The sequence below is a fragment of the Melopsittacus undulatus genome, chromosome 3 (genome assembly GCF_012275295.1).
Source record: "Melopsittacus undulatus isolate bMelUnd1 chromosome 3, bMelUnd1.mat.Z, whole genome shotgun sequence".
Lineage (NCBI taxonomy): Eukaryota > Metazoa > Chordata > Aves > Psittaciformes > Psittaculidae > Melopsittacus > Melopsittacus undulatus.
The window spans coordinates 106,641,732-106,762,832 of record NC_047529.1 but is presented as its reverse complement, the minus strand read 5'-3'; the positions used below and the strand labels follow the sequence as shown (position 1 = coordinate 106,762,832).

The window sequence follows — 121,101 nt, the reverse complement described above, 5'->3', positions numbered from 1 at the left end:
GAATCCTGTCAGTACAGCGTGAGGGAAGGAGCGTGGGGTGGGCTGGGTTTAGGCCAAAACCTAAGAAGATAATTTCATGCTTAAACTTAAATTGTTTGGGTTTTTTAGTTATTATTATTGTTTTTCTTTCTAGGATCAGATAAATGTTCTCCTTGCAAGAGAGATATTGAGTTGGTGGAGCAGGAAACAAAGAGCAACACAGCTGGTTCAGTGTGTGGAGTACAGGTGTGATGAGGAAAAGCTGAGGGACCTGGGGGGGTTTAATGTGAAAACTCAGGAGCTTATCTCTACCTACAACGACAGGAAAGGAGGTTGTAGTGAGGTGGGGTCGATCTCTTCTCCCAAGTAACAAGGGATGGGACAAGAGGAAATGGTTTCAAACTGCAACAGAGGAGGTGTAGACTGCAGATTGGGAAAAATGTCTTCCCCAAAGAGTGCTCAGGTATTGGAACAGGCTGCCCAGGGCAGTGGTGGAGTCATCATCCCTGGGAGTGTTCACAAACCGTGTAGACAAGACCCTTGGTGATATGGTTTAGTGGTGGTATTGGCAGTGCTGGGGAAACAGTTGGACTTGATCACCTTAAAGGTGTTCTACAGCCTAGCTGATTCTATGTTTCAAACTCGAGTATATGGTCTTCTTGCAGAGACTTTTTTTGCTGTTCTTGGCTCTTTTCTTCCCTGTCAGCTTCTTATTAATCAGTTTTACTCCATTCCTAAACCATCTTGAACTAAGATTTAGCTCCCTGTTACCATTTAACTGAGCTATGTCAAGTCCGTTTGAATGCCCATCAAGATCTGACATACGCAGCTCCACTGAGTTATATCTGGGATGAAGTTGCCTGACATTGACCTTGAGAGCTGACCAGACAAATAAGTTGTGGTTTATTTGCCATCATTTAAAATGCGACACACCTGTGTGCAATCCCACTGCCTTGTTATTGTCTTCAAATACACTGGCTTTGGGCAGTCTGAGCCGTTCTCTTTTGTAATACCTTAAAATGAAATTACCTGCTTTAAGGTTTGTTAGTTTGAGGAAAGATTTAAGAGAAGAGTCTTTCAAAGTGTTCTCTTTATAATACCTCAGTAAACCAGTTAATAAACACCAAGAACATCCCTGCTATAAAACAGAATTTCTTTGATGGGCCATCTCTTTTTGAACTCATACCAGCATACCCAAATATAAATCATAGAATAGTTAGGGTTGGAAAGGACCTTAAGATCATCTAGTTCCAACCCCCCTGCCATGGGCAGGGACACCTCACACTAAACCATGTCACCCAAGGCTTCATCCAACCTGGCCTTGAACACTGCCAGGGATGGAGCATTCACAACCTCCCTGGGCAACCCATTCCAGTACCTCACCACCCTAACAGTAAAGAATTTCTTCCTTATATCCAGTCTAAACCTCTGCTGTTTAAGTTTTAACCCGTTACCCCTTGTCCTATCACTACAGTCCCTAATGAAGAGTCCCTCTCCAGCATCCCTGTAGGCCCCCTTCAGATACTGGAAGGCTGCTATGAGGTCTCCACGCAGCCTTCTCTTCTCCAGGCTGAACAGCCCCAACTTCCTCAGTCTGTCTTCATATGGGAGGCGCTCCAGTATGTGCAACTCTATGTAGCCAGTAATACTTAAGAATTGCCAGAAAGTCCCATTTTAATATATTCTGAACACCAAGGATGAGAGCTATCCATTTGAAATTTCACAATGTTTTGTCTAGCTTTTATGCACAGAAGGGGGTTCAGTAACAACTATGTAGAAATTTTCCAGGGGTTACAAGTGAAAAGTCAAACTTCATGGTACAAGAGGCTGTAATTCCACCTAAGCCAAGTTCAGTACAAGCTTTCTATTTAGATGTTTGCAATCTATTTGTGTTTAAAATTATGGTATCTTATTTTGAACATAATATGTACTTTTATCCTCATGAAAGAGTGCTGACTGAATCAAGAGTCAGGGCCAGCCATTAATAAACAAGAAGAAACTGATGGATGTAACCTTTCATAATTGAGCTGCTCCAGACTATACATGTGATTTGATGCTTTAATTAAGGATGAACACGGCAAATAGTAACAAACTTTGCTGTCATACAGGAATGCAGTAAAGGCATTGTAATTCTCTGACCTTTTAATTCTTTTGTATCTGAAATCCTGCAGAGCCTATGCTTGTGAAAGTAAATGGTTTATTCATAACCACACATTTTGAAAAGAGCTGCAAATTAGGTACAGAAGAAGTCTTTGGAATTCTTTTTTTATTATTCTATTTTTTGCCATGGTTACTTTAATATCTGGATGCACCTGTGTTAAGATTGAAATACTGATACTTGCAAGAAAACCAAAATAAAACATTTCTTTCTGGAACACTTGTATGTATACACACACATATACATGCATACCTATAAAAGTAGAGATATACTGTAGGTATTATAAAAGACAAAGTGAAACCAACCATTAAACTGAGTTTAGGACTACACTCCAAGGCAACTATTCTGGGTTTTACTGTCTCTTGTCTTAATTTACACTCCAGCTATGTATTTGGAGATCTGCAATGAACACAGAGGCAAAATACTTGTTTCTCATTTTGCAAGGAGACAGTTCCACAGCCAAACACTTTCAAGATCCCACAGTCTTTCCCAATACTGATTCTGAAACATGTATTTTCCATTAGCCATATTTCTAGCCATTATTCATTGCTAGTGGCTGACTAATTACAACGGTTTCTGATATACAGTGACAGGAAAATCTATCAAGATGCATTTAGGACACTTCTGTCCCACTGACCTCTTATACTATACCATGAGGATACCTTAAGTATCCTGAGATATTTAAGTGATGGAAAGATTTACCCTTCACTCAATGCATCTCTGAAATTTGTCCCAGTACTGACTGAAAACTCTTAGCTCCATGTTGGTATAAACTCATTACAGCTCTCTATGGCATGAGGAACTCATAGCAGAGAGCTGCTCCTTTGTAATTTCTGACCAAACTACTACAAATCATGGCATCTAAGGCAAAAAGTGAAATTATATGGACGTGCCTGACCCTTTTCTCCCTGGTTTAAGTCCCTGTGAACACAGCAGAAACATGAGTCCATTAGCTCTCCATCCACTTCCAAGGTGCTGGTCCTTACCTTCAAATAAACTGATGGATGTGGTCCTAGCTGCATGACAAATTACAGTCCAGCACCCAGCTGTGCTCCTTTGAAATACTGCATGTTACACAGGCCACGATGGAGGGTGTGGGACCTGAGGACGCAGCATTATCAGCTGAAGGGAATTGGAATAGGGAAACCAGATGAATACAGAGAATAGCCACCTTTAGAAAAGAACTTTTGCTTTCAGAACGGTTATTTTATTTAACACTTCTCCCAAACCAAACAAAATAGCATCCACACCTTTGAGACACTTGGGTTTCTTTTCTATTACTGGAAATAACAGGTGCAGAGGTTCTGCAGCTCTCCAGTGCTCAGCAGCTCATTTTAGCAGCCACAGCCTCAGATTTAGTACCTTTTGTTCTTCTCTCTTCAGAATTTCACAAATTCTCGTGCTTCCTCCAGGTAATGTATTCCCAAGGCATTTCCAGAAGGGACTGATGCTCTTTATCCTGCAGCATATACCTGTAACGTGGGACTACAGCATTAAAAAATACTCAGAAAGCTGATGCATGGAGATGAATTTCAGATCAAGTAGAAAGTCTGTAAGAAATGGAAAATAAATTCATGTTCAGATTGTAAAAAACAAACAAAAAAAGGTTTGTATTCTCTCCTTTCATCTTTAACCAGAGGCTAATTCTTCTAAATGTATTTGCTGATGGTCACAAAAGGTACTTCAAACTTCACAACAGTTCCTCGCAAAGTTTTTATGTGAACACGTTTTGTAGGCTGTATCCCACAATACACACAAACAGATCATGACAGTGTGTTTTAAAACTTCTGTAGAAAGAATTTTTTACAAAAATAATAGGCATCCTTGCTGTATTTGAGCAGATTGAACTTTGGAATGCTACATTTCCCACTGAAGCATGTTTTCTTGTGTTCATAAAGTATTTGTCCTTACCATGCATATTTACTGGAAAATATGACTGCAGGTTCCTGAAAGAATTAGAGAATCAAGCAGGCCTGTTTTTGCAATACAGTCTGATCCCAGTTTCATAGAGAGTCATCACAAGAGCATAGATGGTGGTGCTGCTTCTGTACAACTGCTACTGAGATGCTGATTTTCAAAGCTATCACTCTGCAAATATTATCATAGGCCAAAGCACAGACAGAGATGCTTTGGGAATTTTTACTTAAGGATGGCTTTTCACTTTGTGAGGACCTCTATGAAGAGACCATAAAATTTCAGTCACTAGATAAATGATAACAAAGGAGTACATCTGGTGAGCAACAGACTGCTCTCCAAATGACATCGAATGTTCCTACATACGTTGTGGAAATAGATTTAGTTAGGTTTATGAGTTCAGGATGTCCTTACATTAGCAGATCTTGGAGCGCTTGATTTCATATGAAATGACCTTTCGTGCTGGATAATGAAAAAATTTGAAGGTGCTGAAAGAAATTTCCTGTGGTTAATTTATAGAACAGCATCAGAGATGAGCAGAGACTGCTAACAAATCGTTTCAACTTCCCAGTAAGTTCCACAACTGTATAAACCTAAAGGACAAGGCTTTATAATACCATTAGTCCCTGAAGTGAGAGGCTAAAATTACCATAAATCCACCAACAAGGTGACATGTCCTCAGCCAAGGTTGTTCATAGTTTTAAGATTCACATGTTATTGTGCCCATTTATAGTTTTCAGTGTAACATATTACTGAGTGATGTTAGAGTAAAAACCATTTTATTAATGACAATAGTTAATTGTCATTCATTAGATTGAGTATATTTTAATAACACATCTGACTATCTCTTTTGTGAACCTTAAGTAATTTTAAATTATTAACAACTCTTATAAACAAATTGCCATCATTGGGCTTTACTGCTAATATCCCACAGAGATTTATAAAAGCATTTCATACTCTTATGCATTATTATTTCAGATTATCTACAGATTCTAAATGAAACAACTGTATTGCTTCATGGTCAGTTCATTTTCAAAAGGTTACCTTTGCAGCAATAAAGGCGAGTGACATTTTGTTAATGAAGTCTTATTTTCAGACACTGGGAATAAGATAGATCACAAACCCACTGATAATCATCTCATTTTACTGCCAGGTGAATAAATACATCATTTCACCAGCTGTTAGAAAAGATAGTGTGCCCACCTTCTTTTTTAGGATCTATTTGAATGAATTTTAGCTATATTATCATGGGAACATTTATGCTGGAAGGGGCCTCAGGAGGTGTCTAGTCCACCCTTCTGCTCAAAGCGTGGACAAATGCAAGGCCAGGTTAGTTTCTTAGGGCTTCATCTGGTCAAGTCTTGAAAATCTCCAAGGACAGAGATGGCCAAATCTCTCTTCGGGTAACCTGTTCCACTGGCAGTCTCAGGTTGTTTTCAGCAGACTTGTCAGTTCCCAGCCTGTATCATTACCAGGACTTACTCCTTTCCTAGTACATGGCTTTACATTGGTCCTTGTTGGATTTCCTAAGGTTCATGTCAGACTATGAGCTCCATGTTTAATTACTGAAATCCACTTAAAAAAAGCATAGGTCACTATGCAATGTTCCTAAAATGTTCCAAATATATTAGGAAATATTCCTAATTAGAAATGTTTCTAATTAGAAATGTTCCTAAATAGCAAAATAAGACTGTTCAGAGCATGAAGTATATACTATACGGCTTTGCTTCTCCTATTCACTTGCCAGCCAATATCAGAATTACACTCCTGCTTATAATGGCCACTGGCAAAATTGAAGCTTCAGATCTGCAACTTAGATCACTCACCTGAACTAGCTGATCTCACTTTTCCCACTTCCTCATCTCCTCCAAATTCAGCTTTTCCCTCCTGGGAATTCATTGAGACTGCTTTCTCACCAGTGATGAACTATCTGATAGGATACTAAGGACTCCAGAAAGACAGGATCTCTGCTCTTGGTTCCAAGACAGAGTAACAAAAGCAAGTGAAAATAGCAGTGGCAGGGGAGGGCCTGCTTTAAAGCACAACCAGTGAAATTGAATGGGGAATAAATTCACTTAATTTCAACAGATCTTTAATAACTGTTTGTGAATTTTTCAGAGGGATTAGAATTAGCCAAAGACCATAATTATTCATGACAACAGCAGCAGTCATGTTCATCTTACTTCCAGGTGTGAAGTCCTCCCACTGGCCAAATAACATCTCTTAATTGCCTTTGACATTACCTGTTTTGCTTCAAATCAATACATGGAAACTTCACACAAGTAATTCTTGCTAACATTGCTAAGAAGGAATTGAATTTGAGCCTGTTCTGGGGGAGAGTGGGCTCTAACTTTATAAATTCTGAGTAACTGAATTACATCAGAGGAATGAAAATTAAACAAACTTTCTGAATAAGTAACCTATAAGAAAGCCTTCATCAGTCACTGAAGATCTTGCAGAGCTAGCTATGCTAATAAGACAATTTGCATAAGACATGTATTTTCCAAACACTGAATAATATTTGTGGGCCAAATTCTTCTGATTTAATGATGTTTGATTTTTAACCTCCCCAGAGCTTGAAATATTCTGGTCATCTATAAGCCCTACTGGTTGCTCACGCACATTGCAGGCTGTATCAGATCACACATGGCTCCATCATTCTGAACAGAGAAGCCAGAACAAAGTCAAGTATGCAACACCCTTCAAAATTCTCTCATATTATCAAATGCTCTTCCTCTTTATACTGAGACCACTACTGAATGTCTATCCCTGCTGTCCAGAAAACAACAGTCTGCAGCAGTGAACCAAGGCCTGGTGTCTTTGCTATAGTTTGGAAAAATTCAGTAATTCACCAAACCTACATCTGTGTTCTAACTGAATTAATGGTGTTAGTCATTTTTAACTTGCATGCATTAATGGTTACAATATGGTCTGCATAAATAACAGTGTTGACTAATGAAGATATAAACATTAAATTCTGGCTGTGTTTATTCAGAAAAAGAGTGTTTTCACTTTTGATGCAGTTCATAAGAAGTGGGTACATCTGTGATGTGAAAGGAAGGAGAGGTTATGCAGATGTACAGCAGTATGCACTGCAGTGATAGTACCAATGGACTGATGCCATCAGCTTAGGACCATTATATCCCTGTCTCCTCATTCTCTACTTCTGCTAAATTAGTATCAGGTTTTACCTCTGTTTAAAGGCCACAAGTTGTATTATTAGCATATCAATAACCAAAATCTGTTATCAAATGCTGAATTGAAAGATTGTCCAAACTGATCCCCCAAGCTTCTGTGAATTTGAAATATATTCCTCTTATTATACCAGAGAGAAAATGAAAACACCATAAATAGGGATGTTTTTAACTGAAGCAGTTAAAATAATGATTGTAGCACTCTGTATCACCTAAATTTTCTAGTCAGTTCAGCTAAGTCCTTTATAAAAACTATTTTAGCATTTGATAACAAGAACTGAAGAATTCATATTGCAAATTGGAAAAATACCAGAAGAAAAGGTTGGAGGTGGCAATGGGGGAGTGGGAACATGTTTAGCAAAGAGTCTCATGAGAATGCTGTGATGAAAGATCATTCCTATTCTAAATATAAACCTTCAATACATTAGCCATCCTGGTTTTAACATCATATAAAATATCTCCAGTCTGAAGCAGAACCAGCAAAACAAGGTGATTCTCTGTGACATACCTATCTCTTCTGAAGAAAACAGGAAAGGTTTGAAATCCTGATCGGAGGTACCAGTACATTTTATGCCACAAATATCCTAAACTGTGTTCTGTCTTCTTTTTCTTTCTGTTATCTTGAAACACCTAAATAAACTTGCCTAAACCACAAGGGGTTTGTACCTACATTAATCAGTAAGGATATAGGATGCTTTCTTTTCTTACACTAATTGTCACTTTTATTTCTAGGACAAAAGCGGCTTAGCAGGAATGGGTGCCAGCTTTAGTGATCCATGCTCTCCAAATGGAGCTATCTTGTGTTATTTCTTAAAGCCTTTACTTGTCACTCAGAACTCTGAAGCAGTTCAGAGGAAGATCAATGAAATGAAAGTCTCAGAGATTACTAGAGAAATGGAAGAGCTAAATGTGATCTTAACTACTCATTACCTGGGAAGAGAACAATGACTCATGTCAACTTCAGAAAGTTAAAACAGCCTTTAAGAAACTATCATGACTCACAAGTACTGCGTGCACACACATAAAATCTGTTTCTCAGCTTAAGGCATTTAGCCCTCCTATAGAGAAAATAAGCTCCTTCTCCTTCAACTTGCACCAGCCTTTTATTAATGTAATTGCATTGACATCAGCCAGCTAATTGATTTAGAGGGGTAGCTGCTATATATGAGTTACTTGCTGACTGGGTTACATGAACTATTCACCTATAAACTGATGTGAAATAGAACATAATAGGAATGAACCTTTTTTCTTTTCCTTTTTTCCCTAACAAATATTGGAAGAGTTTGCATTAGACTGCAAGTAAAGCAAGTGTCAAAATCAAACGGACTCCCAGCAGGTTTTCTTTGTGGACATGGTTATCTAAAAGAAAAGTATTTCTTCAGCAAGTATTTAAGTGAGGGGCTATTTTGGATTCTGAAGCATCTGGATTCTGAAGAAGTAATTCCACATCCATTGAAACAATTAACATACACAAAACTATTCAGCTAGGCAAAGCTAATCAAGCTGGCAGATTCAGGCTTGAAATGGAAGCAAAGATGACATTTTACTGCTAGTGCTGGCATTTCCAATTCATGTTCATGATCTATCAGTTGCTGTTGTTACTCACATGTATAGATGTATGCTGCCTTCTGAGAGGTACTCTAAACATCCAGACAACTGAAAATGGGAAAGCATTTTTGCGGATTTGAACTGTGGAAGAGTTTTCCACTGTGATGATCTGAATGTGACCAGACAAAACACATGCTTTCAGTGGAGATCATACTGCAGGAAAAGGTAACACACTGGACAAGCTCTGGAGTATTCTTCATATATTTTTTCTGGCCCAGATGGAGAAGCTACTTCGTGATGATTAGGGTGTAAATCTCCAAGCACTGCAACTTAGGTGCCCTATTTCCCACTAAGGCGACTTTAGAACACTTTTTTGTGTTCTCCTGCCAGGAGATCACAATCTTTCTTTGAAAGTACAGTAAGAAATTTTACCTTTAACACTGAAGTGTCTCCAGCAAGAACAGTGTGAATTAGTGAACTGTAAATTCACACCCAATGTGGATTCCTATTAACTCCCTTCTGCTAAAATGCCCCTAAAGAGGGGAGGTGGCTTGGAGGTGACTAGCAGGATAATAGATACCCAGCAAGAAAAAAGTATATCACAAAAGTAGCAGAAGTCACTAGGAAAATTAATTAAGATGATCTATGTCCACATATGGCATTATTTCCACTTTGAAGAGGAGGGCCTAGTGCCTCCCAAGGAAAAAGGTAGAATTACTGTAAATGAGCTTTAGCAACTAAGCAAGGAGTTTGATCAACCTACCAACTAACTACTCATCTGAGCAACTAAGAGAGCTGAGAGTGGCATGGTGTGCCCACACTGCACTGAGCCTGACACAGCAGCCGAGAGAAGTTGTACTCTGATGGTTGTTCACCAGACTGTCTGAAATAAGCAAATCCAACCCTTATCATACAAGTGTCTGTCTTGCAAAACTCGGAAGTGTAGCCAGCACAATGAGATTCCCCTGCTAATCATCTCAGTGCAAGCAAAGCGGAACAAAGACATAATTACTCTTCTGCTCCAACAAATGGTTATCTCCACACTCATATCCAGAAACTGCACTGGGAAGCATCTATGCTTTTACCCATTCCAAAATTATCCTCCATTGGTTATTTCATCCTGCAAGGTTGCCACATCTGAATTAAACCCAAACATATTACATTGTTTCCAATTTTTTGATTTTATCAGTATTCTTTATTAACACATGTAAGACTTTCTTAGAATTCAATAAAAACATGCTCATCAAACACTGACTGTTTCTCTGAGGCATCGTACTGTGTTTTCTAAGATGTAATTTAAGAGTGTCCTGCAAAAGGCACAGGTAGCTGCAAGTTGCTTTAAGTGGAGTATATTTACCTACATGTTTAGCAACATATTCTTGCTTTCATTTCTTAGAAACCAGAGGGAGAGTTTTAAAATTAATTAAATTGATTTGCTGACTCATGAGAAGCAAAAATAAAATTTGTTGTCTCTGTTAGCTACAGAAGTGCATGAAAGCTGCCTGACATGAAATCATAGAATCATAGACTGGTTTGGGTTGGAAAGGACCTTAAGATCATCAAGTTCCAAGCCCCCTGCCATGGGCAGGGACACCTCACACTAAACTAAGTCACCAAGGCCTTGAACACCGCCAGGGATGGAGCATTCACCACTTCCCTGGGCAACCCATTCCAGTGCCTCACCACCCTTACAGTAAAGAACTTCTTCCTTAGATCCAATCTAAACTTCCCCTGTCTAAGTTTGAACCCATTACCCCTTGTCCTATCACTACAGTCCCTAACGAATAGTCCCTCCCCAGCATCCCTGTAGGCCCCCTTCAGATACTGGAAGGCTGCTATGAGGTCTCCACGCAGCCTTCTCTTCTCCAGGCTGAACAGCCCCAACTTTCTCAGCCTCTGTTCATATGGGAAGTGCTCCAGCCCCTGATCATCCTTGTGGCCTCCTCTGGACTTGTTCCAACAGTTCCATGTCCTTTTTATGTTGAGGATACTGTAACTGTGCACAATACTCCAAGTGAGGTTTCACATCTTCCAGTTTTTCCACTACACAACCAGAGTCTTCCTTAAGGAGACAACTTTCAGCTTAGAAACTTGAGTCATAGAAACATTACTTTAACTGGGCTGCAAGGCAAAGATACATTCAGACTGTTTGAATTCAGAGGCAAGGTATGAAAGCAACATGGAGGGAGACTCTAGATAAACTAAGAGCAATTGTATGACTGCATTTCAGTCCAAAGCAGCACCAACCATGAGCTGTATAAATCCATTTTATGCAGTCCCTTTGTTAACATCAGATGTAAATTCCAAACCCTACATTTTGGGCCTCAAATCTGAGGCATCTGAATTTATTGTTATATTATATTGTGAAAGTAGATCACCATGTCATGACATTCACCCTTCTGTCTATGCAACTTCGTAAACGAGGTTCTGCTTCAATATGCAAGTTTTATGGTACCTATACGCATTCTGAAAAAGTGTTTTTTTCACAATGATAACTAATATTTTACTATCTTTGAAAAAAAAATTTATTAAATGCTATAGACCATTATGAGACAGTCTGAGATATGCATGAAATTTCCTTACATGAAAGCCCATTTACCTAAGGAGACAGGCACATTTCCAGTGTGGTTTATAGTTTAAAAGTTGCTATAATCTCAGACTGAGAAATCCTGAAAGATGGATGAGGTTCCAGAAGACTGAGAAAGGTAAAAAAAATCTTCAGAAAAGGGCATAGCCTGAGAATGATAAACATTGTGGAATGGTTTTTTATTCCATTATTTTTTTGTTAATTTAAATTAAATAAGTATCCAGAAAAGAGCAAGGAAAAAATAGCAAGGACCATTGATGCATCAGGGTAAAACTATATGAAATGAACCAAAATTCTTTCCATAGCAAAGTAGGTCGTCTTGGGAAAAGGAATGAGCAACTAAAGCCATATTTGCTAACTCTGTGATTTTGACATTGTTTTACAGTGCTAATTGTTCCCACTCTTAATATTGTGTATAATTGTGAATAATTAATAATTATTCCTACCTAAATGCAGTACTTCTTGGTTTTCATTGTTGAGCTGCATAACTTTTCACACTCATTTCTTAAGTTGTCATGATGATTCTCAATTTGCATCCTACCCTTTCATAGGATAGGATGCAAATATCATCACCTTTCATGAAGTGAAAGGATTCTCTGCAGTGATAACTGAATGGTATTTAATAATCCTCTCTACTGTGTTATCCAAAATATCAGTGGAAGTTTTGACTAGTGCTAGACCTGAGGTAGAATCCTACTCAATCCCATGTGCAAAATCTTTCCATTTTTACAGTGAATTGTGAATAGCAAAAACAGCTGCATTTTCACAACACGATGCAGCAGTCCTCAGAAAACTCGCTGCGTATTTTATCACAAACTGAACATAAGTCAATAGTATCAATCTAGAATGAAAACAGAAAACATTGTACTGGGATACATAAGCCAAAATGTATCACTGAAGATGCGAAGTATCGACATTTTTGGACATTACAATTGTGAAAACTATGTGACTGCTTAGAGATAATTCAGGAGATGTTAGAGATGTAAAGCACAACCTCTGAGATAAACCACAACGAACTGAGTTCAGTTCACCTAAAGAAAACTCTGAAGATACATATGCAGCCAAATAGGTAAAGGGGTAGTGAATGTGGAGATAGAATATAATATTCTCTGCCCACTACAGATAGAATAAAATGTAATGGTCTTAAGTTACAAAAAGTGATTTAAATTAGGAATTAGAAATACTCTTCTATTGGCAAAGACATGAAAATATGTTGCTAAATTTGCACATTCCCAACACTACATTAATAGTCAAGTGAAAATGTCAACCAAACAATGCCTTCTTAACCTAGCTTAGAAAATGTCATGTACACTGCATCTAAGGTCTGAGACTGGATTGTTAGCTAAATTTTGGTTATAAATTACAAACCAGAGACTCACTACCACACTCTAAATTATAGAATAAGAGAAAGGTTTAAGTTGGAAGGGGCCTTATCATCTAGTTCCAAGCCACTGCCATTTTGTGTTTCAAATTTATTTTGCAGAGGATTTTTTGTTAAAAAGTAAGTTGTAAGGAAATTGAGTTCCATATTCTGCAAAAAGAAAATAGAGGCAGAGTTAAGCTAGATCACTTATTCTAGCCTTGAAAACATTTTGCGTAGCCATTGAGAGTTCTTTGGGAGTCCAACACTGATTTCAGCATGAAATCTTTTCATAATGCCAGTCATAGAACCACAGACTGTTTTCGTTTGGAAGGGACCTTAAAGCTCATCCAGTTCCAATCCCCTGCCATGGGCAGGGACACCTTCCACTAGACCAGGCTGCTCCAAGCCCTGTCCAACCTGGCCTTGAACACTGCCAGGGATGGGGCAGCCACAGCTTCTCTGGGCGCCCTGTGCCAGTGTCCCACCACGGGGAAGAACTTCTGCCTATTCTCTAATACCAGCACACTTTGGAACTGAAAGGCAAAATCTTCAGTTAATCCAACTCTACCAATATAAACACATTCTTGAATTTAGTATTGGAGGGAGCATCTTCCTGGACATGAGTTCTGGACCCTACAGCACCAAGTAGGGAAGGCAGTGGGATGGCAACTGGCAGGAGAAAGGTCTGCTACTGGCCTCGACTTCTACATTTGCGGAAATCTGACCCCCACTTTCACCACTTTAGCACCTGAGAAACAAGGAGGTATCTTAGAAAAATGTAAATATGCAGAGCGTGGCCCTGGGTGCTGTCATTTAACCGAATTATGCAGATCTGGTGCCCCCTGCTGTCTTTCCTTCTGCTGCCAGAGTGACCGGTGAAAACTAGCAGGAAGCACTAAATGCAAAGCACCCCCAAAGGACAAATTAAAGATGCTGCCCAAAAAGGCATATTTAAACTAGAGCATGAGTCCACAGGAAACATCCAGGAGCTGAGAAAAGCAGAGATGTACATTGGTACAGCAATGATCAGAAATATGGGAAAAGCATCAAGGGCACCATCACCAACATGAACTACAGGGAGACCTGAGCTTCAGCCTTGGCACACCTTCATTGCTTGGAAGCAGGACTCAGTCTTTAGTGGAGATAAAACCACATGAAATCCTTGTGATCTTTTTCCTCACCCAACACTGGGTCTGCTGCATTCCATCTCCAAATAGAGCATTTAAATAGACTCTAAATACTTTTGTATTATGATAAGATCTAGAGGTCTCAAAACATCTTGGTGCCAACCAGTGGTACACCCAGGCACATACTGGGTGCATCTACATAAGCTCTTGTATCAACTAAACTGGAAGATGTGCTGTGCTCCAGGAGTGTACCCAATACACCAAGGTCCTGCATGTGATAAGCCTAGAGCTAACGCAGAGTAAAACCCCTCCAATGCACACAGCACAGCTGTTGGGACAGCAACATAACCTGTTTTTCTCTACAGAGCAAATCTTCTTGGGCCATACTGCATGCTGAAGTAGATGTACCCACCTAAAAGGAGACTCACCTGCTGAATCTCACTGCTGCTGAGGGCAGTTGTCTATCCTCTTCTTCCTTCTAGGTCCCCTTCTATCCATTTTGTTAGCACAAGCAACTGCCTAGTGGCACAGAGGGCTTAGCTTCCAGACTTCATTAAAAACTAATCTCCTTTTTTTTCTCCCAGGGCTGTTTTTTGGTTGGATCAGTTTATTGTATGGTCATGTGAGTGGCTGGTCTGATGCAAAAAGGGGGAGGAAAGTCCTTTTGGCAGAAATACAGTCTTAGATTGGCTCAAGCTAAAGGTGAAACTTCTGGCCTAAATCAAATAAGGGCGTGAGACGCCAGCAGGTACAGTGGCTTGTCCAAAATAATAGAGCATATTTCTAGCACAGGTGAGTTGGAATCCTGCTATAATCAATGGCTGAGATTTTACATCCCTAACTTTTTTAATTTCTCCATTGGTTTCTTGCCTCTTCCTTGAACTTCTGGAATACTATACAATTAAAGAGATGATGAAATAAAGCAACAGTGCCCCATCTGAGCCCTTGCAGAGCAGCAGGCAGGATTTTTCAGGGAAGAATGTCTAAGCTAACAACTGATAATTTTGTCTGCTGATTCTCAAAGGGGCCTTTGTTCAGTAGTTGGTCAGTCTGTTACTTCCTCCCTTGCCTATCTGTGCTTGAAGATGAAAATACAGACATGTAAAAACTGTCTTCAGAGAAGGAACAGTCCTTGTCTCCACAAGGGTATTTAGTGACAGAGACCTGTGCCTGTATTCCTTAAGACACTGGTGCTAAAGTGGCACCTCAAACACGTGTACCAGAGGATGCTTCATCCTTTCATATTCTCCTGGTGTTCAAAGGTTCTTAGGGCTGACATTGCAACTACAAGTCACTGACTTTGTGGAAAGGTTTTCTGGTGAACAAAATGAAATTCCCGCTATTTTTAGGGTCTGAGAAGGCTTTTCAGCTTCAAGAGAAAAGAATTTCTCCAGCTTCTCTGACACTTGCACACGCAAGTCCTAAACAGCCATTTTCACCTCTTGAACTCCTGTGACTTAGAGAGATGGTATGATCTGTATTACATCTGCTGTAGTCGCACTTAAACAAACATCCTTTAAAAAATCTTGCTCACTCCCACCATCCAGAAATGCTATTTCGTATTTCATAAGTTTTATTTTTATACCTCAGCACTCAAAACACCAGAAGGCAGAAGTCTGGCCTAGTAATTATTAAACATTTCACCCTGATACAAAATCAACTTGCTTACTACATCCTTTATAGTTGTTATTTTTCTCAGTGTACTGGCTGCAGGGGCCGAATCTAAAAATTCACTTCCGTCTCCTCTGTTGTGTAAGTCAGCAGTCTGCCCTCTTTTCACCTCTTTTCAGGGTGAAACACATCCACGCACAGCAGTGTTGTGCAAGAAGAAGATTATGAGGGTGGATCCACTTGTTTTGATCCCCCGACAGAGTACTGTGGCTCACCCTGCTTCCAGGCTCTGAGGCTGAAGTTAATATATTCATGTGTGCATCTCACAGCCACCACTTACAAGACCCAAGCCTCAATGCTCTTGAGTGTGAGGAGCTAATTTCTAACTATTGAAATGAACTTGAGCACTGGAAGAGCTCATTTGTCACAGAAGGGTGGTGTGAAGAGAGATGAGTGTGGCGGTTTAAGTCAGAAGGTCTTATCACTAGGACTCAGGGCACCAGCTTATCAGTAGGGGTGTAGCTTTATTGGGAAAACTGTATTTTATGATATTTATGTCTGTATCTGAAACATTTGGTTTCAGTGAGGTATCAGTGAGCCTCTGGCATGCTGCATCATAGCAATTAATAACAATTACCAGGAGATGCCCTTCCAGTGTACGCTAGCGCATACTGTGCAGGAAGGGATAAAACATCATGCTGTACCAAGCACACTCTTTCCAATACATAAACTAAGGTAAATATTAACATACATGTCAGACTTCTTTCTTCTCTCAACATACTCTTTTTCTTATAATCCGAGTGTTGGAACAGGTTTCTTCCAGCTAGCACATACCTGTGTCTTCTTTTACCTAAAAATGCAGATTTGCACATTGTGAGTTGTAGCTTTCTCCTCATACAGTGGGAAAAAATACTTTTAGAATGAAGAATACAGAACTGGGCAGCAAAAAAACCCAAACTCAGTTCACAATGTAAACAAAAGATCTTGCACTTACTGCACTTGTTAGACATCCTGTCTAGAATAGGATGGCAAATTGCCTGAGGCTTTGTTTATGCTGGCTAGCAAAAACTGGTGTAAACAAAGTGTAGGAGAAACTGGTTTCTAACATGATTTATCCAGTCTCTGGAGAATAAAATCAAGCTTTTTAATGCTAAAAAAGCAATAACAACAATATAAAATATTGCACTAGTGGGAGGATTGAACTGAGCTACATGTAAAATCAAGAAAAACAGGAACAGGCATCTATGACCCGAAACCAGAATTCAAATCATTCAAATACAGAATAAACAGTGGAAGGACACCAAGTACAAACAAATTTCTGTGGCAAATATCCATACTTAAGGGTCAGTTTCAAAAGCAAAAGATTTATTCAGTCTCCTTCCAGCAACTAAACTACATTTGTACCAGATGTACATATGTTACTGTATCAGTAAGTACTAGTATATATTGTTATGTTAGTACAACATAACCTCACATACTTTTGTTTTTCTTATCAGAAGCTGGAAGACAAAACCATTCTTCATCCTGCAATTAAGAACACCAGGTGACAATCTGTTAAGTCTACACAGTAAACAATGCATTTTATGAAGCATTATTTCAATTTCTTTGGGTTCACTTTTCTATCTGTTTCCATCTGTTGTTACGTATGGTATTTTTGACAGTGTGTCTTCCCTTGTGAAGATCAGGGCAGTGCAGTGTGAAACGAGAACTACTAAATGTTACAGGAATGCAAGTAATGACACATAAAACCTCTGTATTTTTCACATGCAGTTGTTTTAAGGTATCTGTATCTTGAATTCAGCATTTAAGGATTTTCATAGAATCACAGAATGGTTTGGGTTGGAAGGGACCTTAAAGCTCATCCAGTTCCAACCCTCTGCCACAGAGGGTTTTTCACCACACCTTCCACTAGACCAGGTTGCTCCAAGCCCCTGTGTCCAACCTGGCCTTGAACACTGCCAGGGATGGGGCAGCCACAGCTTCTCTGGGCACCCTGTGCCAGCGCCTCAGCACCCTCACAGGGAAGAACTTCTGCCTGAAGTCTCATCTCAATCTCTCGTCTGTCAGTTTAAAGCCATTCCCCTTGTCCTGTCCCTACAGGCCCTTGTCCAAAGCCCCTCTCCAGATTTCTTGTCAGTTCCTTTAGGCACTGGGAACTGCTCTAAGGTCTCCCTGGAGCCTTTTCCAGGGAGCAGAGGTGCTTCTACAGCCTTTTTTTCATATACCCTTTTGGTTATGACAATTAAATATTTCATGCAATCCTATTAAATATGAAACACTGATGGTCATAAAAATAAAAATTAAAAATATGTTAAAAAGTTAATACTTATGTTCTTGGAAAGTAATGCTGTAAAAGCCTTTCAGCTTGTGTGTTTGCATCTGTCTGTCTGCCTTGGCTCTTCCCTCACCCTTATAGAAGAGGACTTGCCAGAACGTCTCATTGTTCCTTTCTGGCTGCTGTTTCCCTGCATGGAAACTGGGTAGGGCACAGATGACTAAATGGTGGGAATTCAGATGTCATCCCAATTCTGGATGTAGACAGGGCACACACATTCAGGGAGCCTGAAGAGCATTCCTGAGACACACAGTATAGACACAGCTAAATTCAGCCAAGAAGAGGGCCTTAGGCAATAACTGACTTTGCAGCTCTGTCTAATCTCCAGGTTTATAACTGGATGTCTTTTGACATTGCTCCCATTACTGTGTAGGAAAAAAGCTTCTGTAGTTTCACGAAGCATTCCCAAACAATAGATATAACTATATATAATGGACATGTGCTGCTTAGTTCACCACAATTAGATATTATGAATTTTGATGGTATTCCTTTATTTAAAACATGCCACCAAGAGTAAATATTTTATGGTCAGCAATCCATAAACAATGGAATTTAATTTCCTATTTACCAGGTATATGGAGCTCAATCTGTATCCAGTGCTCTGTAATAAAACACAACTCATAAAGTAATATGATGCTTTGGAGTATAAATACGTCACATTAGGCACAGCATACAATTTAATCATTCTTGACTATGGCATAAATGGTTGGAAGTGAAGGCCACCTAGACCAATACTAATTACACCTTTGCACCTTTATGAACACACTGACCGAAGCACTTATCAGCCATGCACACGAGCAATTTGCTCTAAGCCACACAATGAGTCAGTGGCAAACAAAGGAGGGGAAACAAGCTCCCTTTATCTCCCAAACTTGTGAGCCAGCTTCTCACCAGCAAAAATTAAAAGCCATTTTGTACTTCACTGCAATAAAGTGAATTCTTGTCATTCATCCAGTGTGTTTTATTGAAGTTGTAAACTCAGACTTACAAGATATTAAAAAGCTTTGTACAAGTAAATATAAATATATAGGTATGTTTGTTAAACAGGGTAAAACATAAACTGAATGGATGAAACTCTCACAACTCCTAAAAGAGCTTATTTTTACTATCTAAACAAATTACCAAGGAAAAGAGCACTATCCTTAAAAGCATAAATTTATTGTGTAAACCTCAGTATTTTATGTAGCCTTAGGTTCACTGCATTCTAAACTACGTTTTTATGGTTCTTTAAATGACCACTGGGTGTCACAATTATCAACAGTAAACTCTACACTTAGAGGACTTTTCCAGGTTCATTTTATGGCATTAATAGCCACCCCCATTCCAAGATGAGGAAATGGTTTCCTCGATAAAAAATGAGGATCAGAGTTAAGAGAGTGTTCTTTTCAGAAACTACAGCAAAAATAGAGATTTGTTTTTCAAGTTTATTCTACAGGTAAAATTCTGTCACACTGAGGGAACTGAGTGTACCCTCAGCAAGTTCGCTGATGACACTAAACTGGGAGGAGTGGCTGACAAACCAGAAGGCTGTGCTGCCATTCAGCGAGACCTGGACAGGCTGGAGAGTTGGGCAGGAAGAAACTTGATGAAATTCACCAAGGGCAAGTGTAGAGTCTTGCATCTGGGGAAGAACAACCCCATGTACCAGTACAGGTTGGGGGTTGACCTGCTGGAAAGTAGTGAAGGGGAAAGGGACCTGGGGGTCCTGGTGGATAGGAGGATGACCATGAGCAGCAATGTGCCCTTGTGGCCAAGAAGGCAAATGGCATCCTAGGGTGCATTAGAAAGGGTGTGGTTAGTAGGGCAAGAGAGATTCTCCTCCCCCTCTACTCTGCCTTGGTGAGGCCGCATCTGGAATATTGCATCCAGTTCTGGGCCCCTCTGTTCAAGGACAGGGAATTTCTTGAAAGAGTCCAGCGCAGAGCCACAAAGATGATGAAGGGAGTGGAACACCTCCCTTATGAGGAGAGGCTGAGGGACCTGGGTCTCGTTAGCTTGGAGGAGACTGAGGGGTGACTTCATCAGTGTTTACAAATATGTAAAGGGTGGGTGTCAGGATGACGGAGATAGGCTTTTTTCAGTGATATCCAGTAGTAGGACAAGGGGCAATGGGTGTAAACTGGAGCATAGGAGGTCCCAGGTTTACATCAGGAAGAACTTCTTTACTGTGAGAGTGACAGAGCACTGGAACAGGTTGCCCAGGGGGGTTGTGGAGTCTCCTACATTGGAGATATTCAAGGCCTGCCTGGACAAGTTCCTGTGTGATGTACTCTAGGTTACCCTGCTCTTGCAGGGGGGTTGGACTAGATGATCTTTGAGGTCCCTTCCAACCCTTGGGATTCTGTGATTTGTGAAGTATTTTCACTGCTGGAGTGGAACGAGGCAATTCCAGACTTCATGGACTTGAGGAATAGTTTCAATAAGCTCTCTTTGAAGAATTATGCAACAGCAGAATCAGTTATTTCCTCTCCATGTTTTAAGAAGCCCATTCACTCAAAGAGAGTCTAAACATTTTGGCAGTATATGTAACGCTGTAGCTTTCTGTTTCAGGTCCCAGCTCTTCGAATCGCACAACTAGCAGAAGAACATGAGTTGTCATGTGTTTTAATTGCAAAGTAAGTTTGCGGTCTTCATCACAGAAAAGAAAATGCGACCCAAGTATAATCAGTGCCTATTCAAGTTTGCAGATCCACGTTTATATGTTACATCTGGAGTACTGGAAAGCTGCTCTATTGATCCAAAGCATAGGCTGCAGCAAGTAAATTATCTGCAATTATCAGCAATTATACAGGGTACTACTATATATGCTATATAATTTAAACCATGTACCATAAAGTTTCAGTTTAGACTTCACACCTTCTGCATGAATACCATCAGGAAGGGCTGGCATAGCTGTGGACATATGGGAAAGGACACAGTGGACAGTCAAAGCATGTCATGCCAAGCAGACTGGTGTTCCTAAGTGCTTGGGGCCACCACAGTATCTGCAGGATGCTTGGGAAGCCTCTGTAGTACACATGCTACAGGACACTGGTCTGGAGCAGGTGCTGAAATCAGTCAGGGACTCGTGTTAGGGAACACTCTGCACAACAGAGTTTTTGGGATCTTTGCCAGGCCCTGTAAGATGAAGAAAGGAGAAGAAGAAAGAGGAAAGCATTTCCCAGCATATACTGGAGTTTGGCATTTGAAGTCTGACTGAAGGAGTGTGGGCATAATTCTAACTGTCCCCACCAGGTGAGCAACTTGTAGCTGTTGCCACATTTCAAGTTTTCCCATCCTCTTTTTCTCACCCATCTCTGACTTTGGAAATAGAGAGAACTAAAAATGGAAGCAGAGAACTAACTCAATCCCTGAAAATGAGGCTCAACAAAAGCACGCATGGTTCCTGGCCACAGATCAGGTGACGGGTGAGAGATACAGGCTGAGACATGGGCAGCTGAGACAGAAATGCCAGACAAGCACTGTTGTAAGAGATGTGTAACACATGGCAAGCACCAGCCTCTCTTATGCACTATGTTTAGGGTCCCATATTGCCTTAAGCAAATCAGCCTGCCCGGTCCAGCATTTTCCAGTTCTGCCATTTCAGACACTTGCTGCCTGATTGGCTAAAATGATTGTCTCAGCCAGAAATGGATTTCTTTTCTGCCTTATTTTTACCTTTAACCTATTTTCATCAAGTCCAGATATACACAAAAAGGCACACTCAAAAGAACGTAAGCATTATCTAATACATAAAAGATGGATGCAGAGAGGAAGAGAATTAAGCTGTTCTTCATGCCCAGCATGGCACGATAAGAAGTAATGGGTGTAAACTGCAGGTGGAAGGTTTAGATTAGGCATTAGAAATGGTTTTTTAACAGTAGGTACAGTTAAAGACTTGAATAGATTGCATGAGGAGGCTGTGATGGATTTCAAAAACAAGTTATACCAGTATGAGTCCTGATAAATATTTCTCTATGTGTTTGCAGACTGGAGCAAGGAATGGATTGCTCAAAGTCCCTTCCAGTCCTGTTTTCCTATGATTTTGATTCAGGGATGTCTACTGGCCTATCTTCTCTTAGGGATTGCTCTCACAATCTTAAAACACTGCCATCAAAAGAATAGGGAGGATTATTTATTTTTGTAATTAACATTATTCCAATTCCCTCCCTTCTTACTCAAAAAGCCCTCTCACTCTTCAACACATTCAACTGCAAAGCTGAATACAGCCAGTAAAATAGTGAAGGCATTATACTGACAGCACTGATAACACTGTGGTAATAATACAGCAAGTGATCTGAAATCTATATTTCTTTTGACCAAGTTCTCACCCCTTATACCCTTTCCTCCTCCTCCCCACCCCAACACAATACCTAATTTTCTAAATTACTAGAGCTATTATGCACACTTTCATTAACATAGCAGGTGCAGTTACTTAGACCATTAATGTCCTAGCAGTAGTGTAAGTTGGGAGTGACCCCACTGCAAATTAACAGTTCAGACACAAGAGGTGAATGGTGCTTTAAAATACAGCTGGAAATCTTCCACAGTACCCAAACAGGACTTGATCCAGGGTCCTTGTCTGAAAGCTGCTCCGTTAACACAAGTCACTTGAGTTGGAGGAGAAAAGCGTTACAGATTAATTCTGGTTTGTGAAGAAAAGAGGCTCTTTTCTTCCAGCTGAAGTTAAAAGCTGCCAGCAAGCATCAGCAACCTATTTGGAAATTCTGAACTGACTCCTGATGTGATTTGACCACAGGCTTTTTCTCCCCTTGCTATTGTATTATTTCTATGAAGTCAGTTACCAAAAGCTTCTCTGATTCAAATTTATTCTTTCTACTCTTTCCCTTCACACTATTGGGCCACTATTTGTCTTCCCTTTCCCCTTCCCACCGCTTCTCCATAATAACTTCCTTTTCAATAGCTTGAAAGACTCAGGCCAACATCAAGAAAAAAAATACAGTGGAATCCCCTCTATTCATACTGTTCTGTTTATGCTACCTTCCAATTTTGTCTCCTTTTTCTAAACGGGAAGCTTACTGGGGCATAGCCAGACATTCTTTTTATGCCTGTACTAAATATCTACAAAAATAGGGTTCACTTTGCCTGGACCTATAGCAATTACTGGTTCATGGATATTTCAAAAATTGCATAAGTAATGCAATGTAATGTAATGTTGACCTGTGGCTACTACCACATGTTTTCCTAGAGAAGCAGAAATAATAACCTCCAGGAATTCTTCCTGAGATATTACAAAAAATTACTCAAAACCAGAGATGCAAAAAAGACAGAACGAGAATGCTGCTGTGCTGCTCACAGCCCCACATGTCAAACTACACCAACAATTACTAAACACAGCACTGGCCACGGAGCGGGGTCCCACAGGGTTTGGTATTTGCATCACCTGTGCTAAATATTCTGAATAACTTTGGTTTAGCTACCTGACATATTACTCATATAAACCTGTAGTTAAATGTAGGATATGACTGCACAGCTGAGCACAGCACTCCTACCAACTAACTCCAAAACAAGATGCTGCAAAGGTGTGTCATCAGGGCACCCCACCCCAGCTAATAAGCATGGCAAGCAGCTGGGCAGGCCAGCTGAGGCGGAAGGCCTGCTGCTTCCATAACCCCAGCCCAAAGCCCAGTGTCCCTGTGGGTGCTGGAAGGAGGAGCAGGCAGTTAGACCCATCTCACTTCAAAGACTTTAAGAAATAGCCTTTTGACGTCTGTGTAAAGATAAGATCTACTTCTCTTTTAACTTAGAGACCTCTTTAAGTGAGATTCTGGTCCAACTAGACACAGCAATCCTTGTTCACAGTGGCCTAAATTGCTCTTCTTCAGCAGAAGTACAAGGACAGCAACATGATCAGAAGTTACAACAAATCTGGTCTTGTATTATTGTTGATTAATGATGTCATTCCATAAATGCTAATTTATTTTAAAGGACCCTGCTGTGACTTCACACCAATAAGAATTACAACAAAAACAGCCAGGGGAATCACATGTGTGTAGCCAGCCTTTAACTAATGTAAATCTCATTTAAGGAAACAAATAACAGGCCAAATGTATTATCTACCTGTACTTACTAAAACAGAAATCTGCACTAAATATTATTTCGGATAATCACCATGGGTCATACCCAGTGGACCTCATTCTGATATGTGACTTACTCTTCGTCACGTAAAACTTCTGCATTGTAAAAAAGCAGGATTAAGCCAAACAATTCCATGAAATCATTAGCTTCCCACCACAAACATAAATCAGACACGTGTAAGAATAAAAAGCCAGTTTGGCAAGATACCATAGTGCCAAGTCAGGTTATAATAATTTCTAATTAACACTCTTCCAAGTTTCAGTGTTACTTATTTGCATGTCAGTGTCACTCAGAACAATACAAGAGTACTGAGTATTCCTGCCTATGAAAATCTCTAAAACAAACATGAAAGAAGAATATGCAGCCTGATCTGTACGAAGAGAAATGGCAAACAAAAATGACAACTGAACTTGACAACCCATGATGAATACATCTTCAGAAACGAGAAGACTGACATGCGTCCACTGGCAAAGCATAAATCAGTACAAGCTGAATACCTGAATGTGTGTATTTTTAAAGCAACCAAACTAATTGAGCAGCAACAACTACCCTTTACTATCTAATGAGCTGTATATATGAGATTCTAGCTAGGCCCAACAGTCACAAGACCTATACCCCAAAAACTTCCCTTTCCTTCTTCCAGCTGGAACTACATCCAACCGTGCCTCCCAGCTCTGAGTGTTTGCAGCAGGACACACTCGTCTCTCAAATGTGGCATTCCGAAGAAGTGTCATTAAACAGGAGCTGCTTACAAAGAAAGTATTAGTATTTATAGAAAACTAGGAATTAATTTAAAAATTCTACAGATGTATCATCTTGTGCTGATGGATAAAAATAGTAATGACAACATACAGGGTGTCCTCCCCATTAGTCAAACTGGTAATGAGTAATGCAGCCAAATAAATGTCAGTAAAACCTACCTACCACGCCATGCTTCAGAAACCTTTTTGGCAGTCTTCCTTAAGAGAGAAGCCACAAAAGCATAAAGGTTTAATCTGCATGTATTTGAAATTTCTGTATTATTTGTGAGGCAAAGATTCAAATAAAGTGTATTAGTTGCCACAAACAAATTCAGTGTCCACCTATATCCCACAGATTGTACCCTCTTCAAAAAAACAAGCATTTTAGAAAATAGGGGAACACTATTTTCTACTTGAAAAATCAGGTTGGTTTAGTACCAAAGACCCAAATGTATCAGTCAAAGACAAAAAAATACTCAAGTATAAGGTACTAGGAGCCTTTAGAAAAGGATCTGAATAAACACTTCTGTAAATCGTAATGTTTAAAGGTCATGGAATCACATGGGTTTAACATCTTACTTCTTACTGTTAGCTCAGAAGGAACTTCTGTCTTGCATGAGTGTCCTCCTGAGAGTTTGAGTGTAATGCTGTTGGGCCATGACTCTGTTTCCCCCTGCTGCATCTCAGGGCAGCGTAGTTCTGGAACAACACTGTTTTCAAGTATGCATCAGAAGCACTTTTGTGCTGGATTATTGGTGGTGTCTTGTGTTCTTTATTACAGCAGTTATTTGAAACTTAATGAGGTCTTCAGTACGAGAGTAAGTGCCAAAGCTGATGTACTGGAAAACAGTTACAAAATAGATGAAGTGGTGAAGACTTTTTACTAGGTAAATGTATGGAGCCACATGAAAGACTCTTTTCTCTAATTTTGTTTCTCTATTTCTGATGTAAATACTCTGCAGCAACAAGCTTGTACAGAAAGCTGTATTTTAAGCTATGTGCAAAGATACAGTTGCCACAAAACCTAGTGATATCCCTTAAAATAAAGGGCACTTAAATAGCAGTGCAATGACATTCTTGTGACACTAACCTTTACTCTCTTGTCCAAAGCAAGCAAGGAGGATCTGGCAGTTCACTTTCTTTTAAGCATGAGCTTGGGAAAACCACATATTCCTGATTAAGAAGGAAAAAAAAAACAACTAAGTAATCCCAGGGCTCCAAGGAGCTATTCACAAGCTTAATGTTAAGATATAATCTGCTGGTGATTACGTAATAATTTCCCCTCTCTGCCCATTCCAGAGTGGATATGAGATACTACAGTCTACATGCCCGGTCTTGAAAGTCTAGTTCCAGGTGTAAGAACTCACTGCAATACAACCCTCTAGAGAAAACAGAAAAAGCAGAGAAAAGACTAGTGTACATGTCCTCTGGGGAGAGGCAGGTCCTGATTCAATGGACAGGCAATAGAAAGTAGTGTGTTACCCCACTCAGGGTTAGGCTCTAGGAGCTATGTGGGAGTTGGCAGACACAATCAACAAGCCTGAAATAACAATTGCCTTGAGAGCCAGCAAGAAGTAAAAGGCAGGGGAGCGGCCCTCCAGTAGGAAAAGTAAAATAACTGCAACAATAGAAGGATAAATCTAATCTCACACAGAAACACCGATAACCCATCTGAGACCTCAACGTGAAACCAACACACAAATATTAAGGAACACAGGCTACAGCAGACGCTCTTAAACAACAGGCTTGGTAAGCCCCATGGGACAAAATCAGTGCAAGACTATTCTGTGGAATATCTGCCAGCTCCTGCTGCACACAATGGCCAGAAGGGGATTTAGGAACAGTTAGAGTGAACATTTATGCCTATCAAGATGCGGAGAGAAAAAAAAAACCAAACCAATAGTCCAAGCATGCTGTAATTCTGCCTGTTGTAAGTGTGGGAACATCTACTTGAAGCACTGACACGATGGCCTACCATCTTTCCAAATCCTAACATATCCTTCCTAACGTATCTGAAAATGAGTGATATACCACAGTATACACAGACAGATTTTGCAGGCTGATATCTAGGATAGTCCCAGACAGATAAATCATGCATGCAAAGCAAGTCTGACATGTCAGATTCACAGTATATATAATATTGTCTTGCTGCACATGCTCAGAGAAGTTGCACAGTAAGTGCCAGTCTGGCATCAGACCTCTTGCACGTGCATGTTTTATCTGACCATACAGAGAAGTCTGACTTCTGACTTCTCCCAATACATGGCATCCTGCACATCCAGAAAGATACCGATGCCAACAGAAATATAGGGAAAGCCATGCTAGATATATATTCCCTTCTATGAGAAATTGTATTGACCACATAATAACATGGAACAACCCTGTATGGAACAGGACATTCTGTACCACATGGGATCCTCAGCACTTTCTGACATTTATTTTTGTTACCACACCATGCTATGATTGCCCAGGAGAGTGCAGAGGTCAGCATCAGTGTATGTACACCAATTTGGCTGACAGAAGACACGGTGTGATTACCTAATATTTAACTAGGTTACAATAGCACTAATGCACTTATCCTTGCCACATGAGCTCATCTACAAAGCTTCCTACTGGAGCTTTGGGATATTGTATCAGTAACCCCCAAGACATGACAATTACTGAGTCATCAATATTGTTTCCCCCATACCACAGGGATTCTTCTCAGAAGTGTATTTATAATCACAGCAAAGTTAAAGTTGGTCAGGACCCTTTGCAGGTCAACCTCCTGCTCCAAACAGGGCTATCTTCAAAGCTGAACTAGATTGCTCAAAGTCTTGTCCAGTCTAGTTGTATTTCCATGCATATAAAGTCCACAGCCACTCTGGAAATGTGTTCCAGTACTTAGCCACTCTCGCTTTGAACTTTTCTTACCCACAACTGGAACTTCCCTGGATGCAGCTTCTCACTTTTGTCTCTTGTCCTGTTGCTGCACATCTCAGAGAGAAGCCTTGTGCCATCTTCTCTGCAATTCCCCCTAAGAAGGTGAACACTGTAATTAGATCCTCGTGTAGCCAAACCCACTTCCTCAGCTTCTCCTTGTACATCATGTGCTCCAGCCTCAAACACCTTCACAGCACATGCCTGGTGGGTATATTGATAATATAGCTCTGTAGGTGTTGAACTCCCATGCTGAATTTCTTTTGACCACTAGGATGGCCAGGCCCTTTTCTGCTGGGCTACTCCCAAGCCAGTTGGCAGTCAGCCTGCAGCACTGTATGAGGATAGCCTGTCCCATGTTCAGGACTTTGCACTTGTCTCTGTTGACCATCAAGAAGCTCTTGCTGGCCTATTACTGCAGCTTGCCAAGGCTACTCTGAATGGCAGCTGTGGCCTCCAGTATGACAACTGATCTCCCCAATCTGCTGTGGAGATCAGCTGAAAACTTGCTGAGTGTGCACTGTGTCCCATCTGAGTCACTGATGAACATATCAAACAGGACTTGCTTCAGTATCACTCCCTGATCCCTCCTAACTGGGCATCAGTCAGACTTTCAAACCAATGTGGCACTACCCTTCAAGCCTGGTGGTACAGCTGTTTTTTCACACACATAGTCTGCCCACCCCATCCACATCTCCCCAGTTATAAGGTTACTGAGAAAGACCCTATCAAAAGCCCTTAAAAAGTCAAGCTTAAATGGCATACTGTGATTTCCCCTTGTTCACTAAGCCCAAAGTCAATAACATTGCATCAGACATACTGAACTTAAAGATCTAACATTTGTGTTTTTTCAATCATGGGCAGTTTTCTAAATGCCTTTCAAATGTCACAGGGAGTGAACACACAGTAACACTGACCAGCTCCCTCAGTACTCAAATGCATGCCATTTGGCCCAGGACTTGTATATGACCAGTTTGATTCAGTGGGCTTCAACTTCATCCTCATCTATTGTGGGTAGTCCCCCTTCCCCAAAAAGTTTACTACCAGCCACACACAGAAGCTTGGGAGATGTGCAAGTCTTTTTCCCAGCAAAGACCAAGGTGAAGGGGGCCTTGAATATCTTGGCCTTTTCCTTATCACCAGGACAATCACCCAACTCTGCAGCAGGCCCACATGTTCCCTTGCCTTCCTTTTGTTGTCAACGTACCTGGAGAAACCCTTTCTGTAACTCTTCACATTCTCTTTCAGCTGCAACTCCAGTCAAGCTTTGGCTTTCCATATTCTAGCCCCTTACTGAAATCCTCTGCATAAGGTGATGGAATTACAGCCCAGTGTAATTTGCTCACAAATCCTCTATCTGCTGAACATTTTCTAGAAATGCTGTTTAAGGAGGGCTGCTGGTTTTCATCTATATTCCACCTTTTGAAAGTTGCAAGCATGTGCAGATGCCTGTTCAAGCACTTATTTAGTTGGTATTGTGGAAAATACCATTGTTCTAAATTATTCCTTCTTCCTTTGTTCTTTGTTATTAGTTGGTTTGTTTCCAATAACCACAAATTTGGAAAGGATTTGGAAAGTACATACGCCCGATAGGAGGGAATCAAATTATTCACTACCTTCATCATGCAGCTTTGACTGCTAATCCATCTCTAATATTCTGTAATATTTCAGCTCTGCCACAGCAGCCTCACATGGCTATCATCAAAAAACCCAGCCCCTTAATGAAAGAGTTCCTTCCTATTATGCAGATCTGGATTTTCTCTCCCATCCTCCTCTAAAACAAAATAAAACCCAAGCAAAATAGCAAAAGTTTGATTAGTACTAGTCAGCACACAAATGATAAATTCAAGGGTGGTTTTCTTGTTTAACTTTCCAGACCTAGAGAAGGGAAGCATTTCTTGCTTTTCAAGCATTTCTATTTGTTCTACACTGTCCTGAGACAGATTTTTACATATAAAGATACCACTTGTTCAACATATTCCACACTTGGTTGTTTTTGATATGGAGTGATTGGTCTCTTCTGTCTATTCTAAACTTCCACCATAACTAGTGTTTCTGCAACATTTCTCTATTAAAGATATGGGCCTATGCAACAGGAAGTTGTTTGAATTACAATCTAGTCAGAATTGTACACATTCTGCATGCTTATGTATTACCTCTCTACTTCAGTAACATGGCTGATACCATGACAACTGTGTTTAAAGTTGCCTAGGTTTGTCTTTAAAACTCCTCTTAAGGGGGTTTATAAGTTTGTCAGTTTTTATTGCAGAACTCTTGCATTTATTCTCTACTTTTGAGAAACTTCAAACATGATGAATGTGTACTTCTGTTTAAGTCCTCTGTCACAAGTGAGATGTGCTTTGTATTTACCAGTTGTTTCACCTCATTGCTCAAAAAGCTGCAAGCTTATCTGGATTGTCATTAAATCTCCTCTCTTTCATAAGAGTGTGGAATAGAATTAGGATCCAAATCAGGGCTCAGCTGATGAAACCACCAAAGAATGATGCCACTGCCCCTTTCCAGATTCTCTTTTTCCTTGCTGCAGCATAGGGAGGAAGGTCTGCTAGCCACAGACCTGATTCAAGACCCCCTCCTGGTGACTAGGAAAAGGCATAGGTGACAAAGGAGAAAAGGAGCAGCACTGGATCTGGGGCTTGTGCCATCCCAGCAATACCAAGCTTCTTCCTCCAGACTTTTCTGCTTCTGCTGGGATATCTCCTCTCCCAAAGAAAGTGATGGAAGGGTGGGGGGAAGAATTTGCACTTTAATTAATGCAGCAATATGTACCTCTTAAAAGTAATCTTTAAGGTTCTTTCCAGCTCTAAACACTACTCCTACCCCTGAGAATATTTCATTGAAATGAATGGGAAAACAACATCCCTGTGAGACCCTTTTCCATCACGGAATGGTATACAAAGCCACTTGCCCATATAATGTTAACCAGCTATAGGGAAGGGATTTTGCATTTCTTTCATACTTTTATCACAGATATACTCTCCATAGGGTCATTAAGACAGGACTAGGTGCATGGGAGTTGCAGGTACATACAGGTAACAAAAGCAGCACCTGATGAGGGAATGCCAGGCCCTCAGGGTGGTGGAGAGCAGCATGGCAGTGGCACATATGTATGGCAGGAAGGAACACAGAGGCACAGGGCAGGAAAGAATGATGGGCAATTTTACCTTCTCCAAAACCTGGTCTTGCTCATTAGAGTTCACTTTCAGGTGCCTTTACAGGGTCTATGCCACAGTTCGTACTGTACCTCTTATCTTCACCCAAATTTTTTGAATCATAAATTCAGTAATGGCTGCCTGGGGAGAGGGGGGACTGAGGAAGAACTACTTAAGAATGCTGAAAAGACAGAGTGATGGAGGCAACAGAAGATATGGCAGTGGTACAGGCTAAACACATTGTCTTCTCCAGCAACGGTTGGTGAGCTAAGGAACACGAAATCAACATCCTACTCTCTTTGGAAGACCAATGTTGAATTTAACCCTACAGCCACAGCTGGGCAGTGCTCAGCAACAAAGTTCTTTCCAACTCTCCCTCTAGTGTAGGAGTGCTTCAGCTGTTAACAGTCAAATACCTTCTCTTCACAAGGCCAAAGTACAGTATCTAATTCCACCAGCTAAGCCTCAATGTGGTCTCATCTTTCTCTGGTTTCATTCCTTTCATGATCTTTTTGTCTCTTCACAGACTCTTCCACTGGTCTTGGGCCTGTGCTTTCCCAGTAGAACTTCTTCCAAGTTCCACTTGAACGAAAGCACTGTTGTCTGTCCAAACTGAACAGTTCAACATAAGCTGGTCAATGTTCAGTGTTCCTAACACCTCAGCCTGTCAAGCGAAGGATGATTAGATGCTAATCTCAACTTTCATTAAGAAATAATAAAGTTTTGTTATTTCCCTTTGGGTTCTGGAGAAAAGCTTGAGAATACCAAACATGAAAATTCAAGGCTCTAAACCAAGTAACACACAGTAACCCTATTTTTAAAGGCCAAGACTTCACTCACTTGTGACTTTTGACCACAGACCTTGCTGAGTGTTTGCGTTTGTCTTCCATCACATAGAACAGGAAAGAGATACCTTGGGGCAGAGACCGGGAGGCGCAAAACACCTCATGTTCTGACATCACGTCCTGGTAAGTGTACCCCAACTCTCAACATTCCTGGAAGATCAAAATCACCCTTCACCTCCTGCTTCCATGCCAATGCACACAGAGACTACAGAAGACAACAGCAGCGTGTCTGAACCCTTCCAATAACCAACGGGGGCAACAACAGGATGCAACTTCACTGAACACTTCTCCTTTTCTTAAAAGAATAAAATCCATATTGCCTCAGGAAATTACTGTAACCCTGCTCCACCCGCTCACCGACCAGTCCCACCAACCCATGTCCGGGCAGTGGACCCTCACCACACACCATGGGTTCCCACCACACGCCTTCACACATGTCCACCACCGAGCTCATGCCCCAGGACTGAGGGACCCCCTCAGGCAGGACGCCTACAGCCCCCATGGGAGCCCGTAGACCCCTACCTCGCAGACCAGCCGGGCACTACAGGAGCGATCCGGGAGGCCCCTGCAGCGGCCTTGAGGCCTGCCCTGTCGCGCCCCCCGGCACCTATAGGGCCCATACCCCACCCCCAGCCCCGGGCGGCGGAAGTGTGTGTAGGGGGCAGTATAGGAATTTCCTGTGACGTCCCGGCCCGGACTCCATTAAGCTGCAGCTGGGCTGAGAGGAGACAAACCCAGCGGGCAGCAAACGGGAGCGGGCCGGGCGCCTGGGGCTGCCGGCCGGGGGCTCAGGGCAGCGGCGGCCGCCATCGCCAGAGGGAGCCCCGAGCGGGCTGCGGCGCTGCCTCCGGGACCCCCGGGGGGCATAGGGCTCCGCTCCGCCTCCCCTCACCCCCTTCCCCCTCCCCCCCCGCCCTCCCCCTCCTCGCCCTCCCGGCTTCCCACCACGGCCGCTCTCGGTGAGGAAACTCTGGCCTCCGCTTCCTCCTCCTCCGACTCGGACACCGGCGGAGCCTCCCCGCCCCCGCGGAAGAAAGCCCGGGCCTCCCCGGCGGCGGCGGTGGAGGGAGCAGGAGAGCCCGGGGCTTCCGCGGGCAGAGCAGGCCTCACCTCGTCCCAGTCCCTCTCGCTCCCCGCCGGGCTCGCCCCCGCCGCCGCCCCGCTCAGAGGCAGTAGCAGCGGCAGCGGCGTCAGCAGCGCCATGCAGGCCAACGGGGCAGGAGGGGGCCAACAACAGCAGCAGCAGCCGTCGCAAGGGCCGGTGAACCCGGAGCTGGGCTGCCTGAGTGCCCAGAACGGCGAGGCCTCGGCAGGCACAGCCGCCAGCGACCAGCTGGCTCACGCCAACGGGCTGCTGCCCTCGGCTAACAGCGGCGGCGGCAGTCCCGGCGGCCTCAGTGTCAACAACGGGGTGCCCGCCGCCGGGGTCCCCGGCCCGGCCTCCGCTGAGCTGGGGGGCGGTGGCGGCAGCGCCCTGAAGAAGAAGAAGCGGCTTTCGCAGTCTGACGAGGACGTGATCCGGCTGATCGGGCAGCACCTCCACAGCCTGGGCCTCAAGTAAGTGCCCGCGGCCTCGAAGGCGACGAGGCCGCGGTGGGAGAGGGGGAGTGCGGCCTGGGGAAGGGAGGTGGGGGCTCCTTCCCTCCTTGCCCCGGCCTGGTGTCCTGACAGAAGGGCTCTGTGGGGTCGGGGAGGCCCCGTAGAGACGCCTCGCTGTTCTTCTTCTCCGTCCGCGGGGAGGGGGCTGCAAGAGGCCGATGGTCCCCCCGGAGGATGGGCTGCCTGAAGCGGGGAGCTGGGGCGAGGGAGAGGAAGGGATCTCCGCATGGGGATTAGTGGCAAAACCTGCCCCGTCGCAGGCTGGTAGTCCCCAAGAAGGAGAGAGCAGCGCCTGGGTGCGAGGCGGAGCAGTGGGGCAGGCCCGCACGCAAAAAAAACCCAACATGGAGCCAAAGATGTGTTTTCCAAGCCTGTGCCGGTTAGCTCGGTGTCCGCGAAGGGACAGGCCGGGTGCTTCCTCTGCCAGGGATGGCAATATGGAAGCCGGGCTGCACACCGATAAGGGTTGATCAATACAGATGTGTTAGTAGGGGAGAAGTTATCTGGTAAACATAATGGAGTCCGAGCTTGGGGAGGGACGGGACGGGGGAGGGACGGCTGTTTACAGATAAGCTCAAAGATTCGGCTTGACAGCTCCGGGGAAGAGAGCACGAACTAAACTGCATCTTAAATAAGATGTTTGGTTTTGCTCTGAAAACCTTCGCCCCTTCATAAATGGTGAAGGCCTCTGAAGGTTTGCGCTGGACACATGTTTTTGATAATAATCTTATCTGTAGATTAGAAAAGAGTGGTGTTGGCTCTTCCTTAAAATCAGAATAGGAAAAATAATTTCCCAGTGGAGTACGGGAAGTCTAAGAATTTAATGACAACACTCACTTTGTGAGTAAAGCTAAAGCCAACACATGGTAATTTTGGAAGGAGGTTGGAGAAGTCCTCTCAAGTCTACACATAGTTACCACAGAAGTCTCCAAAACACTGTGGAATGGATCAATAATAAGAACTTAGCCCATAAAATCGATTGCCTCTGACACAGGAGGCAAGTTTACAGCAGCAGACAACTCGTGACTGTTCATAGATGACAGTACAGTAAATAAGCTATTTTTAGTGTAAAGGGGAGGGCTATAGGTTCGTGATTTTGTTTATTTTATTTTAAGGAGCCAGTCTTTTAATATGTGGTGAAGAAGGAAAAGTTAGGCCTGTTGCAGATGTAGTAGCATTCCCTGTTCTTTTATTGGGGGGGGGGAGAGGGAGGAAGGGAGGGAGGCAGGGGGTAGTAGAGTGTAGCTAACAGCTTTCTAGTCTTTATCTTCCTTCATGAAGTTTATCTTCTGTGCAGGGATGGCTGTTTTTGGTGGCTGGTAAGTCACATACTTTATGGTACTTCAGTGAAGCTTTCAAGCTCATTGACAACTTGCTTTAGATATAGGTAGCTATTTACATGTCTCAGGCAACTTTTTGGACAAGCATCTGAATCTGGTCATAATATTCTTACTTTGTTAAAGCTGCTTTTAAATATGGTTAACTGTTATCATAGCAGGCGGTATATTTGTGAGGGTAAAACTGGTCAGGTTTTTTTACACTGTATCTCTCCTGCAGCCAGACTGTTGATCTCCTCATGCAAGAGTCAGGATGTCGTTTAGAACATCCTTCTGCTACCAAATTCCGCAATCATGTCATGGAAGGAGAATGGGATAAGGTAACGTAGGGCTTATAGGACTGTATTAACCACTGTTTAAATTCATAGTATCTGTGAGAGAATTCAAAAATCCACTCTCCTTACATACTTTTTTTTTCTTATGCCGATTCCTACAGGCTGAGAACGACCTGAATGAACTTAAGGCCTTAGTGCATTCTCCGCATGCAATTGTGGTAAGAGGCACACTTGAACTCTTTCAGAGCTGTATAGTTGGACTAATTGTAGTGGTGTAATCTTTCACTATGGAGTTGGTTGTCCCTAGCTCTTGTTTTCTTTGTTTTATTGACTTTAAGCAGCTTGCATGCTAGCTCAAATGTCATACTAATCTCAACTTTTTAATTCTTTTTTAGAATGTGAGATAGGAAGCCCAAAAGTATTGAGGCTAATATTTGGTGTACTGAAGGCTAAAACTTTGTTAAACATACTTAACTGATAAAATAGCCTGTAACAGTCCTAAAATACGTGAGTTTCTGCAGAAACTGCTTATCTTGAATACTAATTTCAAACTTGAAATACTTCTCACCATCAATGTGTTTATGGGAGTTAGGCTTTCTTGAGAGAAGTTTAGAAATGAAATGCAGTAATGCTGATAGAGTTGGCATTGTAAGAGCACATTACAAGAAGATAGAGGCTGCTACAGAACATGAACAGTACTGTTGCTTTTCCAGATGGCTTCTAAGGAGCAAATGCATTTGTAATGCTGTTTGGGATTATATTTAGAGTTTTTATCTTTGGCTGTCTTTTTTTTTTAAGTTGACCCTAGATATAAAAGGTTAGTAGGTCCTGTGACTTGACAATTACAACATGTGGTGTTACAATTTAAGTTACTTTGAGCAAAGTGTGTCTTGGTTTGGTTTTTTCTATCTCGAGATGAAAGTCCTTACATAGAATGGTTAGGGTTAGCTCTTCAAATGGCTTGCTCTGTTGTGTTTAAACATTTATTTTAACTAAGTTGGAACAACTATGGTTACTTCGGAAGAAAGCAGTAGCAAGGCTTTTTGAAGTGTGTGTGACTGTAAACAATGAAGGATCAGCTGATGGCTGCTTAGCTCTACTTCTAGCTGATTCATTTGTTGTCAAGACAATTTCCTGTCTGGTGGGGGAGGGAGAAAAAGAGAGAACAGGAAGTGAAGTAGGAAAAACAGATGTTTAAGACAACATCAGAGGCTACTGGACAGAAGTTCATGTTCTGTTAATTTGCTCAAAGCTTAGAACCTCTTACTTAGACTAGTATTTCACTTTATCTTTTCTCAAGACTTGATATAGGTAAGATTTACTGATTTTAGTTTAGAATGTTGCATGCAGCTTTCAGTAGTTTCCGGAGTCTGAAGGTGTGAAACCACTATGTGTGAATACAAATGGTCGTTTGAAGCAGATTTGCTCACGTTTCTAACTTCTGAAGTTACGAAGTTTCTCTGTAGTATTGGAACTGTTTTGCATGTCTGGGAGTTGAGGTTTAACTGAGCATTGTACTTTTTAGAGAACATAATTTGAGGGAAAAAAAGGGGACATTTTCCTTTTGTTTTTGGAGGGCTCTGAAAACCTGCTCTTCTTGAATGTTGATGTCTAACTATTTGAATAAAACTTAGTGCAATAAAAATACTTGGTTTACACTGACCTTTACCTGAACCAAGTATTAACTGTCTTCTCTTCAAAGTTGTTCTCCTTTATATAAACTTCATATAATTTAAAACAGATAATAGTGTTAAATGTCTTTACATGTGTGTTTTAGTAAGGCAGTACTGATTTGCAAAGATAAATAGAGCACACAGGAGTTCAGTCGTGTGCGTACCGTCTTCACCTCCTTCCCCACCCATTTTTGTACCTGGTTGAAATTATGGGTGGGTATTTGTAAAGTCAGCACCTGGAAAACTAATGAAAGATCATTGCAGGTGAGGAGGGATGGTTTAGCCTCTGTAGGTAATCCTGACTGCAATAAAGTTGATGATAAATGTGATTAGGTAAAGTCCAAACAAGATGCTGCTGCAGGTAACTCTTTAAAAAATGGAAAATTAGATTTCATGTTTCCTGACTCCTGACTTGTGACTCATAGTGTATGACTACGTGTTTCAAAAATGTGTGTGTACAGGAAGAATGGATACCTAAAAGTTTAGATGACACAGAGGATTTAACAAAGTAGGGTGCGTGCGGTTGGTGGTTTGCATTTGGTTTTTGGTTTGTGGTTTGTTTGTTTGTGTTTGTTGTTTTGGTTTTGTTGTGTGTTTTTCTTCTTCTTTTTTTCTTTTTTTTTCCCCTTATAGTTAATATGACCTGGAGAAAATAACCAGGATATGTAACTGCTTTTGAAATGTCTGATCAGTGAAGGGGATACATATGTATTTTGAAAATTCTACTCCTGTTTTAATTTCCTTATTTCTGCAAAGTGCTGTAAGTTCTGCAGGTGAAAACACTACACATAAAATGGCTGCTCTCGATTTGTAAACCTTTGATGCTGTGTGATGATATGTTGGGGGGGGGGGTGTGTGGGGTGGCAGTCTGCTATTTCTATTTGTGTCAACACAACTGAGTGCTGTATAGTATGTGCTTAGTCATGTTTACTTTTCCAGCATATAAGATACAGCTGTCTTGAGACAGTCTGTAGGAAAACTTTATAGTTGATTCAAGAATGTTATTTTTAACTTGAATAACACTTAGAAAATACCAGTTTCTAACAAACCCAAGGTTGTGCTTACTTTGAGGATACTCAAGTATATTATGGCATCTATGTTGGGCAACTAATTGAACCTAGGAAGAAATCTGGAGGTGATTCCTCTATAGTCATCTAGAATATACTTTTAAATTGTCCTCTTAGTTTTCATTTACTTCAAAGGGGCTTTCTCCCAGTTCTGGAGGTATGCAGCCTGTAGCAGGCAATGCAACAAAAAAAAGTGATTTGTATCTTGTTTGAGCAAGTGCTCCACCTGCCTGTATGGTGTTCCTCTTGCTACCAGCATTAAGGGCAGGGAGTTAATTATTCTGTAAGTGACAGGATTTGGTATGGTTGAAGCCTTGTTAAATTTTATAGGCCAGAATATTTTTCTGCTCCTTATGTATCAAATCTTACATATAAGTTTTAGATGGTTTGTAAGTGCTTGATAGTCTTGTAAAACACTGATTAAAAAGTAATAAAGACTACAAAGTAATAAAAATTGGGGTCTTAATTCTGCAGTCTATAAGCAGACAGCTTCTGTATTGAATTTGTCTTGAAACATCAGCTGATAATTTCAGCATGTCTCTTGGTTACACTCTTCATTTCAAAGAGTTCTTTCAGCAGTTGTCCTGGGTTCAGCAGTAGCAGACAGTTTTTCTCCTTCTTGGTAGCTGGTGCAGTGCTGTGTTTTGACTTTTGGGCTGGGAACAATGCTGATAGCACTGATGTCTTTAGTTACTGCTCAAATGTTTACTCTGGCCAAGGGCTTTCTGAGCCTCATGCTCTGCCAGGGAGGAGGGGAGGCCGGGAGGAAGGAGAGACAGGACACCTGACCCAAGCTAGCCAAAGAGGTATTCCATACCACAGCATGTCATGCCCAGGATGTAATGGAGAGTGATCCAGTAGGGCTAGTGCTCTGGGGGGTTGGAGGAGGTATCGATCTGTGCTCGGTCAGGCAGGGTGAGGTGAGTTATCGGTCAGCAGGTGGTGAGGTGTTGTATTCCCTTCACTTGTTACTTCCTTTATTATTATTATTATTTTTGATGGTAACAGTAGTGATTTGTGTTATACCTTAGTTATTAAACTGTTCTTATCTCAACCCGTGGGAGCTACATTCTTTGGATTCTCCTCCCCAGCTCTCCGGGAGTTGGGGGAGAAGGGGGGGGAGTGAGTGAACAAGTTGAGTGGGTGGGTTAAACCACAACAGCAGTGTTTACTTATTTTGAACTCTTAGTACAGTAATAAAACTGTTGGGGGGTTTAAGATTTGTAAGGCCAAAATAATACCAAAAGCTAGTCCTAAAATGAGATTATGTGTTTTACTCCTTAAACTTCTGAAGATTTGCTGCTGTAACCAGTGATCAAAATGGCTGTTTCTTGACTGTGATACAGTGCTTCTCCTATTATTTTCACTGACGTGTTGCTGAGGATTTTACCTTCAGTTAGAGCCGATGAACCATGGTGCAGGCAAAACTTCCTAGAATTTAAGATTTTACGAGGGCTTTGCTGCTAAAAGTTAGGATAGTGGAATAAAGCACTAAATGTTCATGTTTGTAATTGAAGGCTGTAGTTTGAAGAAAGCAAAATGGTAATAGTACATGCATTAAAACAAAAATCCCCCCATGTAAATCTATTTTAACTCTCAGTTTTGCCCCAGGGTGATCAGAGGTTCAACTTGCACTTAAATAACAGCTTTTAGAAACAAAAAAGTAATACGTGTTATCCTCACGCTCTCTATAAAGTGAAAAGAAAGGATGAGGTTATGATAAGTGAACAAGGTCAACCAGAATGGAGGGCTGAAACTGTTGTACTGGACTCTTCTGTGGGCCCTATATGGTGAAGAATCTTTGCTACTAGCTATGTAATGGTGGTGACTGGATTTAACTTATTCAGTAGTAAAGCATGTAAGGAGGTTGAATTTCCATTGCAAACACTGAGATGACAACAACAAGTCCCAGGCACTTCTGTTACGTTGTGCATGGTATAATTTGGATTATGGTAATTTTTATTTTGCTTTTTTGGAAGGCAGCTAAAGAATATAGAGCACGAGTACGTTTTTCTTGTGGGTGTATTGTGTCAGATTAGTTCTATACTTGTTCTGTGTTACTTAAATAGCGGCGTTTGTGCTTGTACTTTACTGTTACTAAGAGTGTAAACAGTTCTCTTTCCCTGTAGAAGAGTTGTTTGGGCTCTAGAAGAAGTGATGTATTCAAAACGGTCTTGTCTACCATGAGAAAGTGGTATTGGAAGTAATTAGCAGTACTAGTAGTAGGGGTTTTAAGTAGTTGAGAGAAAATTAAGACAACAAAAATAAGGAGGCAGTGAGTATCCTGGTACAAAAAATTACTTAAGATAGGATGACTCTGGAGTGTGGCTTTTGCCTTAAGGAGGTTTTATTTGTGCCATTGTTCACGTATGCTGTAGGGCAATCAAAATAGTTTATAAAATCAATTTAATTTTCCCATCAACCTTTACTGTAGTCCCTGTCCTTTGCTTAGATAAGTTACAATTTAAAACATCTTATCTTTAATTCTCCATTTTGTTAACAGGAGACTCCTGGGCAAAGTATACAGTTACTATGTTGGTCCGGAGGCTTTTATATTCCTAATATGCCAGTCACACATGGTAGTAATGACTTTTCTTTGAAATAATTTTTTCTAACCCAAAACTGAAGTTGTACCTCTTTGGGTAATTCGGCAACATGCCAGGTCCTAAAAGCAGGGAGGGACAAAGACGAATTAGATGCAGATACAGTTACCTCACTTAAGGGAAAGATGATATAAATTTAATAAATATTATATGCAGTGAATCAAGAAGGAAGAGTTGGAGACATTGTAGTTCTTATTACAAATTGCAGGTATCAGACTATTTTTTCTTTCATCTGGTGATTACCATCAGTGCGAGGTGTCTGAGAGGAATGAAAAATTGTATGTGAGCATCTCCGTGCATCCTTGTGAGCACATGCGTAGCTGGGAGAGGAAGCTCTTATCCCTCCTACTGGTAGTGTATAAGCAAACAGTGTGAGGCCTGCTGGCCTACTGCATGGAACGAACCACTGAGGCCATAAATAATTGGGATATCTTTCTTTTGGTTTTCTGCATGTCAGAACATCAAAAAATGTCTTGCCTGGAAAAACTGTACAGTAATGTTCTAACAATTCCAAATTCAAATAAACAAAAAAGCTGGATAGGGAATGTAATATGGGTTTGCCTGTCACACACAGGACAATAGAGTACTACAGACATGTTTGAACATTAGTAATCTTTACTGTGTAGTGTTTTATGCTTCACAAAACTGTGTGATAAGTAATAGCACTGTATGTGGAAATGTTATTTTTTCGAAGAACAGAATGTCTCTGGAAGCTTTAACTGTGTTATGTTTGAACTTTGGATTTTGCATATAGTAGACCGTAAACTTGCATGTAAACTTTCAAGTATGATAGGAGCATCGTAAACTTCCTGAATATCCCTCTACTTAGGAAGGCTAACAGTGTGTTTGAAACTAAGTAAACATTGACCAAATATGAGCGTGAAAATAGTGAGGTGCTATGGTCTGACAAAGCAAAGGAAATAGGAGATTGAACTTCTGGTGTATTCAGTGGAAAAGCACATGTAATTTGCTACATTAATCTTCATTTTGTTGCTCACTGATGTGTCTAAGAATGTACATTCTCCTCTTGTAACTTAGTCTTGTGGACCAGAAATGTCCTTTCTGTCTGATAACTGCTAGCAGTAAAGAAGGTATGCAAACATAGGATAGTTGGTTTCATCTGGAAATAACCAAACTGTGTTTGTACAAAATTAGTATTAGGAATACCTAAGACTTCAGGCTTTTCTAATATAGTGAATGAATGTATGGTTTTCTTCTTTTATCCACAGACATTAACAGGCCTGATTTTTATTTCTTTTTGCTTTTAAGAAAACGACCAAAAAACTGTTGAGGATGAAAGGAACACTATGAAATAGCAGCGATTAATTCTGAGAAGTTATTCCTAAATATAGGAAACTATTTTCTCCTGTAACCCTGAAAACAGCACCCAGGGAAAACGACATGGAACTACAAAACCAAACCTCAGTCAATTTGTTATTGCTGTATGTTATGCAGCTATGCAAACAGTCCATGTCAGCTCCCCCTAGACACAGTATGAGAGCTTGTTGAGTTGTCCTTCTGTGTTCTGTGCTGTCATGCAATCTTAAATATGTGATTAGCTGCTTTTGTGTGCTTTCCTTGGTAGGGTGTGAGATTGGGAGGCTATCTAATTCAGGGTTAAAAGAGTGGTAACTGAAAAGGGAGTGAGTATGAAAATGAGACAAGGTGAAGGGGGGGATCTGAGAAATGAGGTAGGAAGATACTTGGAACCCCACAAGGCAGGAAGGAAATTCATGGATAACTTAATTACTAGGATGTTATTGAAAACCCGACAAAAAGAAATTGAGTAATGAAACATTACATGTAGCTGCATTTCTGAAGGGCATAGTAGAATGGTTTCTACTGTTCTGTTTAGGCTCAAACGTTTTCTGAAACTTCAGTCAACCTTTTTCCCCTGACTGCTGCTTTCTGTCATGTCAGAGGATGAAGTTTTTGCTGCTGCAGCAGAAGTACCTGGAATACCTGGAGGATGGCAAGGTCCTGGAGGCACTTCAAGTTCTACGCTGTGAACTGACGCCTCTGAAATATAATACAGAACGCATTCATGTCCTCAGTGGGTAAGTGTTTGGACTTTGAGAATTGTCTGAGTGGAAGCTTCTAAGGAATCTCATAGCTTTTGATAGCTGGCATCAAATTGTATCAAAGCTGTTAACCCTGTTGATTAATAAGCTATAATGAGATACTCTAAAATGGTGAGTAAAGAAGACTATTCAGTAGACAGTGTTCTGGTTTTGATGCTGGAAAACAACATGATTATGATTTACTTTTACAGTACTAGAACCCAAATTAATACATATGTATGTATGGTCATCTGAGCTTGAGAGTTACTAGCCTGTTACCTTACAATTGAATAAGTAGGTGAATATAGTCTTTTTTGTTCTTGCCTAAAAAAAGATGTTTCTGCGTTTCCTAAAATCTGTGTTTGCTTTCTCTTTTAATTACCAGTTTGTTAATCTTTGTTCTAAAGATTATGCAATTGTGTGGATTAGTTCCCTGCCTCTTTTCCTGTCAATCTTGATCTTAAGTAAGAATGTTTTGATATCTATCATGCTTAAAAGTTAAAATAATGGTTCCAGAAAGACTTGGTCTGTTGGTGTGTGTACGCTTTTTTAAACAGGTATCTGATGTGCAGCCATGCAGAAGACTTGCGTGCAAAAGCAGAGTGGGAAGGGAAAGGAACAGCTTCCAGATCTAAACTTTTGGACAAACTCCAGAGTAAGATGTTCAAGTGTTTAGAATTTCTTCACACCTCTGTAAATCCAGTGCATCTTATATGACATATCCCAGAGAATTAACTTAAACTGCATTTGCTAGTTAGTTGTTGGGTTTGTATTTCTTGGTTAATGGGGATGCTTTTAGATGCCTTTACCCTTTGGTCTCCTGTATCTAACCTTTTGCTGTCTCCGATAAACTATCTGTAATAGGAGCTCTTATTTCCTAGCTCTGCTGCATGCAGCAATAGTATCACTTGGTGATCAAATGTGTGGTTTTGAAGGGTGGGGAGGGGGAGTGTTTTATAAATCTCAGCTATACTGAGAGGCTGAAACTGCATGATGTAGTGGGAACACTAGTGATACTAGTAAGGGTTGATAGTGATCTTAGACTTTGCTAAGAATGATGGTTTCTCCTCTGTCTTGTGGCTGGTGTACAACTATGTATCAGAGTTGTAAAGCTCATGGTATTCTTTATTTTGACAGTGTTAATAGAGAATTTCTTGAATAAACACAGCTGATACTGTTGTCTTACAATTTTACAGGTTTTGTTAAATACTGGGGTTTTAGTTAGCTTGTGTAAATGGTGCTTTTTGGCCAGGACAACATACACTGTAACTCTGCTTTCCATAAGCTCGTGCTTCTGATTCCAGGTGTATAGCTGTAAATTTGACAAGCTGTGTTACTCTTTTCCTGTAGCTTTTAAGCTTTATTTACATACTTCTCTTCCAAGAATACTCAAAATATACTGTTACATGTAACTTGCTTTTGACATATCTTTTTTGTTCTTCTCTCCCCCCCCCATGACTCTTTTAAAGCATACCTACCCCCGTCAGTGATGCTTCCTCCAAGACGTTTACAGAACCTGCTGCGTCAGGCTGTGGAACTACAACGGGACCGATGCCTGTATCACAATACAAAACTAGATAGCAATCTAGATTCTGTCTCGCTGCTAATAGATCATGTTTGTAGTAGGTAAGAAACCCTTGTGACTTACAAAATGGACAAAAGTATCTTTTCTTCGTCTTGAAATTATCTAATTGTATTTACTGTTAGAAGAAACATGAAAACTATGATGAGTTGGTTAAACAGGAGTTGGCTGGATAAAGACTATTCTCATTAAATGAGTAGTAGCAGGGAGTAGAGAAGGTGTCTGTAAGAGACTTGGGTCGCTGGATATGGGGTAATAGAGTCAGACAGAAGCTTTAAAATTTTAATCAGATGGGTATGAATAGAATATATTATCATACTAATCTGTAGCAACTTGTTTAGTTTTGGACAGCCAGTCTGTTTATACATCAACATGTCATTGCTGTGTTTTGTTTTGAGTTTGTTTGGCTTTCCCCTCACCACCGCTGGAGAATCACTAGTATGTTACTTATACTCTGCGTTCAAGTTTACTGTGATGTTTAAAGCCTACTGAAGCATACTCATGAAGCCGACTTTCATCTTTTAATAGTGGACAGTGAGGTGCTTTTAGACACAAATGTTAAAACAAAGTGGAAGTGGGCAATAGACATGTTTTGTTTTACATAATACATCATATGAACGATAAAAAGAACTATTTTCTACCTCAGTGTAGCTCTTATAGAAAGCTGCTCTGCCTGGTGTAATAATGGAATGAGGGCTAGACCATCTGAAAAAATAAGGGCTGTATACAATAGCCTTATGTTTGTTTGTGTAAAAGGATAAACTTGGGCTTACAGGGGAATTCTTTTCATGTTAAGGTTAGCTTATCTGGGAAAGTTTGTTAGGTTCTGATAAAATTTCTTACAGAAACTTTCTGAACTGAGCTGCTTTGACTTATGTTCTTAAGTTATTTGGAATCTGGTTTAAGGTGCAGAGGACCATAATACTTCAGTGAAGCCATCTTAAATTTTTAAAATCTGTATCTTGTGTACTTCATGTATTCATGTAGCTTTTTAAGACTATTGTCTAGCTTCCAGTTTTGCTACCTCACATTGTTTCAGCAGTGTTGTCTGTGTGCACAGACATTTGATTGTTCCCCATTTTAAAGAGATAGTGGAAATGATCAAATACTGGAATTGTGGCTTCCCTGCTTCAGAAGGGAGTCTTAAAATCAGATGAATGAAAAGAGACTTCATTTTAGTCCTTATACAAGTGTATAAATAACACTGGATATTCTGTAGGGAGTTTGATGTGGTCGATCAAACCTGAGTGAGCTTTCAAGCCAGTTGTAAAAAGCATAGACTGCTGAAGTCAGAATAGGTAGAGCTAGGCATGAAAGATACTGTATGTTACAAATCTGGAATTGAATTTCACCCATCTGAATCTTACTTGCTGACATAAAAGCTTCTCCATAGTGTGGGTGTGTTTTTTCTGGTTGGGTTGGTTTTTCTTTTCCCCTAATGTGGTACTTCCTAAGCTTGTATATTTGCTATGTATGCATACATAGATATTTACAACTATTTTAATTAAAAACAAAATCCTCAAAACATAAAAGAAGCCCAACCTACTTCAAAATTAAGGCTTCCATTCTGTCCTCAACTCATCCTATTGTACCTACCTATTGCAGGGGTCTGAGATCAGTATGTGGTGCGCTGTACATGCTGCCATGCTTGGGCATAATGAGGTGAGTTAAAGACAGTGGAAGCCAAATTTTGATTAAACTGACAGAAGTAACTGTAGTCTAATAGCTTAGACAATTAAAGTTCTGTACTACTTAAATGATAGAACACTGACAACTTTCCCTTTTTTAGTTGAAACTAATCTGCTTTGGACTTCTGGCAGTATTTTGATCAAGCATGCTTGAATTGCACTAATAGGTACAATTTTTCAACTAAAATTTAATCACTTCATAAGAGTTGGGAGATAAAAGGGAGAAACTGCTGGGAGTGAAGGTGAGGAATTTCATCTTACTGTATTTTAGACTTTGATAATAGAGAATTGATGCTCTGGGGGATAATTTTTGGTTTTGAGAGCCTTCGGCCTGGTTGGGGGTTTAGTTTGGTCCTGTAGTGTTGTTCCTCTTTCTTGTTGTGTCCCCACTGAATTCCTTTGTCTTGCTTTGTTGTAAATAAACTTTAGGCTTAGTTTACAAGCGAACAATGAGAGGTGAATGCCTCTGCTATCTAGGTAATTGATTAATGTAGCATTTCTGAAAAAGAACTGTTGTGGAAGCTGAGAGATACATATTCCACTGTATGTACAGGGAATAAAAAACTAGCTGTTTGGTTAGTTATTTAGAATTTTGGACTTCTGTAAATACAAAACCAGATAACTTTGTTAGATATTTTATTTCAGTATGTGAACAATATGATTCAAGTGTGTTGTGCTGAACAGAACAATTCGGTATGAAACACTTCAAAAAAGAGCAAAATTAAAACTTTCCAAGTTGGAATAATATCTTATTACTCAATGCAGGAATTGCTGGACAACTGGTTTTGGTTTCTTGTTTTGAGACTGCTGCTATTTTCTTCTGGGTATTTAATTTTCCTTCTAGGTTATGTAATGTGTGCTTTGCTATCTGTGAGGTCAGATTTGCTGGACTGTGTTTCATTAGTTAGGTGAAGACCACTTGAATCTGACTGGATTGTGAATAGCATAATCCAGCTTTGGGATGTGTGTGCAGCAGCTGCCTGAACTGTGCCTTGTTACACTTCTGGAGAACCAGAAGGCCATCTTACTGCTTGCTTTTCATGCCTACAAAATCTTGGCTGCTTTTTTCAAGCTTTGAAATACAAGAGCTATTGTTCTATAGAGTATTCTTTCATATTAAATATGCTAAAAAGACTTTCCTGGGGCACAGCATGTCCCTTGTACTTTGTGTGAGTTATGGATAAAGACTTTCCTTTTCTGGAGTAAACTGCTGCTCTGAAGAAAAAACATGAACTTAACTACAATATGGCTGAACAATAATGAAACACTCTTCCTGTAGGTGCACATATCTGTGTGCGGGAAATAGGCAAGGCCTTTAGGGTTCCCGGAAAACAGTGTCATCTTTCATGAGTGGAGCTTTTAACTTGGGCTCAATGTTGTTCCAGTGGCAACTAGACAGCTCCTGGTCAGCTCAAAGCAAGAGCAGGACAGGCTTGTCTTTTTCTATAAATGAGTAAGTAGACATAGCCAAGGAAGCCAGCTACAGATATCCATATGTACATTTTGTTTATCCTCCTCTACCATAAGACAGGAAATGAGGGACTGTGTGGTTGTTTAGGGCTGCTCGATAGCCTTTAACCATAGGAAGCATTTTATAGTACAAAAGAATGGACTGAGAGGGTATAGACACTGTATTAACCAGAATTTTTTCTAGCTTCTGGTAAGTAGCAGTTTTTCAGGTGTCTGTCAGTCTGGCCACCACCAAATTGTCCTTTTGAACACAAATATAAAGGAAGTAAGATTTTGGGGTTTATGTTGCATTTTGTTTGGGTTTTTAGGGGGGATTTTTTAGGGCAGTTTGTCTCCAGTGGTAAGTACAACTGTATGTTCACAGAGACTCATAGTTATATTAGTGCTGTTGTTATATTAGAGTTGTGTTGCTCTGTTGTACTGAGCACCATAAAAACTCAACGTAAGACTAAAGTAGTTCAGTATCCCTGGAGTTCAAGAGAAGATGCATGTGGTTAGGGAATATCTTTTAGTGTATCTGAACAATGAACTTGTAGTTACTGCAGTATTACTTAATAAAAGCAGTTACTTGCTCTAAAAGCCTACATTTATTTCATCTCTCACATTCTTATACAGTAGGCAAGCTATAAATAAAACTTTTCCATTTCTTACCTAACTTAATATTTTGACTGTTAACTTTTTCTCAGTGTATAACTAGAATATTAAACACAGGCTCTAGAGGAATGTTTGAAGCTTCTTCAGCAGATTATCATGTATTTTTAATAAACTTTAACAAAATAATGTAGCTAGTCTTAACAAATGTAGATTTTGTGGAGGAAAATCATTAAAGTTGAAAGCTTATAATGGTATTGTCTCAGTTATGTTTAGGTATTGTATGTGGTACTCTGCAAAGAAAGTGAAAAATGGCACAAAATGGAGATAAAGAAACATTAGCTTATTGCAAGATCATATTCAAGAAAAAGAAATACGAATGCTTTTACATAGCTTTTATGTAAGATTCACTTCTGAAAGTTTGGCAAAACATAGCTAAGTGAGTTAGATACTTACAAAAACCTCACACGTAAATAGAACGTTGCATGTAGAGTTCAAAGAGAAACCAGTAATTTCTATACATCATAGTAATAATAAGCTGTTATGTTCTTGCTGAGGTCAGTTTTATTCCAGGTTATGAAAGCATGACAAATTGTGTGAGTGGAATAAGAGTAGTTCTCATAAGAATAGAATCAGTTATCACTTGCTGGTGTTATCTTTTTACCAGATAAAACACTTCATTCTGTATGTACTTGAAGTGGCTGTTAATAGGGTCATTTTCTAAGTTCTCACATCTTGCATTTAAGTAAGTTTTTGTTTTATTTTTACTAGCTTGATCTAAAAAAAATCTTACCGCTTTCTTACTGATACGACTATATCCCTTTCTTTCCCCAGGAAACAGTTCCCATGCTATACACAGCAGATACTAACGGAGCATTGTAATGAAGTGTGGTTCTGTAAATTCTCCAATGATGGCACTAAACTAGCAACAGGATCTAAGGACACAACTGTTATTATATGGCAGGTTGATCCAGTAAGTATGAAACATGTTCAAATGTGCATGGCTTCTCATTTGCATCCCTTCCTCGCCAGTTTCTCTTGCTGGGATAGCTTGATTTTTGTAGGACAGGCTAACATGTACTGTAGCCTGCTGGCTAGAGTATTTCCCTGGGGTATAAAAGGCTGAAGATTATGGTCAGTCTGAATCTGTGAAGAAGGACACTTGAACACATGATGCCTGAGTGTAAGGCTTGAATTATTGGCTGAATTGGGTCAGGAACTTTGTGTGCCTCTAACTGGTGCCAAGAGGTAGAGCCTGCTGGTAGCCTTCAGGGAAGCTTTCCAGCTTGAAGGCCTTGAGAAGCATTGGGTGAGAGTGGAAGGAGCATGGCAGTTATTTCTTCTAAATCACTCTTACTAAGAGTACTTCTGATCTATGTATGTGACTAACCCTTTCCAGTTATCTTTTTACTATTAGTACACTTGGATTTAAATGCTTCATCTGTTTCACCATTTATTACTTTATTTCTGAGTAGTAAAAATGTATCTGTGCTGACAGAAGTTGTGTCAGTATAACACCACTTGATGTGAGTTGCTGTTGTAAGATTGGCCTTGGCTTGAGCTGAAGATTTAAACACTCGTGAGAATTCACTGATGTATGGAAGTATACCCATCCATTTCCTCACAGACTGTGGTTTTAGGTTTTGGTAGTAAGACATGGCACTGTTTCTCTTAATAGACCCTATGTCTACAAGATTTATCTTTCCTACCCCTAACTATTCTTATGTAAATAAAAAGATTGAGCAGTGAATCTAAGACTGTTTTAATTGTAGAAGTGATACGAAAGTCCATATATTTCGTAACAACTGAAAACTGAATAATTTTAAGTACACGCAGACGATATGTGAAGTTGTTAATGCTTGTATAACACTATCAGAAATAAGATTCCTACAGGTTTTTAACCACACAATTATAAACTGGTCTGCTAAGTGTAAGATGAAAGGTCTTTGCTGTGCCATACTGGCTTTCGGTAGGATTTGAGAGCTGAACTTAATCCTTTTCTTTCACTACAGGTTAGGAAGCATGTAATTTGTGTTCTTTTTGCTGTTAGGAAGATGAGTGAACTTAAAAACCTGTTCCGTGTACATAGCCCCTGAAGAAAAAACAATTGGCACTTGCTGTTACAAGCACAGAACTGCTCTGGTTTGTTACTGGAGTCAGTGTGCTCTGGGCCAACAGATGCATAGAGACATAAGATGACTTCTGTTAAGTGATCTGGTTTGTTTTTTTTTGTGGTGGGGTGTTTTGGGGTTTTGTTTTTTGTTTATTTGAGGGCTTTTAAGAAACAGAACAGTTCCAAGTAAGTTAGGGATCACATGTTTTTAGTGTTGCCATTTGATTGTAGAGGCTTATCTTCCTTTTATACTGAGGAATTTTAATACTCCGTATCTTGATTAGACACATTTTATAGTGATTTGTGAGCTAATATCTGGTTAACCAAACCAAGCAAATGTTCTGTGAGTGGTTTAGATTAACCCTTTTGGCCAAGGGTTGCTAAAGGAACAAAATCTCTAGTAGAATAGTGGGAAAGTAGCTTTGTAGAGTTTCATGTTCTGTATTTCTGTGTCAGAAAAGAAAAAGGGGGGAAAAAAGAAAACCTTTCAGGAAGATAATACTTGAATAACACTATTAGGCAGCAACTGAAATGGTTTATTTTTGTATTTGCCAGAGCATACTTCTCGCTTCCTTTTGAACGATAAGTTTAATCAGATTTTCAAGGCTTTAGGCAGTTAGAATGATTCTAATACTTATAAATGATGGGGAAGCATCCATCCAAACCCGTCTGGGCAAGTGGTGGGACAACGCTGTTTTAAATGAACAGTATTTCTTTTCCACACGCACTTCAAGCACGTGAGAATCTTTAATTTTCTCCTTTTTCTTCAGTAATCTCTCTTGAAGCGTAACGAAACTGCTCCATGTGTTTTCTTCCTTTCATACCATGAATTTCTTACTTCTAAGACCCAGCTACATCTATAAGCTGTCTTAACACATGCTTCTGTTTCCATTTTCATTTGTTTCAAATATCTTATGCAGACTCACCAGCATTAAATAATGTCTTGAGAGAACTAGGTTTGTGTGCAGAACACATTTGACTGTGGCAGAATCTCTAGTACACAGACAATAAGCACAGTAGGCACATCACTTTGTCTGGCATGCGTTTTCTTTGATGGAGTTCTCCTTTAACTTGTTCCTTACAGAAGTCTTTTTTTTCCTACACTTTCTAGAAACTGTTGACAGGTTTTTGGCTTCTCAGACTGATACCTGAATAGTTTTGGGTTTTTCTACATTGCAAAAATCTGGAAAGCTGTATGTAAGGGACAGAAGTGCTGAGATTTCTTTTGGTGGTGGGTGGGAAGCAGATTGACTAAATTTGGGGCCGTTTTCCTGAAATACTATTGACTGCTGGTTTGGAGCAAAACATGGTGTAACAGTTTCACTATGTTTGGAGGGAAATATGGGTGCAGCATGAGAGAGAGTAACAACCACAGAGTCCTATCATTAGAAGAGGAATATCCCATGTATCTTGCTCCTTATGAGTCTCAAATGTGACTCAAAAATGACATACTGCTTTAATCCTGATGTGAAAAGAAATGCGTAAGTTGCAGGCAAGCTCCAGGTTGCAAGATGATGTCAGACATGACTCAGTTTCCTTACAGGTCAGTTTAGCTACAGACACAGCAGTGTTGCATGAAGACCAGGAGTAATAATTAGGATGGAAAAGGGGCCTGGAGGGCCATTTGTTTGCCCCTCTTTCTCTGTGCTTTGAAGATTATTCTTAGCCCACTTTCTTTTGAGAAATTCAGGTTATTTTAACCAACAGAATCACCAAAGCTCTGCACTGGCTGAGAGTCATCAGATCTCTGGTAGCTGGCCCTAAGAAACAGTAGTGCTTTGTGTCACTCTTCCCCTGTTGACCATGTTCTTTTTCTTTAGAATCAAGAGAGTCTCTGCTGATTAATACTAAAACAAAGAGAAGGGATAGTTTGAGAAGCTAAATTTCAAACAAGTCACTGTTTTTGAAGAGAAGTAGGAGGTGTAAACATCACCATACAGAAAAAAAGGGAAGGGTGGAGAAATTCACTTGCCCTTTTCCAAGCAGCTTGAGTTTAACAACCTTGGGTTTAGTTAATGTATATGCATGTTGTTGTCAAGAGTCGGTGCTAACATTGTATTGAAGCATGTTTTTGTATTTAGGAAGCCAGTGCATGGTTGTTTCACAGTATCTTAGCTGTACTGTTTACTTGGATGAGCTGCTTGAAAGTCCCAGTTCCTGTGATGAGGCAGCAGTTGTAGCATAAAAGGTGATACAAGATGCTCTGTGTGAGCAAAGTATGCTTCATTGACTAAATCTGGCAGAAAACATGTAACAGCTTGCTGTAGGCAACACGTCTGAAATAAGAACACCTCTCGAGGAAGCTTTTAAAAAAATCACAGAATCAAAACTTTTCTCGAGCAGCACACACAGGATACACTCAAGTTTATAAAGACATTGGTGCTTGGAGGTTTTCCCTTCTCGGCATACATGAAGGCTTTGATTCTCTGTTTAAGCATAACGGGCTTCAGCATGTCTTTACTCTTAAGAAAGTAACTTAATTGTGTAAAATCTGGATAGTAGTACTCTTGTATTCCATATACTTTATTTTTGTATTTTTTAAATTATTCTTTTATTTTTTAAGTTTTGTATTAGAGAGACTTTATACTTGAGAAGACTTCTTTAGTGTTGTGTAATGTACAACTCTATATATTCTGAGTTCCACATTCAGAATCACAGAAGATTCAAACAAAACACCTACAGGCATTCCCGTTTCGTGCATTGAAGCTTAGAAGCTTTCTTTTTATAGTCCTACTCTGTAAACTAGCAACTGCTTTTCCAGTAAGAACCTATTCGTATGCCATGTAAAATGCAGTTGTCTTACTGTATTTGGACACGCCGTGTATGTGAAGTCTAGTAGGAGTTCACGTACATTGTCTCAACAGAATCTTTCTTGTTTCAGGATACTCACCAGCTAAAACTACTTAAGACGTTAGAAGGTCATGCGTATGGTGTCTCTTATATTGCTTGGAGTCCAGATGACAACTATCTTGTTGCCTGTGGCCCAGATGATTGTTCTGAGCTTTGGCTCTGGAATGTACAAGTAAGTGGTGACTAAGAGTAAAAAAAATGTAACTCTGTGTTCAGCCTACTGCTTTTGTTTTAATATTTAGGTATTAAAACATATCTAAATGTCTAAATATGTTTTAATAGCTAAATCTCACCTTCAGCATGAAATAAGTAATTTCTGCAAACTTGTTCTGCAAAAGTGTCAGTGTAAAGAAGACACACTGATCACACCTCCCACCCCCTCAAATTTAAGAATATCACTGTAGCAGCCTACGAATTCTGTACTCAGTTTGTACAGAACTGAAATTAGAGTTCAAGTCTGAGTGCCTGGTCTCTGCAGCAGTTCTGGTGTATCTGGTTACTGATAACTTCTGAGGAGGGATGGCATAAAGTCATAGGACTTAGAGCTACTGAAGAGAACAGTGAATTAAGAGAAACAGAGCAGAATTATCATCTAAAGGGAGCAATTGCTCATGAAAGATTTCAACAAGTAGCAGAAGGTCCAAGCTATTTTTACTTGGTGTAACCCTCCAGTGATGATAGTGGAAGATCCACAGAGGCATAAATTTATGATTGCAGGACTTCATCTTTCAGGCAGGCACTAGGGCATTTTGCCTTTTCTTCCATGACTTTGAAAATTCTTTTCTGCTGTTGATTTATATGGGTATTTGGGTTGATATAAAAGCTTCCCCTGCCTCAGTTGCAGGCTGCAGAGTCTTCCTTGTGCTGCCTTGGACTCTGAACTAATTTGTTTCCTAAAACAAAAATCTTTCCTTTTTTTCACCTTTGGAATAAATTTCTTCTGTTTGACTCAATTACCTCAGTGAAGAGCACTTGAGCTGGCACAGGGGAATAGAGAGAAGCCCTTACTGTTTTGACAATGGTAAGCTGCTCATTGGCACTCTGCCTTGTAAGCAGGAGCATTATAAACTAGGGATAAAAGCTAAGTTTTGGCATGGAGAGATCCAGGTTAGGAGGAAAATGTTCTAAACACTCTTGATATTCCAGTTCTTTTCCTAAAATGTATTTTGTCATCTCTGTTTTCTTGTAATCTCCTCCTGCCTCCTTGCTTTCCATGTATGTTTGCGGTTTTTTCAGGGGGTTGATTATTTTGGTTTTGTTTTTCTTTCCATTTCATATTCCTTTTCTCTTAGTGTTCTTCCAGATTTTCTTAATTCTTCTCTTTACTCTCAATCTTCCAGTTTTGTGAGACATTATCTAGTCTGTCTCTCTTGATTTGATGGACCTAAGAAACTGTCCCAAATCAAGTCCAGGGTCACTGGAGATACTGAACCAGTTCTTTTTATTGTATTATTTGTGTTGCTTTTTAATAAATGTGTTGTCATGTGCACTTCCAAATGCAGTGCATGCCCAATAAAATTATCAATGTCTCTTTGGGGAAGGGTGGTGGTGTAAGGCCTTGGTGTCTTCCGTTATTTTCCAGACTGGGGAGCTGAGGACAAAGATGAGCCAGTCTCATGAAGACAGTTTAACAAGCGTGGCCTGGAATCCTGATGGGAAGCGTTTTGTAACGGGAGGTCAGCGTGGGCAGTTCTATCAGTGTGTAAGTTCTCTGCATCTGTCCCATTGAAAACAAAGCAAGAAATTAAAGTTTTGCCACAGTCAAATCTGAGATTCACATTTTTCCATTTCTTTTTTTTTATGTGTGTACACTAAAACTTTTAATTCTTTAATTCAGGGAAGCAATATATTATTGCTAGCATTTCGACAGCACTTCTGTATGCAGCAGTTAGAAGGGTTCAGGCTCCTTTTGTCTGCTTAAAGGAGGATTTGTGGGCTAGGAGGGTTTTTTTTTAGCTGCTTTAGAAAATACCCTAATAAAAAGCAGTGTCTTCGTCCACAAATGTTGCTTATTCTGCAGAATTTTGAGTGTCTTCCTCAGTTTTTTGCATGCTGGTTTGCTAAGTGTAAATAGAAATTTGAAACCCTCATTACTTGACTAGTGTTGATTTTTGGGAGGTGATCCACAGTCACCTGAACTGGTGCCCAGAATAAGAGTGCAGTATGCAAACCTCGCTCACTGCAAGGGTGAGCTCTGTGACATGATACAGATTGCATGTGCCATGTGGGAGAAAGTTAAGAGACAAAAAGGATTCTTGGCTCTCCAGAACAGACACCTACAAAAGCCCTCAGTTAAGACAGCCAGGTCCTAATTCACCAAGTCCCCCTATTCGATAGCAATTGTCTGAACAGGAAATGAGAGAAATACTTGTGTGTCAGCTCCTCAGAAATCTGAGACTAACAGTTCAAACTTTGTGGTTTTTTTCCCCTCTTCTGATCAGGATTTAGATGGTAATCTCCTTGACTCCTGGGAAGGGGTGAGAGTGCAATGCCTTTGGTGCTTGAGTGATGGGAAGACTGTTCTAGCATCGGACACACACCAGCGAATTCGGGGTTATAACTTTGAGGATCTTACAGACAGGAACATGTAACTACCTCTTTTGGTTTTGAATTCCTGGTTCGTAGTGTTAGAAGAAAATGATCGAGGAAGGGTTTGGTGGGGGGGAAGGGTGGGAAATATGTTATTAAAATGCTTTCACTATTACAAGACAACAGGAATTACATGGGACAAGAGCTGAGTTCCAGTTGCAGCAAGAAGCATCAGATCAAGTAATAGAAATAACTTCCTAAGCGCTGGAGTAGGTTTCTAATGGATGTTTTGATGTTTCTGTCATCAAGAGTTATCATTTCAATTCCTGATGTATTTTAGTAGATCCTGTCTTGAAATTAGGAGTTGAACTTGAGATCTAAGTATCTTTTTGGCCTTGGGATTTGTCATAAGTATAAGCAGACTGTTGCAGACTGGCTTGTACTGACATGCAGAGACACAGCTAGTTTCAAATTCAGAGCTCCTTCCCTGGTAATATAGCAGAGACAGGATATGCCTTTTGTCTTGCTGTTGCATCGTTATTTAAGTGTTCTCTTAACACTGTCTTCTAATTTCAGAGTACAAGAAGATCACCCTATTATGTCATTTACTATTTCAAAAAATGGCCGTTTAGCTTTGTTAAATGTAGCAACTCAGGTGAGTTGATGATGATAAATGGAAATGCAGATACATCTGCTTGCAACTGCTACTTGGTTTTAAACATTGTGGTGCGAGTTAGAATGTTTTATATTAATCAGTTGTATTTTGTCATATGAAAGCCTTTATATTCATAAGAACAGCATGGCATTTTATAATGAGAAGGCAGTCTGATTCTTGAGACTTATTTTTTGTCTAATTTACAGTCAACAGTTTTCTGCTATGAAATATGTACTATTAAATGTCAGTATCTGGCTATTGCACTGAGAAGCCCGGGTACAGCAAGTATTGTGTCAGGTTGACATGGCTGGGGGTGTGAGAATGGGATGTTACTTATTTCTGCTTTTGGAACCTTGGGTAAGAATAGGAGCTTTCAGAACAGAAGGGACTGCATACTGGAATTCTAATCTAGTAATGTGGTGTGTCTTTACCCTCTTGATCTAGTAACAGTTGGCTAAAGTAACGTATTTCTACCATGTTTAATTTTTTCTAGTTTTTCAAAAGAATGCAGTGAGTAATGTTGAATGATGAAATAACATTCTTCGTACTTCTTATTCTCAGGGAGTTCACTTATGGGACTTACAAGACAGAGTTTTAGTGAGAAAGTATCAAGGTGTTACACAAGGGTTTTACACAATTCACTCGTGTTTTGGTGGTCATAATGAAGATTTCATCGCAAGTGGCAGTGAAGGTAACATCATTCTCCTTTATGCAGAAAACTGGAACATTGTATCCTTCCTATACCTCACTTTTATAATGATGATGATGGTAGCAATTGTCACGAAAGCAAGCAAACTGGTTCTTCAAATAAGTTTCAGGAGCAGTGGGATTGTAGCATACTTGAAGAAATAATTGCGTGCTAGCAGAATCTTCTGAGAGAATTGTAGTAGCAGAAAGCATTAATGACTCTTGTGTTGTTCCTCTGAAGCAAAGCATCTGCACAGTTTTAATTAGAAGTAGGTGGGGTGTTCTTGAGGCTTTTTGTTTTTGTGGTATTATGCTTAAGCCTATGGTTTGGATCAAAAATACTGGGGAGTAACAGCTTCACTTGTATGTTGAAGATATAGGTGTGGTGAGGTTACTTTAATTTCAGTAGAGTCATTCTCTTAATTATGGACAGAGTAGTCTCAAATTAAGCAGTTGTTGACATAGTCTGGTAGGGTTTCTTGGCGACCAAATGCTTTGTGGTTTGTTTTTATTCAACTGTCTGTGGTAAGAACAGAAATCAGTTAATGGTTTATATCTGGAATTGGTTCAGTTCTGTCACTGATGTAGTGCCATCACTGCCCATGGAGGTCACTTAAGATTCAAGCCTATGGTGGGGCTAAAAATTACACTTGGAGTATGTAAACACTCTCTGTTAGTACTGTGTAACTCAAACTGTGAGGAAATAAGGTTGGCCAGGCTACTTACTTGATATTTTCCAGGAATGGGTAGCAGTATTTCAAAAATAAGCCCATATTTCACTCTTTGGCCTGACACAGTGGAATATGACTGCAGGGCAGCACCTCCAGTCCTCCAGTCCAGTATGAACCATAAATGGTGGAACAAAGTTCTTGGTTAGAGATCCAGAAGTTCGGGATTTCTATTGAGCCATACAGATGCGCATGTGTAGATGTAAATACTACAGTGCACCAGTCCTTTTTTCCCCTCTTTTGTTTGTTCTTTATTATCTTCATTGTCTAAAATGTACTGAGCAGTAGCTGAAATTGATGACACTCTAGATTTGAACTGAATTGTTGCAAACATGGCTTCTGAGAACATAGATCTACTAAGAAACAAGGAAGCAAACAGAAATAAGGTTGCATTGTCATAGCCTTGTTAACATAGTTTGTTAAAAAAAGGTAACAGTTTGAAAATACTGTCTTAACCTCCTCAGGTATGTTGCCAGCTACATGGGCTCTTTCTAACACTTGCATCAAGAGGAAGAAAATGGAGGCCTCTTTCTGAGAGGGAAATTGCTGCCTTAATCTGGTGAACTTGTTTTTCCAAAACAAAATACAGACATACAAGTGCTGTACTACTGGTTTCTGTTTAGGCTTTGATTCTCCCAGACAGCAGATTCCTGTGTGTCTTGTGTTTAAGTTGTTTGATGTATAGTGTGGATATGGAGGCTCTTGAAGTTGTGAGTGGAATGTAAACATGGCCAGAATGTTTGCATCAGTACAAGTATACATAAAGGTGGTATGCTCAAATGAGCTGATTCAGCAAAAGCAAGTGAGTTACCATGGGGTTCCATGATGCTGTTCTAGCAGGTAGGCTAGAGAACAAGTTTATTTTGTAAGGGATTGGGAGGAGGAAGATTAGGTGAAGACTGGTTTGTTTGTGAAGCCTTCAGAATGATACATTATAACCTTTCAAACAGCCGAAAATACTTCCATGTTATATCCCAGCCCTAAATACGAGGCTTTTGTGTAACACCAGTAACACATACTTGTTTGGGTTGTATAGATCTGTTGGGAATATTCCAAAGACATTCCTAGAGAGGTCAACCAACAGGCTGCTAGTTGGGGTGGGGGATGGGGGATGACAGCAGACAACCAAACCACCTTAACCATTTATTCTGAAATATGGTTGATGATAAAGCAGTAACGCTTCTCTAGAAACTGCAGTGGAATGTCTGACCAGGTCACTGTTCTATTCCTAGCATATTGCTAGGAGTAACTAAAAGCTTCCTATCACAAAATAAGGTCTGTAGCATTGCTTACTGTATCTACTTCAATATATACAAATTCATATCTTAAAATACTACACAAGAATTGTTATCAAGTACAGTAATAGGTCACAATTTGAGACACTAGGCTTTGTTGCCCTCCATCACTTGCTCTCTTTGCCCTTTCACTGAAATGTTTTAGGTTTTTAGTATCAAGATGTATTTTATAAGCTATAGAGCTGTGATCTTATCTAGTGTTCATCAGCAGGTGGTGGTTGTCATAAATATTCTGCCTTAATACTTATGACTTTATAATGCACGTACTGATCTGTAAATACTGTTGTTTGAGGGGGGAGAAAAGATTGCATCAAGACATCCTTTCAAGGAAGGTTACAACTCTATCGTTAGTTTGAGTAGCTTGGTGTTTCTCTTTAGCCATATATCGACACATTTGCATTGTACTGAAGTGTTTTTCAACTACCAAGTGCAGTAGACTTGCAGGTGTTAAAAGGGAGCATCTCTCTTAGAGAGCTTTACCCCATGTTCTTGTGATCACTCTTAGAAGAAAAATTGTTGGTGCCATTGCACATTGAATAGACATGTGGTTTACAACATCAGTGGGTTTTCTAGTTGTTGGGAGCTTGTGTGGAAGTGCTGTTTGATACAACAAATTGGTCCGTGCAGAGCAGTGTTTCTCATTCTGTTTTGTTTTCTTTTTTAAATGTGTGTTTTATTTAGATCACAAAGTATATATTTGGCACAAGCGTAGCGAGCTGCCCATTGCGGAGCTGACAGGGCACACGCGTACTGTTAACTGTGTGAGCTGGAACCCGCAGATCCCATCCATGATGGCCAGCGCCTCTGATGATGGCACTGTTAGAATATGGGGACCAGCGCCTTTTGTAGACAACCAGGATATTGAAGGTAAAAGAGCTCTGTGTGTGTTCTCTAATTACTAAATCATCGAATCATAGAATGACTTGGGGTTGGAAGGGACCTTAAAGCTCGTCCAGTTCTAACCCCCTGCCCTCAAACCTTACATCAAAGGTAGGTGCTTCCATGGGTTTTCTTTATCATAAATAGGATAGAAAAATACTTTTAATTTTTGGGTTAGAATCATAACTTTTAAAAGTTAACTGTTTCAGGTTGGGTTTTTTTTTTGGTGGTTGGTTTGGTTTTTTTAATGTGTGGCTGGTGATTTTTATCCAAGTTAGTTATTTTGGTATTATAAAAAGGAAACAACTGATACTTCCAAAATGGAATTGAAATTTCTGACACATGCCTATAGAAAACTGTGGTGTCACTAAGGGCTCAGGATTATATTAATTTATTTATGTAGACTTCTTAAAAAATTATGCCTCCAATGCTTGAGGTTTAATAATACACAATGTTAGTAAATTTTAAGTAATGCATTTTGACCACACTGCAGATAAAATATTGGTATTACAGTGCTTATGAAACAAAGCTCCAGAGTCTTTAGAAAACAGTTTTTCCTACCATAAAATTCTGTACAAAATTAATTCTTCCTTTCCTAACCATCAGCAATCATCTGTGTCCTGGAGGGAAATGCAATGCAACTTTTCACTGCTAAAATGCACCCTTGCTCCCAACCCTTCTTACCTCCCCCCCCATTGTTACCAAGTTGACCACTGGGGGCTTGCTCTGCAGTTTATATGCTTCTGTCATTACACATTCACCCTTGTGCTAAAAACTTACACTAGACATGAAAATGAAATACAGTATATCCCATTGCCACAATGCATCATGGATACTAGGTATGGACACGAGTTCAAGGGGAACCTAGGCAAAGTAGCCATAAAGACATCCCTTGAGTCCTGTTATATAAGTAACGCCTCTAGTTCAGAATGTCACTTCAGTGGAAATGACTGGAAGTTGGAAGGATATTAGGAGGAAGAATTACCTCCTCTCCCTGCTCCTGTGCTTTCTGACACTAGGTGGACCAGCATGGCCAATCTCCTGTTCGTAAGGAATGTGCCCATAAGGAATCAGAGCCTATCTTCCAGTTGGTTTTACTCTTGCTTTTGTTTGGTTCATTTTCACCAGTTAGCTGCTTGCTCCCTCTTTCTTAGTTCCTCCAGAAAAGAAGCTCATAAATGCCGTAAAAATCAAAACAATAGAAAATGGAATTCTTGCAGTAGTGCTTCTGCAAGAGGTGTAGGTGCACAGTAATACCTAAGAACTTAAGAATCCTAAATGGATGACTGAGAGCTTTGTTACTAGCACACTCCCTTGGAACTTCAACGTAAATATGCGTTACTTTTTGGAAGAGATTATTGTTTTGTACCAACACCTAACATGCTAAATTAATATCTAAATTAATGAGTAATGATACCTAAAATAAGTAATTTTTCTCATGGGATTTAGCAACCCTGTAAGATCTGTTAACTAATGCATGTTCAGTAAAACTTGTGTATATATAGACTGTATTAATGACCTTATGGAAGTATTAACTATTGATAAGCTCTTCAAGATGTGATTTCTTTCTCTTATGTTTTTGTTTTTGCTCAGAGGAATGCAGTAGCATGGATAGTTGATGGCGAATTTGGAGCAGACGACTTCAGTTTAACTTAATTAGTCGTATTTTAAATGGCTTGGGATTTGGTGCAAACAAACATGATTGATAGCTGGACAGACATGCTCGTCATGAAAAAGAACCATTTCTGAAGCCCGGTTGGGGCCAAACATTTACCACCTTGCTTCATAGTAACCAGTCGAGATGAAGCACGTCCTTAGAACGTTGTCGGACACCGTGTTGAAATTACCCCCCCATCGGTTGTGAAGAACTGTGCTACATTCAGGCTAACCATTGAACTCAGTATATATATTTTTCCCTCCTGCCTTTTTGTCTGGCAGGCTACTGTTCTTGTTGCTCTTCTGTGTAATGAAGTTTAAATGCTTGTTTGGAACACTTTATTTAACAGTTTAGAAGGCTTGATAGAAAGAGTGCTTTAGTCTGAAGAGTATACATTGGATAGGAAGGTATTTCCTTCTCTTGTTTCTCAAGTCTCTCTCCGCCTTACTTAGCTTGAGATCTTTGCAGCTTGGTTCATGGATTCTAGCCTTGCCCGTTGCGCAGTATATTATAAATTGAGATGATAAACCAATGAACTATGTCAAAAGCACTCTCAGTATCACATTTGACAAAAAGTTTTGTACTTTTCACATAGCTCGTTGCCCTGCAAAGGGGTTAACAGCACAATTTTTTAAAAATAAATTATTTATAGGATTAAAATGACTTCATTTGTATACACTTGGAATTAAAAAACAATGCAAGCAATGTCGTGAAACACGGTATCACCGATGCTTTTCCAGAGTGTCTTGAGACCCAATCAAAAGCAGTGGCTGGAAGGAGCTCTGCATAGGCAGTGAAGCTTGTTTTAGATAGAGGAACTCACTGTCCAGCTTAACAGAGAAACTGTTATTTAGGAGAAGGTGTTCAGAGTGCACCACCAGACTTAAGAGTTTAAACAAGACAAGGTCTTTTTGGATTCTTTTAAAGACATAAATATGTGCAACAATGCTGGTGTAAAAGGTAGATTGCACCTCAAGGGAAGAATGTGTTGTTGGAAGAGTCCTTTCATCACAAAGGAAATCTTTTGTAAAAGTAATTAACATACAAATCATAATTAAACACTTGTATTATGATGACATTATTAAACACTTGTGTTATGATGGCATTTTTTCCTTCTTTGGTAAATGAAGGTGTATAGATTTTCTTTCTGAGAACATACTCTTTAAGTTTCCAGATTGAAATGCCTCTTCCAGACCTTGTTGCAAGCTGGTGCTTTGAACATCTTGACACATCTAGGAGTAGCTCCACTAATAGCCTGTCTTAAGAAGGGAGAAAGTCATTCATGATTTGTTATTCTTTTGGACATAAACAGATGGCCTGGCATCACTGTGCTTTTGCATACACACAAGTTCATTATGGGATGGCACTGGATTCCCTTTTGCCACCTTGGGTGGAAAAGTAGTGTTGGTACTGCTGTGAAGTGAAGAGGGTGCAGGGAAAGGCACACCACTGGGTGCTGGTGTGAACAGAAGTGTGGACTTCATCCTTTAATGAAAGAATAATCTAGTGTCCTTATTAGTCATGTGTGGAAGAAGGATGGGGGAAAGTTTGGTGGAGTTCAAGGACAGGGAAGTGCAGCCACTTTAAGTGGGAATGCGGTGCTTAACATAAATGGTCCCTTTTTTCTTTCGCGGAAGAACAAAGTGATGCTCGAAGGTTAGATCTTTAAATTTGTGGGGTTTTAAGATTCCAGCCATCAGGTGGTGGGGTTTTTTTCTTGCCTTGTTTGTAAATTTAAACAGGATTTAAGTTTCTGAAACTCTGGTTGAGACCAGCCTTGAACCTGACCTCCTGGTACCTGCAAAATGAAGTAGGAACTTCATATTCTTACCTTCAATCTAGTACATTTGTCTTAAGGTGAATTTCTGTGATAGCAATTACTGTGCCACCGAACTGGGCATACATGTGTAAATGTAAGACTACAAATCAGTTGCTTCTTCCATTAGTTAGTTCTGGAGGAAGCTGTTTGTCTTCCTAGTTCGGACAGTGTAAGATTATCAGTCTAGCTCCTGTGGCATCAATGTTGCAGGGAAACAGACAGCTTCCAAAGGTCAAATTGAATACCTAAACTGTAACTAACCAGTGTTTTCTATGTTCAAACCACAGTATAATTCATAAGCAATGCCAGTATGTGTATCTTTGGAAGTCCTGCTTGTGTTGTCCTTCTCTGAGCTTATGTTTTCAAACAAAATATTATTTAGGGAAAGGGAATAATCCTACATTTGATGCCTCTAAGGTCTCCTACAAAGGTCTGGCACCACTTCCTTCATATTCACGGGACTAAAGTGGGAACATTAGGCAGGTGCTGAAGCCTGGATCAAATCTCAAGGTCAGATTTAAAATCCCTTATGTACTTTAAAGGGCATTTTGAAGGTGGTGGGCATAGCTAAACAAAGTGAGACTCCTCACCTGATACCAGCTGTGGGGAGGGCATCTGAGCTCAGGCCTGCAAAGCATTGCCAGCAGAAACTTAAACCTGGTCGTTTTGCCAAAATGCTGCCCCTCCATTCTGGGGTTTCTCACCCAGACTTGGTTTGTGCCTCTAAAATACACTTCAGGTATGTAAGAATCAGAGTTAGGGAGAAGCACATGTTCTGGAGTCTCTGCTTTAGTTCTAAATATGCTTCATATAGACAGTACTGCTGTTTCCAAAGTGTCTGGGTAGCAGCACCTGGCAGAGCTGCCTGCTTCTCACAGGTGATAAGCAGAGATGAGACAATGGTGAGAGTTCATTTCACCACACTACTTGGGCAAGCAGTAAACTGACATTACAGATGTAGCAATAACAACTACCAACCTGCAGGTTAAAGAGGAACTGAATCTATTTCTACCATATCACCTATTCATGGTGTGTGAAATGAAAAGTACCTATACTTTTTTGTGCACAGACTATGAGACTCTCTGAGTGGGGAAAAAACAAATTAAGTTTGCTCATTTGCAACATGTTGATTTCCATGTGCTTAAAAATGTTCATAGAGCTGGAATCTTAAGGCTGCAACAAGTACACACCTGCAATAAATGACTGTTTCTAGTCAACAGACCTATGGTGTGAGAGAGGAAAATACTGTGAGTGTACTCCTTCTGGAACTTTCTGTGGTCAGCTGTTGGTTTAAATCACAGTAGTCCCAGGTTGTTGTCAAGGCAGAGCCTCAAAAACAAGATGCTGAAGCATTGTATTGTCTGAACGTTCTTTAGCTGTTCAGGTAAGTAACTTTCAAGGCACAGTGGAGCACAAAAGGGAAAATGTTAGATCTGTCCTTGGTTTGGAAGGGAGGGTAATGGGGGGGAAATGACACCTTTGATTTTAAATACCCTCTTGCCTTTTCTGAAGTTCTCCAGCTTTGAGATTTAACCTCATTTCATGATTAGAGCAAAGATGCAAGCTAGGAATCTATCCAGATTTTGCCAGTTACTTCTCAACTTGGCTTCAAACAGGTAATGCTTAATACAAGTTAATATGCCATTGGGAGTTTATGTCTAGTTGTGTACTTTTACACTGCTAAGTGATACTCCCACCCAAACCCCATTCTGATGGTTTCCGTAGCAGGACACCAGGACTCCTACAATTAGCCATAGTTTAAGGAGAGATGTAGACCCCAAGGGGGATGGAAGCAGAGAAAGAGGAATGGGCGTAAGAAGCAGGATTTACTGACCAACAAACTACTGTAACTCAAAAGGGGAGGAGGAAAAATGCACTTTCAATAGTTGGTCTGTAGTTTAGCTGTAAAATACACTCATGTCTAATTTTTGAGACAACTATTAAAGAGGAATGCCCATCCCATAAATGGCTGATCCTCCTTTTGACCTCCTCCTGTGTTTTCCACATAGGCTTGAGTCTGTTTTCAGTGGCCATACTTCAAAACTGCTACTTTAAATGGTGTTTAGAAAGAAAAAAAAAGAAGAAAACCATTAACTCTGACACTTTTTTAAACAGGGTGGACTTGAATGAAGTGTGCAGTGTTGAACTCCTGCTGCAGTAGCTGCCTCGTAGTTGTCAAACTGTAGACAAGTTTTCTGTCTATTAATCCAGGTAATCTGGATTCAAACATCTGTGAGTGTGTTGCTCCCACCTGGTATGAATGTGTGTGTGCATGTGTTCCTCAGACAGAGAACCAAATGTTCTAGGTACTCATGTTTTCTTGCATACTCTTAAGTCGTGTGTATGTGAAGTGTCCTTTGAGCAGAAGGTTTTGGTTAATATCAGTATATTTTTATACATCTGAAATTTCTTGTGCCCCATCTCTTTTTATTTTCTTCACCATTTCTCATCGTTAGGGTCTATGTGCTTAGATCGGAATCTTAACATTTTTAGGCACAGATGGAAAAAGTTATTGGCTCCTTGAAAACACATGGGACAAAATGGATCCTCAAAGCATGTATGTACTTACAAACCAAGCTGTAGAGATCAAGACGAGAACTTTATTGTTGATCTCAAGATTTCTAAATTGTCGAGATTTATATGGAGTTGTGGTGGAACTAGTTAACACTTAGAGCTTTTGGTATGTAATGACTATTTGCTATGGACTGATATTAAATGTTTCAAAGGATTGCGTTCTTAAACTTTCTGGATTTTTTGTTACTCTCCTCGGATTATATTAAGTAGTTATCAAGATTTCTTTGCTATATTACATTAAAAACATAAGAACTTTGGGTCTCGTATTTATTTTCACTTGTTTCACTAATTATTTACAGAACACCGTTTTAACTTTTTTTTATTTTATAAATGTGTAGTCTTTTAAACATATCTTTAAAGATTGTTCAATTGGAACGACATTACCTTTGAGTTGTTTTTATTAGGGTTTTTAAAAGACAACAAGATTACACTTTTTCCATGTTGGTGCACAGCACTGAACAGAAATGTTTGTATTCCCTTTCTTTCAATTCAATAAACAGAATAAATAACTGGAATGAATAGTTCTTAGTTTCCCTAACTTCACTGACATGACTGACTTGGATGTTAATCTCTTGATCATTAATTATACATTTCTTTCTTATTTGCAGTATTTCCTTCCCTCAGTAGGAAGATCAGTTGTGGCAGTTTAGCTGAAGATGAATGTGCTCCATGCTGTGAGCAGGTCTTTGGGTTTTGATGGTTAAGCATCTGGCATCCCAATGCTTTCACATTCTCAATGTCTGTGAAGCAGTTGCCTTCCTTGTGTGCTGTTCTGTGCTTACCTAACTTGGTGAATGTCAGCTCCTTTGAGGCTCCACAAGAGCCTTGATTCCTTAATGCTGAAGCTTGCTTAAATACTAAACCCAGGTTGTTTTAGGCAATTGGTGAGGCTTGTGGGTTTTGTTTTTTTTGGGGGGAGGGGTTATACTACTTAGTGAGATGTTCCTAAAGTATCACAGAATGGTTTGAGTTGGAAGGGACCTTAAAGCTCATCCAGTTCCAGCCCCCTGCTACAGGCAGGGACACCTTCCACTAGAGCAGATTGCTCCAAACCCCATCCAACCTGGCCTTGAACACTGCCAGGGATGGGGCAGCTGCAGTGTCTCTAGGCCAAACTGTGACACTGCCTCACCACCCTCACAGGGTAATAACTTCTTCCTGTGTCTGAATCTACCCTCTTTCAGCTTAAAGCCCCTTGTCCTATCACTACATGCCCCTGTAAAAGAACTCTCTCAAAGGGACGTTCAGGGACTTCCAGGCTTCTATCTGAAGCTTTTGTGGCTGAGAGCTCTTGAATGAAGCTGCTTCTCAGCTGTTGCCTTTGTTCCTTCTAATTTGCCCTGTGTTCTTGTCCTTCCTTCTGCCTTGAAAAAGAACCTCATCTTTGTCCTGCATTTTAGGCATTTTTATTCAGCTCTAGCTGATGTTCTGTAAAATAAAAAGCTGCCCTCCCAACCTTGTAGCTTTTCCAGACTCGAACCTTCTGCTGAAATCCATTCAAGATTTTTAATACTTTGAGATTTTGTATGGATTAGAAAAGGTCGTTACTCCCTGTATTAGCACCTTTATATTATCTTTATTTCCTCCCTTACAGTTTAGGCAGTTTATAGACAATTATGGCTTAAATGCAACAGCAGGTGGAAAAGGCTGGCCTCCTTTTTATGTGCTGCTTTGTGCCTCTTCCCTTGGGTGCTAGTGTTGGCAGGAGGGTGGTTAGATCACAGACCTGCTTTGGCTGTAAATGCTCCATGCAGCAGATGAAAGTAGTTTAGGTTTTTGGATGGGGTTGTTACTGTGCTTCATCTGCTGTCCTGTCTGCTTTTAACTGGTGACAAGCGCAACAGAGAACGGTTTCAGTAGAACTGTGACATTTTATCCTATGTAAGGTTTGAAATTAATTGTAACTTTTTAAACTTTTTTTAAAAGCTTTCAGATTCTTTAAAAGAAACTATATAAGGAACCTGATGGTAGATGAGCATCTTATAGGTAGTTTAAATCCAAACTCTGCCTGAGGTGTAGGGTATGCGAGAGGGGCAGTTCAGGCTTACTCTGATACTCTGCCTTGCTCTCTGCTTTCTGTGCTGCCTGATACATCCCTCTGCTCCAGTGCATGTGTTGCACATGCTCAAGCTATCTACTCCTTACAGAAAAGTGGCAGTCCCAGTTGCTCTTCATTTTAAAAGACCCACAATGTTTGTATGCCTCTGCCCTTTCTGCCACAGATAAGGTGCTTAATGTGCAGATAAATGCATCGTGGTCCGTATAGCCTGGTTTTCCTGTTGCTACCTCCACTCTCATTATTGTACTCTGAGGGGAAAAAAAGGGTCTTTTCTTGGCATTTGTACAAAATCCTAGTGAGCTTCTCATGAAGAAAAAGTAGAATCGAGCTATGCCAGTACTGAAAAGATAAAGATTTGCTTTTATGGGCTTATCAAGCAGTCAGGTTGATTGTTCACCTGCATGTACAAGTGTTGTTAGGACTATTGGTCATCCTTTTAAACCCACTGAATTCCTATGTTCCATAATATAAAACTATTGTAGATAAAAAAAAACCAAAACAGTAACTTAGTAGGCTGAAGATTTAAGTATATTCTTTAATAAAACAGGCTAAATATCCAACAGTCTGTACCTGTAACGATTAATTAGGGAAACACGCCATCGTTCATTGTAACTAATCCCACTCCCAAGTGCAATGTCAGCTCTGTGACCTGCTCACTGAGTCCTGTCTTCACAAGCTGGCCAGGCTCTAGACTGTGGGTGAGGAAAAGAGGGTAATAACCTTCTACTTTAAAGTTCCTGCAGTTCCTCTGTTAAATGGATCCTGGAGGCCAAGTGCAGATTAATTGTTGTGGATTAAGGGCTTTGATAAATCATAGCTAATCACTTGATGGATAAACTAATGATCCCCTCACGAAGATATATTTGGATACTTCCATTCCAAAGGGAAATAATGATCTGGTGAGCAAATAGGAGGGAGTCTGTGTTTGGTCTCACACCACCAAAGTTTATTTAATATCATCCCAAAGTTTGTAATTGTCTAGAATTCTGTATCATAAGCTTGGATTTAAATTGCCCTGTTCTCTCCTGATGGAGACCCACAAAATAGGGAGTTTTGATTCTTACCATAGGATTTCTGTGCTTTGTGGCTCTCCCATGAGATAGATGCCTGTAGCATACATATTTTCACCTAATTTACTACATTTTTAGCAATTACATGTTTCTGATTGCTGATGCTGAGCTCTGTGAGGCTCTCTCTTTAGGCAGAAAATGGCCCTGTACAGTAAGAAGGGCTTAAACATTACCAGTGTAATTTCTCTGTAGCTCCCTGGGGTTTTTACTACTGTTATAACAATGTTTGATAGGAATGAACAGAGAATTTATTTATATTAAAAACTGAGTGGGAAGTTTGCATTCAAATAAAGTACAGCTTGTTTAGTATTTGATAACCATCACTTAGAAAACATACTTGTAGGTTTTTAGTGGTCTATCATGGCTAACTCCCTCTTGAGGAGGGAAACAGGGAGAAATCCACAGTAACATCTCTCTAGGTCAAAGATATGATATCTTAATGCTGCCCCCAGTTTTATGTTTTGTTTTCAAATGCATTGTTCTTTTCCCTCATCCTTCCCTGTACTGCTCATCTCTCTGAAAAGAAACATTTCCCTCAGTAGATGAGAACAGAAGCTTTTCATAGCGAGTGACAGATTTTACCAGTTCAATTAGGGAATGAGGTCTACCCTATCTACTGTCATCACTGTAATCCTGAGGTACTGGCACTTGGAAATCATTGGAGGCAATATTTGTATCTTACAAACATCTTCATTACCAATAAAGCTCTTATTCTAAAGACATGACCTTGAGATAAGATGTAAAAGTGATAGTTTTATAAGCAGTGGACTTGCAGATTAATGAGCATGTTTCTCAGTGTGAAATGTCATTAAATTCCACTACCATTAACACTACAGCAGGGACTTAAGCAGCTTACTAACACTGCCTTTTCTTCTAACAGCAAACACCCAAAATACGTGTTCTACTTTTCTTTCACATACAAATAAGTAACTTATTTGCCTACTATATAAGCTGTGGCAAAAGTTACTAATTTTCCTCTCTTTTAAAGTTTTATTTGCTTTACTTTTACTCAGAGCTACATCCTGTCTGGGTTTTGGCTTTATAAGGCAGTACCTTCTGCAGTTTGATGTTTGTGGTGTCAAGCAGTGCATGGTGTGCAGCTGTGGGAGCTGTTTCCTTCGTTATTTTTAATGAGTGTAATTTGCAACAGTTTTTAATCTTTGCAACAGCTGAACTTGGCCTCCATCCATCATGAATTTAAAGCCAGACTTTTCCTAGAACAAGCACTGAACACAAGGTACTAAAGAAATCAAGATTCAGTGTTGTCTTTTCACTGCTGGCCATGAAAACTATCTGCTAACTACAGCTATTCACCCAAGAACAAGTACTTCAGAAGGAAAAGCTCATGAGTTTTAGAACTTAATTACAGAACTGTATTTATGAAGTGTTCCACTTCCAAAAACCCTGCTTCTGTGCATATGTTTAAAAACATTTGGACGGTGAGGGTACAAACTCAGGTTCATATACTTATAACTGATGCAAGAGCTCCACAAAGAATAAAGTTTGCTGGTGTCTTTGAAGCGTATTGGGGTAACTGGAATTATGTTTACCTGACCACCTCCCCAAGCTAGACATACTCTTGATTCAGCTCACTGGGTATGGGAGCAGCAGGTTCAGGACGCAGTGACTGCAGGTAGCGTCTTGCTCTGTAACCAACACCAATCCCAGTGCAATACCCTGCATGGAGGGCTGTGATGTATTTCAATGACAAAATAGGACTTGAAGGGAAAAAAGCAAGTATTAATCACATTTCTTATTTATCTGTTTTTCTCTCTTACACACAAGTGTCACTTTCACCAAAGGTACCTTAATCCATCCAAACACAAGTCTTCATACAGGTTGTTGGGAGGGAGGAGTGAGAAGGGAGAAAAGCTTAACTTTTATTCCATTGCTTTTTAGCTGGAAAACACACTGAGACAAAGATGCAAGCTGTGCTGCTGCTCCACTTTGAAATCTATGTTCCAACCACTGCTTCAGACTAGGCTCTTACAGGTCAGCTTGACAGCCAGAGGCACATCTTGACACCTTTCACTAAGAAACAGGCATCAGAGCTGCACTTAAATTTGTTCTGGAGCTACCACAACTATTAGCCCATGCTACTGAAAGGAGTTTCCATTCCCACTATTTAATTCCTACAAGATCAGTTCTGTAAGCAAGGATTTCATCTTAGAGAAGCAGCAGCTCCAGCAGTTTGGGTTGTAAAGGAACAAAGACAAGTGCTACACAGATCCAATGTCTTTTGAAAATATTTTATGTTAAAAATACAGAAAAAAAATATTTCTTGTCCAAAGAGGTAAAATATACTGCACGATGACACTGATTAGGTATGGTCAGAAGGTGTCTGTGGCTCCACAACCAGTCACTGGAGTGATGACCCAATTTGGCAGCTAACGGTTCTTTTTCAACTTCTCAATCATTTATCAAAGCCAGAATCATACTGTGACAAAACAGAAAACATGACACCAGTGGATTACTGAGGCACGTGCAAATAGCAACAGCTATTGCTTTCATGAGAGAACTGTGCTTGATTCTGAAATGCAAAGTCAAGGCAACTGTGCTCTGTGCTTTACTCACGAAGACAAGGCCTGCAGAAGTAATACTGCAGCACAAGAACAGTAGTTGTTCTATCCCATAATAAATGAGCCCATCACAGAACTCACCCATTTATAACTGAGCTTGATTAATTTATTGTCTAAAATAGAACTTGCAAAGCAAATCTGGTCCTCAAGATTATTTCCATTCTAAACAGGCTGCTTATTCTAGGTGCTGAAATCATGTAACCCCTTATATTGTACTTATAGATTTTAGAGATTAAGGAGTAGTCTGAGCTTTCAAACGGTGGATCAGAGAGAATAAAGGCACATAATGAGCCTGCAGACAGTTGTCAGAATACATTACTGAGGCTTAGCAGGATACAAGACACAAATACCAGCAATTACCATAGCAGAATAGAGGAGATAAAAATAGCTGGTAGACAATTCCTTTGTTCCTTGGGAGCAATTTTTGCAACTAACCTGTAAAGGTACATGAAGAAACACAGCAGATGAAAGCCTAGTTTAATCATGGCTTCCTTCATGTGTGATTTCAGTTGTCCTCGGTTATGGATCTCTGTGGGGTCAAATACCCCCATGTTTCCACATGGCACCATAATGTACCTGAAAGTTTAAGAAGAAAGAAACCAAATCAAAACAGAAGTATAATCATCAAAACATAAGGGAATGTAGAGGAAGGGGAACAGGAGAGCTTGCACAGAAGGGACTTCCATCTGAAGAGTTGTTTCACAATCCAACATAAGGGAGCTATTTTTAAATTCTATTTCAGTTTCAGGATATTATGTGAATTTCTGCCACTACAACCCACCATCGAAGAGGACAAAAAGTACTAAATGTATCAGCCCAACATCCCATGTGTAAATGGGAGAGTTTCCAGGCAATAGCAGATTCCAGTTTGTTTTAATTGCTGTTCATGGTTAATTGGTGTTATGATAGAAATGTCCACCCGCAGTGGAAAGATGCATTAAATGAAATGGATTGGAAAAAGATTAATTTAGCTAAGAATTTAGCTAATAAATTGTTTATTTAGCAGAAAACCCCACATAGATAATCACAAACGGCAGTGATCAAATGAAACAGCATAGAAGAGACAAAATGTATTCCTGTCTTTGTCACAACCATCCTGTGCTATCTCAGCAGAGACATTGAGGCTGACAGGGTGAGAGACTGGGCAGGACTGAAGAAGCTAAGTGCTGCTGTCTAAACCCACATCAGAACAGAAGCTGAGCAAAACAAAGTGAAATGGAAGCAAACCAGTAACACCAACAAAACACATGTTTATGTCCCATGAAAATTCAACAAGCAGCATGTTCTTTTGTCATAAGCATTTCTCAGGACAGTAAATGCAAGTGTGTGAAGTTCTCATTCCAGCTGAGCTCAGTCTAGAACAGAAATTAGTATTTCATTTCAGTGTCATGCAGGCTCTACCTTCCTGAAATAATGCTCTTTCTACACAGGAATTTAACTCCTCGTCTTTCACCCATAGCAAAAGCAAGCTTTCAGAACAGAACACTTCTTGATTTTCTGTATATACTCAAAGAATGGCACCACTTGTATTCCAAAAGGCACTCTCACCTCTCACAACATTTGTCTCAATAACAGAAGGGGAAGGAAGGGAACAAGAAACGGGTGGTTTATGGCAGCAGCAGGAGACAAGATAAAACCAAATCAACCAACCAAAGCCATACAGTCAACCAAAACCCATTAAGACCACAGCATTGGTCTTTCTTTCACAGAGGCATTAAGAAGCACTGCAGCATATTTGACTAATAACAAATTCAATTATGTCCCATTAGAAATAGTTCATGTGAAATAATTACAATTTGAAATTCTCTTCTAAATGTGAAGTTTTACATGATTGTTCTATTTTTAGTACTATAACACAAATTACTGTCCATTTGCTGGGAATGTAATGCGTTTTACTGGAATAAAAGGAGGAACATAAGTTTCCTGTGGCAATTTATCCTAAATAAAGCACAGTTTTCTATTGTCCCTAGGAAATGAGTGCCATAAAGGTAGTATTTATTAATTCTGCTTTTTAAGAAGAACATTGGTAACACCTAAATTATGCAACATAATTGTGGAACCAGGGAGGTAATTCCACCAAAAGGCCCACAAGCCAGTACAGCTTATACATCTCAGGAACTTCAGTCATGGACACAAGGAAGCCAGATGCTAACAAACCCAACTCAAGCCCATTGTTTTACTCTAAACAGCAAAAACACTTGTGCAGCAAAGCCACACAGAACAAGAAAACTTGCAGCTTTAGTGAATATATACAGTGGTGCCTCCAGGATCTCCACTCAGTGGAAGCTGCTGCCACAGCAACAGGACATTTGGCTCTAGATTACATAATTTCATAAGGGATGTGGAAGTTCTGGTCAAAAATTTCACTGTATTTTAAAGATTACTCTTTTTTAACTCCTTCACTTTTGAGAGGGGCCTGATTTCCTTAAAGATACAGCAAAATCACATTATTTGGGCCTATTGTCTCAATCAGGTCTACAGAGCAAAGATGAAAAGGAAGCATTCAAAGTTGGTTTCTTTCTTGTCTACTCACATTCAACATTTCCTTTGTAGTTCTTGTTTCTTTTACATAATAGTAGGTCTAAGAAATATTTAAGAACTAAAAACGTATCTGTTTTCAAATATTATTCGATTTCAAATAAGCTGCTTGAAGATCTAGTTTTAAAACAAGGACATTATAAGGCAAAACTGTGTCTCACTGGGGATTGTGTAAGACACTAGGAAATTCAGCAAAAGGTAAACCAAGTTAAGTGAGCACCTGAGTATGCTGAACAAGAAGGGCCAGCAGGATGTTACAATAAACAAGCCGCAACTTTGAAAGTCTCCCTTGATGCTGTTTTTGACCAATTTATCCTCCCTGAGATTTGTTTTTTGTGCCCCTTTCACAAAAACCCTCTCTACCCTTGCTGAAATCATTGAGACAACTGGTTAAATTAAACCAGCACTGCCTGTAACCAGCATTCACTCATCAAGATTAAGCAGGTTTTGAAGGGAAGAGATAAGGGAAAGGGATTATTATCCTACCTTTCTCTCTATTATCACTTAGATACACTGCAAAGCACAGACTTCTTCAATCTCAAAAGTACAAGTATTTACATTTCTGTTACTCCTCTTGGAGTAGAATGATTATCTTAAACCTTTCTGAATTCATGTGCAGCAACACTGACTCCAGAGACCGGTCCTTGAGATACTATAACATAGGAAGAAGATTCAAACACATTTAGCTGATGCTGGAATAGTGCAGCTCAAGATAATAGGTTCACACTTCATCTGTTCCCACTTAATCCTAGTTTAGTAAATGATACCTTCTCCTCTCATCCGTGTATTCAGACTTCTTTACAGTCCACCATTCTTCTGACTACCAGACAGTCCATTGAACACTGGGTGAAATTTAAGTTCTATCCCAAGTCATCACATTTCCTTTATAATGCTAAAAAAACACACTTGCTTTTGCAGACCTCTAAGTCCTTCCCTATGGATGGGATACTCCAGCCAATCAATGTGGGTGAAACTCCTCAATCCTCAGAAAGAAAACAGGATTAGCAATACAGTCTTAACATTTTGACTGCTTGTGGCAGGACAGGAGAAGTATCATACTGTCATATTCACATATTGCCTGCACAGCACCCCTAGAATTAAGAACACAGTCCTGGATTTAGGATACTCAGAATGTCTACCCCATGTATGACAAACATAAAATGAGAGCTGAGTGTTCAAAACAGCAGCCAAGGCTTACTGCCTGGAGTGTGGAAACAGAAATAACAGTATCTTCTCAAATTCTCTCTGACCAGGTCTACAGGGGAAGGCAAGTGGCTACTTTAAGCATTATCAGTAAGTGAAAGGAAGCAGAGAAGGGATAACCAGTACAAGACCTCTTCAAAGCTTCAAAGAAAATTAATTCCCTCTCTAGTATCTCTGTAGAAAGAGTCTAGCCTAAATGAAACGCAAAATGCAAACTCCATACTTGCCAGAAGATACCAAAGGGAATACTGGTCATTTTGTGTAACTGGTCAGTGTGTAATACAGCTGTACATACAGATGGCCAAACAGAACCATCCTTAAAGTTGTATTTAGGCAATATTTGTTTATTAAGCATACAAGTTCTATTGTGCCTCATGTTACTCCAGCTTAGAAACATCTGAAGGCTTTGTTCTCAGTTTTGTAGATAACAAGGGTGATAAATGCATGGTTATTTTTGTCCAAGAACAATGAGGCCCTCAACTTTTTTTTAGGGAAAGCTATGAAATCTCATTTAATTTTACCAGCAACTCAATCCATCCCTGCAAACAATTAGCCCTAGCAAGTTCAGGCAAACAAGGATTACAGCGACTTTTTACACCTCTAAAACATTTGGTCTTTTGGACTTCCTGTACTATAGTGATTAGTGATGAACTGCAACAAATCCACACCCAGTTTTTATTAGCACAGCACTGGTAAAGATTCAGTTCTCTGCACATCAAATAATACAAAATAAACAGAATATTTTTGAACCATCAGGCCCAATGTTGCCACATGGAAACCTCTACTGATGATAAACCATTCCAAAGCCATGGACAACCCAGTATATAGAGATCAGTAACATTAACAGTTGCAAAAGTCTGCAAACCTTTCCAAATACAAAGAGGCAAAATGGGGGACCAAAAGCAATGCAAATGAGGGATACAGAAAAGACAGCAAACACAGGAGGGTGTGGGGATGATAACACAGGCTGATGGTTTTACAACCATTGGCCATGCTGACCTCCATACTTTTATGCTGATATCACTATCAGGCATGTAGACACAGCATGAAAAACACTGTGTTTGCAGCACTACTATCATAATCCCGATTAGAATGACACTATTTCCTATGAACATGGGAATGATTTGCAAATCAAGATTCCTGGGCACTAAGGAGAATGCAAGGATACTCCCTTCCAAACATTTCTACTACTGGACAGAAGCTTCCTGCCCTTCACTGTTGGGTTTCTTGTAATTTTAAAGGCAAGGAGGGGAGAGTTTTATGTTAGCTAGATCCATAAAAACTGCTGGCAGCTCAAGAACACAACTGAAACATCTCATGACAACATATTATCTACCTTCATACTACACTTAACTAGTGGCAAAGAAAAAAAGTGCACAAAACCCTTTGCACTTACCTATATATATTCCATGTTGCTACTGGCAAATTAAGGAGAAAGATGAACCAGTGCAATGAAATAAGCATTAATACTGTTACAACAGCATGGCCAATCACTTCAGGCACCACCCACTGTAAAAAGGGAAGAAAAGGAATTATATGCACAAATGTAAATTCTTTTCTGAAGAAGAGATCTATATAGACTTATCATCTACTTCAATCATGTAAAACTCAGGCAGAAAAATCATGGCAGAAGCATATGATTTCATCACATCTGGGGAAATTCAGACAAATTCCATGTGAGTTAGAGTATCTTAGGGCTTGGTTTTGGGCTAACAGACATCCTCTATCCACGTGTTACGGAAGTTTCTAGAGAAACACAGCAGTGGTTGAACATAACTATGTTACACAAGCACTTAAGAAAGCGAGTTAAGAAATATACAGTGCTCATTCGAAATCACTGCAGAGAACTGGATTTATGAATCAGAGAAGCAGATAATTAAAATGTGCACACACACAGGACATACAAGCACCCTCAGGCTTGGAACAGATAAGAAAGTTGATCAATAAGAAAACTGGCATAGCTAAATTGGGTAACTGGTAGTAACACATTGTCGCCTTGATAGTGTCCTGCAGCATTCTCTCTTACACTAAGAAAGAAAACATCAAAAAATCAAAGTGAGCACCCACGCAGGAAGGCCATATTGATTTGATTAAAATGGTACTTTTTCTTAGCATAGTAAACCTCTCTACTTTTGGAGAGAAATTATACAGAAACATCTGAGAAAGTTGCTATAAAGGTCTCAGAGTTCAGTCACAGACAGACATCCTTGGTGTGGCTTTCAAAAACAAAAGCACAGAACTTAAGAGGTCTGTGAAGAGTTAAGTCTCAGTCCCAGGAATGCAGAGTATCAGGGGTCAGAGGCACAGCCTTTCCTGATGGAATATGCAGAAAGACAGACATCAAAAAAAGACAAGCAGACTGAAATAAGGATATAAGCAAAATACTGCCAATTGAGGCTCTTCACACACATTACACCCCTGTTACTCGCGATGCTAAGATGAAGAGCCATTTTTTATATCACATAAAATGTAAAGAAGAATAATTTACTTTATTGAGTTTTGAGCAGCACGATCTAGCGTTAATGTAGTCACATTCCAGATCCGATAGTGTAATTATCTGAAGTCCAAGATGAGGAAAAGTTGTATGGTAACTGGGAATACACAAAGCTTTATTTTCATTCAATAACTTGCGGAGAGCACTCTGCTCTCAGCATAGACTGTCCTGTTCTACAGCTGATCTGACAAAAGCGTATTTCACTTGGTTACAATTAACCCTGGCTTTAGGTAGCAAGTTAGGCCACATTTTATCACTAGGCCAAGTGATTTTATAATGTTTTTCCTGTGGCAACTGTTGCTTAAGTGCTAAAGTTCAGTTCAACCCTAAGAACAGACCAAGAAGGCAAGCTCAGTATTTTTTGTATCAGAATTATTACTACAACACTTGAAACCACAACTTAGAAGAAAACGTTAATGCAGTTTCTAAACTCTCCTCACAATAAAGTGCACAACAGTGCAGGTTTAGAAGTGTATCTACTTTTTGTCTTTACATTTGCAGCAACATTGGCTGAATTCAAACTTTGCTAGGAAAAAAGAGGGTAACATCATTATCAAATGAACTTTCAGCAATTGAAAAAAGAAGACTTCTGACAGCAAAGCCCACTAAAACAGTCTCAGGATGTACACGTGCACATCACTATGTGATGCCCTGCAAAGCTCAGGCTCCTTTTCTCCAAGAAAATGAAAAAGCACAAGATTTCTTGAATCCCTAGGTAAAGCCTTTACATTTTTCAACAAATTACCTATCCTTCAAGGATTACATTCTTTCAAGTGTTTCTGCACTTTTTCCTATTACAGGAACTGGAGAGATTCTGAAATAGCATCAGGATGAAAGCCAATTCTCTCCTATTCAGAAAAATAAGAAAGCAAAGCCCACTCGGTGCTTCTACATTTGTAACAACGCCAAGCAGCAAAGCCCGCAGGCAAGTCTGTAATAAAGAATACGGGAATTCCGTTTGCCAAGGAACACGTAGTCTCCCAGCTGCGAGCTCACATCTAAAATCGCGTAGGGTATGCTTACAATTAAAGCTACCGCATGACCGTGTTTTACAGGCCTGTGAGGTTTGTGAGAGCATGAAGCACGCTTTGACTCCCCAACAACGCCAAGCATACGCTACTTGCACTGAGCCACGATGGATTTTCCATGGCTCCGGGCGCGCACACCCGTGGCCGCCGGCAGCCCCCCTGAGCTCCAGCTCCCGCAGTAGGGAGCATGTTTCGTGCCCTGGAGCACTCCCCTCTCAACCGCCCCGGGCTGCTGCCATCAGCGGTCATTACCTCACGGACCCTCACGTCCCGTCGCCCTCAGCCCACTACCACCCCGGCGGCGCTGGCCCCGCTCGCCCGCCCTCAGCTTCACCTCAATGGGCCCGGCTCACCTCCGCCCCACCGGGAGCAGCCGCAGCCCCAACCCTGCGCACCCCGGTCCCCCTCCAACCCCAGATAAGAAGGATACGAAGTAGACGGAAAGGAAGATGAGGGCACAACAGTCAATGAGCGAGAAGATGAAGATCACCGACTCCATTGCGCTTCGGCCGCCGCCCTCCCGGCCGCCGTACGCCCTGTGCCCCGCCCGGGCAGGGCCACGCCGTGCCGCCTAGCATGCTGGGAAATGGAGTCTCCGCCCGCTCTCCTCAGTGGTGACGGGCGGATATGTCCCGGTTCTTGCTGAGGGCGCTGCGGTGGCCGAAGGCTCATAGAGCCCCGACGGGAAGGGCACCGTGAAGCTTAATTAGCGGCCGGCACAGTTAGAGGGAGCTGCTCTCCGGGCAGCTCTGTCGGTACAGGCCGGAGGTTCAAAGGGGGCCTGAGGCGGCGTGGCGGCTCAGACGCCCTCACGCTGCCTGCGCGTAATTCCCTCCTAGCGGCTCTCGGCCGCCCGGCGCAGGCTGAACGGTGGGCAGGCCTCGGTCCCACCGGCGCGGGCAGGATGCGGAGCCGGCCGGGACACTTCGTGGACCTGCGGCTGAAGCAGCGCGTTAAGCAGGTACCGGGGCGGGCGGCGGCCCCAAGGGGAGGCAGCGGCGAGCGGGGGCTCCCTCAGGACTGCACGGCTCGCCGCGCCGCTACCCTGCCGTGCGGAAGGCGTCTGGGCCATCGGCCCGCTGAGGGGTGGGAGGGAGCGGCGGAGGGTGCCAGGAGGCGGCCTGCTCTCTGGGGTTTGGAAATGGTGGGGTTGGTTTTTAGCATTTAGTTTCTTTTTGTTTTATTCTTCAGTATTTCGATCCTGAAGCTGGCTGCAGTTTCAAATTAGATGAATGTCACAGAGCCATGGAATGGTTTGGGTTGGAAGGGACCTTAAAGCTCATCCAGTGCTGACCTCTGCCATGGGCAGGGACACCTTCCACTAGATCAGGTTGCTCCAAGCCCCATCCAACCTGGCCTTGAACACTGCAGGGATGGGGCAGCCACAGCTTCTCTGGGCACCCTGTGCCAGAGCATCAGCACCCTCACAGGGAAGAACTTCCTAATGTCTTACCTAAATCTCCTCTCTGTCAGTTTAAAGCCATTCCCCCTTGTCCTGTCCCTACAGGCCCTAAAAGCCGCACTCCAGGCTTTTTATAGCCCTGTTAGGCACGGGGAGGTGTTCTATGGTCTTCCCTTAAGGAGCCTTCTCTTCTCCAAGATAAACCGGCCCAGCTTTCTCAGCCTATTTTCAAAGCAGAGCTGCGCCAGCCCCTTAGAGCATCTTTCTTCATGGCCTCCTCTGGACTTGCTCCAACAAGTTTCCATCCTTCTTATGTTGGGTGCCTCAGAACTGGATGCAGTACTCCAAAGTAGTCCAGAGAAAATGCACTCAGAGTATATATAGGCAAATTGGAAGTGTTTACCTTTGGAAACATGTACATCGATTATATTAGTTGATGACTGAAGAAAAGGGAAGAAATATGATTACTTCCACAATACGCCCGTGAAGAGCAGGGAAAACAGGGATTCCTTCAGGTGATACAGTGCTGTGTCACACCTTCTGAAAATTTATGATGACTTTGGAATTAAACACCATTTCTCTGAGTCTGTGTATAAGTACTCAGCTTCTAATTCCTTTAAATGCGAGTGGCTGCTTGAGGGAAGTTGCTTATTTTAATTTACAAGATCACAGTGAAATTGTCTTGACTGTTCTGAAGTGAGAAAGGCAGCTGGATTTATGGTGGGCTTGATTTTTTTCTGTAGGTCTGTAATTGCTCATGGGTGACATGAAGTGTCCCATCATTTAAAAAAGGAATTCTGAATTTAATATTAAGCAGTTTGATTTTTAAATAGAGGTATTAATTTAAATGAGATTTTGAAGTTGTTCTTCCTGTAGCCTTGGTAATGCCGTGTCTTTTAGGGGCATTCTGTCTCCTTTTAATAAGAAGGAAAATCCACCATCAGGGGGTTGGAACCAGGTGATTTTTAAGGTCCTTTCAAACCCAAACCATTCTGTGATTTGGTGATTACCATATTGAAACTTCTTGCTCCTAATTTGGAGAGTGGGGAGAGAAAGAAAATGGACTTCAGTTGCACCTGAAATTTTGTACATTTTCTTGTACTTTCATAACTGTGGTTTGAAAATGGGTTGGATCAGCTGCTGGCAGGAAAAAAAAAAGGAAAAGCTTTATAGATTTCACTGTAATTTATATGCTTTTCTAGAGCATTCATTGGAACATCTTATAAAGATTGAAGTTTTTATTATGACAGTATCTGTGCTAACTGATGTAGATTATTTCATTAAGGTAGGAGACCTAAACCCAGAAGGAGGCTTACTGAGAGAAACCAAGAACTTTAGAAGGATTGACAATAAGATGACATGTGGGTTACAAAGTCACCTTTCTTACTAAATAAAAACAATGGCATTGCACCAGCAGAGATCATGGAAGCGCCAGAATACAGTGTGCTGCTTTTCCCCTCTGTGTCTTAATAAGGTTTCTATTTCATTGGGAAATACTGTCTAGTGTGTTCCAAGGCAGTTCAAAGCTGTTTTCAATTTTCATTTCTAGGAAGAGTAGAGTTTAAAGTAGGCATATTTGATCTATTTGTTCTGGTGAAGTGATTGACAAAGATTTCATTTGCTGCTTAATATTTTCGTTTCAGTATCTTGCAAGTAGTAAATGTGGCCAGTATGTTGACATTGGAATCCTAGCATCTGATTTGCAGAAAATCTACAGGTGAGCAGAGATTTGTACTTTAGCAGTGTTTCCATCTGTTGATATATCTGGTAACTCATATTTTATTAATGCACTGGCATTGCAAGATCTAGTTGTGGTTTGTTTTTTGTGGGCTGCTTTTTTTGTTTTAATTAAACAGCTACAGATGTATTACAGCATGTTGGTCCTTACCCTCAGTGAACTGAAATGTTGGGGAAAATAACACGTTGATGCAGGCAGATGGGGGAGATTAGAGGGTTCAGCAAGACACTAAATCTAGCTCAGATGCTCAGCAGGATGGTCAGTCTTGCCTAATTAATTTTAGGCCGATATGAGTGGGAGCAAGGTTGTGTGTCAGCAGGTCATTGGTGGCTGTGGGGGTTAATGAAGGTGGAGAATTATATTTGTTCATGTTTGTGTGTTCTATTTGTGCCTTCTTAGAGAAAGGGAGCCAAACCCTTTGCTCAGGATGCTTACAGGTCTTGGAGTTTTGTTTTTCCTCTTTCAGTGATTTTTATAAAAGCAAATCGATAAAATATACCCTTAGTAAGTGAAGGTAAAAGGTTGATGATTTTGTTTGCATTTAAGGGTGCTCATTGAATCAGATTTTCTTATAGTGACCACTATTGATCAGCACATTTATTCCTCACTGGACTGTCCTTTCTAGTCCTGTGTCCATATAGAATCCATTGTGATCATTTGTATGTTGCTGCTTCTCTCTATCTCCATCTAAGAAGAATTTGTATAGTATTAACTAAACATCCCTTTAGAGACCAGTATAGTTTAGTGCTTTTGTTTCATCCCAGTGATTGAGCTGTTCCAGGCTTAAGGCAAAACAATCATATGTTCACATATTTGGTTTTTGATAAGAGCTTCCATAGAAGTTTGGTTTTCAACTGACAATGTATTTTTTTTCCCCTGAGAATGACTCTGTGTTGGGGGAAGAAGAAGTTGGTGTAACCTGTTTATTTTGGGTTTTTTTCAGTGCAGACTATGGCCGAAGAAAACGAAATGCTTTTAGAATACAAGTTGAAAAAGGTAGTTCTGTTAGTATTATGTCTAAAATCAAATTCTTTGAATATGCTTTGTCATATTCATTAACATGTTTGAACCTTTCCTTTCAGTGTTTGGAATAATCAGTAATGAAAAAGAACGTGAAGATTTAGCAGGTTTAGAAGCTGAACATGTGGCAAAAAGAGCAAGACAGCAAGAGAAAAATGAGTAAGAAGATTTTTTACCATTAGATTGCTTTAATAATGCCATTAGTGTTATGACTTCTTTAAAACTTTCTTTCTGCATATTATTAAATTTTGGTAGCTTTAAGGTTACAGACAGATCTTTGATTTCCCACAGGCCTGTCTTCATCAGAAGCTACCTGTAGTGAATGGAAGCACTTTTTTCACTGAAGACAAGCAGATACTAGAACCAGTCACAATTTTTCTGTTATGGGGATCATATAGCCCTCAATTAGTGGATAACCTTCGGGCTTTCTCAATAGGTTTCCACAAGAGGCCCCAGTCCTCATGTGATTCAGTTCCTTAGTTTTATTTTGTGTCTAAACTTTTTTGGGTGTGAGGGACATAAACTGAATCTGAGAGAAAAGGCTACAAGATAAGCCTATCTTATTCAGAGTAAATCACCACTGGATCTGAGGTTTCCTTACTCCTAATTCTGCATAGTCTCATGGACCATTCTGGTTTCTCTAACCTTTGATAGATATTAGGGTCTCACAGGAATTTAGGATATGGTTGTCAGAAGAACTAGTCCAGTACAGCAGTAAATTGCTAGTATTTCCCTTGTGCCAGCACTGAAGATTGTGTGATCTCTTGGTGAACTTAATCAGATTGATCCTACACCACTTTTTATTAGGGCAGTCTTTCAGCCAGATTGCAAAGTTGATCCAACTCATGGCAGACTTGGAAAGGATGTGGTTTTTAACTCTTCACAGCAGTAAATTCAGAGCATGCAAATCAGGGATTTTTCTCCAGTCTTAGGCTACATATCGTGGGTATGGGGAACCATGTTGTAGAAATCGTGTTGGTTTGTTTTGTGGGTTTTTGCAGTTCTGCTTTGATACCCTAATAGTTTTTGTCTTCCTTCCATGTAAAGGACTGCAGGAAGTGCCACAGATGACTCTGATTATGATGATTATCCAGAAGATCTAGTAAGTTGTATTTTATTATAATTATTTGTATTCGCATAACACACAATTCTGTGTTGTGAAATTGCAATGCACTTAGAGAGTTTAAAAATGAAGGTGAGGTAAAATCAGAGTTGGCAATTCCAACTGAGAATCTATAGAACTGAAAGGAAGTTGTTTTCTGAAGAAGAAGGAAGAATCTGTAGTGGGGAATCACTTCTTAAGAACACATGCGGGGGGCCTGAAAGACTTAGCTATGGAATGAATGAAATGATTGAAGGACCTGACATGGCTATTACTAAAAGAGGTGACTATCCATTAACAGGAGTCATTCAGAGTAAATTGCAAAGACTGCGCTCTCTTCGACTAGCAGATACAGGCTTATATGCTGTTGTTTGCTCTGCAGGGGAGTCAGTTGGAAGATGTGTGGCTGCTTTATCCGTATGGGATAATACTTAATGTTGTTTATGAAATACTTTTCATTGACCTCAGTATAAATAATCCAGGTTATAACCTGTATATTTTCTTTTAAAATACATTTTGCAGTCTACAAATCACATGAACAGTTCCCTGCTGAGCTTGTATAAGAAAGGAAATCCTGATTCTGTTCCAACTACTCCAAAAAATGAACCAATGGAAACCCCCCCTCCTGTACAAACAGCATCCCAAACAAGCACCCTCTCATCAGGAGCAAGAGTTGAAACACGTATCTCTGAGGGTGGCTGGTTCATTGATAAAACTCCATGTGGAAAAGACTTTTTCATCGACCTTTCTGAGGATGGAGAAGGAGGTGAAAAGAAGCTGATTTCTGAGGTATTGTGTTTTACAAACCCAATGTGATTTAAGTAGCAAGTATGAAGATAGTATCACCCTTCAAAAGCCTATCAAATTACACAGGAATCTAAGATCAGACCATCTTTCTCTGGATTTTTAAAATGTATTATTTTAATTACAAACATGCATGTGTTTAAAGGTAGTGACCCTATTAAACAGAAAGGAAAGATTGACTTCAACTCAGTGGAATACTTCCTTTTAGCTTGGTTTCTGAAGAAGGAAGGGCTTAGCCTATTGTTTTGCCTTGTCAAAAGCGATTTTTGAACCTTATGTGTGTTTGTATGAGAGGTAAAAAAGTCACAAAATTATAACTTTCCTCACCATTTTTTGAGGCAAATGTAGTGCTCAGTATTAGAGAGATCCAGATTAATGCCCATACTTAGAGAAAGGTTAGCAGAACTTAGCTGTTGTTTATTCCGTTTGCCAGTGACCAGCCTAACTAGTCAGGAAGCATGTGGCTTGCTGTAGCCATAGCACGTGGTCTTCTTTAGCCAGTGGTTAAGTCTTAGAGCATGAAAAAGCTGAAATTGTTTGGATGGACAAGAGTTGGGGAAGTTGAAGGGAAATTGCATTGATTTATAAAGCAGTTGGAAATAGGTCCTCCTCCCCATCCAGATACATTGGTTGGTTTGTGATTCCTCTCCTTCCCCCCAGTGTTTTATCTTATTTAGGAAAAAAACCCCGGATTTGTTTAGCTGTTGAAAGTTTTCCATTTGTGTATGGGAGATAACACATATTGTTTGGCTGACCAGATGTTTTGGCAGGATGCTTTTTTTTTATGTGAAGGAAGAATTACATTTGTATCTACCTTCATAACTGCACAACAAAGTACTGAACAGGCAGATTTGAGACATCATCCGTTTGTCCTAGTAGTACTGTGTCCTCTTATATAGAGAAATTGAATAAAAGGGAGATCTTCAAATTGTAAAATGTTTATAATACTGTATAGTGAAAAACATACAAAACCCTTTGTAAAAGAACATCTGTTTTCTTTGTTTTCTCCTGTATTAGTAATTTTCTTTCATACAGTTAATTTATGTCAGCACTGAGTAATATTTTCTTATAGCTACTCATGACTTACTAGTAATAAAAATTGGTTCCATTGGGGTAAATATATTCATATAGGTGTATTCATCCCCGAAGCAGATTGCTTTATGGTACGCAAATAACTGGTGTCTGATTTTGGTTAGTAGTTTGGGGGTTTTGGGTAAGGGAAGGTGTTTGGGGATTTTTTGCTTAGAGGTACGTACTCTTAGCAAAAAAAGTGAGTGCTGTAATTGACCCTTTTAAAAAGGGTTCATCTTAAGTAAAAAAAAAAAAAAAAGAAGGGGTTGAATTCCTGCTTTGCTTCTCTTTATTTATATAATATGTGTAAGATAAGCATCATAGACACACGCTTTGTCCTTTTAAGTATTTGCAGAAATTCACTGACTTGCAAGGCTTTGTGTATTTAGTTCTGGGTTTGTGCCCTAGAAATCAACAGAAGTGTCTCTCTTGGAGAGTGAAAGAAAGAAGACAAAGGGTAGGAGAACAAAAAGAAAAAAAGAAGAACATCCAGATGTAGATGAAGAGATCAATTCCATCTTGCTTAAAGAGAAAGGTGAGAAGTTACTTTCAAGTTATTGCTCCAAATAGACTGTTTGACCATGGAATCCATTACCAGAGAAGTGTTTTCTGAGTGTCCTCAAGCATTGTTGTTTTTTTGTTAAGAAATTTAGCCTTAACATTGTACTAAAAATACATTCCAGTCCTCTGGTACCACAAAATAATACTATTCCATGTAGTTAGCTAATTATTTAGCCTGAGTACTTTTTTGTTTGATGCTAGTAATTATTATTATGCCGTGTCTAAATTTGCATGACTTTTTCTCCTTAACAGTTAGAAGTAAGGCACCAGAGCTTTACCACCCCTCGGTGAAGTTTGAGGATGTAGGAGGCAACGATGGAACTTTAAAGGTTTGTGAAAATCTTATTTGTGGGGGACAGAATGCACTGAATAAAATGTCAGATGGAAAATGATAAAGAAGAAATCTGACAGAATTCAGATTTCAGCAACTGCCTGTACCAACAGCACCAAAGTGTTTTTTCCCTTTGATTAATGTTGCTGAAAGCAGTCACTGAAATTATGTTAATGAACAGAATTTGCTTTATTTTTCCCTGTCTATGATATTAGCAATCTGTAATACTAATTGCTGCAATTTAGATGGAGGTCTCCCTTGTTCTTAACAGGAAATATGCAAGATGCTCATTCATGTCCATCACCCTGAAGTCTATAAGCACTTAGGCGTGGTTCCGCCTCGGGGTTTTCTTTTACATGGGCCACCAGGATGTGGAAAGACACTACTTGCACAGGCAATTGCTGGGGTGAGATAGCTTTAAATTTACAGTTTCTTCTTTTTCTGAATTATACTTAGAAAATATAATTCTCCTTCATAGAATCATAGAACGGTTTGGGTTGGAAAGGACCTTAAGATCATCTAATTCCAACCCCCTGCCATGGGCAGGGACGCCTCACACTAGACCATATTGCCCAAGGCTCTCTCCAACCTGGGCTTGAACACTGCCAGGGATGGAGCATATAATGATAAACTAGATCTTTTTTGTCTCTTTTCTATTCTTTCAATCTTAGTCTGTAACACATTCATCTTTACTTCCTTTGCTAAAATTCTGTCTGAATCTATACTCAACAGAACCTCATATGTAAAGAGGGGACATAGTGACAAGGTTTTATGTTGGATTTACTTGTTTTGAGGCATTCCCAGGACAACAATATAGACATGGGTATTGGGAAGGCTATACATAGAAGATACTTTTGGTTAAATTTACCATAGTGTTTTAAGTGTGGACTGAATCTTACCATCTTTTATAAGGCATTATGTTGATTCTGTTGAGTGGCATCCACTGGACAATGATTTCTGAATTTCAAAACTGGATATTGCCTTGCCTGTGTCAAACTAACAATTTTAGACCATATGATAATATTAGTGTTAATAGTTTGGTGTGTGGTGAGGCTGCTGGGCTGCTATGTGCCTGTTTTGGATATAAATCAGGGGCTATTAAGGGCTATTTGGTGCTAACCATGGACATTTCTTTAATACAATTGTTCCTTAAATGTCATAGAATATAACCTTAAGTATAGATACATGGAAATTACAAACTTTTGTAGAGAAGCTTTTATTTTTTGAAAGAAAATGTGGATGTTTATTCCTTAAGTGTTGGTTAGACCCTTCTGACATAATTTCAGATGTTTTCACTAAAAAAAGATTTGGGTTTCTTCTTTTCAGTGCTTTACTGTAAAAAGGTACCCATGGAGCAAATCTGTGCTATTTAATGATTCAGTGGGTATTTGTATCCTGGAAGGGTAATAATAAATTTGGGGAAAGAACCATGACACAAGTGGAAAAATGTTCAGAGATGAGATAAAAAGATGTGGAAAGTCTGGAGAAGGCCCAGAGAAGGGTCATAAACATGGATCAAAGGACTGGGAACCTGCCATGTGAGGGAAGGCTGAGAGGTCTGGGTTTGCTCAACCTTCAGAAAAGAATGTTCATGGGAGACTTCGTCACCATGTTCCAATATTTAAAGGATGGCTATAAAGAAGATGGAGACTCCCTTTCTACAAGGAAAAGAGGAGGGGCAATGGTTTCAAGTTACTTATGGGGAGATTCAGTTTGGGAAGTTTTTCATAGTGAGAACAGTCGGCCATTGGAATGATTCCCCAGGGAAGTGATGGATTCCCCAATGCTGGATACTTTTAAGATTCAGCTGGACAGGACTGTTTTTGCAAAGAAAGGTTGAACAAGATGGTTCTTGAGATCCCTTCCAACCTGGGATTCTGATTCTGTGATAAATTCAATGACTAATTCTTAAATATGAGATTTTTCAGTAGTGCTGTTTAAGGCAAATTAACTCCTCTGAGCCCCATTTGCTTTTGGTGGCCTTGATTTGGATAAGTTAGGATTACTTTTTAATATATACGTGTAGTTCAAAGAGCTTGAAATAGGCTGCCACTACTTGTAGTACTACTGCGCTACAGTCTATCAAAGTTACAATTTTGCTTACTTTTAAGGGCAGAAAAACATGGGCTTGAGCTTTACAAGTATCTTACTGTACGCTCCTCCTCAGATATTTCTGGAGCAAGTTTGAAGGAACCAAACCTGATGGAGATCTCTTTTCTTCCACACTGCTAAGCACTGCTTTTCACAGATGGAAATAAGTAATTTTCTCAAGAAGGGAGCCAAAGCATGCACTGAAGTATATGTGTTGTGAAGGACTGGGTAGGGGACCAAGGTGCAAAGCTATTTGACAGTGCAATTGTTCTCTAACTGAATTAGGAAAACCTGTTTTTTATATCCATTTCTGTTCACTTGGCCAAATGGCACAGACCCATTTTAAATTGGAGGATACAACTCATCTGTTTTTTAAAGCTCTTCAAGATTTAATTAATTGAATAATTGATTATTGGTTTAATTGATTAAATAATCTTTGGGCATAAAATATGTCATACTGGAAAATATCTGTCCTCTAGGACAGCCAGTATTTCTAACCTCTAGATGTATCATACAGTACATGATATTGTATGTTCCTTGTCTTTTTCAGGAACTTGAGCTCCCGATGCTGAAAGTTGCAGCAACAGAGGTGGTGTCTGGAGTGTCAGGGGAGTCTGAGCAGAAACTGAGAGAACTGTTTGAGCAGGCTGTGGTGAGACACTGAATTGTTTTCCCTTTTTTTTGTAAGGAGTCATAATTTGTTGCTGTAGTATGAATTTGAGTGAAGATTAGTGAGTGAATCTTTATACTGCTGCACACAAGTCATAGTGTCTCCCCTTCTGTGATTAGAATTCCATTGTACTAAGTGTCATGCTGTCACAGAGCACAAAGATGACTGTTCTGAAATCTTGACCAAAGATAGCTCATCATGTCAATGTAAAGAGATCATCATAAATTATTTACCTGTTTGGAGCTGCTTGGCTTGATACATAAAAATAGGGAAGAGCAGTTCACTGTACTCTTTTATTACAACTTTTTATCTGGCATGGGATTTGAATGAATGTGAGAGACTTAAAACTTGGGGGTTTAGGTATAAAGTAAGAAATCTGGGACAAATATAATAAGAGAGCAAATAAAATTACAGCTGAAATCTTGCTTTGTTGCAATTCCCAGACTCAGTAAGAAGCAAAGAGAATCAGCCAGGTTAAAACATTAAACATTTAATATGTGGTTAATGTTTTATTTCATGAGGACAGTTTTGTGTTCCTGATTCTGAGAATGTTCTGGTTTTCCAACTTCATTCCATTTTTCTGTTTTCCCCTACAAATGTAGATAGGTGATTAGAATATGTTCCTGTAAGAAAGAATGCTAAGCAAAGGTAAACTGCTTATTGTGAAGCTGTTAGATTATTATGTTTCCAGTTCAAACTACATTTTAATTTTAGAAAGCCTTGTGAAGATGTTTTTTAGAATAAAATTGAGTGTGATTATACAGATTTTTTTAGAAGTCATATCTTTTGTGTGTACATTGAGGGGAGGTTGCTTTCTTTTTAAAGCAACCAAGTATATTGCATAAAAGATGTTTAAAAATAAAATGTGGCCTTTCTTGTACTCTTCCACACACTTAGTTTTTGTACCAGTTTTTGTGCAGGGAACAAAGCTATAGTTACACGTTATGTATGTGCTGTGAATCTTTACAGCTTAATTGTGTTTTCTCCCTGTCTAAGTGGAGATGAATGACGACTAGATGGCGCAGTTGCCACCCGATAATGCCGAATGCATTGATCTGAAAATACAATTGTTTTATATTGGACTGTTTTTGAAGATGATTCTAGTGTTTTCCCTTAAGTATTCTTCTGCACTACTAGTGCTTTTTGAGAATATTAATAATCTTACGTCCATTAAACACTGTTCTATTAGTTACACTAGTTATTCTTCTATATTAGTGTTGGTGTTTTATGAACATGAAGTATGTGAAATTTTAGAACATTTGTAGGTGTTTCTTATTACTCATTTATACTCTTTGAACATGGTCAGGCTCTGTAGTAATCTGGAAGCTGGCAGATCATTCTTCATGACCACCTACCGCTCCTTTTGTTTTGTGATATATGTCAGTAACACTAGCTCTTGGAATTCCACAGGCCTAATGTCACTAACAAAACAAACAAAAACCAACCCAGACCTTTCTTGCCTGATTTTCTTTTTTGGACTTAATTAAGTAAGCAGTCACAATGGAGTATTTATAGAAAACATAAAGCAGCATAGAGGCAGGTTTGAATTTTAAACAATATATAGACACATTTTGAATCTCATGCCTTAATTATTTCATAGCCTCAGCTCAGTGCAGTTTCATAGTCTGGTGGCTCTCCAGATAGTCAATAATAACAACAGAATCATTCCAGAGCAGGCTGCTTGTACAGCAAGCAGACTTACAGTAATACAACATAGAAAATCTGAATAATTTCATTCTCTCTTGTAATGCACTCTGCCATTGTAATTCTGTAACTATTAATATTCCTTGTTCCTAGTCCAGTGCACCATGTGTCCTCTTCATTGATGAGATTGATGCCATCACCCCAAAAAGAGAAGTTGCATCGAAGGACATGGAGCGGAGAATTGTTGCTCAGTTCCTAACTTGTATGGATGGTCAGTTTCAGGCACATCTGTGCTAAGCTAAACCTTCTAATGATCAGGCTCGCTGCTTTTCTTCAGTAGTGACTTGTGGTTACTTTAGTGGAGAAAGTGGTAATAATTTTTCTTGTTTTGGCACAGTTTTCCTAAGGAATGGTAGGAAGATTCTACTTCATTTGAGAGAATGTTGCTGCCTTATTTTCACAATGGTCTGTGCAGCATTACAAAAGCCTGTCTGTTGGACAGAAGGTTATAATGGGAAAATGTGTCAAATGTAATTTGAAATGCTTACTTTTTATTTGATTGTGCAAAATGCAAATTCTAAGTAGTGGATATAAGGATGAACAGTTTAGTCTGCTTTTGGCTAGTTTATCTCTGCTGTTCTGAGTATTATTGTGTGCTGCAGAACCAGAATCCTGCCGCTATCAGCACAAAGTTGAGACAGTGGATATGAGTACTAACTTCCTTCCTTCCTTCCTTCCTTTAGATTTGAATAACATGGCTGCCACTACCCAGGTCCTTGTTATTGGAGCAACTAACAGACCTGACTCACTGGACCCTGCACTGAGGCGAGCTGGGAGGTTTGATCGGGAAATTCGTTTGGGGATCCCAGATGAAGCAGCAAGAGAAAAGTATGTGTGTTAAAAAATTAAGCTTCTTTTTGCTTAATAAATAAATAAGGAAATGTGCAAGTTAACATAAACATTCAGGAAGAGTATTGTGTTTAGTCCCGTTTTTGCCTGTACACACTTGTGGATCAGTGTACACTGAAAAGCGCAGAAGATATTAAGTGTGCATCTATTCTTTGTCTTGGTAGCTGTGACTACATTTGGAATGGTTTCATTTCTTGTGAGCAGTTGTTAATGGGTTTTCAAGTGCATTAATAGTAGAGAGGATGGAATTAAATGTATGTTCCCTGTTGTTCAGAAGGGTAACATTGTCTTTGGTGCTCCCTGTGTAACTATTAAATTAGGAACATAAATTAAGTATAGCCCATTTGTTAGTCCCCTTGAGCGCATATACCTTAAGCAACAGGCCTAAGTTTGTCCATTCCATTTGTTGTGGAAATACACTGGTCCAGGCATTAAGCTGAGCTGCAGTCATCCTGTTTTGTAACTGGCCCCTTTTATATTCCAAAGATCTGTGGCCATCAGACTAGATGGAAAACCTAAAACAAACAAAAAAAAAACCCACAACTTTTGCTTTCTTTAACTAAAAAAAGGACTGCTACTCATTTCCACAATAGCAAAAAATGCAGGAAGGGAAGTGTGAAGACAGCTGTGGCTTATCTTGTTATGTGAAGGAAAGAAAGGTTAAAGGATAAGTTCATTCTAGCTCAACCAACCTTATTTCTTAGGCTGACAAAACAAACTATTCTGCTTGCAATACTGCTCACTTTGTGTTCTCAACACTGCTGGCCATTATTCTACCTTTCTTTCCTTCCACCCTGCCCATACAGTAATTATGTATGTATTAGTTATGTTCCTCTTGGTTGTGCAAAAACATGCAAGTGGTTTGATGTAGAACTGAAGAATTTACTGTCGAGATTTCTGATTCTGATAGTTCTTTGGTTTGTGTTGAAAATATGATACTCAGTATGATATTCCCAGAAACAGCGCTGCTTCAAAGGATAGGAGTTGTGAATGGGAAAGCCATCATAGTGTTTAAAGATTGTTCATGAGTTAGTCACATTCGTTCTTGTGATTGTTTTGTACAGTTATTTGTGTTTGTGTTCCTGGAGGTGTAGGCTTACAGGAACTGTTGATTTTATTTTTCCTTGTTAAATTAACCACCTCCCCCAGCTTTACTGTGTGTTTTGGCTTCGGGCTGGTTTCTGCTGGGGTGGTTTTCTCCTTTCTCTGAGAAATAAAAGGGTCATATAGAAGCAGAAGTCCTCATAGTGCTCTGGTTTACCACGTAATAAACTCTTGCTGAAGGTGTGATTTGAGCTACCTAATTGTGGTTCTGCAGCCTTAGGGGGGTAAAGTAGAATGAAGAGTACCTGGTGCTTACTTGTGGTGTTTTCATGTGCATGTATGGAGCACATGAAGGAAAACAGTAGGGGACAGGTTTGGAATGAGGCATTTACAGTTCTTAATACTTTGCATTCTGAATTACTTGTTTCACTACAGATGTTGTCAGACAGGTTGAAAAAGGCTTGAGAACCAAGCCAATGTCACTAATACAGATTTAAATGAGAGACTCTGGAAATTATTAGTGGGGGAGGCAAACATATGAAACATACTAAAATTTAAGAGTTATGAAAAGAACAAGTTATTAAACTATTCAAAACATTTTTGTAGTTACATTATTTGATGTGGAAGTAATTTAAGCTAGTTTTGATTGGAACTGGAAAGCACATTAATGTTCTTCACTTCTTGGTTTGTTCTTGGTTTTGTGCTGCCTTTTTAGAATGTTTTCCTAATGAAGTGATATTTTGCTGTTTTAAACAAGCTGATTTGATCCCTCTGCCAGTATTTGTGTGGTGACGTTGGCTTTTGTCTTTGGTTTTGGCTACTCGTGTAGTTTTCAGTTGTCTTTGGCTTAGAAGAGCAGCAGGAAGGCCTGGTGGACGTTGAAGGAGGTTTTTAAAGCTTGGGCCTTGATACAGAGTGAAAAAACTCCCATTAAAAAAGCATGCAGCATAGCAGTAGGTGTAACTTCAGCTTTTGAGTCAGGATGAGGTAACACATAAGCTATTGGAAATGCCCATTAGAAATTTCATGGGGGCCACAGGAAATATCTGCAGTTATATTCAGCTGACAATGGCAGAGTAAAGATACTGAAGATTAAAAGACAGAGTTCTTCAGACAGTCTGATTTCATTTGTTCTTTGTAGAATAGTTTGTTGTGGATGTTCTTTGATAAATAAATAAAACTGGTATGGAGCAGACAATGCAGACTAAGGTTGTTACGAATACAAGGTTGAATACCTTAATGCATAACTTAGGTGTGTCTCTGTGGTACACTCTGAGATCTACTCTGTCAATTTAGAATCATAAACTGAGGTTTAAAGAGTCTGTAATGTTGAGATTCACCAAAACCAGCTTTTACCCACTGATTGACATTGTTGGTTGATGCTGGGTTTTGTTTAAGAACTGAAAGGAAATACCTAGTATGGGTTTGTGGGTTTCAGTGTTAGTTACTTTCTACTTGAGTGAAAATTGTTCTCATTGTACTACCGCAGTTCATGTAGACTGAGAGAGACCATAAATCAATGCTGTTTGTTTTCATGTGAAAATTAAAGCCACAGCTTCATCTTTATTTTGTTGCTTCTTTTTCTCCCTACTTGTTCAGAATTCTTCGGACTTTGTGTCGAAAACTTAAGCTCCCAGAATCCTTTGAATTTCATCACTTAGCACGGCTGACTCCAGGTTATGTAGGTGCTGATCTGATGGCACTTTGTCGTGAGGCAGCCATGTGCACAGTGAACAGGGTCCTGATAAAATCTGAGCAGCAGAAAAAGAAACATATTCACACTGGAGGAAATTCAGCTGAAGAAAGCATGGCAATAGGAACAGACATCCTGGTGGAAGAGGATGCCAAACAACTAGAACTACCTCCCAAGGTATTTGTTCATTGAAGCGTGTGCCTCTGAAGGTATAACATAAATCTTAAGACTTGAGCCATTTTATAGTTGGGAAAGTCATTGCTCATAAATCCTTAAACATCTGTGGCAAATGTAATTTTAGACTTAGAAATAGCAGCTCTTAAGCCAAAAGCTTAACTCCAAAATGACCCATATAAATGGGTCTGAGTAAGTGGCTCCCAAAATCTACATCTTCTAAAGATAGTATTAATGTTTTATACAAGGTGTGGTTTTTCCATTGGGCTTTTCATTGTTGTTGTTCGTGTTGTGTTGTTTTGTTTTCTAGGAGACCAGAGATTAAAATAGTAGCTATATCTGTCTTCAGAAGTAGCAGAATGTTAAGAATATCAAAAGTGCACTGAGTTTTTATCAAGCTGTTTGCTGTGCCCTTAGTGAAATATCTATTATGATGCCTGGGGCTCTTTCCTGATCTGGTAGAATTAGTTAGCCAAAAATAGGAAGTACTTATGCAGTCTCCATTTTTCCCTCCAGCTGTATGATTAGTTGGGGTAAATGACATGTGGCATCTCATACCTGTAGCAAGTTTGAGAGAGAGGTATCTATCCAGTGGAAAAGTTGAGTTAGCAATGTGACTTGAGAAAGTATCTGTTAATGTGCAGCACAGCTGGAACTCTGTGGCAGAAAACAGCATTTCCAGTGCCAGAATTATTCTGTGGCCTAAGTATCATGCTGTTGTTGGTCTAGATAAAGACCATCTTTATCTAGAAATTCTTGGCCCTGCTTGTCAATATTCGGAGCATGTATGTGCCTTCATTACATGCAGGTTTCTTGAAGATTTGTCTGGAGTAGTAAAATGAATTGGTTTTAAATCCACTTTGTACTCAGATTCTAGTTTTAGAAGGACTGCCAAAGAAAAGTGCTATTGCCATTAACAAAAAACAGTGTAAAAAGCTGTAGTAAGCTTTTGTATTAGAATAACATCATCACACTGCAATAACTCCCATGTGTTTCCTGGGGCCTGACGTAGTCAAAAGAAAGTAGGAAGGGGCAGGTAGTTGCAGCTTTTATCAACATCACCATGATCAAAGGGGTTATTGAGGATGAGGAAATGTAATCCTAACAGAGCCATATTTTGATAGCTGGCAAGAGGTTGACATAGTCTAATACAGGGCATTGTCATTAAAACCATTATGTTATGTTTATAATGGGAAACTAAACATACAAAGCCTTTAAAAATCATTCACACAATTCAAGTAAACAAACTCAGTGGTCTTGGCTATTTTAGAGTTCTTTTTAATGGTTCTGTTAAGGAGAGAAGGCTTAAAAGGATTCTTGAGCACTATGAAGACTTCTCTTTCTTTGTCGTCAATTGTAGAGCTATGTTAGTTGCAATAAATAGGAAGAGATACATTCCTCATATACTGCTGTAGGAAAAATGTGGAAACTTGACAGGGTTTCTTACTGTTTTTCTCCCTCTATCTTATAAATGAAAACTCTGGTATAGTTTTCTTGCGGTGCAGTATCAATAGGTTTTGATACAGCCTTTCTGTATGAGAACTGGAATGTATTTGTTGAGCAACTATAAAGTTCTTTGATCAAGTATCTTCTCAGTTTCCCCAGTAAGGAGCCAACTGGGGAACTTGGAATGTACCTGCCTGGAGCACTGTAGTCTGCAAGATGGGACAGTGTTGAAAAGCATTACCCTGTGTGTGTATTCTGTTTGCCCCAAATGTGTCAGGGCTTTAATACAGAACCAGGTCTAATCAGACTGAGGAGATGAGTTGATGACTTGAAATCAGATTATGTTAAATAAAAGTGCATAATCTAAAAGTGTTTGTTAAGGGTTTTAAAGGTTTATATGTAACTGAATATTCTGCAAATTGTTGGGATTGTGCTGTTCAGCAGTTATTTGCTTTCTCTTGAGAGCAAGTTGTTATTAAAACCAGAATTAATACATATAATAGATGTTTTGGAAATTTCAGCATGGAAAGAGCTTTTTCCTAATCAACGTGGGAGAAACAGTGGGAAGAATTTGAAGACAAAATACACGTGCTCGCTCTGTTTCTGTGGTATCTAAATCAAGGCTGTAGTCTGTCAGCTCAGTGCTTTCACAAGTGTTACATGTACATAGTACTTCCTATCATTACATTTTTATCATTAATGTTACTTTTGAATGTTGTTCTGCTTATTTTATATGTATAATACGTAATTTGTTATATAATAATTAATATTCAATTAAGAAAGTATTGCTTTGAAAAAGCCCTTAAACAATGGTTCTTAAAATCTAATCCAGTGCATAACCTTATTCTTTCTTTTCCATATATCCTCAGGATGAATTGCAGAGGCTTTTGGATTTGCTGAAGGAGCAAGACCCCTTGCCTGAGGAGCAGCTGCAGAAGCTGTGCATTGAGATGAATGATTTTATTGTTGCACTGTCATCTGTGCAACCCTCTGCCAAGAGAGAAGGCTTTGTCACAATTCCTGATGTGACATGGGCAGATATCGGAGCCCTGGAGGATGTTCGGGAGGAGCTGACTATGGCAATATTGGTATGTCTTAATCTTGCTTTCAAAGATTTTGTCTTTGCACTTCCCCCTATGGAGGAAATAAAGCTATGCTGGTTTGGTTTTTAAGGTTTATTGAAGGTATAATAATATAAAGTGCTACCCATGAGTTCTAATATGCTACAACCTAGGAATTTGGCAACATCTTCATTTAAAACTTCATTTGTCACGCTCCTCTAGTTTGCTTTCAAATTTATTGTGAGTCTGGTACATGTGTTTAACCTTTCACTTACTGAAAGCATGAAAACAATATGTTCTTTATTACTGAACCTTAAGTTATCTAAGAATTTTGTACCAACAGCCTTAGTTATGCAACTGCCACACAAAGAATTGGAAACAACTTGGATAGCAGTCTCACTGCCAGTCAGAGGGCATCTTAACACTAACACCTTAGGATGAGAACTTATATAAATACAGTCTTTGCTTCTCAGTAATGGTGCAAGATAATAAGATGCTGATTGACTCTTTATTCTTCTAGCCTATAAAGAATTGGCATAAAAAAATTGCATATGAAGTGTTTTTAATCAAACTGTAACTGAAATGAAAAATTCTATGCTACCTGTTTGTCACAGATAATGATGATGATTTCTTTTCTAGGCACCTGTGCGAAACCCAGAGCAGTTTAAAGCTCTGGGCCTCACTACTCCAGCTGGTGTCCTCCTTGCAGGGCCTCCTGGATGTGGCAAAACACTGTTAGCTAAGGTAATACATTTTCTAAACACAGAATCAGAGAATCAGCTAGGTTGGAAAAAACCTTCAAGATTCTCAAGTCCAACCATTCCTGCCAAGTCCACTACTAAACCATATCACAAAGGGGCTCCTCTACACCGTGTCTGAACACTTCCAGGGATGGTGACTTTACCATATCCCTGGGCAGCCTGTTCCAGTGTATTTAAAAATACTGGAGCATCTTCTTGACATGGATGTTTTTGTAGGGATGACTGAGTCTGGATGAGACTGACAGAAGTTGGGCTTTTGCACCTCCTCTCATCATAAAATTAAATTTGGGTCTCTGTGCTAAAGTCATGCGATCTTCTTGTCATAAAATTACAATTTTGCTTGAATTGATATGGAATTACTGCAAAACTTGAAGGAATAAAGTTGGTGAAGAAGAAAATAGCAAAGATGGGGAGAAACTTTATTGGATAACCATTTGTATGGAATATTTCACTATAACTAAATTATATACTTGGAAGTAGTCTACACTCCATTATATTTATGTATTTATTTTATTTACCTGACTGAAAATACTTCTGTCTTCCTTCTCCTTGTGGCATTTAATTTCTTATGGCCTCCCCATGTAGATGCAGATAATCACTCCAGATTGTCACCTTTGTCTTCAAATGCTCTTATATAGTTGAATATCTCTAACTCCCACCAATTGCTGAGACTTCTTCAGCTAATACGAGGCAGGACACTGGGGGGTGAATCTGGATCACTGCCCCATTAAAGAGAGAGAACACCTTGCTAAATTCCCTGCCTCCCTTCCCAGTCTTCATTGCATATAATTGTACTTGTTTTCTGTATTTTACAAACAGTAAGTTCATTCCTTGAAGTTTGTTTATTGCTCCATGGACAGAACCAAAGAAAACATGGAAAAATGTGTGGTTTATATATACATCTATCTTTATTCCTTTTGGTAGGCTGTGGCAAATGAGTCTGGACTGAACTTTATATCTGTGAAAGGTCCCGAACTGCTAAACATGGTATGCATTAATCATTGTGCTTTTTTTATTTATGGAATTCTTGCCCAAAGCATGGGCCAAACAAAGTTCCTGGTCATTACACAACTGATACTGGTGCAACTCAGGTTGCCTCATCTAACCTCTGCTTAAAGTTTTTGGCTTTTTCCTTTACACATGAACAACTTCAGTGCTTTCTGGGTAGATTTAGGTATGTATCTCGGTGTAAATTACATGGCAGATGGAGCCTTCTTGATTGGAGTAGGATTTCTAAATGACCAACTACATCCATCATTGCTTTATATAGATCTGGGAAAAGGACAGAATTTCGAATCTACAGTGAGAACAGCTCATGATCAGTAACTTTTTTTGTTCCCTACCACTAGTCCCCCTTCTTCAAGCAACTACTATATGAACTTCAGATGTTCATTGTGTTCAGATTGCTCACTGGGTTTGTCCGTGAACAGCTGAAGAACAACGGGGCCTTTAATGAAGATTGTATTTGTGAATCATAGAATCATTTATGTTGGAAAAGACCTAGAAGATCATAACTGGCTGCCAAGTCCACCACTAAACCATGTCCCTAAGTGCCACATCTACATGACTTAAATAACAGCAGGAATGGGGATTCCACCACTGCCCTGGGCAGCCTGTGCCAATGCTTAACAACCCTTTCTGTGAATAAAGTTTTCCCAATATCCAGTCTAAACCTCCCCAGGTGCAACTTGAGGCAATTTCCTCTTGTCTTACAGCTTGTTACTTGGGGAGAAGAGACTGACTCCCACCTCACTACAGCCTCAGTTCCCTTAGCTGCTCCTCATGAGACTTGTGCTCCAGACCCTTCACCAGCTTCATTGTTGAACTTTGGACATGTTCCAGCACCTCAGGTGTCTCTCCTGTAGTGAGGGGCCCAGAACTGAACAAGTATTTGAGGTGTGGCCTCAACAGTGCTAAGTATAGGGGGATGATTACTTCCCTGGCCCTGCTGGCCACACTGTTCTCATCAGCAGATTCATGGCAAGTTAGATTTATTCCACACATAGAGAAGTAAAGAAGTTTAAACTCTGAATGTACTGCAAACTGTCAGAAGTGAGCTAGGGACAGTTCCTATGTAAATCTTGCTCAGTAAGGACATAGAAACAGACTGTTACTGGTTAGCAAGTTGCACTTCTCCCTTGCAAAGCACCTCAAATACTGTTTAAAACTGATTTTTTTAGCTTATTTTGCTTTAAATCAAAATCTTCATGTCTGACATTGTTTCACTGTGATTTGTCATTTGTTCTAGTACGTTGGTGAAAGCGAACGTGCTGTCCGTCAGGTATTCCAGCGTGCCAGGAATTCAGCCCCGTGTGTTATATTCTTTGATGAAGTTGATGCTTTGTGCCCTCGGAGATCTGACCGTGAAGTGAGTCTGTTGTAAAATATCTCCATTAATAAATTTCCTCAGTTGCAGGTTTTGTGGCATTGTGTTAGCAACATAAGCAACCGGAAGGGTGCTACGTTCAGTGTTTCCCAAGAAAAACAATCCAAGAGGCTTTCTCATTTTTGAGGAAAAATATATTGGTCAAATTTTATAAAACTTAATTTTTTCTTTTACTATGCATATACAGAGAAAAATTACCCAGAGGACGCGTATGTATCTACCAAGTTGGCTGTGCAGAGCAGTAGGAAAAGATGCAGTGTAGTTCAATATCATGTTTCATTTATGGCCAAATCTGATACCTGCATGCAACTGTAATGCTTGCATGAAGTTTGTATTTATTTGACTAATATGAACTGGGTCATGAAAATACCTGAGGCAGGAGCGTAAATGGAATGCATCAGACTTCAGAGCTATTCCACCTCTGAGGTTTTCTCTATTAAGCACTCAAACCATATTAGTAGAATTTAATTTAATTAGAATTGAATGCTAAGATTATAAAAATAGTAGAAGTCCAGAATACAGCTGCATTGAAAATGTGAAAAAGAAACTTTGAGTAGTGTTTCAGGACAGAGATTTTGTTTCTTTTACTTTGAAATACTCATATTCCCATTGTATTCTCAATTTTGTTGACACATTTCTCCATTTAAAGTCAGGAGCCAGTGTCCGAGTAGTTAACCAGTTACTCACAGAGATGGATGGGCTGGAGAATCGTCAGCAGGTTTTCATTATGGCTGCCACAAACAGGCCAGGTAAGTACTCAAAAATGATAAACAAGAGAAATCAGACCTCTTAGGTTCTCTTTAAGGAAATCATGTGTCCTTACATATTTGGATTGTACAACTAACCTTGTTCTGTCCTTAAAATTACAGTGTCTCTTCAAATCCAAATCCTTACTGATCAATTAATCTGTTACACATTCTTGTGACAGTGTAAGGTGAAGCAGTCTCTCTCAAATGTGTGTTAATAAACACCTGATCCCATTGCTGTAAAATGCTTTAAAAGACCTTTGGCTGAATTGGAGTTCAGATTATCTTCTTGGACCATAAAATTCTAACTAAAACATGAATTATGTATTGTTTACTACTTAAATTGTTTTTTTTTTTTCTTTTAATCTAGTACAACCTTACAGTCTTTTGGTTTAATTTTTGTTTGGTTGAGGGACCTATCTCATGTTAAATCATTTTCCCTTTTGCCTGTCTTTTGCTTCTTGGGCTTCATGTTCTGCACTTGGTTTCCCCGTGAGTTCTTTGCATCATGATAGACCTTCTACATGGTGAAATATTAGCAGAAAATGCTTAAATCTGTATCTGCTTGTAGATCATCTAGTTCTAACGCCCTGCTGTGGGCAGGGACACCTTCCACTAATGAGGGTTGACATAGTATTTGATGGAAGCTGAAGGAGATTTGTGAGGCAAATTGCAATCAGCAATGTTTTACTGGCCATTGACATTGATGAAAAAAAGTGAATTTGAAGTTAAAATGCCAAACATAAAGAAAATTCAAAGGTAGGGATAACAAATCTGATAACCAAATGAAAGTGGGTAGATGTATCTATGAATTCTGTAAATAGAAATGAATTTTTTCTTGGTAAAGGAGTTGTTTTGGCAACACAATAAAACGTCTGTTTTCTGAACAGTGGAGCTTGGCACATCTGCCTTTTGTTAGAGGAGGCAATTATCTTTGCAGTTTGGATAGGATGAGTACCTTGCTTCAGAAGGGTATCAGCTGTGAATAACACCTAGGATACATTAAGACTACAAACTTCTGCTGTGATGCCTGTATTGCAAGGAAACATAGGTTCTAGTTGATGCAGCTTTTATCAGAGCAATTTTTTCTTTTGTGCAGTTTATTCACCATTTATGGGGCTTCTGAAGAGGCAGTGTTCACCAAATTAAATTCTACTAGTATGGTTTGGGTGCCTAATAGGAGTGCACTGCAAATAGAGAGCAATGAAGTTCATGTTAGTAAAGCACTCCTACCACCCTAAGAATGAAACTTTCAAGCAGAAACCTGAAGGAGAAACATTGCTTATATTGACTAGTGTATTCAATTAAATCCCACAAGCAATAAAAGTTGTGGTGTCTGAAAAGCTCTTTTGCTTAGAAGTCTGACATTGTTATGAAAGGTTTTTCTGTCATATTTGTGTGCAAAAATGGAGCTGGGGGGTTGTAATATAAATCTAAATAATATATGTGTCCCAGCGGAACCTTCCACTGGATCTGTATTGTGAAGTGGGAGATCTCATCTTTTTTTAATCCATGATAATGGGAGAGAAAATGGCTTCTCAAGCTGCTTCTTTTTTAGGGTGGTTGCATGCATGTTAGCTTTTACCGTTGGTTGCTGGCACTGTTCCTAACATAGTATGTGTTGTCATTATTGTAGCCTCAGAGACCATCATGCCAAAAAGAAGATTCTTCTTTCATAAAAATATTACTGCTATTATAAAGAATAACAGTATTAGCAGTAGGGTATCAGTTGTAGCATAAAGATGGTGCAGCTGTTCCAGTGAGATGCTAGTACCTGTGACAAGGGATTATTGTGACATGGTGGTGGTTTATATACCCCATGGCTGAAGACTGACAAATTCTTTTTTTATAATGGCTGTTAAGGACTCTAATTTCCATCTTTACAAAAGGGCAGGCACAGTAGATTGGTTCCTTTGTTTACCATATGCAACCTGCAAGTGATAATTCTTCTTCTGAAATAAGTCTTTGATCTGCCCTAAAAAGTAGGATATTTTAATGTTCTTTGCGCTTACTTGGTGACTTTGAAAGTCCTCTGTGGACCTATCTTGACTACTGCTAAATTAGAAGGGATGCAGTATTCCCAACTCAATCTCTTTCCACCTAAATGCAGAACCAGTGTTAAACTGTGTCTGAAGAGGATTAAACTTGTAAAGCACTCAATGTCATTAAAGAGAGAGAGGAAAAAAGAGACAGAAATGTCATGTCCTCTTAGAAGCTTTATGGGTCAGAAAATTACATTCTTTTTCAGTCTACCCCCTTCCAAAAATCCAAGACTAGTTATTTACAAAACCATCAAGCACTACTGCTAACTAAGGTCTGTAATTTCCCACAGTTTCCTAGTTACCAGTGTGAGCTTCACTGTTGGATACTGCAGCTTTCTGCTCTTTTACTTCTCCAGGCTTTGAACATTTACAGCCTCTTTGTGTAACCTGAGAAAACATCAAGGAATCAGTGAAATGCTACAAAGTGGTAGTGATTTAAGCTTGATGTAAATCTTGATGCTGTCTTTGCTTTTATTTTTTTCTTTCTCTACCTTTTTGTAATGAATTCTTGCAGAAATCCCCTTGTACTGTTACCTTAGAGCATGGTCTTAGTTTCAGTGGGTTCTATTTTTCTTTAGCAAGTTTGTTGGTTTTCTAGAGCCAGTCACCTGAATCACATGTTTTGAAACACAGTAGAAAACTAATCTTCAGTCTCTGATAATAGTTCCAGTTTCAGTTTGGGGTTTTTCTGTTTGTTATGATTATATCTGTTTATATGTGTTCTGGAATGAAAGGCAAGATAAGATAAGATCTAAAAACAGGACCTGATATGTGAGGCATGGAACAGTTTCTTTCATAGTCGCTCCTATTCACACAAATGACATTTCTACATGTCACCAGCCTTTGAGCATTATGTATCTTTTGCAGTAATTTTAAGGGAGTTTGTTTGTTGTGTAGGAGCAAAATTGTTAACTGCAGAGTTCATCTAGAGTCTCAGAACACCTTTCAGGGCTTCTGGAACCTTTCTGAGCTCCAGAATATCACAAGTATGAGGACCTAGGTGTTGTATATGTCAAATCATAGCATCATATTGTAGAAAAGTTGGGGTTGGAAAGGACCTTAAGCTCATCCAGTTCCAACCCCCCTGCCATGGGCAGGGACACCTCACACTAAACCATGTCACCCAAGGCTCTGTCCAACCTGGCCTTGAACACCGCCAGGGATGGAGCATTTACCACTTCTTTGGGCAGCCCATTCCAGTGCCTCACCACCCTCACAGTAAGGAACAACTTATAATCTTAAAAGCTGTAGTGACTATAGCAGACGTTAGATGGATTCAGCACAGTAGTTGTTGCTGGTGTATGCATGGAACACTGTAAACATTTTTGACCCTTGCACGGTTCAGATAAAATATGAATAATCAACTGGAAATGAGTGTGAGACTACTGGATTTTATTATAGGACAATAGAATGTCATAGAGTCACAGAATAGTTTGGGTTGGAACAGATCTTAAGATCATCTACTTCCACCCCCCCTGCCATGGGCAGGGACACCTCACACTAAACCATGTTACCCTCACACTAAACCATGTCACACTCTGTCCAACTTGACCTTGAACACTGCCAGGGATGGAGCATTCACAACTTCCCTGGGCAACCCATTCCAGTACCTCACCACCCTAAGAGTAAAGAATCTCTTCCTTAGATCCAAATGTCCCCTGTTCAACTTTGAACCCATTACCCCTTGTCCTATCACTACAGTCCCTAATGAAGAGTCCCTCCCCAGCATCCCCGTAGGCCCCCTTCAGATACTGGAAGGCTGCTATGAGGTCTCCACGCAGCCTTCTCTTCTCCAGGCTGAACAGCCCCAACTTTCTCAGCCTGTCTTCATACAGGAGGTGCTCCAGTCCCCTGATCATCCTTGTGGCCTCCTCTGGACTTGTTCCAACAGTTCCATGTCCTTTTTATGTTGAGGGCACCAGAACTGCACACTATACTCCAAGTGAGGTCTCACAAGAGCAGAGTAGAGGGGCAGGATCACTTCCTTCGACCTGCTGGTCACGCTCCTTTTGATGCAGCCCAGGATACGGTTGGCCCTCTGGGCTGCAAGCACACACTGAAGCTGGCTCATGTTCAGTTTCTCATCGACCAACACCCCCAAGTCCTTCTCTGCAGGGCTGCTCTGAATCTCTTCTCTGCCCAACCTGTAGCTGTGCCTGCGATTGCTCTGACCCAGGTGTAGGACCTTGCACTTGGCATGGTTAAACTTTATAAGGTTGGCATCAGCCCACCTCACAAGTGTGTCAAGGTCCCTCTGAATGGCATTCCTTACCTCCAGCGTATCAACCGAACCACACAGCTTGGTGTCATCGGCAAACTTGCTAAGGGCGCACTCAATCCCACTGTCCATGTCACCAACAAAGATGTTAAACAAGACCGGTCCCAACACTGATCCCTGAGGGACACCACTTGTTACTGATCTCCAGCCGGACATTGAACCGTTGACCACAACTCTTTGAGTGCTCCCATCCAGCCAGTTCTTTACCCACTGAGTGATCCACCTATCAAATTGATGACACTCCAATTTAGAGACAAGGATGTTGTGTGGGACAGTGTCGAACGCTTTGCACAAGTCCAGGTAGATGACATCAATTGCTCCCCCCCTGTCCATCACTTTTGTAGCCCCGTCATAGAAGGCCACCAAATTGGTCAGGCAGGATTTCCCCCTAGTAAAGCCATGCTGGCTGTCACCAAGCACCTTGCTCTTTTTCATGTGCCCTAGCATGCCTTCCAGGAGAATCTGCTCCCAGATATTGCCAGGCATGGGAGGTCAAGGGATTAATGCAAAAATACTTTCAATAGAATTTAATGAAGAGGATAACATTTTGCAGTAGTTTGGAGAGCAGTATAGCAAACTGAAATATTACATCATTCTCTAGAGGCTAGTGCCTGTTTTAACCTTTAAAAACAAAGCAAGGGATGGATGTACTCTAGATGTCTTATTACATACTTTTGCCAAATTACTTGGAAAATAGTACTACTGTCTTCTAATGACATAGTCATCACTGTTGGCTACATCAGAAAACCAAGACAGACATTTCTCCATAGAAGTATATTTTCTCTGTGAGACAGCTGCTTGGAAGAGAAGTGCTGTGTGTTAGCACGTTTCCATGTTTCACTTTCAAACCTGAGAGGTAATAACAGGCTTTGAAAGAGGTATCTATGATAACCACCTTCCTTTCATTAAAATGTTAAATGTATCTAAAAATAGTTGACTCTCTTTGTTTAGGTAAGTTTAAAGATAATAGGTATGGAGAGAATCTTGATTTATCAGGACGGAATGCTTTGAAATTCCTACAAGAAGAGCGTTATTCAGTTCTTTTAAACAAAGTGCATCTAATGAGTGGGTTTGACCAATGAGTAAATACTCATTTTCTGTGTTATGTGACTTGAATTTTCAAGAGCTTCAGGCCCAGGTTTGAGCAAGCAGAATTAAGTGAATTCACTCATAAGGAGTGGGGAGTGTAGAAGTGTAGATCCTTGTTTTCCAATTTGGTATGATCTTCTCAGCGTAAACCACCATTTCTGTAACATACTGAGTTAGCATGCGTTGTTGTAACTCTTTGAATGTGGACAGTGTAATCACTAACATACAAATGGATGAATGCATCTTTAGACTCTAACTTGATATCATTGTGCCATGTTCTTGGTGTGCAAAATGGAAATAGCTTTTTCCATATCAAGCTTAGCATTTTTAAAGAGCTTTTGAAACTTCAAATGGGGAAGTTTTCAAGTGCATGGTGGTGTAATGCAATCCTTATTGAGAGTGTTTGTTTTCATTGTTGTAATTGATCTGTTGAGTGAACTTTGTCATCTGACCTTAACAATGTGGCAAGACTTCTGTCCACAGGCACACGAAAACGGGAAAGTGCACTTGTGCCAAAAGCAAGATAAAGTATCATATAGCACTGCACGAAGACATATAAGAAAGATCTTAGATCCCCTGGCAGGGATTCTGCTTAACTCTTGTTTCATCTGGTCTGGATTAAATTAACACATCAAGTTCTGCCCTTTTCTTTCCTCACCATCTGCAATAGCTGATTTTTGCCTACATAGATGCCTCTGGCGGTGCCTGGTGTATCTTGGGGGGAAAAATGCTTTTGTCCAAGGAAAAGATAGTGGAGCAGGTTTTATGTATGCATCTCATTTTACCTTTTGTCCTTTAAGCATAGGTGAAAGACTAACTTGAACAAAATTATACATGTCTTTAAAAAGTGAATCAAGACTACATTGTGGTAGATCAGGTAGTAGGACTCTTGACAGAGCTAAGCAAACTCTGCTTTCAGTTCTCTTGGCTTTAAACTGTCAGAGGGGAGGGTTGGGTTAGGTATTAGGCAAAAGGTCTTCCCCGTGAGGCTGCTAAGGCACTGGCACAGATTGCCCAGAAAAGCTGTGGCTGCCCCATCCCTGGCAGTGTTCAAGGCCAGGTTGGATGGCACTTGGAGCAACTTGGCCTGGTGGAAGGTGTCCCTGCCTGTGGCAGAGGGGTTGGAACTGGATGAGCTTTAAGGTCCCTTCCAACACAAACCAGTTTGGGGTTCTATGAAACTGTTTTTATTTGCCAAGAAGGGATAGTTGTGCTTCCATGCTACTGTTTGGGGGTTTGGCTGGTGTTTTCTTTCCTTTAAACATCTGTATAGTAAGTATTAACGGCTTAACTTTTACCAGTTCTTCACCTTTAATATGAATGCATGTAGTTTGTGTGTTACCAACATTTTGCTAAGAGAACGTAACAAACTGGAAACATTTTTTCCCCTTGTTGTGAATTAATGTGGAACTCCTCACTCAACCATGCTAGATATGATAGTAAACGTGTTCTAGTACTATAACGAGATAGAGCTGTTTTCATTTGTGAAGAGATGAAGCTGGTATTTATAAGCCATCTTTGAGAGATGCAGCTTTACAGTTCTGGGTAGTAGAGGCTCCTACTTGACAGAGATGAAACTATTTCAATCTGCTATTTTAATGCTCAGAGCTTCAAATCATGGCACAAATTCTGCCTTCTTTGAATCTCAGTATAAGTATGGATATATTGCTTCTCATGTGTACATTTTCCTGAGGGTGTATTTCATTTCTGGATATTGTTTTCTTCTTTCCCTCTCCCTAAGATATAATTGACCCAGCTATCCTGCGCCCGGGTCGACTGGATAGAACACTGTATGTGGGTTTGCCACCACCTGAAGATCGACTTGCTATTTTAAAGACCATCACCAAAGTGAGTTTTTGGAAATAAATCCTTATCTCAAAGCTTGGTGGAATGATTTAAGACAAAGTAAAATTTACAGGGAATTGCAGGATCCTGTCTCATGAAACACTTGCAGATATTACATGAGGTCATAAAAAGAAACCATCAGTTACATCTGCTGTTAAAATTGCTCTGGGCTGATAAATCTTGAGTAAAGCAAACCTGGTTAACATAGAAGCTGCTGCCTTAATAGGTACAGTTTGAACAGGTTTAATGAAAAGATTCCTATCTGTGTGAGTAATGGGCCTAGAAGCGTTGTGCAGACTTTTTTGGGGGGGTTCCGCACATTCAACCAGGATGATTCACAACCTCCAGCTGAATTTGCTCAACAGCAATTGTGCTACTTAATTGCCTTTAGGATTAAAGGAATCTTGTGATGATAAAGGCTGTAGGTCAAAGTAAATGTGAAAATGTAAAATATCGTGGCTCCTCCCTGGGGTTAATGGCACATTCTGCCGCTTTGGAGATGTGGATTATAGAATTCCAAGGAAGAAGTTCTTTACTGTAAGGATGGTGAGGTACTGGAATGGGTTGCCCAAGCAAGCTGTGAATGCTCCATCCCTGGCAGTGTTCAAAACCAGGTTGGATGGAGTCTTGGGTGGCATGCTTTAGTGGAAGGTGTCCCTGCCCATGGCAGGGGGGTTGGAACTGGATGAGCTTTAAGGTCTTTTCCAACACAAACCATTCTGTAATTGTCTAAGTATTACAGCAGTAATCAAAGCCTTTAAAAAAGAACATGGAAATCATTATGAATTACTTCGATATTTTCTACTTCCAGTAGGTCAGCAGCATTGGTTGTTAAAAGCAGGTATTCTGTCCAATTTTATGGGTGTTTTTGTGAGCTGCAGAGGAGACCAAGTCTTTGCTCTAAGGAAAGCTGGCACTGTACTATGAAGAGTGTGGCAAAAATTACTTAGGAACTTTGTAAAAAAGATAATTCAGACTCATGTAAGCATAAAGTTGTGGTATAGGCAATACTTAATCCCATAGGAGAATTCACAAAGTGAGACACTCATTCAAGCATGTCCCTTCATGCCAAAATAGTTGTTCCAACAGTCAGACTCTTGTTACAGTTCAGGATGTTAGACTTGCTTTCATTTGTACTTCATGGAGGAAAAAGAAGTATGCCCCTATTTGCTGCTAGCTCTAAATCAGTGTATTGTTTCTATGTATTATGAAAATATTTCAGTTAAAGCTTCTTACAACCCTCTTCTTAAAGATGGTATGTCTTGTAAAAGACCAAAAGAGAATCTGAGTGTAACATCCCTGAATCATTTTTCAAACATACCATAAGAAATGATGGTTTTTATTTTACCACATTTCTTTTTAAAGGTAACTCAATGTGTTCTTTAAAAAGTGGGTTTATATGATTGTTCTGCCTTAAGAGAAACAACCCTGTTCTTCTGGATAGAAGTGGGTTGTAAAGGTCAGTCCATCACTAGACTGTCTAAACAGAGCAGAAAGCTTCTGGTACAGACTGTGCTCTGGTGTATAACATGCAGGTCTTGCTTTCCCTAATTTTTGCTGGAGAATCTTTGGAGGTTTGTAGGATCTCAGGTGCTCTCACTGTAATCAGAGATGTGGGGAAGTAGTGCAGCAAAGCTTGGTGCAAGACTGCCTGGGAGAGGAAGGAGGCATTAAACAAAACTGGTTTCTTTCATTCTCTCATCAATTTCACCTGCTCATACTCTCACAGTCACATACAGTCACCAAGGTACATGCATCTATGTGGGTAAGGCCAGGATCACTTGTGTGCTATACTGAGGGTAAGGAACTCTGTGTTGAGTCCTCACTCATCTCTTGGCTCCCTCTTGACTGGCAGTTACAAATAGTTGCTAGAAGTGTTTTCTAGATTCCCTTTAAGAACCAAACAGTTCAAATTGTGCTTACTTCAGCTGCCATAAATCTTGGGCGAGGTTGCTGAGAAGCGTCTTTGCTCCCTCCTCCTGGTAATGACACTGGCTCCAGTCTGAATGATGGGATCACACCAAGAGGAGTGGCCCATGGGATGTGGTAACCTTGTCGTTATCCTGTTACCAGAGCGTATTTCTGCTGACAGACCATCTTTACTGTGGCCTTATCTGAACATGTGCCTTCTTGTGATACAGGCAACACATTGCATAGTGTTTACCAGCTTGGTTCCTATGCATCCTGTCGTTGGTTATCAGGGCATGTTATTTTTGGAACGCCAGATACTTGCATGCATACTGAATTCATACCGGTCTTAATTTGATTACAGATCTCTGTAGTGATTGACACGTCAAGTCTTTGACCAATTATTTTTCCTCAGCTCTTAATTAAGAGGCCAGCAGAAATGAGATAAAACACTCTCTGAATGAATCTTTGTGTGTTTCTATGTCCATCCCATGAGGAGGCTGAGGCTGTTCTCCCTTTACTACTTCTGCAGTCACCAGAGTTCTCATAAAGCTAGGCAAAGGTTTCTTATTGCTAGCGTTAAGAACAAGACATAGGTTGTTATTTTCTTTAAAAAGGTATAGGAGTTATCTACAATAACAGCATGGAATATGGGGAGAGAAAAATACATAAAATTAATTGAAATACCTTGGGTTTGGTCAGATTTCATCCATGCATTCTAGGTAAGAAAATTTGAGTACAGGAACACTTGCTTAAATATGTGCTCAGGGCTAGATGAACCCAAATGTTTGGTGCAGATGTGATGGTGACCATATGCATTCCCAGAAATCCCTGAGGAATACATGCACAGGATGTGGAGACTGAGAATCGTTGCAGCGGGAAAACATGGATGCTTACAAAGGCAGCACTGAGGAGTGGAGAAGGGAGTAAAGGGGAGGAATAGGTTGTAAGGCACCTAGCCTAAATGTGGGTTGAAGCCTTGTTGTGAAATGAGAGAGCTGTATTTCAGTTAACTTGTACAAATCAGGCATTTTCAAATTGCATATTAATTATGCAAGAGAAGCAGGTCTTCACATGTTTAAAGTTACTAGTGTTAGTTACGTTCCTGGAAGCTTGTATCAAGCTTCTCTGGTGCAGGTACTACCCAGCTTGTCTCCAAAGAAGGCAGATGAAACCCCTCAGACAATGCCCAACATATGTTTGGTACTCAAAGCAAGTTCTCTTTAGCAAAGGTGGTGTCTGGCTCCCGGTCTTGTACCATTACTACAGTATCCCATATCAAATTGCACGAGGCATCGTTGCTTCCAGGTTAAAGTCAAGATGTTGAAACATTTCAAGATGTTTCAAAATCAAGCTGTTCCTTTGTCTCCTTTGGTTTGGTTTCCTCCCCCTCTTTTCTGACTAGTATTCTGCCAAAGATTCATTCAGGATTGTTCCCACAGTCAGCAATCAGTAAGAACTGCAAGAACCTGTAATTGTTCTGCTGTCTGTTACATATTCCAGGGGTTTAACTTGCCAGTTGCTATACATCTTGTGTTTCTTCCTTCTTGGAGGTATTGTAGGCAGGTAGTAGCTCACCTGAAGAAGTCAGAAAACAATTACATGAATTTGTGCATTTCTGTCAACTGATTTTGTGGCAGAAATGTATCAATTGTATCAAAAAGTGTCCTTTCCTGTCTAAACTCAGGTGGTGTTTGATATTGTAGACATCTGGAATCTCTACTACCATGATACTACTTAACTGTTGTCTAAGGGTAATGGATCTCCACGCTTACTGCGTCTGACAACTTAGGTGGCTAGTTTCAACAAATAATTTATAATGTTGGTCAATAGTTTTTGCTGTTGGAGATGCAAAAATAATAACTTCTGGGATTTTTGTGGAGCAAGCAGTAATGATATAGAAGGGTAGTGTCAGTCTACAGGACTGTCTGCAGTATGTGTAAGCTTTCATGAAACCCAGAATGGAGAACTTCTATGTTTGAAAATATAGGTGTAGAAATAAAAGATGAACTAGTTCAGTCTTCACGGTGATAAGACTAAATCTGCATGCTTGTTGCTTAGGTGTTTGATTTCAACACACAGTAAAACTAGAAGTTCAGCTAAGCAATGCTGTTGATGTAACCAGTTCCATAAGGCCCGTTTCCACCCAGAACAGTGTCAGTGTTGCTTTGCCCTGTGACAGGCTGGCCATCGTTTTCTTAGGGAAAATCTAATTTGGTGGTGGGGAGTTTAAAATTTAGCATTATTTAATATTTCATAATGAAATGTTTTTAAGGCTGCTTGTCCTTCTTGTGGGTTTGAGATTAAAAGCATTCATATATGTGGATATTTCAGGGGTTGTTTCAGAGCCCTGTATGATTTCTGATACATGAAACTTGATAATTTTGAGGATAGCACGTGTAAAAAATAGTGCTTTCTTACCTTCCTCTTCTTCTTATCTCATCCCTTCAGGATGGCACCCGGCCTCCACTAGATACTGATGTAAGCCTTGAAGAAATTGCTTACAGTCAACATTGTGATTGTTATACGTGAGTAGCTTCTAGTTTTACTTCAGTATTTAATATGCAGTGCCAAAGGTCTTCTGATGTGTACTAATGTGTGTTATGTCACTATTATTATGATGTCTTGTCTTTCAGGGTTCATAAACCTTCTCCCTTAACACTACTTCTCTTGCTTTCAGTTAGGCTTTTTCCCAAGGAGTCTGTAGGAGTGTATGGATCCTGAAGTGCCTTTCACCTGGAATAGTCCTCTTCATGTTGTAAATACAAATCAGCAGAGGCCTCTTGGTTTTACCTGGCTTTATTTTCTTATCTTGCATAATGTGAGGATAAAAGAGCCCTCTAAGTTGTGGACCCATATACAGTGATGATGGAAAGCAAATTGGTTTAACAACCATAACCAGCTCCTGTCACAGAGTTGAAAGCAATGTGCTTGATGAATCAGGGAGGGCCTATTTCAACTTGTGCTTTGGGAATACCAAGGCATGTGTTTTAGGAAAGCTCAATAGCTGTATCTATCAGAATAATGTGTAGTTGCATTCTACAAAACTTCAAAAGGCTTTAATCTATTAAATGACTTATTAATAGTTAATGATTTTCTGGAGCTCCCAGAAGTTAAAGTTGCTTGTCACAACATTACTTTTGAATTTAAGAAATGGAGCCTATCATCAATAATGATTTCTAGTTTGTCATTGTTTGACACTTGGGAAAGATCAGTACCTTTTCTTTCTCTGCCCCTTTCACTCACTGTCATTTGGGGGGTGTTTGGTTGTGGGGAGTTTTCTGTTTGGGATTTATGGTGGGTTTTGATTGGTTTGGGAATTTTTTCTTTGGTTTTATGTTTGGGGTTTGTTGTTGGGGGTTGGTTGGGGGGTTTGGCTTCATTATTTTAATACAGCAGCGTTTCTGGCACCCACAAATGAAGCGTGGGGAGTTAACTGAGAATTGTCTTTAGTTCAGTGACTTGCACCGGTTTAAAGGCTTGTGGAAAGTTGAACAGCTGGAAACTAGAAGCAAATCTTTAGAATGATTGATCTGACCCTGCTTTCTTGATACTGTTTATGAGCATATGAACTGTTGATGCAGCTTTGAGCAAGGCAACTCCCTTTTGTAAGAATGGCTGATTCCATTTGAATCTTTCATAAGCTTGATAGGAAAACAAAATGTATCATGTTCTCACTAAATGGCACAGTATTGATCAATCCTTCAGCATTTTTAAGGCTGCTAAATGGGGGTTTTGTTGCTTCCCTTGCTTCCCATTTATTTGATCTTAATCTATGGTTAGGATCTGGAGGATGTCACTCCATAATGAAGGCTGCAGTGCTGCATAGCCCTTCTGCCTCTTTCCAGTGTTCTGAAGATTATTCTTCATGACAGCACAACCAGTCTCTTACCATGATCTGTAGTGTTTTGCCTTTCTGTGTGCTATCAGCAAAAGACAAGAGGGTTTATCCTACAATAACCTATTCTGTTTGTATCTGTAGGGGAGCAGACCTTTCCGCTCTAGTGCGTGAGGCTTCAGTTTGTGCCTTAAGACAGGAAATGGCCCTGCAGAATACTCAAAGCAAGAAAGGTAAGCAAGCTTTACAGAAATCTTAACTGAATATGGAGAAGTTAAATGGACTATAAAGTATTTAAGGTCGTTCAAGACAAGCACAAAGGCTGATCCAAACAGAAATTGTCAGATTTGTTTCAAGAACACATTAGCATCTTTGAAGTAGTTGCAGGGGAGAGTATAGGAAAAAATGGATATGCTGCAGGTTCAGCTTATTTTCTTCCTAAAAGAACTGAGCCTTGTAACCTTAAAGAAAGCTTTGTTAAATTGTAGTAGTATAATAGTGTGACTATATATAACATTTTTAACTGCAGACATACTGATCATATGCCTTTGACATGCAATTGTGTTGTTTAACTGAATACTTGCATCTAGTGTAATGGTGCTTGGAAAATCTGAGTGCCATGTTTCATCTTAGGTGTTGAGCTCATCAGGAGCTCTTGCCAGGACTTTAACAGGGAATTATAAATAGTTTAAAGTACAATGTCTGTCTTCTCCATATCTCTCTGCAATTTTAAGTTGCATTTTCCTGGGTTTTATTTTTTTTTTCTATACAGATAGGAAAATGTAATTGGAAATTGAAGCTCTTGGATATAAAATGTGCATCTAGAATTGTTTTTCCAGTAATTTTGCTTGTTATTTTACCTTTAAGTCAAAATGCAAAGCTAAGATGGAATTGTGACTTTTCACATTACGTCCTCAGAAAACTTACTAGACATCAGAGGCATAATGAAAGCCTAAGAACCATGCTGGAATTTTGATGGCTTTGATTCATTCTGTTTGATCTAGTAGATATCCGGTCTCATCTGGTTTTTAACAGCAGTAGGTTAACAGAGCAGACTGTTTGCATTTCTTGTTTTGAGGGAACTAGTGTGTTGGTTTAGAGGGCGGGGGGGGAGGGGAAGAAACAAACTAGGACACCCTTCATGGTTGTGTCCCTTGGATACCCATTCTGTTTACTCTAGATGATAAAAGCCTCTGATATGAGACAGAAATTTCTGAGTTCATCTGGGTTGTTTTACAAGCAGGCTTTAATCAATCAGAGATATTCATCACTTGAATTCAGCGTCCACAATTATGATTGCAGCCTGGGCACTTACTGTATGGATGTGTAGGCAGTCAGCAAGTCCGTAATAGACACCCAGCTTGATCTGTATGTTTATAGCAGCTGCCTGTTTGGGATGTCCTTGGGTTTGGATTTCCAAGCTGTCAGCCCTGGCTGGTGGTTTTGTTCATTTATATCTTCAAAAGGGTAGTATGTGTACACAGACTGGAGAATTTCTTCCTCCAGTGTTCCCACAAGTGCCTCCCCTCCCATCCTCTGTGCATGACTGTAGATGGGTGATGTGTGTCCTTATCAGTCAGTAGTTTGGAATCACCTGTCTGAGATCAGTGCTGCTACTTTCTGTTCTGTAGAAACTGTGGCAACTTCCTGGTTATACCTGGTGTTCTCCCTCTAGATCAGTTCAGGGTTGTGGGGTGTTTTTAATTCTCGGCAGTGGTTTGCTTGAAGCAACTTGTTAATAGTGAAATGGAAATGTATCCTTTTTGTGATATTTTTCACAAGAATCCATAAATTCTACATCCAACTTGAACAGCTGCAGGACAGTTGATGATGTGAGTCACTGCAGTCTGGGAGATTCCAGATATTGCAGCTTGGTGTAAAATGGGGGGAAATCCTAACAACAGACTTTCAGTTTAGAGTCGTGCTGGTGTTTCTCATCACTGGTCCAGCATCTCACTGCTCAGAAGAGACCAGTATCACTTGAAAAACTGGAGTTTCCACTCCCAGCTCCCTTCCCCAAACCACTGATCAACGTGCTGTATAAAACAGATTTTAGCACCATGCCAGAGCAGGACCCTACTCTGCTTGTTCCCTATCCTGAAGAGTGACCATTAATCCTTATAGTCTATTTCATACTCCTTAATCATCTTTTAGTCCATCAAAGGATAGATCCTACAGCCCCTTGGAGTTTACCAGTCCTTTAGTGGCTGTAACAAGTTACATGATTTATCCAGCAGTTCTGCAGTTTCACAGACAAGTTCCTTCAGGACCTTTGGATGAATGCCATTTGGTCCTGCTGACTTATTCTTAACCTCATACCTGTCCCATTATTAGTTTAATACTTCCTGCATATTATTTCAAATAGATGTAGTTACAAAGAACATGTAGGGTATGAGGAGCTCTTAACACTTCCAGCTGCGAAGACAAATGCAGAAAATCCACTGATCTTCTAAACTATGACCTTACCCCAGACCAGCCTTTTTGGATATTATAAGATATCCGGTGACCCCACATCACCTGCATATTCTATAAAGCTGATCTTAAGAAGGAGTATATGAGTCTTCTTGGTAAAGCAGTTAAGAGCGAATGTGGTTTAACAACTGAGATTAAAGTTTTGTATCTTTGCAGTTGAATTTGAAAAGCAAGATCTGGTCCTTGTTTGATACTTTCAAATTAAGAGGCAAGGGAACCAACTATCCTCCTTCACTCACCTATGTAAATAGCTAGAAAAAAGCAATTTCATATTTGGTTAAGTTTAAGTTATACCTGTTCATATACTTCATTATTTTATCATTAATTAATCAATATAAATTGTTTTAACTGATAAAACTCATACCTACTTACTCAGACTAAATGGTTTTGTCATCAGAAATCAAGGCAAACTGTTTAAAGCAAGACAACAAAGTACAGATTACTGACAGCTGTATTCTCCACTGGATCAAGCCTTGTGCCTATTTTTATCACACAATAAGCATGAAGTAGCCTAACTTACTTTCAATAAGAGGTAAAACTACTTTACCTAGCAGTAGATAAAAGTGTTTATGCCTAGCCATAGCTATCAGCAGTTTCACCTTGACCTTTTCTGATAACTGTGTCCTTAGGGATACCAATCATCCTAGTTGCTGAATGCTGTTTATACCTTTCCTCCCTCCCTATAGCTGACGCTGTATCTTGTTTCACAATTTGATTAAGAAGTTACAGGCTTAAAAACAAAACTGAAAGCAGAATTAAATTCTTACAGCTTTATTTTATTATTTTTGGAGTTTTGATGACTCAGTCTTAATTTGGCTTCTGTGAAAGACCCACATTGAACTTTCTTACTGTAAGTAGGGTTTCCTTGGGAAAATAAGTTCAAATGATGATATTTTTAATCTACACCTTGATACTGGTATAACTTTACACAGTAATGGGAATCTTGAATAAGAGCTTCAGAGAACTAAGACAAGAAAGAGCAGTAAGGATGTGAGTTTAGTTAATGAACTTTAACCTTCATCTTTACTTTTCAAGCAGGTAGTCATAATTGTAGACTGTTTGCTGTTCTGGTTTATACCTTAAATAAGTGCTTATTTAATTTAGTGTTTTCCATTCACTGCACAGTTTTTTGTTAGAACAATCTGCTGATACAACTCAGACAAATATATTAGTGAGGAGTCCTGACAGTTTCTTCATGTCAGCACACCCCACTTCACATTACAGAGCTAGTGGCAGTACACAGCTGTGCAAACAAAATCATCGTAAGGAAATGCATTTAAAATGCACCGGGTTGAAAGACATACTTTCTATATGTTTATCACATCTAATACCTGAGTATAATACTAGGATTGCAATGAATCTGTATAGTAATGATATCTTGGGATTCCTAAGTCTAAACAAGGCACTTGCATGTGAGAGAAGATTCTGTGATTTGAGGTGTGCATATGTTTTAGCATACTAAAGAAAAACCCAAAAAAAACTGCTCAGAAGGTTATGATTAGGAATAATTAATGCAGCAATCCACAGTAAGGTCAAAAAGGCAATTTGCATAAACTTAAACAGAGTTGTAGAAGTGAAAGCTTGCATCACTTCTGGGTAATGCCAGTACTATAAAGTCAATTTATTAAGGAATTGAATATCCTGTAGTAAAGCTGGAATGATAAAATGTTTTCTAGGTACTTACTCAATAGCATTCTGTATGGAAGTTTAATAATAAGTATGTGTAGAAAATAGACTCCAGAACTGGAAGCAGCAGGATTTGAGGCAGTCACTTCCAGAAGGGCTGAGGGACTTGAATTCTAACGGGATTTCTTGCAAGCTGCAGTTAAGTCCGATCTTTAAAAATTAAACTCTCAGCCTGCAGGTAAAAACTTAGGGAAATACCTAAGAACTTTCTGAAACAAGCATTCTTTGGCTCAAGGTGCAGGGGCTAGAGGGATTAAGATCTTGTCTAAAATCATAAACAGGAGGCTATGTAAAATTGTAAGAGTTCAGGTGGTCTTAACACTGCTGAATTTGATCTCATCCAACTGACTAGCACATGCAGTTGGCTAGGTTCCAGGAATGCTGCCCTGAAATGCACACAATAATAGCTTGATTGTCACTTGGCTGCAGTTTTAACACATTATTATCCTCTGTTCTCTAAGGAGAAATCAAGATTTCCCATAAACACTTTGAGGAAGCTTTTAAGAAAGTGAAATCTTCAGTATCAAAAAAGGTAAGAGAAGCTTTAGGTATGCAGGACTCCTTACTCCTCTGGGAAGGATACTCTTTACACTGGAACTTGGTGGGAATAGTAAAGGTTGCAGTATACTTGCATGTATTTCAAACTGACACTACCTGTTCCTGCATTAAACAAACCTAATGCTCTTTATATGGTCAGAAATTGAAGTCTCTCCTTTCAGCTGCAGATGATGCCTTGCATGTAGACAGATTATCATGCTATCGAAGTTGTATTTTAGTATGGCACCTTGGACTTCTCATTGACATTCCTGGATTAACTATTGACCTGGACCTAACCTCTTAGCTGCGGAATATTAAGCTAAAAGCCAAGGCCTTTAGAGTGCTCCACATCTTGCCATCACCTTTCCCCCCCCCCCCTAGATGAATGTGACACCCAAAGATGCTCATTTTTATTACTGTGCAAAAAATCACTTTGAGATAGGACATAAAAGATAAGTGTTTTATCAGTCTTTTCATTGTTTGCATTTGTCAAGGAAGTTTGTTTTAAAAGTTTCTTTATGACCTGTTCTTTTCAGTGACTGAAAGGAAAGCTGTTCAATCATCTCAATTACCAGAACTGAGAAGTTAATATATATAGGAATTGTTACTGCTGTAGAGCTCGCCAGGATCCACCTCTGTGTTGCCAGGAGTGTACTGTAGCCAAAATAAACTAATACAGTCACTTTGAACATTAGCAAGAGAGAAGTTAACTAGTTAACACTTTCCTTTCATTGTTATTGTATGTTGATGGTCATTAACCTTTTCTGAAAGTTAGAAGTGATCTTTGGCACCAAGGCCCTTTAAAGATGGTATTTGTGGTTTTCTTCCCCTTTACTAATCACTAAGCAAACAGCTAAGAAGAAACAGCCACAAAAACTTAAGAGATGTTTTAATGACAACTTAGGACATATTCCTTCTGATTAAAAATGAACCAGAAATACAATTCTGCATCTCAAAGGCAGCTTAAATATCACATCTCAGAGCCCTGTATTTCAGTTACAGCCCTCTGAAGAATCTTCAGTTAGATATTCTGAAGGACAGTATATTCATCTGCCATTTCCACATGCTACTTCCTACTTGCTAGACAGATTCAGTCTGACAAAAAACTCTCCCTATACACCTTCCTATGAACACTGGAAGGTAAAAGCTGCATCTCACTTATTTAGTACATCTAACTTTTATTTTCCTTCCTGTACATACCTCTTGAGTTCTGTTAGCATGCTTTTGGTTTCACCAGTTTACTCAAGACAAAACAAAATAGTTTGTTCTTAATGTTATGGACAGGCATCACATTCTGAAGTCAGTTATTTCAGTGCAAGTTAACATCTTTAAGTATTCTGTTGCTCACAGTTGTCATTTAAAGTGCCTATTGAAAAGTATGAAGGAACAGTTAGGTTAGATTATCAAAAGAAGATCCTGTCAGTTCACTTTGGCAAAACTAAATTAGGGAGTAAGGTGTCAATTCTTTCCCCGGGAAAGAAGCAGTATCTTAGTGAAGCTGTAATTCTGAACCTAACGTGGCAATATTAAGTATAAGAGCTCTTGCCAGAGGCATTATTAATTACACATCATTGGTGACCGTCACTGGAGAACATCATTTATGAGCCAGGGTAGTGGGGTTTTGCCATATTTAGGTTTTTGATGCAAGTGTTTTATAATACATCTAAGTGGGTCATACAGCCGGTTTGTTTCACTTTAAATAACATGTATGAAGTCACTTTTATACAGTGCATGATATTTTACCATTGTCTAAAGCTTATTTTTCTTCTTGGCACTGCTAGGACCAAATCATGTATGAAGAACTACGTCAGTCACTGTGCAGGTGATACATTTGGACAATCCCCAAGAAGCTTACTCTGCATTGGTGGAGAGTTTGGCAATACCTGTGCCTGATTTCAAGAGACAGGTTGGAAAGAAACTGTGCTAGATCTCTCTGAACTTTTTTAACTGTACCTGGAAAAAGGTTGTAATGCCCTACTGCTCTAAATCATCTTTAACTATTTCCAGATTAAAAAATAGAACACACTTCCTGCTTATCATGTTTTGAGAAATTAATGTTTTTAGTGTTAAAAAGCTAATACCACTCCTATATTTGGTGCCCTTAATCAGGAAGCCCTCAGAGGCAGACAACATTCCAGTGTTTACACTGCTCAAATAGGTGTTTTCAACCATAAATGAAAATAGCCAAGGTTGCAGGAAGGAAAAATCACTGGGAGGACAGATCTGGGCAATCAGACTGGGAAAGTTCTGCACTCTGTGTTAGTGTAACATGAATCATGCCTTTTACAGACACACTGGCACATTATGACTGGGTCGGCAGGTTTCCTGGAGCTTCCAACAGCTTCCTTCACCTTAACAAAAGAACTATCCACAGATGGCAAAATGTCCTAAAGTTACCTAAGAGAGAGTAAAGTTTGGAAGTGCTACGATAGTTTAGTTTAACAGCCACCTAAGAAACATTTGAAACTGTAAGATTTATCTA

General features: G+C 39.9%; 3 protein-coding genes and 1 long non-coding RNA gene across 7 annotated transcripts; 2 read left to right on the top strand and 2 right to left on the bottom strand.

Annotated features, from left to right (window-relative positions):
* Nucleotides 1-2,962: 2,962 nt before the first annotated feature.
* Nucleotides 2,963-30,804, bottom strand: LOC117435971 (uncharacterized). 2 transcript variants are annotated; one of them, XR_004549514.1, is made up of 6 exons: nt 30,736-30,804; nt 27,548-27,650; nt 25,725-25,807; nt 16,960-17,005; nt 16,233-16,331; nt 2,963-3,687 (listed from the first exon to the last, which is right to left on the bottom strand). It is a non-coding gene; the product is annotated as an uncharacterized lncRNA (long non-coding RNA). The 2 variants fall into 2 exon arrangements; XR_004549515.1 differs by lacking the exon at nt 2,963-3,687 and having other exon boundaries at nt 15,989-16,331.
* Nucleotides 30,805-32,488: 1,684 nt separating this feature from the next.
* On the top strand, nt 32,489-65,814 carry WDR26 (WD repeat domain 26). 3 transcript variants are annotated; one of them, XM_034061185.1, is made up of 15 exons: nt 32,621-33,125; nt 34,725-34,824; nt 34,941-34,997; nt 42,043-42,179; nt 42,740-42,837; nt 43,652-43,808; nt 45,370-45,426; nt 48,348-48,486; nt 52,508-52,648; nt 54,059-54,178; nt 54,918-55,063; nt 55,582-55,660; nt 56,222-56,351; nt 59,052-59,237; nt 60,843-65,814. In XM_034061185.1, the coding sequence occupies exons 1-15, from the start codon at nt 32,770-32,772 to the stop codon at nt 60,866-60,868; spliced, it is 1,929 nt and encodes a 642-aa protein (XP_033917076.1). In that variant the 5' UTR covers nt 32,621-32,769; the 3' UTR covers nt 60,869-65,814. The 3 variants fall into 3 exon arrangements, with proteins under 3 accessions (XP_033917079.1, XP_033917077.1, XP_033917076.1); XM_034061188.1 differs by lacking the exon at nt 45,370-45,426 and having other exon boundaries at nt 32,489-33,125; XM_034061186.1 differs by lacking the exon at nt 60,843-65,814 and having other exon boundaries at nt 32,489-33,125; nt 59,052-59,272.
* A 4,847-nt stretch (nt 65,815-70,661) lies between these two features.
* CNIH4 (cornichon family member 4) lies at nt 70,662-78,830 on the bottom strand. Its single transcript, XM_005151867.4, has 5 exons — nt 78,701-78,830; nt 77,237-77,305; nt 76,145-76,257; nt 71,443-71,583; nt 70,662-70,865 (listed from the first exon to the last, which is right to left on the bottom strand). The coding sequence occupies exons 1-5, from the start codon at nt 78,767-78,769 to the stop codon at nt 70,838-70,840; spliced, it is 420 nt and encodes a 139-aa protein (XP_005151924.1). The 5' UTR covers nt 78,770-78,830; the 3' UTR covers nt 70,662-70,837.
* A 170-nt stretch (nt 78,831-79,000) lies between these two features.
* Nucleotides 79,001-120,644, top strand: NVL (nuclear VCP like). Its single transcript, XM_013129752.3, has 23 exons — nt 79,001-79,231; nt 81,316-81,389; nt 82,354-82,406; nt 82,493-82,589; nt 83,478-83,532; nt 84,055-84,321; nt 85,816-85,942; nt 86,221-86,297; nt 86,571-86,705; nt 88,941-89,042; nt 90,858-90,975; nt 91,448-91,592; nt 94,257-94,527; nt 96,840-97,058; nt 97,671-97,775; nt 98,717-98,779; nt 100,041-100,160; nt 100,828-100,927; nt 108,075-108,181; nt 112,538-112,614; nt 114,069-114,157; nt 118,544-118,614; nt 120,401-120,644. Exons 1-23 carry the CDS (start codon nt 79,175-79,177, stop codon nt 120,443-120,445), a joined length of 2,574 nt encoding a protein of 857 aa, XP_012985206.3. The 5' UTR covers nt 79,001-79,174; the 3' UTR covers nt 120,446-120,644.
* The last annotated feature ends 457 nt before the right edge of the window (nt 120,645-121,101 follow it).

Coding starts and splice junctions, on each gene's coding strand:
- NVL (XM_013129752.3), top strand. CDS start 79,175: ATGCGGAGCCGGCCGGGACACTTCGTGGACCTGCGGCTGAAGCAGCGC. Junction 84,322..85,815: donor AAAAGAAGCTGATTTCTGAG/GTATTGTGTTTT, acceptor TTTGTGCCCTAG/AAATCAACAGAAGTGTCTCT. Junction 89,043..90,857: donor AACTGTTTGAGCAGGCTGTG/GTGAGACACTGA, acceptor CCTTGTTCCTAG/TCCAGTGCACCATGTGTCCT.
- WDR26 (XM_034061186.1), top strand. CDS start 32,770: ATGCAGGCCAACGGGGCAGGAGGGGGCCAACAACAGCAGCAGCAGCCG. Junction 33,126..34,724: donor CTCCACAGCCTGGGCCTCAA/GTAAGTGCCCGC, acceptor TCTCTCCTGCAG/CCAGACTGTTGATCTCCTCA. Junction 52,649..54,058: donor TTTGGCTCTGGAATGTACAA/GTAAGTGGTGAC, acceptor GTTATTTTCCAG/ACTGGGGAGCTGAGGACAAA.
- CNIH4 (XM_005151867.4), bottom strand. CDS start 78,769: ATGGAGTCGGTGATCTTCATCTTCTCGCTCATTGACTGTTGTGCCCTC. Junction 76,258..77,236: donor GCTGCTCAAAACTCAATAAA/GTAAATTATTCT, acceptor CCCTTTTTACAG/TGGGTGGTGCCTGAAGTGAT. Junction 70,866..71,442: donor TTCTTCATGTACCTTTACAG/GTTAGTTGCAAA, acceptor GTTTTGTCACAG/TATGATTCTGGCTTTGATAA.